The sequence below is a fragment of the Camellia sinensis genome, chromosome 5, assembly GCF_055761805.1.
Source record: "Camellia sinensis isolate YWXY chromosome 5, ASM5576180v1, whole genome shotgun sequence".
Classification (NCBI taxonomy): domain Eukaryota; kingdom Viridiplantae; phylum Streptophyta; class Magnoliopsida; order Ericales; family Theaceae; genus Camellia; species Camellia sinensis.
Genome location: NC_138965.1, coordinates 72,040,403 through 72,184,581, shown reverse-complemented (window position 1 = coordinate 72,184,581; position 144,179 = coordinate 72,040,403).

Here is a 144,179-nt window from a genome sequence, read left to right as displayed (position 1 = left end):
TCAATTAAGTTAATTATATTATAAGGTTTGAGAAATTAAGATTATTATGAATTAAGTTTATTTATGAGGTGTTCAATTGATTATGTAATTTATTGACGGGGATTTTGAGTTTGATTTGGAATTGAAGACCTTAATGGCTTGGGAAACCAAGATTAATGATGGAAATGAATTTAATTTAACATTTGCAGTCTTTTTGGGAAACTAATTAAAAATCTAATTCAGTTGATAATTTAATTATACTTAATTAGGCCTTAATGGAAGTCAAATTAGATTAATTAAATCATGTGAAATTTATGATTAGTAGTAATTAATTTAATTATGTGTTAATTAAGATTTATAAAGACTACGTGTTATTTAATTAAGCTAATCTTAATCATAAATCAAATTAAGGAAGAATCTAGAATTGTGAGTGTGTGTGGGTGTGCAAAGAAACCTATGTGGGTGTGTAGAGAAATCAGATATGTGTATATTTTTGTTGTGTTGGCAACTTAGAGTTGTGCACGTGTGTAGTGTGGATGCCTCAAGAGAAGTTGCGTCTGTGTGTGATACATGTGTGTGTGGGTGTGCAAAGAAACCTGTGTAGGTGTGTAGAGAAATCAGATATGTGTATATTTTTGTTGTGCTGGCAGCTTAGAGTTGTGCACGTGTGTAGTGTGGATGCCTCAAGAGAAGTTGCGTCTATGTGATACATGTGCTGGAAATTAGATTCAAACACAGAAAAGAGAAAAGAGAGAACCAAGAGACTGAGAGAATGAGAGAGACCGAGAGAGAGTTCAACCAAAGGAAGAAGAAGAAAATAAGAGGGTTTTATGGGATATCAAAATTCAAGCTAAAAATTATGGAAAATTCATCATGAGGTAAGGAATTCCATCATTTTTCTAGTATTGTTTAATTAATCTAGACAAAAATTGATTGAAGGTGGATTTTGAGAGGAGTAATGTAACGCCCCGAAATAACCCAACATGTGTAATACATCAAGTCACATTCATTAATTAAATATAACCATTCTTCACCCTTTACATCATAAATCTCTAAGGTTTTAAACAAAAGTTCCACATGCGGTTATACATTCAATGATGAAAAGGACACATGAATCTATCACATGTGAAACATCTAGTCTCAAACAATTAAAATGCCCTTAAGGGCTTACATCTTCCAAGGCAATAGCCCGGTTACACAAAATGGTCTCTTGGACCCACACATGTCTAGCCCTTGACTTACAAAAAAAAAAAAAAAAATTCACAACAAAAATAAGAGCAATCTACTCTTCACCAAAACATATCCGCGCCCTTAGTTTGGCGGGATCACCACATCTTTACCTACACCAAAGTCCCATAGGGGTGAGCATAAAGCACAGTAGAGAATTTTTACAAAGTTTATACAGTTATGCAAATTCTCAACGAATAAATGCAAATGTCAATGCCATGCCATTTTAAAGAAATCCCATTTTTATGCTCTTCTTGAAGATCACCATTTTCAATAAAAGTTTACAATCTCAACAATTTCTGAAACTTTCAATTTTAATCAATAGGGGCGGTAAACATGACTCTAGTAATCCCTAGGTTGGTGTCTGCAAGTAGGCTCAACAAGCACTACCAATAACCCCACTTTACTGGTTGCTAACCGGAAGGGAAGTGGTATCTCCTCCGCGCGTGTTTTCGGTCTTTCACCCCGGACACTCAGGCCAACTTATCAATCTCATCTACATCTCCTAACTGGACTTACCAACGTATTTACCTCTTAAACATTTCCATTGTTCTCATTACAATAAATATGTTCCTTTCTTGAAGTAAATGTTTCTAATCTAATTACACAATGCAATATAGTTAATTTAATGAGTATGCAATGTAATGAATTTCCATGCCTCATGGCTTTTCTCCATTTCCAAGTGTCTTAATAACAACAACAAAACAAATACATTTCTCATTTTCTATCTTCCACATTATTTCGCAAAAGAAAACATGTGCCTTCAACACACCATAACAATTTCTCATCACGCACAATTCTAATCAATTTAGTCTCTTCAAGGCCACATGTGATGTTTCAAACATTAATCTCCAATGTTTATAATTCTCACAATCCATGGTGCATGACAATTTGTCATCTCACAACCACTTATCATCATGTATTTAACAATAGTTTTTAAAACAAATCCTCCATTTCGACATATCATAAGATTGTCATCTTGCAAAATACACCATAAAGCATACACTCATCCATTCTTTTAACAGAAGAAGAGCAAGAACACTATAGACATTTCCAATTTCCAAAATCCCCAATTTCTAGGGTTTTTCATCATAAAACAAACATTTCCATTTCCTTGGTGAAATCCTACCAAAAATCATTTTTGATAAGTTTAGTAAAAGGATAAATCCCTAGGATTAACAAAAGGGTTGAGATTTAAACCCGCTCTCAAAACTCTCTACATTTTAAATCTCAAAATAAAGATGAAGATGAGAACTTCAAGAAAACATTTAAAATCAACATTAATATAGTAAAACATGTATATATAACTCAAGAAATCCCTACCTCAAGGTTTGATAAAGAAATAGAGATGAAACCCTAGCTTTGATGGTGTTGAAAGAAGATCTCCACTGCACACAATGAAGTTCTTGAGGAGTTTTCAATCTTTGATGAAGGAACTATGGGTCAATCTTCAATGGATGATAAAGGATCAAAGATTTAATCTTGTTTTTGAGGTAGAAATATAGAGAGAAGGGAGAGATATGTATTTTTAGAGAGAGAGAGAGAGATGGAATTAAAGTGAAACATCCAACCAAAAGAGGGAAATAAAAATAGGGGTTTCGGACTGCCAGAGATGCCCTGCACGTGTGGTACGTGTGGCACGTGCCCTACACGTGCGAAGCCTCACTCTCGCACGTACGGCTCCCATCCCCGCACATGCGGCTCTCCCCGCACGCACCTTGCTCCACACCTATATATATTGCAGTTTGTTGCCCCAGCTTCCCCCCTGAAATCCGCACGTGCGGCCTCACTCCCCGCACGCGCAACCCTTGGCCCCCGCACGTGCGTCTAGCGAAACAGTCCAAAAAAGTTTTGGTTCGACCCTCGGGCACTCCGAACCTATCCTCACGCTCTCCAGAAACAAGTGAAATTCAACACCGAGCGAAAACAAGAACAAGGACTTTAATTTTGGGAATTATTTTGAGACGTTTCAAACCTAATGAGAGCAAAAGGAGGACGGAGCGAAGAAAGAATAAACCTAGTCGTCACAATTAAAAATAAAGATTTGAAGATCAATTATATAAATTGATAAAATTTGGGTTTTGCATGTAAAATCAAGTTAGGTTGAAGAATATGAATTATGATTCTTAAGATTTGTTAAGTTTGAGTTTAATTTTGAGAATTATTCTTGAATTGAGTCCCATAGATTACATGCATCAAGATTTATTTGAAGATTTGATGCATGCAATGGAGTTATGTTCAAATTTATGGAAATTAACTTAGAAATTAATTATTTTGGGTTTGATTTTGCATATCTTATATGAATTTGAGTCTTATTTTTACATTCATGTAATTTGGAGAAATTAAAGAATTAATTCATGAACATGGTTAAGGTTAATCAATATGGAAATAATTGTAATTCTTTAATTGAGCTTGGGTTTGGAAATTTTGATATATATGAGATGTAAATTTACATGCATCATAGATTTCTTAGAATTGATTTCATATTTTGATGAAACAAGAACTAAGCTTTGGAAAATTATGAGTTTATGAACAAATGAGTTCAATTTTTAAATTAAAGGAGTTCTGATGTAAATGATTTAAAATTGATTATATTTTCTTGATTAATTAAGAGTTTGTGTGGTTTAGACAAGCCATGTATGAACCCAAGTTTTGAGATTATATTTTAAAAGTTCAATTCATGTTTTAGAATTTGTGGGTTTAAAATAAGGCTCGATATAAAGAATATGAATTAAATTTAAATTTGGATAAATATGGAAATAAATTATAATATATATTTGAGAATAAAAAATTAGTTTGATTTTGAATTAAATTTCGTACATACAAATATTTTTGAAAGGGCTTTATAGCTTCAATATATGTTTATGTGAAAATGTAGAACTTATGTGCATGAGTTATGAAGTTTAAGGAAATGAATTTGAAATAATTTGGGCTTGTATGATGAATCCTTGGAGATTTGAGCTTCAAATATTGTAGAATTGGCATTATATCATGTTAGAAGTTGTATGGTTGATATATATATAGAACAAAACATGTAAATTGTATCATTTAAAGTTATATTTTGAAGCATAAATAACATTTTAGAAAACCCATAAATGGACTTCATCGCTCGAGCGGAGAAGTTGCCGCTCGAGCGTAAAATGCAAACAACCAGTATTTTTGCAGACCAAGGGGTCCACTTGAGCGAGGAACCCTGTTTCAGAAAAGTTTGAAAAGCTGTTTCATGTCCCGATTTCTGTTATCTTTTATTTCTAAGCACTCTTAGGCATACATCGAACATTATAAATAAATTTAAGGAGTAGAAAAGAAGCCTAAAAGAATTAAATTGAATAGTAAATGAACATTCTATTCGTCTGATTGTGCAAGACTCTGTAATGAAATTGAATAGTAAGAAATCATTTGATGACATGGACCAAAGGTCGTTCTGAGTTAATATGAAATGGGCCTAAAGGCCGTTCTGTATATTTGATTACATGGACCAAAGGTTTTTCTAAATGAATATGGAAATGAAGGACCTGAGGTTGTTCAGTATAAATATATGCATAGAAATGAATATGGAAATGATTGACCTAAGGTCGTTCAGTATAAATATGCGCATAGATATAAATATGGAAATGATGGACCTGAGGTCGCTCTGTACTATGATTGGGCCTAAGGCTGTTCTGTAATATCATTGGACAAGTATTTTGGACCCGAGGTCGTTCTGTATGAATGAGAACTTGGACTTGAGGTCGTTTTGCCCTTCTGATACACCTTGAACATGATGGATTGAACTTGAAGTCGTTCTGATTTGGACTTACATGTATTATGCATAAATATGAATTACTTAATTAAGAATTTCATTCATATTACCTCTTTACTTTGGTATTATTCAATGGGTGTTGGCTCACTCTTTATTTATATAAATGTAGGTGTAGATGAGAAACTAGAGGATCAACATTAGAGTTTGCCTAGGAGTTTGCCTCTTTGTCAAGCCACCCAAGAGTGCCTCTATGTAAAAGCTTTGTTCTCTTTTGTTTTCTCAAGCTTGGGATAATCTTTGTACTTGGTTAGAAGTCTTTCACGTAGTGTGTGAGATATGATGTAAAATATGTCTTCGTACATGTATATATGAAAGTGTGTTAAGAATGTTTTAATTATTGTAGTTGATCATGTACGCACAGTTCGATGGATATCATCATTTTTGTTTTGCTTCCGCTTCAGGCCTCAATAAAATTAAATATTTTGAAATTTTGTCTTTGAGGCCATAGGTAATCTACAGATTACTAGCCAGTTACGACGCTAAACCTATAGGGGTAGGTTTGGGTCATGACAGAAACAATACCATGACCCTTTGTTATATGTGCACAGAGACCTTTGATGTTGACCCAAGTGGTCCCTTTACTTGACCTATATGGTCCATTCATTAGACCCATGTGGTCCTTTTGCTATGCCTTCAGACCCTTTGTTGCACTATTGGATGTACCACATATGATTATGATTTGAGAACTTTGATATAAGTATTCAATTATGATTTGCTTCAAAACCCATGTGATATGATTTTGTATTACAATAGACATCATTCATTTAACCTCTTTATACTAGTATTACTCACTAGGCTTTAGCTCACCCTCTTCTCCTATATAAACGTAGGTGAGCACATGGAACGTCAAGTTTAAAGAAACCTTGGGATTCCACCCTTCTGTCAAGCTGCTTTGAAGTGCCTCTGTGACAAGGCGATCTTGGATTCATGTAGAGCCAAGTTATGTCAGCCCTACTGCTTAGTTTTCTATTGTTTTGGAACTTGCTATATAAGGATATTTTGTATAAGTATTTAAGATGTTTGAAGTAACTATGTGTTCATATCTATGAGGAAGGTTGAAGTTTTAATTACTTATGGATTTTCATGTATGCACCGCTCGATGAACATGGTTGTATTTTAATATTGCTTCCGCAATGCCCCATTATTATTTTTAATTATTAGTTTTGTCTTTGATGCTAGAGGTAATATGGGATTATTGGCCGGTCACGACCTAAACCTCTAGGGGCGGGTTCGGGTCGTGACAAAATTGATATGCTTAAGCCATTATTTTAAATTTGAGAACCGATGTATGTATCCAACACATAGCACAAAACAGGTAAGGCAAACAAACAACCCTATGGGTGGTTAGGGTTACCTTGTCCTAGAGTTGGAACAATCTAGAGTTTCACCATTCAAACAAGTGGTATCATCACATCCTGAACATGGGAGAGTTCCCTACCCTAAGTTGGAAAGGTGCTACAACTTAGTAGTATGCACTAGGTCGGATTAGTCAAAAGGGCTATAGCAAGACACCTATATACCTACCTTTCCCAACACCTATAAGTGAAAGGAGGATCAAGCAGTATATTAGTGATCTAGATTCGAGGCTTGTACTCCCACCATGACAGAGCCCATGTCCAGCAAGTCATCCAGGATATCAAATGGCAAATACAGTGACTTAAATGCACCATGAATGTTAATGCATTGAACGTATAAATGAAAATAAATCTCACATCATGAAGTTCAGGTCAAGTTCTCTTAGAATCCCCAACAGAGTTGCTAGAAACTATAGGATGTTTTCGGGAGGTACTCGAACACACCTAACAGTTTAGACTCTCAATCTCTTGATCTAGTCTCACAAGTGCAATATGAAATGAGAGTCCAGATCTGGCAACTTTTATAAAAAAAGATCCATTTTATTGCAAAACATTTGCTAGAAATGGACTATATTACTAGATCCCAGAGTCGGCACCCAATGTTTTGGAAAAACTAGGAAATCCATGACTCATGCCAAAGGCCACTATTCTTCATAACCAAAGTGTCTCAGTTCGGGAACTTAGGTATAAAGGGGGAAGGTCATGAATTGAGCACCCCCGCTCACCCAATCAAAAGATCAGTCTCCACTAAGTCTTGATATGAGTTTTGTGGTCATCTTCCAGTTCTTTTAATAATGCTAACTTTACTATGTGAAGTAATCAATTATACATTGTGTCACTCATTTTGGCTATGTTTTAATTTCATGCATTTTGAAAGGCTTTTGAATAAATGTACAACTCACAGAAAAACTGAGCTCACATGTATATTAATCAACATCATTCTAACGTAAGCAACACAACCTTTATCCACTAACAATAACACTTAAGTACGTTCCCACATGATAAAATGCTAGACATGGTAGTAATGACATACACAACCAGGATGCTAAAACTAGAAAAGCTTACCTAGTGTTTAGCTAAGATTGCCGTGACTCGATCCATTTGAGTAGGGCTGTGGCCAAGTAGAACCTAGCTTGCAAGCCGAATAGGCCATGGATCCTATGGAACAACTGGGGGCCCAACTGTGAGGGAGGAGTGTCCATAATAAGAAAGTGGGTCCCTGGAGAGCAATACAAAAAGGAGAAGGATCAGCTAAAGAGGAGGTATGTAAAAAAAAGTGATAACTTGTGATATAAGAAAATTCGAGAGAATACTAACTTGTCTGTCGGAGTGCTAGTTCCCGTACCCCCGACGGGAGCGTTTGTTTCTATTTCAGGTATCAGCTCAAGGATCAAGAAAGTCTGCTTGGGTCAAAGAGTATTTCCAAAACACATCACACAATTGGCGCCGTCTGTGGGAATACTCAAGCTCCTCCATGGCAGACATCATAGTAGATGATCCTTCGCTTGTCGAGGATGATGTTACACCAAGAGCCACACTTGGCCTAAAAAATACTACCGCACGAAGAGCTTTGAATTTTGATTCGATGACTCTATCCTTGCCTTCAACTTCGGTATAGGAAACCATACAGACAATGATGGACCAAGCAAAGCAAAATGAGTAGTGTTTGGAAGATATGGCAGTTGATAACGAACGTCTACGTAAAGAGCTGGTTGTGGAGTTGGCAAAGTTCTAGCAGATCGTACCACACCGTGATCAAGGTCGGTCACTAGAGAAGGAGGATTGATGACGTCAGCATCACAAACATGATAGTAGCAGCGCCTTTGACTCATCATCTTGGGAACCCAGGAAGAACGGGTGAGTTGACATGCCCAGCTCATCTAAAGGAAATCTGTATGTACAGCATAGGCGAGGAAAAGTAGATGATGGTTTGGATGAAGAGGATAAACACGATCCTTTCGTACGACGCATTGCAAGGGCTGCACTGCCTAAAAAGTTTAAAGCACCGACGTTTACCCTGTATGACGGTAAGTCAAATCCTATGGATCACAATCTTCATTACAAGCATGCGATGACATTGCATGTTGATGATGAAGTACTCATGTGTCGAATGTTTCCGAGCAACTTGGGACCATTGGCCGTCCGATGGTATTATAAACTGGAACCGGCCTCAGTAAAAAGTTTTCATCAGCTCCAAAAATCCTTCAGGACAAGATTCATCACCAATGAGGTCCAGCCAAAGCAAGCTGTCTCCCTTTGGGCAATGCAAATTAAACTAGAAGTGACCCTCTGTGAATATTTGGTGCATTACTAGGAATGTTTCAACTTGGTGGACGATGCCTGCAATGATTCCATGGCCATCACCGCCTTTAAAATGAGATTACACCCCGGTAGTTCTCTCAGAAGCTCATTGACCAGACAACCTCCCAAAACAGTCTAGGCGCTAATGAAGAAAGTTGAGGAGTATTGCAAGGTGGAAGATCATCCCTTCATGTCAAGGCCGGACAGAAAGTTGTGAAGTTAGCACCATCTGATCTGGTTCAGCTGATAAGTGCCGTACCATCAGGAAGCCCTAAACCGCGGGGCCGGGCAAAACGAGACAATCGGCGGGAACGAGCAATATCAAGTGGATAGTAGGTGTCCAGACGTTCGGACAAGAAGTATACAGAGTTGGCCGAGCCGATCAACAAGATCCTATCCAAAGTCCAGCATCTGTCGTTCTTTAAGTGGTCGTCCAAGATGATTGGACCCCCTGACACTAGATGAAGGGATAGACAGTGTGAATATCACAAGGACCATGGCCATGAGGCTGACATCTGTTATGCACTGAAGGACCATCTAGAGGATGGCTGACTGGCACAGCATGTCCGTAAGGGCAATCCACCAAACATGGTAGCACTACGCCTGGATTCACCTCCATTTGGTGTGATTCACATAATATATAGTCTATTGTCGCCAACTCAAGTACATACTATTCAGCTGTAACCCAGCCCGTCCAAGCTATTCACACTAGCCAAACGACCTTATGAGATCGGCAAAATTAGCTTCGACGACATTGATCTTAAAGGTGTAACTCTCCTCCATAATGACGTCATTGTCGTCGAGTTGCGTGTAAACAGATTCATTGTCGAATGCATTTTGATCGATCAGGGAAGCACCTCAGAGATAATGTATCACAAGACATTTATTAAACTCGGCTTCATTGATTCAGACTTGCTACCAACCGAATATCCCCTATTCAGCTTTAACGCCAACCCTGAGTACCTTTTGGACAAGATCATACTGTCAGTATGTGCAAGTACCAAATCAATCAACTTGGAGTTTCTGGTCATCAAACTTCTATCACCATACAATCTCATCATGGAGAGAACCTGGTTGCATGCAATGCAGGCTGTACCAAGTACCTGCTATTAGCTACTTCGCTTTCCAATGCAACATGGCATTGAGCAAATTCTAGGTTCTCAAAAATTGGCAAAGGCATGCTATCTTATTGCTTCGACAAAGAAGCTAAACGAACTGGAAGTGAACTTGATTGAAGTTCCGAATCGAGAAAGCCTCGAGGACGTTGGAAAAACCTCCAGTGATAAAGCAACCAAAGACCTCGATCGGATCGGAATCAAAGGGGAACCTGACAAGTTCTTCATGATCGGCACTTTCCTAGATGCATCTGAACGACAATAGTTGGTTTCCTTCTTACTCGGCAACATTGATGTATTTGCCTGAACACCATATAAGATGCTAGGGATGGATCCGAGCATGTCCCAACACTGTTTAAATGTCAATCCAAAAGTTAAACCAATCATTTAGAAAAGTCGATGGTCGGCCGCGGAGCATACTTCGGTCGTTGTCAAAGAAATCGACAGTCGAGGCCCTTCACAAAGTAACTTAGCTACCCCTGACCCCCACCGGCCTTGGCTTGAGGCCACCGGCCGTGTCTTCTTGCTGCCGGCCATTGGTGTGGTCGGTCGGCATTTGGTGTGGTCGGCCGACCATTTATTTGGCCGATGGACTCCTTTTCTGGCCGGTACCACCTTTTTGCCTTTTTCAGGCATGTTGCATGCCAGCTGTGCCAGCTGGAATGCACAAACCCTGTCCCCGTGCACATATGTGGCTGTTTTGCCCCTTTTGCACCCTTTTGGTCTAGCTTCTTGAGGAAGCTTAGACCTTTGTCTTAGCTTCCCTAAGAAGCTTGGACACCTGTCCCAGCTTCCTGAGGAAGCCTTGGCTCCTTTGCCTTGGCTTCTTTAGGAAGACTTGACCCTTTTTTAATAGCTTCCCTTGGAAGCTTAGTCTTTGCTTTGTCTATATAAGAAGCCTCCCCTCTCCTTTGTTTGGGTTCAGCAAAATCAGACTTAGAACATATATATATATATATCTGATATACACCTTATCTCTCTATATCTCCCTCTCTCTCTTCATTTTGTGTGTGTTTAAGGGCCTAAGAGTGTGTTTTGTTCTTAGTTTTGCACTAAAACACACACCATTACACCATACTTTGACTTGGGAGGTCTTGAGGGTTTGTTCTTGAAGTTTTGGGTCGGTTTTAGACAGAAGAAGGTGGCTGACCTTGCTGTTCTTGAGGTGTTCTTCAAGGGTAACATTCTTACTTTATTTTCCCCAATCTTGCACTAGCTTTTGGCCTATCTTGCATACTGATTTAAGCTTTGTGTATAACTGAAAAAAGTCTTGTATTTGCATGTTTAAGATACCTCATTAAGGTCACTTTTGTGTTTGGGGTCGTTTACCCCCTCGTAGGCCTTGTTTGGCCCCATTTTGTGCTATTTTTGGTGAGCTTCGGGACCATCTTGTTTGAGCCTCCTCACCACTGAAATCTTGAGGGATTTTAGTGGTGAGGATTGTGTCTTAAGGTCCTAGGAAGGAGAGGGCCACCCCCTCTCCTTGTTGTCTTCAAAAAGTGCCATTTTAGCCTCATGTGTGAGCACCATTTTTAAGTTCATATTGGCCATGTCTTAAGTGCTATTTGTGCTTATTTTTCCATGATATAGCATTGTTTTTACTTGGTTTAGACACACCATGCTTAGCTTGTATACATGTCTTGTAATGCCATGATTTGCCTTAATGTGTGCCTAGCATTTAGACTACCATGCTCATGTGTTTTGGCCTAGCTTTGTGAAGCTTTTATGCTTATTTTAGTATGCTAAGGGTCTATTTTTGGTCATTTGAGTCACCCATGCTTTGCTTTGCATAGCTACCATGCAAACTCTCTTGTATGCCTTGAGCATTGGCCTCTCTAGCATGCCATCCTTGCATCATTTCAGTGGTTTGGAACCACTTGTCATGTTATTTCAGTCCTTGTGGCATGCCTATATGCTTGCATTTGATATCCCTTTAATGTGTTAAAAGGTTGTTGTCTTATGCTCCTTGTTTGGGCCCTTGTGCATGCCTCCATACTTAAGCCATTTAGATGTCATTTAAGTGGGTTTTGAGGCTCATTTTAGCATGTCACATCTCTATTTTCAGTCACTTAATTCATGCCATGTGTGGTTGCACTAAGTGTAGTTCAATACTTCTTTGGTGAGCCTTAGGCTTTAGATCATTTGTTGTATGCTATGCTTGTCTTGTTTGCTTGTTTTGGCACCATCATTAACATGATTTTTAGAGATTACATTGCATGCCATATGCCCATGTTGTTCCTCTTTTAAGTGTGCTTAAAAGTTGTCTCTATGTGCCTAAGTGTTGGACCTTGCATGCATGCTTATTTGTATGTGTTTTGGCTTCCATTCTTGAGCATGTTGGCCACTGTTTTGGACCTAGTAGAGGGCTGTCCAAATTAGTTTAAGACCATCCCTTTGGCATGTTGTTGCATGCTATACATGTTTGTATTTTTAGGTACTTAGCCTATTAACATGTTGCATGTTTAAGTGTCATTGCATTTGGCATGCTTCTTGTGTTAAGTCGCTTTGCATATTTACATGTGGTATGCCTTTCATGTTGTTGCATGTGTGTCATTAACATTGATGTTATATGCATGCTTACTTGTTTAGTTCATGTGCCTATTGCACATGGTTTTGTTGTTTGCATGATCATGTTGCACACTTAGCTCACATGCCTAGGTTGCATTACATTGGCATGCATGCTTTGCCTCTTGAATTGAGTATGATAGAGGTTGAGTTCATTGTGTGTTTGTGTGCATTATATTTGACATTAAAATGAACAACTTGGTTTCTTGGGCCATCACGCATTGAAATGCGTAATTGGTGGTCCGAGAATCGAGTACCATACCCCTTTGAGTCATAAACATGATAAGGGCTGTGTTGGTACACATTTGCTTGAACTGCATTGCCATGCCCTGTTTTGCCCTCTGCTGCTGTCAAAACAGGTTCTGTAGGAAGAATTGGCCGGTCGACTACATACAGTGCCGACCGACCATGTATTGCTGGCTGAGAGTCACACCAGTGGCCGATGACCACATCCCCTTAGCCGGTGATCATTTACCTTGGCCGGTGGCACTCCACAGTGTGCAGAGAGCATACCTTGGGACTTGTGTAGTCTTCAGAGGTGCCAAACAGTGAAAACAGAGGCAACATGTGTCATGGCAATAGATTTCCGAGCGAAGCCAATCTGAGCATGCATTCATCCCTCTTCCCGAGGCTGTTTTACTGCTTTAGTAGCTTAGTTAATTTGCTTAATTAATTAAGGCTTTGTAATATTTAATTAGCTAGAGTAGTTAATTAGTTTTTCGGTTTGTATTATTCTTTTGGTCCCTCCAAGCGAGGGCGAATTTGTAATAAGTGTGGGTGCGTGTGTGCATGTCTTCCAACCCCCACTTCTTTCTCCCTTTTACTTACCTATTTTTGATGGTTAATATTAGGTCATATTTAAATTAGCATACCTTATGCTATGCATGCGTGCATCCATACATTTGTCTTGCATGCACTGGGCTCGGTGCATCATACTAACTACATTGTATTTCAATTCCAAGTTGAATACGTGTTAGTTGTAGCATCATCATATGCCATCCATAGATTAGCCGAGCCTATTGTAGCTGCATCTTGCATGTGTTGCATTAGCCATCTTAACATGAACTAGGATCATGCATATGATTACTAACTATTTTCTGTTTTGGCTTGGAGTACTCGGTAAGTTCTCATGCTTTAGCATCCTTGCATGCGTGTGAGTGTTGCCATGACAGCATGTTTACCATGAGGCTACTTGCTTATGTGATATAACTGCTTGAATGCCTGTGGGTGGAGGTTGAATTACCTAAATTGGAATAATGCATTAAAACTGTGAGTTTTAAGCCCACTATATAGTGGCAAAACCATGTTTTCCTAAGCCCACACGAGGGTGGCAAAATCTACATTTTAGCTTATTTATGAGTAGCAAACCATTTTCAAAACAAACATGAAATGTTTTGTTCCAATTCAGGTGACCCAGTCTATACTTGTATGATGTGCGCATAACGTAGTAATTATAGGCTAATAACCGAAATAGGAACACATAATGCTTTCAAAATTAGATATCACGGTTAGTAGAAGCCGATCTTTGATCGGGCGAGAGGGGTTGCTCATAGCTGACCTTCCCCAATCGTACGCAAGTTCCCGAGCCGAGGCAACTTTGGTGATGACGGACTCGTGGCCTTTGGCACCGAGTCAGGGTTTCCTAAATTTCCCAAAATAAAATATTTAGGTGGCGACTCTGTATCTGGCAAAGCAGTCCATGTTTGGCACTTCTTTTCTAAAAATCTGTTTTTCTCAAAACGATTTGTCGGATTTGGACTCTTTGGTTCAGATTAAGAACTGTGACAATTCGAGAGTCCGAACTGTAGTGAGCCCAATATGAACAGAACGGGGACTCATCCTCCCAGGGTGTTCGGGGATGTCTACAAACGCCCTTCGTAGATATCACGATTGGCCATATAAGACTTCGGATTCGGAGCGCCCTTTGTGCATGTTCACGTTTGGGCCAAATAAACCTCCGGATTCGAAGCGCACTTCTTGGATATCACAATTGGCTATGTAAGACTTCGGATTCGGAGTGCCCTTCGTGCATATCACGATTGGCCATATAGGACTCCAGATTCGGAGGGCCCTTCGTACATGTTCATGTTTGGGCCGAATAAGCCTCTGAATTCGGAGTGCCTTTTGTGGATATCACGATTGGCCATGTAAGACTCCGGATTCAAAGCGCCCTTAGTGTATGTTCATGTTTGGCCCGAATAAGCCTCCGAATTCAGAGCGCCTCTCATGGATATCACGATTGGCCTAATAAGACTCCGGATTCGGAGCGCCCTTCGTGTATGTTCATGATTTGGGTGAATAGGCCTCTGAATTCAGAGTGCCCTTCGTGGCCGTCATGATTGGCCATGTAAGACTCCGGATTCGACGCCCCCTTCGTGGATATCACGATTGGCCATATAAGACTCCGAATTCGGAGCGCCCTTCATACATGTTCAAGTTTGGGCCAAACATGCCTCCGAATTCGGAGCGCCCTTCGTGGATATCATGATTGGCCACGTAAGACTCCAGATTCAGAGCGCCATTCGTGCACATTCATGTTTGGGCCGACTAAGCCTCCGAATTTGAAGCGCCCTTTGCAGATATCACGACTGGCCATCTAAGACTCTAGATTCGGAGCGCCCTTCATGCATGTTCACGTTTGGGTCGAATAAGCCTCCGAATTCAGAGCGCCCTTCAAGGATATCACGATTGGCTATATAAGACTACGGATTTGGAGAGCCTTTCGTCAATGTTCACGTTTGGGCTGAATTAGCCTCCAAATTTGGAGCGCCCTTCGTACATATCATGATTGGCCATATAAGACTCAAGATTCGGAGCACCCTTCGTGGATATCATGATTGGCCATATAAGACTCCGAATTCAAAGCGCCTTTCGTGCATGTTCAAGTTTGGGCCGAATAAGCCTCCAAATTCAGAGCGCCCTTCGTGGATATCACGATTGGCCATGTAAGGCTCCGGATTCGGAGCACCCTTCATGGATATCACGATTAGCCATATAAGACTCCAGATTTGGAGCGCTCTTCGTGCATGTTCACGTTTGGGCTAAATAAGCCCCTAAATTCGGAGCACCCTTCGTGGATATCACGATTGGCCATGTAAGACTCTAGATTCGGAGCGCCCTTCGTGCATGTTAACGTTTGGGCCGAACAAGCCTACAAATTCAAAATGCCCTTCCTGGATATCATGATTGGCCATGTAAGACTCCGGATTTGGAGTGCCCATCGTGCATGTTCACGTTTGGGCTGAATAAGCCTCCGAATTCAGAGCGCCCTTCGTAGATATCACGATTGGCCATATAAGACTCCAGATTCGGAGCACCCTTCATGCATGTTCACGTTTGGGCCGAATATGCCTCCAAATTTGGAGCACCATTCGTGGATATCACAATTGGCCATGTAAGACTCTGGATTCAGAGCGCCCTTTATGGATATCACGATTGGCCATATAAGACTCCAGATTTGGAGCGCCCTCGATGCATGTTCACGTTTGGGCTAAATAAGCCCTCAAATTCAGAGCACCCTTCGTGGATATTATGATTGGCCATGTAAGACTCTGGATTGGGAGCACCATTTGTGCATGTTCACGTTTGGGCCCAATAAACCTCCAAATTCGGAGCGCCTTTCGTGGATATCACGATTGGCCATGTAAGACTCCAGATTTGGAGTGCTCTTCGTGCATGTTCTCCTTTGGGCTGAATACGCCTCCGAATATGGAGTGCCCTTCGTGGATATCACGATTGGCCATATAAGACTCCGGATTCAGAGCGCGCTTTATGCATGTTTAAGTTTGTGCCGAATAAGCCTCTGAATTTGGAGCGCCCTTCGTGGATATCACGATTGGCTAGGTAAGACTACGGATTCGAAGCACCCTTTGTGGATATCACGATTGGCCATATAAGACTCCAGATTCGGAGCACTCTTCGTGCATGTTCACGTTTGGGCTAAATAAGCCTCCAAATTCGGAGCACCTTTCATGGATATCACAATTGGCCATGTAAGACTCTAGATTCGGAGCGCCCTTCGTGCATGTTCACGTTTGGGCAAAATAAGCCTCCGAATTTGGAGCGCCCTTCGTTGATATCATGATTGGCCATGTAAGACTCCAGATTCGGAACGCCCTTTGTGGATATCACGATTGGCCATATAGGCTCCGGATTCGGAGCGCCCTTCGTGCATATTCATGTTTGGGCCGAATAAGCCTCCGATAGTGCGCACTTCGTGGATATCACGATTGGCTATGTAAGACTCCGGATTCGGAGCGCCCTTCATGGATATCACGATTGGCCATATAGGACTCTAGATTTGAAGCGCCCTTCGCACATGTTCACGTTTGGGCCGAATAAGCCTCCGAATTCTGAGCTCCCTTCGTGGATATCACGATTGGCCATGTAAGACTCCGTATTCGGAGCGCCCTTCGTGTATGTTCATGTTTGGGCTGAATAAGCCTCCGAATTTAGAGCTCCTTTCGTGGATATCACGATTGGCCATTAAGACTCCAGATTCGAAGCGCCCTTCGTGCTTGTTCATATTTGGGTCGAATACGCCTCCGAATTTGGAGTGCCCTTCTTGGATATCACAATTGGCCATATAAGACTGCAGAATGGGAGCGCCCTTCGTGCAAGTTCACATTTGGGCCTAATAGGCCTCCGAATTCTGAGCGCCCTTCGTGGTCATCATTATTGGCCATATAAGACTCCAGATTCAAAGCCCCCTTCGTGAATATCACGATTGGCCATATTAGACTCCGAATTCGGAGCACCCTTCGTGCAATTTCACGTTTGGGCTGAATAAGCCTCTGAATTCGGAGCGCCCTTCGTGGATATCATGATTGGCCATGTTAGACTTCAAATTTGGAGCGCCCTTTGTGCATGTTCACATTTGGGCCGAATAAGCCTTCGAATTTGGAGCGCCCGTCATGGATATCATGATTGGCCATGTAAGACTCCGGATTCAGAGCGCCCTTCATGCATGTTCACGTTTGGGCCATATAAGCCTCCGAATTCGAAGTGCCCTTCATGGATATCATGATTGGCCATGTAAGATTCTTGATTTGGAGCGCCCTTTATGCATGTTTACGTTTAGGCTAAATAAGATTTCGAATTCGGAGTGCCCTTCGTAGATATTACGATTGGCCAGATAAGAGTCTGGATTCAGAGTGCCCTTCGTGGATATCACGATTGGCCATATAAGACTCCGGATTCGGAGCAGCCTTCGTGCATGTTCATGTTTGGGCTGAATAAGCCTCCGAATTCGAAGCGCCCTTCATGGAATTCATGATTGGCCATGTAAGATTCAGGATTCGGAGCGCCCTTCGTGGATATCATGATTGGGCATAGAAGACTCTAGATTCAGAGCGCCCTTCGTGCATGTTCACGTTTGGGCTAAATAAGCCTCCAAATTCGAAGCACCTGCCATGGATATCACAATTGGCATTTGGAGCGCCCCTCGTGCATGTTCACGTTTTGGCCGAATAAGCTTTCGAATTTAGAGCGCCTTTCTTGGATATCACTATTGGCCACGTAAGACTCCGGATTTAGAGCACCTTTTGTGCATGTTCGCGTTTGGGCTGAGTAAGCCTCCAAATTCGGAGCGCCTTTCGTGGATATCACGATTAGCCATATAAGACTCCAAATTCGAGGCACCTTCGTACATGTCCACGTTTGGGCTGAATAAGCCTCTGAATTTGGAGCACACTTCGTGGATATCACTATTGGCCATGTAAGACTCCGGATTCGGAGCGCCCTTCGTACATGTTCACGTTTGGGCCGAATAAGCCTGCGAATTTGGAGCACCCTTCGTGGATATCATAATTGGCCCTGTAAGACTCCGGATTTGGAGCGCCCTTCATGCATGTTTACGTTTGGGCCGGATAAGCCTCTGAATTTGGATCGTCTTTCATGGATATCACGATTGGCCATATAAGACTCCGGATTCGGAGCGCCCTTCGTGCATGTTCACGTTTGGGCTGAATATGCCTCCGAATTTGGAGCACTCTTTGTGGATATCACGATTGGCCATGTAAGACTCTGGATTCGGAGCGCCCTTCGTGGATATCACGATTGGCCATATAAGACTCTGGATTTGGAGCGCCTTTCATGCATGTTCACATTTAGGCTGAATAAGCCTCCGAATTCGAAACGCCCTACGTTTATGTTCACGTTTGGATAAACCTCTGGATTCGGAGCACCAGTCGAAAGGGTTTTTCAAATAAGTACATTGCATAAATAGAACAATCAATTTGTGAGAGCTAATTAACACACGGTTCAAAAGATACAAACCAAGGGCAATGGAATAAAATTGGAACACAAAAATGCACTGATTGATAAGATGCAAGAACAATGAATATTTATTTCAACTAATATGACTGCTTCCTGCTAGTACATGTGTCCCACTAGAATGTGAAGTACAATATTTAGGCTGTCTCCGGTTCGATGCCTTCCTCTTCATCATTTGTCTTCTCAGCATCAACAGCCTTGAAGGGAAACTTATACTCTTTGTACAACGGAGACGCCTAGTCGACGCCCACGTCTCATAAAGCCCTAACCTAACCATGCTTAAAGCCGTGGTTCTCGCATCGACAAACGTCTTCTGCCAATTTTTTGTTAGTCTTTTCAATGCCGATTGTTTGGCCATCAAAAAAGCCTTCCTCATAGGCCTGAGTTCTTATAGCCTCTTTGGCAAACATGTTCATCATTTCCCTATAGGCCATACCATGATCCAGTAGGTGTTGGTTAACTCTGTCTGTAACAACCGGGTTTGTGGCACATACCAACTATGCCTTAGCTAGTCTGGTCTTTTTTAGCTCACTCTCTGCCTTCTCCGTACGGCGCTCCAAATCTCGAATGCGCTCGTCTTTCTGCTCAAGCTCTCTTTTCGCCACGTGCAGTGTATGCTGACTTTATACATGCTGTAAAGTCCTCGGATCGCCCCATGTATACATTTCCTGAAAACCTTGTAATCACCCTAGCCGACAAGCGACGACTGCACCTCTAGCGGTAATATTTTCCACGTGAATTCCACCGCCATGTTAGGATCACGGACTATTGAGTCCATTTCGGTCGTTAGTTTGTTCCCAATAAAGACCGAAAAGCTCAATGGGCGCGGCAGTATGCCCACTCATGGTCTTTGAACCCCCTCTTTGCTGTGCCCCATTTCTGGGGGACTTCGCTGCTTCACCTCTTCTGGGGGACCTACTCCGACTTCTGGGCGACCAATGTCTCTCTCTCCCCTCTGCTGTCACGTTTCCTGTTCTCTAAGCTTCGCCCCCCAGTAGCACGATGCATTTCAGCATCCAACTTCACTAAGCTCCTTTCTTCTCCTTTGCTATTGAAAAATAATCTCTGAAATATCTATGGCCCCGCTCACGACCACCGTTAATACTTCTGCTCGCTGTCAAATTATCGACTACCCCTTTTGTCAATCGTGCTAGATCTGTTCCACGATGCTTGGGACCTCTTAAATATTGGGTAGCTCGTTCATTAATTACGAATGCACTATTTCCGATGCGCCCCATAGCTAACCCCATGTATGAAGTCGGTTCTAGAACGACATGTCCAAAATGGGGCAAGGGCAAATACATGAATCTATTTGGCAACTTATGTTATAGCCGAATATCGATACACTGCCCCACTTGGCTAGACGAGCTTAGCATTAAGCCATATGTTTTATTTGGTTCTAGAACAACATGTCCAAATAGGGCTAGGGAAGATACATGAATCTATTCGGCAACTTATGTTATAGCCGAATATCGATACATTGCCCCACTTGGCTAGACGAGCTTAGCATTGAGCCATAGGTTTTATTCGGTTCTAGAACGACATGTCCAAATCGGGTAGGGGCAGATACATGAATCTTTTCAACAACTTATGTTACAGTCGAATATCGATACACTGCCTTACTTGGCCAGACCAGCTTAGTATTGAGCCATATGTTTTATTCGGTTCTGGAACGACATGTCCAAATGAGGCAAGGGCAGATACATGAATCTATTCGACAACTTATGTTACTGTCGAATATCGATACACTGCCCCACCTGGCCAGATGAGCTTAGCATTGAGCCATATGTTTTATTCGGTTTTAGAATGGCATATCCAAATGGGGCAAGGGCAGATACATAAATCTATTTGGCAACTTATGTTACAGTTGAATATCGATACACTGCCCCACATGGCCAGACCAACTTAGCATTGAGCCATATGTTTTATTCGGCTCTGGAACAACATGTCCAAATGGGGCAAGGGCAGATATATGAATATATTTGGCAACTTATATTACAGCCAAATCATAAAACACTACCCTACTTGGCCAAACAGCTTAGCATTAGGCCGTATGTGTTTAACGCCGAATTATGCTACATTGTCCTACTTCGCCATTAATTTAAATTAACAAATATAGAATAGAGACAAAAAGGCGATTTTCATTAATAAATTGAATACAAATAACCGTCACTTTATATATGAAAAATGCCATACGAATGACTTCTAAACAAAATGAGCAAAAACCTACAAAAACTACATACAGAAGATACCTAACATGAAGCAAAATTACACTAATAAAATTTATTCTTCAAGATTAGATTCCAACGGCTCAACCTCCAGCTGCTTGTATGGAATCGGCTGCTCTAATGTCACATTAGCAGCCGCCAGGGCTTTGAGCCTTTCGTGTTTGAAGCCTCGGTTCTCAAATTTCCATACCTTCTTGTAGACACCCCATTTTTGACTAACCTTAAGACTCAGACGTCATCGATTGAGCACTCGGTGATTGCGCATGCTGTGCTCATTCTGAGATTACGGAGTCTCGGTTGAGAGCCTTGCCTCTGAACTTCGGGACTCTTTTGTGCTTTGCCTCGGTTTGCGAACCAGGTTCTATTTTCTCTTCCTGAAGGAAGGGAGAGGTCTCGTAGACCATCTCTCAGTGGCCGTAGGCTACTTTTTGTGGTCATAGACCACTGTTGTCGTTTGGAGACCAGTTTTTGATTTTCGGAGCCGTCGGCCGTGCGCCTCGGTTCGGGACTGCTTAACTTTCTCCGTTTGCTCCGGTTTTTGGCACACACCTTGTTTCATCTCTCTAGAAGGACACTGTGGCCTGGGAGACCACCTTCATGGTCGCACGCCACTTTCGATGCTTAATAGTCAGTTTTCGAGGAACCCGGCTGCGCGTTTTAGCCCCCGAACCCTCGTTTTGCATCCGTCTTGGTTCATTTTTGGCATGGACCCTATTTTCATTGTTTGGAAGGTGGTACAAGGGTGGGAGACCACCTTTCCTCCTTGGAGACCACTTTTCCCCTACCGGCCGATTTTCTTGTCAGGTAACTGGTCTCCCTCACTTTTGGGCCACAATTGCTGGTCTCCCATACAACCACTTGCTTGCATTTCATGTGGAGACCACCCTGGGAGGCCACCGACCACCTAACCCTTTTGACCCTGGTTGGCCGACCAGGGCAAGTGGTCGGTCGACCACCTGAATTGGTAGGCCTGCCTCCCTCAGTCTTGTCTCTTTGAGTGCTTTCCAGTTATGCCAGTTGGAGGGCACAGACTGGATCCTCCATGCACGTGTATGGAGGATCTTTGCCCTTGGTTTTTGGCTTCTAGGAGAAGATTTGGCCCCTTTTCTCTATAAAGGGAGGCCTCCCATTCCTTGTAGAGGGTTCAGAAATTGGTCTTAGGCATACATCGTATATCTCTCTTTGTCTCTCCTTTTAGGCTTAAAAAAGAGTGAGTTTCTTGGCCTCTTTGCCCACCACTTCATAGCCACACACTTCCACCCTTGCTTGGAGGTTCTTGGAGCTTGTTTTGAGAGGTTGAGGGCTGTGTTTTTGGTTCAGAGTTGTGTTGTCTTGCTGAGCTTCAAGGGTAACACACTATTCCCTCTTTTAAGCTTTATTTTGCTCCATCTTTTAGTCATACTTGCAAGCATATTTGAGCCTTGTCATCAACTGGAAAAAGTCTTGTTTTGAGGTCCTTTTTATGTTTGTTTAAGGTCATTTTGTTGTTGGGGGTCATCTACCCCCTTGCATGCTTCATTTTGCCTTGTTTTGAGCCATGCATTAAGGCCTTTGAGTTAATCTTTGTTTGGCCTTTTTGCCACTAAAATCAAGTGAATTTTTAGTGGCTAGCATGCTACTTTGAGAGCTAAAATCAGAGAGGGGTGACCCTCTCTCTCGTTGTTTTTGTTTTTTAACATTTGTGGCCTTACAAAGGAGCCCTTACTTGCATGCTTCCAAAGCATGGTTTAGGCCTTTTTCAGTGAGTTTTAGGACCTGCATAAGCTCTATCTAGATCTGGTTTTTCCATATTGGGTGTCCATCTTGCATGTGTAGAACAACCCTCTTTATAGCCTATCAAAGGAGCTTGTCATTCTTGCATGCATTGACCTTGTTTCAATGAGTTTTTGGGCTTTATTTGGCATGCCATGATTCTTTTTTTGACTGGTTTGGTGGCCTCTCATTTGCTTCATATGGTTGTAGTGTAAATCATGGTTCACTAGCTTGTATTGCATGATGTTTTGGCTATGATCCAAACTAATTTTATTCATATTTTGGACTGCCTTAGCTCTCTTTGGAGTGTTTTTGGTCATGCATGCATCGTTGTATATGGTCATAGTTCAATTAAGCTCCCTAGCTTTGCATATCGGGTCCACTAGCATGCGTTGTTTAGGCCCTTGACATGTTTTGGAATCATTAAACATCATATTTTAGAGCTTATGTGTATGCCATGTTCCCATGTTTTCCACTCTTTAAATGTGTTTGAGAGTTGTGCTTAAATACCTCATTTATGGGCCGTTGCATGAGCTTCATTTCCATGCCTTTCGAGTCATCATTTTAGTCCATTTTCCTACTGTTTTGGGCCTGCATAGGGACTTTTTGGGGCTGGTTTGTCATTTGTGCATTGCTTTGCATACCTCTAGTGTAATCCACTTCACTAGTTTCGGTATTTGGGCCATCTAGCATGCATTGTGCAAGGTGTTTGCATGATTCGGGGCCATCTTGCATGTCATTTCAGAGCTAAAAAATATGTGATTGCATGCCATATTTCATCCTTACCATGCCTTAGTGGAGTTGCACTTTGTGCCTTAAGTTTGGTCCCTCGCATTGTGCATGTTTGCATAAGTGTTGTTACCCTAATTTTATCATGTTTGGCCACTGATTTGGGTGTGGTTGAGGCTCACCTATCTTGGTTTAAGTCCATCTCGTATTGTCTATGCCATTTAGTCCATGTTGTTGCATAATTGACCATTGCATTGCGTATGCCTTGATCATTTCATTGTTAGTCTCTATGCGTGCATTGCGTATGCCATATAGTTTTCGTGTGCATTGAGTACGCCATTGATTATTCCATAGCATTGTGTATGCTAGTAGCATGTTCACATATCATCATTTGCATGTTTGCATCATTTAGTGGCATTATGTTTAGGTTGCATGTTAGAGTTGCATTCATGTATGCCGTGTGTATTGCATTGTGTTTGGAGTAGGGTTTAGTCCAAACACGAGAAACGAGGGATGTTTCGTACTCCAAGTGACGAAACATGCCTCAATTCTTGGTCGCCGACACTCCGGATTACCCATGATGAAGTTTAGGCCTTGTTGTGTTTATATGTGCATTCATTTTACATCGAGTCATGCAATCTGACTCCTCGACCATCGTGCATCGAGATGCGTGATTAGTGGCATGAGGATCGAGGACTACAGTCCTCGGAGCTTGTGCAATGACGGAGAGAGTGGTCATGCACACATATGTTGAAAATACTTTGCCATGCCCCTTTCTCGCTCTCTGTTGCAGCAAACCGGAAACCAGCAGCAAAAACAGGTCAGCAGCCTTCTAGAGCTTTGTTTAGTGTTCTGGGACCAGTTGCAAACACAGGCAAATCGGGGCATCGCGATGGATTTCCCTACAAGGCAACTCGAGCATGCATGCATCCTTCATCGTTTCGAGTAGAGCTGAGACAGTCTGTTTCATGTAGCATTGCATGCAAATTTATTTGCTTCCTTAGTTTAATTTGTTAATTAATTAATGTTATGTAATATTTAGCTGTAATTCCTTATTCATTTCGGTAGTGTAATAACTGGTTTAATTAGCTTAGATTAGCTAGTTGGTTCTGTATTATTTATTCGGACCCTCCGCGAGAGGGCGAACTTTGTAATAAGTGTGTGTGTGTGTGTGTGATGCATGTCTTCTAATCCCACGTCTTTCTCCCTTTTATTTACCAGCTTATGATGGTTAGTTTTAGGGCATGTTTCAATTAGCATCTATATGTTCGCTTGTTTGCATTCATTCATCTGTATTGCATGCACCGGGCTCGGCGCATCATGCTAACTGCATTGTATTTCAACTCCAAGTTGAATACCTGTATCGATTGCTGCATCTCATATGCCATCTTAGAATAGCCGAGCCTATTGTAGTTGCATTTTTGCATGTGTTGCATTAGGCATTCTTAGCATAGTTAGGATTCATGCATGATTTCTAATTAGCTTCTTTCTTTGGCTCGGAGTACTCGGTAAGTGTTTATGCTTTAGCATCCTTGCATGTGTGTGAGTGACTGCCATAATAGCATGCTTACCATGAGGCTATGTGCTTATATGATATAACTGCTTGAATGCCTGTGGGTGAAGGTTGGGTTGTTTGAATTGGAATAATTCATCGAAACCCGTGTTTTAGCCTACTTGCGAGTAGCAAACTTCAATCAATTTTTAAAACAAACGGATATGCGATGCTTTGTTCCAACTTAGGCAATTCAGTTTATACTTGTATGCTGCGTGCATCACATAGTAATCCTAGGCTAATAAACCAGAATAAGAGCACATAATGTTTTCAAAACTTGATATCATGGCTAGTAGAGGCCGATCTTTGATCGGGCGAGCAGGGGTGCTCACGAAGTGACCTTCCCCAATCGTACCCAAGTTCCCGAGCCGAGGCAACTTTGGTGATGACGAACATGTGGCCTTGGGCACGAGTCAGGGTTTCCTAAATTCCCCCAAAATAAAATATGTAGGTGGCGACTCTGTATCTGGCAAAGCAGTCCATGTTTGGCACTTCTTTCTAAAAATCAGTTTTTCAAAAAACAATTTGCCAGATTTTGACTCTTTGGTGATTTATCGATCTTGCATTGCACTTTGTGAGATTAGATTCAGAACCGTGATATTTGAGTCCGAACTGTAGTGAGCCTAATGAACAAAACGGGATTTCTCCCGGGACGTTCGGGGACGTCTACAGTTTCTGGCGACTCGCTGGGGAGTTAGAGAGCTTGACTCGAACTTATGATATCTTGTTTTGATTACACTTATGTGTTTCTTTGCATTGCATTTGCATTGGTGCGCCTAGGACACCGTGTTTGCCATCTGCTATTCCTGAACAGTTTACCGGAGGCTCGCTTTGAGAAGCGTGCCATAAGGCTGACCGGTTACGGGCTCTGCCACGATGGGAACACAAACCCCAGTTTTACTGGGGTACCCTTTTTGACCATTCGACCTAGTGCACATTCGGAATCCATAGTGACCATTCTAAGCTAGGACAGGTTGCTTACCCGATTGTAGGTTGTTTGAAACCGCTGCGTGCGTAGTGAAACCCTAGCTCCTAACAAAATAGGACAAGGAAACCCTCCCCCAACATAGGGGTGTTTTGGCTCTCACTTGTTTGCTATGTGCTTTTAGAGTGCGTCTCTACAGGAATTCATGTATCAGTTTACAAGTTTGGGTATCAGGCCTGCAGGAACTAGTTCAGTACTTTGGGAACCAGTTATCTGCGGGTATCAGATTCAATTTTGGGGGCAGTGCTTTGGGAACAATGATCAGTGTTTGAGAATAGTGTATTCAGTTTATCAATTGCGTGTTGTTATACCCAATTGTGTGTTGTGTTTATTTAAGCCGTTATGCTATCCGTTTTCTGGTTGTTTATTTCCTTATTATTTCTTTATTTATCTTTTTGCTAGGTAGTTTAGCACAATAGCTTCCGACCAAGTAGCTATTCCCCAAGCACTCTGGACAAGAGGTCGCAGACTTCATCGATCTGAGAATCTGGTGGACGAACAACCAGTGTTCTGCTCTTTACCCCCGGTTGTCAGGCGGAGGTCGAGAAGACACAGTGTATCGGTACCGAGATTGCCAGATCAGTGGTCTTTAAATAGTTAGGTTGGGATTCCCGAGGCTACTCCAGAGACAGATATGCCGATAGTTCAGTCAAATCAGAGCAGTATGGCAGGAATGGAAGAAATGGTACGCCAACTCCAGGAGAGTATAAAGGCCATGCAAGAAGACGCTGTTCGTCAAGCGGAATTTGCCAAACAGCAGGCTGTGGTCATGACCCAGCAGGTAGAGCTAATTACCTGGCTACAGCAGCAAGCCGGAACATCTGCCTCACACCAAGCTCCTCCCCCACCGAGAGTTTCAGTACCTGGGGAGATGGCAAATGTCCAAAATGTCCAGGAGGATACAGACATCCCAACGGGGCCAGCTCTGCCCCCAATTCTACCTCAACTATCCAAGGCACCCACGCCTATCAATCTGCAGGATTCCCCCTTCGAGTTCGAGGTGGACCCCATAGCGTTGAAGTTGAGCAAGCTTGAAAAGTTGTTCAAGAAATCCCAAGGGCTAAAGTCCATTCCAGACATTGAGGACAGGTATACTGACGCGGTTGTGACGCTGCCAGATCGGTTCAAGATGCCACAAATCGACCGCTTTGACAGGTCCGGGGATCCCATGGTGCATCTACGTTTGTTTTCGAACATACTAAGGTCGATGGGCCTCACCAGACTATAGAAGCTTTCATTGTTTGGCCGGACCCTGTCGGGTGTGGCGGCCATCTGGTACGCAAAATTGGAAGACGAAGTTAAGCAGAACTGGGATGAGATGGCCGAGGCTTTTATTGCACAGTACTCCTATAATACACAGATTGAGATTACAACCCGTGATCTTGAGACGACCAGGCCAGAGCCGAAGGAGAGCTTCTCTGATTTTGTGACTCAATGGAGGGCCAAGGCCTCAATGATGACCCTTAGGCCAACTGACAAGGATCAAATACGGATGATTGTGCTCAATCTCCAGCCTAAGCTCATGTAGAAAATGATTGTTCTCCCCTTCCCCACCTTTTCAGATTTGCACAAGATGGGAGTACAAATTCAGGATGCTATGAAATAGGGTCTGATTGACCAAGACAAAGAGCAACCCAGGAGAACCTTCAACCGAAACAACAATGCAGGCACAAGCAGTGCTGTAACTGCTAGAGCTTCGGAAGTAAAGAGCCCTTGCGGCTACCCCATTCACCGGTGCGTCCGGTAGCAACCCACAAACAACCAAATTCGCACCCCGAGGCCAAAGAACCTTCACCCCACTATATATGCCCCTGTCCAAGGCTTTGGGGGTTTTAATCAGAAAAGGGCACTTGAAGCCCCTGGAGCCGCGGCCATTGCCAAATCCACTACCTCCCTCTCATAACCCGGTGAAGTATTGCGCTTTCCACCAACAACATGGTCACGACACCGACCATTGTTTTAGATTGCGTCACGAGATTCAGGATCTCGTTGATAACAGGGTGATTGTGCCTCCAGAAAAATGCAACGTCACAACCAACCCTCTTCCACCACACAACCAAGCTCCACCTCCCAAACGAATCAACTTTATCCAGACCGGGGTCACATCATACGACCCTAGCATATATATCACCCCATCTCACCTACCCAAGCTAGAGGTGTTCCTCCCCGACAACACTGACTTATGCATGTTGGACATCTCCCAAGCCCAACCTGAACCAATGGTGGTCACCATCGAAGATGGAGTAGGGATGACTTCGGAGGAAAGTGGTACAGTGGATTCAGGGACTGAGGAATTGGGGAGCTTTGCTGAGGAGGTGTACAATCTGAGTGGCTACATTGCGTCAGTGGGTCAGATTAGGCCAAATGTGGAATTGCCGGTGGGGGCAGAAATTTGTGTACTACGGGGGGATGGGCTTGATCAGAGGATAGATGATTTAGCAGTTCTGGAAGGGGACATTGCTGACCTACAGATTTTCAATGAACAAGATCTAGGGGACATGACAGTCAATTGGTTTGATTTTGAGGAGTCAGCAGAGGTCACAGGGTGGCTTGACGACCAACCAGATATTGTTGAAGAATCTCAACTGAAAAAGGGCCCATCAGGGGCAAGGACATCAATTGTGGCCGGAAGGGCCGGAAATCAGTTTGCATCGCCGGGGAGCGCCAGTGCTAAGAATTTCGCTTGGGACTTGGGCATTGTGAATGCATAAAATGTTGAGCAGGTTGTGTTGAAGCAGTTAGAACAAGATGGGATCGAAGATTCCGAAAGAGTCAGAAAGGCTAAAGCTCTTGTGGGGGTTGAGAGTGCTGTGTGTACAAGAACAGAATGTACTGCGAGTACAGGAATGCAAGGTGCTGCGGGCACAGAGATTTTTGTAACGGAGCCGGACAAGTGTTTGTCGGCTGCCGATGGAATGTGGTGGGAAGACGATGATTTATGTCTTGCCCACACAGATGAAGATTGGGGGACTAACCAGCCGGACGATACCTGGTACGTTGGCAAAGTTGACCATATGACTAGGAGCGGACGGTATTTCAAACCCCCCACTTAGACCAACCAAAGGCGTCCGGGAAGGACAGGGAGGTAGAGAAGCAAAAAGACAAGTTACTTGAAGACGAGGCTATGCTGAAACAATTGAAGAAGATACAGGCGGACATCTCCATCTGGGGACTGCTTATGGCTTCGAGAGTACATAGACAGGCTGTTCTTTCAGCGATGGACAAAGCCAAACTTTCAATAGACACCATGCCGGAGCAGCTAGTTGGATTGGTTTTTCCAGGAGGAGGTTCCCCGACGTTGACCTTTTCTGACAAAGAATTACCGCCTGAGGGCGTAAATCACAACAAACCTCTCTACATCTCTGTGGAATGTAGAGGCAAGTGGGTACTGGTGGTTCTTGTTGACACGGGATCTGCCATTAATGTGTGCCCGTCGAGGACGGCATATGCAATCGGGTTGAAGCTCCTGGACTTCGTGCCAACTGCCCAGGTGATTTGGGCGTATGCTAACACAAGCAGGGAGGTGATGGGGACTGTCAAAATTCAGACCCAGGTTGGTCCAGGACAATACAAGATCGATTTCCATGTCTTGGATGTTCCCGCAACCTTTAACCTACTTTTGGGGCGACCGTGGTTGCACCAGGTAAAGACAGTTTCTTCCACCTTGCACCAGATGTTGAAATACCCTCACGGGAAGGGGGTAGTTATAGTTTTTGGAAATTCATCAATCTATCCGCCGCCGAGGTATCTACAACCGTCTTGGAAATCGAGCACGGCATGGAGGATGTCTTCTTATCGGGATTTACTCTGGCCGAGGCCCGGGTCGTTCAGAACATCTTGGCTGATAAGGAGGGGTTGTATGTCAGCGCTAAATCAATGTACCTCATGAACAAACTTCAGCACATCCCTGGGATGGGACTGGGAAACAGTGGCTGGAAGGGCATTGCCATATCGGCCGAAGTGCCACACAACCCACATACCTTTGGCTTGGGTTATCTGCCCACCAAAGAAGATTGGGTGAGGAAAGGCAAGGAGATGGCTGGGAGAGCCAAAGCAAAGAAGGCAAGGAAGCCATATGAGTTAATGTATCGACCCATTCTGGGTACCCTAAACGAACGCTTCGTCTGGGAGGGAGAGGATTTTCCATTCTGTGGCTTCCCAGAGCCATGGCTGAATGCCGAGAGGAGGCGCCTGCCGGGGTTTGAGATCTTCTTTGACCTGCAATTATCCGGGGATGATGTTGCTGCTGAGCAGACAGACCCATCAGCTGAGGTTGAGCAGTGTAAGGAATTGGATTCCAAAAGCGCCGAAGTTGAAATGGGGGTAGCATTGGCTTGTCTACTTTCAGATCTTCCGATCGAATAGAAGTGCTTGGGGGATAACTTCTCGGTATCCATGATCGGGAATGAAACGGCTGCGGTCCCACCGTCAAACATTTTGGATGCATCCATCGCACCCTCTCTCATCTGGCAGTACGAGGAGGGATTTTTGTCAAGCAGCACAGGGTTAGGTAGTGAGCCGGAATCTGATTCCACCGAGTCTGTAGAGTCGGAATCAGGTTTCGCCTCGTCTGAGTCTGAGTCCCGTATTCCTTGGGGTGATAACCTGGATAACAAAGTCCTGTCTAGGTCGTCTTTTTCTTTCTCTTTTGAGTCTGTTGTAACAGAAGAATCGGACGATTTGGAAATGCTTAATGAGAATGGAATGGATGTGGTTTCTGAGTACTTTTTTGTGCCCTTGATTTATTGTATTAATTAGGACTTTCAAAATTTTGATGAAAATGACGGGGAAGAAATTCCTCCGGTTTTGTAACGCTTAATTGATCAAGAGCAGGAAAGATATGTTAAACCTTTAGTTGATGAAATCACTACTGTTAATGTTGGTACTGAGGAGGACCCGCGGCTGGTCCAGATCGGGTCCACGTTGTTTTTGGAGGAGCGCGAGCGCTTAGTCAGTTTATTAAAAGATTTCAAAGATGTTTTCGCGTGGTCCTACAAAGACATGCCTGGAATCGATCCTGAGATTGTACAGCACCGGATCTCTCTTGACCCAGAGGCCCGACCCGTTAAACAGAAACTCAGAAGGATCCGCCCAGATTGGGCCCTCAAGATTAAAGAAAAGGTCACCAAGCAAATTGACACAGGGTTCCTGTTAGTATCCAAATACCCAACTTGGTTGGCCAACATTGTTCCGGTGCCGAAGAAGGATGGCAGGATCCGAGTATGCGTGGATTTCAGGGATTTGAACAGAGCCAGTCCGAAGGACGACTTTCCCTTGCCGCATATTGATGAGTTAGTGGACTTCACAGCGGGACATGCTTTGCTTTCGTTCATAGATGGATTCTCGGGCTATAATCAGATAGTGATGGCACTTGAAGATCGGGAGAAGACTGCTTTCACCACCCCATGGGGGACTTACTGTTACAGGATGATGCCATTTGGGTTGAAGAATGCTGGAGCTATATATCAACGGGCCGCGACCACAATATTGCACGACATGATCCACAAAGAGGTTGAGGTGTATGTGGATGACATGATTGTCAAGTCCAAGAAAAGGGAGGGCCACTACACTGCCTTGCAAAAGTTCTTCCAAAGGATCAGGGAATTCCGGTTGCGACTGAATCCTCAGAAATGCACGTTTGGTGTTATAGCAGGGAAAATGCTAGGGTTCTTGATTACATAGAGAGGTATCGAAGTCGACCTTTCCAAAATCAAGGCCATCTTAGAAATGCCACCACCGAGGACTGAAAAGGAGGTACGAGGCTTTCTGGGTAAAGTGAAATTCATAAAACGGTTTATCGCAAAATTAACCTTGACTTGTGAACACTTTTTGGTCTCCTGAAGAAAGGAAAGAAGTTCCAATGGGACGGCCGATGCCAAGCTGCTTTTGTACAGATCAAGCAATACTTACAGAACCCACCCGTGTTGTCACCGCCTGAGCCAGGGAAACTGTTGATTTTGTACCTTTCAGTGACTAAAACTACAATGGGCTGCATGCTTGCTCAGGAGTTTGAGAACAAAGTAGAGCGAGCTATCTATTACCTGAGCAAGAAGATGTTGGATTACGAGACTCGCTACACTCCACTCGAGAAGGATTGTTTGGCCTTGGTATGGGCTACCAGGAAGCTGTGACACTACCGGTTAGCTCACTTCGTAATGTTGGTTTCAAGATTAGATCCCATCAAATATCTTTTCGAGAAATCGGCACTTACGGGTAGGCTAGCTCGTTGGTTGCTTTTGCTTTCCGAATTCAATCTTAAATATGTGACATGGAAGTCAGTCAAGGGAAGAGCGGTAGCGGAGTTCTTAGCCGATTATCCAGCGGAAGGAGGTGAAGCAGTTGAGTACTTATTCCCAGATGAGGCCATTTTGCATATCGAAGACGAAACATGGACTTTGACGGAGCGTCAAACCAATACGGGTATGGGATAGGGGTGTTGCTGATAGCACCCGACAATTCCCGTATCCCTCTAGCATTCAAACTTCGGTTCAAAGTCTCGAACAATGAAGCAGAATATGAAGCATGCATTACTGGTTTAGAAGCAACCCTGGAACTAGGGGCAAAACGGTTGGACGTCATCGGGGACTCGAACCTTGTTGTATCTCAAGCGAAAGGAGATTGGAAAGTCAAAGAAGAAAAGATGATAATGTATCACCAGACCTTGGACTTGTTAATTCCTCGGTTTGAGAAACTAAACTTTCCTCATCTGTTAAGAGAGAACAACAGGTTCGCAGATTCATTAGCAACTCTATCTTCCATGATAGACAACCCTTTCGGAGTCCGGATGCGTCCGATTATCATTGACCAGAAGTTTGCACTGGCCTACGAGTCAATTGCTGCCATAGAAGAGGTTCAAGATGAGAACCCCTGGTATTACGATGTCTAGAACTTCTTGGAGAAAGAAGCATACCCACCAGGGGCAAATGCCAAGGACAAGAGGGCAATCCGAAGAATGGCTGCTCAATTCGTCATCTACGGGGGAATACTGTATAAGAGAGGTCATCTGGAAATGCACAAGCTGTGTGTTGAGGCTGAAGAATCGAAGCGCCTGATGGAGGCCATTCATAGAGGAGAGTGTGGAGCGCATATGAATGGGGTGATATTAGCCCGAAATATTCTCAGACAGGGTTACTACTGGTCCACCATGGAGGAGGATTGTATCGGTTTTGTTCGGCGATGCCACAAATGTCAGATTCATGCAAACCGCATGAGCATTCCGCCGTCGAAGCTGTACAATATGACTTCACCATGGCCATTTTCAGTTTGGGGAATCGATGTGATCAGGGCCGTCACTCCGAAGGGGTCTAATGGGCATGAGTTCATTCTGGTCGCGATAGATTATTTTACAAAGTGGGTTGAGGCCCAATCGTATGCGGTGTTAAAGGCTTCGCACGTTGTAAAGTTCATTCGGAACAACATCATCTATCGTTATGGGGTCTCGAACGAGGTCATTTCAGACAATAGTTCCCACTTCAAGAAAGAAGTGATTGACTTGTTGGAGAAATACAATGTGGCTTTTCATAAGTCATCCACCTATCGGCCATAGACCAACAGAGCAGTTGAGGCCGCCAACAAGAATATCAAACACATATTGCAGAAGATGGTAGAAACCTACCGTGACTAGCCAGATAAGTTGCAATTTGCTTTATGGGGCTACCGAACGTCAATTAGAACTTCTACTGGGGTGACTCCGTATTCATTAGTTTATGGGATGAAGGTCGTTATACCTATCAAAATTGAGGTTCCGTCATTGCGAGTACTGGCTGAGTGTCAGATAACCGAAGCAGATTGGCAGCAGAGCAGATTCGAAGAACTCATGCTCTTTGACGAGCGAAGACTGAAAGCACTGTACCATGTTTAGGGTTATCGATGGAGAATTGCCAGGGCTTTCAACAAGAAAGTTAAGTCCAGGAATTTGAAAGAAGGAGATTTGGTGCTCAAAGATAATCGGGCTCCTATCCAGGACCCTAGGGGCAAGTTCAGACCCAATTGGATAGGTCCCTACATCATTAAGTCTATTTGGTCAGGTGAAGCTGTCGTTCTGATGGACCTAGATGGCCTAGAGTTCTCACAGCCGATCAATATGGCCAAGTTGAAGAAATATTACCCCTGAGAGGCTTGCTAGGCCGAAAATCCGAAAGGGCGAGCTAGGAAAAAGTTAGAGCATGAAAAATTCGAAATTACAAAAACTGAGCTCGCAAGGTTGAAAACCCGCAAAGGGCGGCCTTGGCAAAAGTTAGAGCATAAAAGGTGAGGGTTAATACACGAGTGAACCTTAGCCTGAACTACGTAAGGCTTGATTCCCATCTTTGGGATACGTAGGCAACTTCATCCTAAAGTTCAGCCATAAACTTTTCCCCGATCAACTTTGTCCATTTGATCATCTCTGTCATCTTTGTCTATTCAGCATTCAAGAGTTCGGTTGTGATCTCCGGTGCAGTGTTACTCAGACTAGGGACAACTTTCCAGTTGCTGGAATCTGGGGTTGTGCATCTCAGTGACAGATCTCAGGCGTGTCCAGTTCTGATCCATGTCGAAAATGGTTTTGAAAAGTTTTAATAAAAGTTGATTTTATTCAAATTAATCTTTTTACAACTTGGACCATTTTTGGACCAAAGCGGAAAATTTTCAGTACCCATAACCTTCAATTTTATTGATTTCAATACAGAGTCCTCCTGCTCTTGCATACAAATTGAAGTTGTTTTTTGGTTACATTCATAAAGAAAACTTGAAAGTACTAATAAAGCAATAAATCCGGGGTATAGCTAAGTCAGGTGTTCCTGCGCCCCCTCCCAGAGCCGGTCGAAGCTTCTGACACCAAAGTGGGCCTAATCTGTGCCTCTTCATTGAGCCATTCTATGCACTCATCAGACAAAGTGCAACTGAAAGTGGGAGAGGGGGCCAGGAGTTCTCTCATCTTCCATGCTGTGGCATACCGAGCAAGCTGTGCGCCTCGGACCGGGAATGCAGCAGGGTACTCTATCCCCTCTGGCGGGCAAGTCTGATCATGGCCGAACTGGCGCTGGAACCGGAAAGGAAAGTAAAACACGCAGTGTGCCAGACTAATCAACTGAATCCCAGTCTGCCGGGACATGCTATAGCTTATTGCCGGTAGATTGAGCCAAGGACAACGCCAAGCAATGCGGTCTGCAGGCAAATGGCACATCCAGTCGAACCACCATCCCTCATCAAGGGCATCGACTAGACGTTGCCGGAAGAAGTAGCCGCGAGCTGAGTATGCTGGGCAAGGGTCCACAACCTGCAACTTGTCCATCAACCACACCTGGGGAGGGATGAAAAATGACAGATTAAAGAATAAAGAGGTGTACGTTGAGAGAAAAGTGAGGAAAGGGTTTTGTGAGAAAAATCGAGCCTGAGGGCCGAGTGATGTGAGCAATATATATGTGAGATAGGGAGGGAAACATTACCTGCAACAGTAATGGACTCCCTACAAATCTGGTTGTTTCCTGGCGATGGAAAGCATCCAAGCCCATCAATGTCTCGGCTAATGTCATGGCAATGTAGCTCTTAGCCTCCTTCAAGCCTTGGGCAACTTCAATCAGACGAACGCTAGACCCGTTGAAGCCCGGGGCAAGCAAAAAGTGAGATAACATGCACAGGCAAAGGGCATGTCACCGAAAGCCCTGCCAATGATGGTCACCGTGGTCACCGGGATCAGAAAAATATTGAATCAAGCTGAGGATGTCCAATTCTCCGTTGCAGATCAGAGACCGAGCGTCATGCATAGTGAGCCCACACGTTCGTCCTGAGGATTGAGCATGGCCGAAGCGGAGTTGGGGCAAGATCTCCTCGTTGCGCTCGGACTCCATCAAAGCTTGGAAATCCTCGAAGGTCGGACACACCTCTTGCCCGCTAAAGGTGAAGACATGTGTTACTGGATTCCAAAACTTTGCCGCGGCATGGAGAAACGGAAAGTGCAGCGGAGTGCGACCCAGAGTGAATAGTGCATTCAAGCCGAAGCCCCGGAAGTTCAACTTTTCCGAGCCATCTAAAGTAACAATACAAGCTGTAAGATTTTCGATGAGGAACGCCTCCATTTTGATGCAAAACTGAGATGGAATGAAAGAACCATGAAGCTGGAACATTTATAGAGGATAAGGCACTATTCGGGGACACGTGTCAAAAATCTAGTGGTCGCCAAACCAGGTGGTCAGCCGACCACTTTTTCTGGTAGGCCGACCATCCCTTTGGTCTCCAAGGAAAATAGCTGGTCGGCCAGCCCCTCCTGGTGGTCGGCCATGGAGAAAAGTTGGTCTTTGGTCTTTTCCTGGTCTCTAGAAGAGAGCTCCTTGCAGTTCCATGCATTGGGAGTGTTAAAGATCCAAGTTTAACTTTGTTTCGAATGCATTTCGTCGCCCGATTTGTCAGAAACAACATTTGCTTATCGAGTTGTTGCATTTGCTTATTGAGTTGTTGTTAAGTCTGCTTATCAAGTCGTCGAGTTTTGTACATCGAGTTGCTACTCTCTGTTTATCAAACATTGTCGTGTTTTGCTTATCGAGTTGTAAACTTGCCGAGGTTTTGTTGTTTCTTAGCAAGTTAAGTAATTTAGTTTGTTACGTCGGTTCACTAACTGACTTGGCAATTTTCGATGCTCTATTTTCATTCAATCTCATTTTAGTGCAAAATGATGTGATGCGATGTTAAGAACATAAAATACAACACTTTTTGAACAAAAAGCTGTTTCATTCCATCATGCTTCCTTTGCTACAACATTTTATAACAAGGGTACAAGTTTTACAGAAAATAAAACTGCCTAAGCTAATGTGCTACAACAACTAGTAAAAAGGAAAATAAAGCAGGAAACATATGCATCGGTGCCATCAAGCTCAAGATCGAGAGGCTATCTTCATTCTCTTCGGCTGAACAGCCTCTATACCACCCCGGTCGGCACCATCATTCGAATCGGAGCTGCCATCCTCTGGATCCTCCCCAGCATCACCTCCACTCTCAGAACCGGAGCCAGAGTCCTCATCTCTATCTGCGGATGTCTCCGACTGAGGATGCGTAGACTTCTCATTCTCGCTGGACTCCTTATCATCTCTGATCGGTGCTTTACGTCTGCCTCGATTGCGAGTCAAACTCCCTCTCCCTGTCCCTCGAGAAGGCCTAGATGGCTTAGCCTGTAGTGGTGGGACCTGAAAAGGACAATTTGAGTGCATTAGCCAAAATGTATATCAGATGCAGATGCAAGAATAATACATGGAATGTGTGCATACAGGTATAGTGTGTGAATGTGGTGTGTCAGATGTGCCCTACACATGCAGTCAATCGATGAAATGAAATGTCCAATTTCAATATGTCATCAGAAGTATGATAAGTGTGAGGAAATTGAAAAGTACCTAAACGCCGGCAACAAACAGTAGCGTCTCCCTCCACAGGACCATGCCCTCAAGCAAGGCCATCACTCCGAGCAATCCATCCATATACTTGCTCGGAGGCTGCAGACGCAAGTGCAAGTCATTAGTAAATGAATGAATGTCTAAATAATCTGAATAATAAATCAAAACTGTAAAGCATACCGGCGGCGAGTCAGGGTCTCTGACGTATCGATGGTCAGGCAAAGGAGGCTCCAGTGGAATTGGGTAAGACGTCCCATATCGCCAACCTGTCAGCTCGGTCGGGAGATCTGGCCATCCAGCATGATGGTAAGTTGGGGGAATCGGGGGAATCTTTCTAGCCCCACTCCTCGATGTGCCGGCCCTGCTAGACAAAGGAACGTCTGCAGCCCGGGCTCGAGCTAACGATGATGCGCCAGCAGCCCTCCTAGTAGGAGTACAGACACCCATCAGTGGGGGCATCAAGTATGTATGGCGGTAGGTAGCGTACTCCCCCTCCTCCAGGAACAACATAACATCATTACCCAACATAGCGACATTGACCTCCTCGGGAGTGAGTCTCTTAGCGGACCGTATGTCATCTAGAGGTGCTGAAGGGACACTCTGCTCAGGGACGCCCATCGTCTGGCACATGAAGCGATCTCCCAGAAACTAGGCCCTGCCAACTGGCCCCTCAAACAAAGTCCTATACTGGAAGAAGCCCATGCCCCCGGGAATTGGAAACGAATATCTCCTCCCAAGGGTGCCCAGGGCCGTCAAGCGATCTGAGGATAACAAGTGCATGAGCCAATCAGATGTCATAAATATGCGAGATGAATCAAAGCAGAAAATATGAAGAACTGAGAGTTCTAAAGTACCTCGGTCGCCCGCACCGTGTCAAAAAACTGTCGCAAGAAGGGCAGAGTCTCTCAAGGCCTCGCTCGACATCGACCCTCAAATACGTGAGAGTAAGGGATCGTAAGAGGCACCTTCACCTCGAACTCTGGGGCTAGCGTCGAAAAATACGCGTAAACCCATAGCTGTGGAAAACAAGGTAGTGGCCATCAGAATACAAAATATACAGAAAATACAGATGCTGAGTGCAGAATGTAGAATACAGAATGTAAAGTGTGCCATGTGCAGTGTACAGATAAGTGAAAAGTAGAAATATAAATCAAGAGGGCAGAAGGTACCTCCCACGCTCTCCAGTAGCCGCCAACTATGTTCCCCTGTCCGCGGGAGGTCGCACTCATATAGCAGTAGAGGGTAGCGAGGCCGGCGCCACCCTAGTCATACTGGCTGACCTGTGATAGGTCCACCAAAGCACTGAGCAGATACAGTCCAACTGTGTTTCCCCTGTCGGAGAACAAAGTGGTCCCAAGGAGGAACATAAAAAAACCTCGAGCGTACTGCTCTATCGCCTCAAGAGTCTCGAGCATACTCCCCCTATACTACATGGGGAACCAAGTGTACCTAACTCTGCCTGAAGATCGATCAATCGGTGGGCGAGCTCCCAACAAATAGATCCAGACAGCCTCCCACTCGTCCATATCCTCGTCGTAGGGGACCGGTCGGCTGGCCACATCGAGGCCAGTCAGCATCGCAAAGTCAAACGGGGTCATCGTTATATCCTCGGTAGCTGAGAAGTGCAAAGAGTTGGTGGTGTCTCACCATCTCTCCACGAGTGCCCCCATCAAGGTCCTGTTCGCAGGATAGCGAGATAGCCCTGCGTAGAAGGGCCCAAATCCTGCCCCGTCCACCATGTGACGAACGGTCTCTGGGAGCTCTGCATACCACTCCCTGGCAACAAGCGAGCCATAGCCTCGTGTAGAACGAGAAGATACCTGCATTCAGAATGAACAGATGTATTCAGTTTCAAAATGAAATGTATAAGCTGCGTGCAAATGAAATGAATGAGCTGCGAGTTCAAAAGTGAAATGTAAGAACTGTGTGTTCAATATGCACTGCGCCCAAATGAAAACTGTGGGCTGTGTGTTCACCTCAAGAGTTTGGGCTGCGTGCTCAACTTTCAAAAAATGTGGGCTGTGTGCTCACCATCAAAAGTTTGGGCTGCGTGTTCAATTTTCAAAAAATGTGGGCTGTGTGTTCACCATCAAGAGTTTGAGCTGCGTGTTCAACTTTCAAAAACTGTGGGCTGTGTGTTCGCCTCAAGAGTTTGAGCTGTGTGTTCAGATTTCAAAAATAGTGGGCTGTGTGTTCACCTCACGAGTTTGAGCTGCGTGTTCAACTTTCAAAAACTGTGGGCTGTGTGTTCACCTCAAGAGTTTGAGCTGCGTGTTCAGATTTCAAAAAATGTGGGCTGTGTGTTCACCATCAAGAGTTTAAGTTGCGTGTTCAACTTTCAAAAACTGTGGGCTGTGTGTTCACCTCAAGAGTTTGAGCTGCGTGTTCAGATTTCAAAAACACTGGGCTGTGTGTTCACCTCAAGAGTTTGAGCTGCGTGTTTAACTTTCAAAAACTGTGGGCTGTGTGTTCACCTCAAGAGTTTGAGCTGCGTGTTCAGATTTCAAAAACAATGGGCTGTGTGTTCACCTCAAGAGTTTGAGCTGCGTGTTCAACTTTCAAAAACAGTGGACTGTGTGTTCACCTCAAGAGTTTAAGCTGCGTGTTCAGACTTCAAAAATAGTGGGCTATGTGTTCACCTCAAGAGTTTGAGCTGCGTGTTTAACTTTCAAAAACAGTGGGCTGTGTGTTCACCTCAAGAGTTTAAGCTGCGTGTTCAGATTTCAAAAACAGTGGGCTGTGTGTTCACCTCAAGAGTTTGAGCTGCGTGTTCAACTTTCAAAAACAGTGGGCTGTGTGTTCACCTCAAGAGTTTGAGTTGCGCGTTCAGATTTCAAAAACAGTGGGCTGTGTGTTCACCTCAAGAGTTTGAGCTGCGTGTTTAACTTTCAAAAATAGTGGGCTGTGTGTTCACCTCAAGAGTTTAAGCTGCGTGTTCAGATTTCAAAAACAGTGGGCTGTGTGTTCACCTCAAGAGTTTGAGTTGCGTGTTCAGATTTCAAAAACAGTGGGCTGTGTGTTCACCTCAAGGGTTTAGGCTATGTGTTCAACTTTCAAAAACTGTGGGTTGCGTGTTCACGATAAAAAGTATAAGCAGCGTGTTCGGAAATTCGAGTGTTTGCGTTGTGTGTTCAAAATGCAAACAGAATGCTATGTTATAGACTAAGTGTTCAAAACAAGCTGTGTGCCCGCTCAACGGGATTCTATGCTGTGAGATATGTCCTAAAATAAGCAGAAATATGGCGTGCAAATGTGTTCAGACGAGCGGATAAGCATACACAACGAAGGTATGAAATGTGCATGAAATGCAGAATACATTACAGAGAATGTAAAAGTGAAGTATGTACCTCTCGTGCCTGATGAGAGAGATGAGTCTCTGGCTTCCGCAGTAACAGATCCCCAGGCGCTCGGTCATCAAAGTCAGTGAAATTGTAGAAAGTGGCCAGAGGAAGGATGTGCTCCCGAGGATGATACCTCTCGGGATCAAACGGCCGAACTCTCGGGGGCAAGGACATGATGTCCGGCTCACCCTCGACACCTGGAGGACCTCCACCATGTGGAAAACGACCCGCCATTTGTAGAAATCTGCAAAAAAGAGCAAAAATGAGCAAAATGAGCCAAAATTGGAAAAAGTCAACAAAAGTCAACTCTGGGAAATGAAAAAGTCAACAAAAGTCAACTCTCGAGAAAATGTACCAAATTTTGAGACAAACTTACCCCAAGTGGTGAAAATGAAGAAAGATGCTCCGAAATCAAATTTTAATCGTTTCAAAGTGAAGAAAACTGAAAGATTTCGCGAAATAACTTTGCGTGAGGCGTTGGAAAGCACGTATAAAGAGCAGGTCTGAGAGAGAAAATGGTCTACAAAGGAAGGCGAACTGATTTCGGCCTTGAGGGTGTGAGGAATAGTGATTGGGACATGTGGATTTAAAGAAACAAGTGTAAAAAGACAAAACTGTCCCAAATTTAGCAAGGTGGTCGGCCGACCACATTTCCTAGCAGGCCGACCACCCCTTGAACAACCACTGGTCGGTGGCCTCCCTAGGTGGTTGGTGGCCCTCTTGGGTGATCTCCATTGTCTCTTTGAGCTCCCTGTAAATTTTGGTGGTGATTGGAATCCCCGGCTCTCGGGAAAGTACAAGGAAAGTGCACTTTTTGGCACGAAATGCCTCCGCGGGAACTTCAAATCCAATCTTCGACCTGTGGCTCGTCGTTACTCGCCAAGATCAAGATGTATCCTTTTTGAGTGTGTTGCGACCCCTCCGAGAGGTAAATCAGAGGTCGCGTTTGAGTTGCCCTCGTCGAGGCTTGCATTTCTTCGGTCAATGTTTTGTTTCAAACATGCTTTTGAAGTCGCACTTATCCTGCATTGTTATGCACATCACTTACATTATTATGCACATCGCCTGCATTGTTGTACATGTTTCAATGGCACTGTCATGCCCCCATACTTAACTCGCGTTGTCACGCACATTTTTTCTTGCATTGCGATGTACTTTTTCATCGGCACCATGTTTGTCTGCGTTCGATATAGCGTTGAACATATGTGGCTAACTATGTTGTGCCTGTTAGGTTTCTCTCTTTTGCAAGCATGATATTGTATGTACGGTTCATTTGAAGCTGGTGCGACCGGACGAACCGGACGGGTATTGTATCTTCTCCGTGTAAGATGTAGCGAGAATTTTTGCTGCTTTGCATGATCATGAGTTACGTTCGGCTTTGTGCATGTCGTTTTGAATTTTGCCCCTGCCTACGGGCACGCCTGCGGGCCCATTTCTTCTTTATCTCGCTTGTTTGTCTAAGTCTTTGGCCTTGTCAAAAATGGGTCGTCTTTGGGGTTTGACATTCACTCCCGTCACTTATGACTTTCGAGTTCTGTCAAAGAGGGGCAACTGTAGACACCCCATTTTTGACCGACCTTAAGACTTAGACGTCATCGATTGAGTGCTCGGTGATTGCGCATGTTGTGCTCGTTCTGAGGTTACGGAGTCTCGGCTGAGAGCCTTGCCTCCGGACTTCGGGACTCTTTCGTGCTTTGCCTCGATTTGCGAACGAGGTTCTGTTTTATCTTCCCAAAGGGAGGGAGAGGTCTCGTAGACCATCTCTCAGTGGCCATAGGCTACTTTTTGTGGTCGTAGACCACTGTTCCCGTTTGGAGACCAGTTTTCAGTTTTCGGAGCCGTCGGCCGTGCGCCTCGGTTTGGGACTGCTTAACTTTCTCCGTTTGCTCTGGTTTTTGTCACACACCTTTTTTCCTCTCTCTAGAAGGACAATGTGGCTCGGGAGACCACCTTCATGGTCGCACGCCACTTTCAATGCTTAACAGTCAGTTTTCGGGGCACCCGACGGCGCGTTTTGGCCCCCGAACCGTCGTTTTGCATCCGTCTTGGTTCATTTTTGGCATGGACCTTATTTTCATTGTTTGGAAGGTGGAACAAGGGTGGGAGACCAGCTTTTCTCCTTGGAGACCACTTTTCCCCTCCTGGCCAGTTTTCTTGTCAAGTAACTGGTCTCCTTCACTTTTGGGCCACAATTGCTGGTCTCCCATACCACCACTTGCTTGCATTTCATGTGGAGATCACCCTGGGAGGCCACCGACCACCTGACCCTTTTGACCCTGACCAGGGCAAGTGGTCAGCCGACCACCTGAACTGGTCGGCCTGCCTCCCTCAGTCTTGTCTCTGTGAGTGCTTTCCAGCTGTGCCAGCTGGAGGGCACAGACTGGATCCTCCATACACGTGTATGGAGGATCTTTGCCCTTGGGTTTTGGCTTCTAGGAGAAGGTTTGGCCCCTTTGCTCTATAAAGGGAGGCCTCCCCTTCCTTGTAGAGGGTTGAGAAATTGGTCTTAGGCATGCACCATATATCTCTTTGTCTCTCCTTTTAGGCTTAAAAAAGAGTGAGTTTCTTGGCCCCTTTGCACACCACTTCATAGCCACACACTTCCACCCTTGCTTGAAGGTTCTTGGAGCATGTTGTCAGAGGTTGAGGGCTGTGCTTTTGGTCCAGAGTTGTGCTGTCTTGCTGAGCTTCAAGGGTAACACACTATTCCCTCTTTTAAGCTTTATTTTGCTCCATCTTTTAGTCATACTTGCAAGCATATTTGAGCTTTGTCATCAACTGGAAAAAGTTTTGTTTTGAGGTCCTTTTTATGTTTGTTTAAGGTCATTTTGTTGTTGGGGGTCATCTACCCCCTTGCATGCTTCATTTTGCCTTGTTTTGAGCCATGCATTAAGGCCTTTGTATTGATCTTTGTTTGGCCTTTTAGCCACTGAAATCATGTGGATTTTTAGTGGCTAGCATGCTTTTTTTTAGAGCTAAAATCAGAGAGGGGTGACCCTCTCTCTTGTTTTTGTTTTCTAGCATTTGTGGCCTTACAAAGGAGACCTTACTTGCATGCTTCCTAAGCATGGTTTAGGCCTTTTTTAGTGAGTTTTAGGACCTGCATAAGCTCTGTCCAGAGCTGGTTTTGCCATATTGGGTGTCTACCTTGCATGTGTAAAACAACCCTCTTTATAGCCTATCAAAGGAGCTTGTCATTATTGCATGCATTGACCATGTTTCAATGAGTTTTTTGGCTTTATTTGGCATGCCATGATTCTATTTTTGACTGGTTTGGTGGCCTCTTATTTGCTTCACATGGTTGTAGTGTAAATCATGGTTCACTAGCTTGTATTGCATGATGTTTTGGCCCTCTTTCCTAGCATATTTTGGCTATGATCCAAACTATTTTTTTTTCATATTTTGGACTTCCTTAGCTCTGTTTGAAGTGTTTTGGGTCATGCGTGCATCGTTGTATATGGTCATAGTTCAATTAAGCTCCCTAACTTTGCATATCGGGTCCACTAGCATGCGTTGTTTGGGCCCTTGACATGTTTTGGCATCATTAAACATCATATTTCTGAGCTTATGTGTATGCTATGTTCCCATGTTTTCCACTCTTTAAATGTGTTTGAGAGTTGTGCTTAAATACCTTATTTATGGGCCGTTGCATGAGCTTCATTTCCATGCCTTTTGAGTCATCATTTTAGTCCATTTTCCTACTGTTTTGGGCCTGCATAGGGACTATTTGGGGCTGGTTTGTCATTTGTGCATTGCTTTGCATACCTCTAGTGTAATCCACTTCACTAGTTTCGGTATTTGGGCCATCTAGCATGTATTGTGCGAGGTGTTTGGGTAATTCGGGGCCATCTTGTATGTCATTTCAGAGCTGAAAAATATGTGATTGCATGCCATATTTCATGCTTACCATGCCTTAGTGGAGTTGCACTTTGTGCCTTAGGTTTGGTCCCTCGCATTGTGCATGTTTGCATAAGTGTTGTTGCCTTAATTTCATCATGTTTGGCCACTGATTTGGGTGTGGCTGAGGCTCACCTATCTTAGTTTAAGTCCATCTCGCATTGTATATGCCATTTAGTCCATGTTGTTGCATGAGTGACCATTGCATTGTGTATGCCTTGATCATTTCATTGTTAGTCTCTATGCGTGCATTGCGTATGCCATATAGTTTTCGTGTGCATTGAGTATGCCATTGATTATTCCATAGCATTGTGTATGCTAGTAGCGTGTTCGCATATCATCATTTGCATGTTTGCATCATTTAGTGGTATTATGTTTAGGTTGCATGTTAGAGTTGCATTCATGTATGCCATGTGTATTGCATTGTGTTTGGAGTAGGGTTTAGTCCAAACACGGAAACGGGGGATGTTTCGTACTCCAAGTGATGAAACATGCCTCGATTCTCGGTCGCCGACACTCCGGATTACCCATGATGAAGTTTAGGCCTTGTTGTGTTTATATGTGCATTCATTTTACATCGAGTCATGCAATCCGATTCCTCGGCCATCATGCATCGAGATGTGTGATTGGTGGCACCAGGATCGAGGACCATAGTCTCCGGAGCTTGTGCAATAACGGGGAGAGTGGTCATGCACACATATACTGAAAATACTTTGCCATGCCCCTTTCTCGCTCTCTGTTGCAGCAAACCGGAAACTAGCAGCAAAAACAGGTCAGCAGCCTTCTGGAGCTTTGTATAGTGTTCTGGGACCAGTTGTAAACGAGGCAAATCGGGGCATCGCGATGGATTTCCCTACAAGGCAACTCGAGCGTGCATGCATCCTTCAGTGTTTCGAGCAGAGCTGAGGCAGTCTGTTTCATGTAGCATTGCATGCTAATTTATTTGCTTCCTTAGTTTAATTTGTTAATTAATTAATGTTATGTAATATTTAGCTGTAATTCCTTATTCATTTCGGTGGTGTAACAACTAGTTTAATTAGCTTAGATTAGCTAGTTGGTTCTGTATTATTTATTCGGACCCTCCGCGAGAGGGCGAACTTTGTAATAAGTGTGTGTGTGTGTGTGATGCATGTCTTCTAAACCCACGTCTTTCTCCCTTTTATTTACCAGCTTATGATGGTTAGTTTTAGGGCATGTTTCAATTAGCATCTATATGTTCGCATGTTTGCATTCATTCATCTATATTGCATGCACCGGGCTCGGCGCATCATGCTAACTGCATTGTATTTCAATTCCAAGTTGAATACATGTATCGATTGTTGCATCTCATATGCCATCTTAGAATAGCCGAGCCTATTGTAGTTGCATTTCTGCATGTGTTGCATTAGGCATTCTTAGCATAGTTAGGATTCATGCATGATTTCTAATTAGCTTCTTTCTTTGGCTCGGAGTACTTGGTAAGTGTTTATGCTTTAGCATCCTTGCATGTGTGTGAGTGACTGCCATGATAACATGCTTACCATGAGGCTATGTGCTTATGTGATATAACTGCCTGAATTCCTGTGGGTGAAGGTTGGGTTGCTTGAATTGGAATTATTCGTCGAAACCCATGTTTTAGCCTACTTGCGAGTAGCAAACTTCAATCCATTTTTAAAACAAACAGATATGCGATGCTTTGTTCTAACTTAGGCAATCCAGTCTATACTTGTATGCTGCATGCATCACATAGTAATCCTAGGCTAATAAATCGGAATAACAGCACATAATGTTTTTAAAACTCGATATCATGGTTAGTAGAGGCCGATCTTTTATCGGGCGAGCGGGGGTGCTCACGAAGTGACCTTCCCCAATCGTACCCAAGTTCCCGAGCCGAGGCAATTTTGGTGATGACGGACACGTGGCCTTGGGCATGCGTCAGGGTTTCCTAAATTCCTTCAAATAAAATATTTAGGTGTCGACTTTGTATCTGGCAAAACAGTCCATGTTTGGCACTTCTTTCTAAAAATCAGTTTTTCAAAAAATGATTTGCCGGATTTGGACTCTTTGGTGATTTATCGATCTTGCATTGCACTTTGTGAGATTAGATTCAGAACCGTGACATTTGAGTCTGAACTGTAGTGAGCCCAATGAACAAAATGGGATTTCTCCTGGGACGTTCGGGGACGTCTACACTTCTCCACATACTTCTCCATGACTGCGCTCTCGCCGGCATCAAATGCCTTGGAAATCTCTGAGTCGGCGATTTCTTTCGCCTTCTTCGACTATTCCAAATCTTCCTCTAGCTTCACGATCGCCTCTTTGGCCAACTTGAGTGCATCATCACTCATATTAGCCCTTTTCTTGGCGGCCCCCTGGAGTAGATCAGCATGTCTGACCTTTGCTTCTTTAGCGTTGGCCCTCGCTTGCACCTTTTCTGCCTTTTTAGCCTTAAACTCGGCTTTAAGAGACCCCACCGCCAATTCGGCTAGAGCCTCTTTAGTTTTTCCCTTTTCAGTTTCAATCTCAACTTTGAGTATGCCGATTTGCTCAATGGCATCTGTAGACACCCCATTTTTGACCGTCCTCAAGACTTGGACGTCACCATTGGAACACTCGGTGATTACCCTTGTTTGTGTTCATTTGGAGTTCCTGGAGGTCTCGGCTACGCGCCTTGCCTCAGGATCTCCGAACTCGACTGTTTAGTGTCTGGTTTTGCACCAAACACTTGTGTTTTGCCTTGGAGGGGCAGGGAATGCCTTGTGAGGCATCCCCACACATCACCGGCCATGGACAGAGGCCACCGGCTAGTGTTTTGTTGCCATCGGCAATCTATATTGCCGGTCGGCACTATTTGTTGCCGGTCGGCACTCCTTTTTGTCAAAATGGCAATTTTGAGCAGCCGACTACTGTTCATCTACTTTAGGTAGATATTTTGTGCCAGTTGTGATAGCTGGCACCAACTCTGTTCCCCTCTATACACGTGTATGGAGGGATTTCCCTCTAAGCAAGCTTGTTGTGTAAGCTTTGCAAGAGGGACTTCTATAAGAGGAGAGCTCTTCTCCTTGTTCTTGGTTAGCAAGTTTGAAGAGAAAACCAGAGCTCATACATATACATACACTCTCTCTCTATATTTCCCCCCTCTCTCCTCCTTTGTGTGTGTTTGGTGGCCTTAAAGTGTATTTCTACCTTAGTTTTGCACTAACACACACACACTACCACACCTTGCTTCGACTTTGAGGCACTTTGAGGGTTGTTTGTTGAGGTTTTGGTCAATAGAAGGCGGCTGGATCATTTGTTCTTCAAAGGTTCTTCAAGGGTAATCACTTTGCTTTAGTTTCCCCAAACTTGCACTAATTTTTTACCTGTCTTGCTTACTGATTTAGGCTTTGTGCATAACATAAAAAAGGCTTATATTTTCATGCTTAAGAACTTTCATTAAGGGTGTTTTGTGGTTTGAGTTCAAACTCACCCTCTTAGGCCTTATTTGGCTCCTTTTGGTGCTTCATTTGTAAGGTCTTGTTTACTTGAGTGTCTTAGCCTTCTCACCACTGAAAACCAGTGGATTTTCAGTGGTAAGAAAGATGGTTTGAAGTCTTGTATAGGGGAGGGACACCCCTCTCCCTTCATTGCTTTATTTCCTTGCCTTTTGGCTTGAAGGGCAACATGCATGCTTGACTCATTTTGGCCCTATTTCAGATTTTTTTTGGTGTCTCTAGGTCACATGTCATCTCTGTTTTTGGTCAGATTTATGGCCTTTTGCATGCTTAACATACTTGCTTTGCATTCCTCCATTTGGCCTAGAAATGCATCTCATGTTTAGGTCATGATTCTTGCATGTGTTAGCCTAATTTCATGAAGGTATTGGCCTTACTTTACCATGTTTAAGACCTATTGACCATCTATTTCAGTCATGCTTGCCTTGTTTGGTGTCATCTCTTTGTGTTTTGGTTTGTAAGCTTTGAGCATATTGACCTCTAGCATGCGTAGCTATGACCATCCTCATGATTTGGCATCATTTAGGATCGTATTTCAGCCCATAAATCATGTTTGTATGTTTGCATATGTGACCTCTTTCATGCTTTGAAGATGTGCCCTTTTATGCCTAATCATGAGTCTTGGTGCATGCATCTCATCGGAGCCACTTAAGTTACCATGTTAGTGCGTTTTGGAGTCCATTTTTGCATGCTAAGTTTCTGTTTTTGCTTGTCTAATTCATGCCGTGAGTGGTCATGCAAGTGGATGTAAAGTACCTCCCTTTTGTACCTTAGCCTTAGGTCCATTGGCTTGCATGTTGGCATGATTGTCTGTCCACCTTTTTGGGCACTTTTGGCCACTGTTTTGAGGTGGATTGAGGTCTGCCCCTTTGTGGTTTAAGGCCACCCTTGCATGCTTGTCTCATGTTTGTTGCATAAGTGCTTCATAGGGTGTTGTAACATGATGATCCTATTGCTTAAACCATCTATGTTCGCATTGCATTTGCATCTTGCATGCCTAGCATTGCATACTTGCCATGGTAGTTGCATAGCATTTGGCATGCCTTGCATCTTAAATCTCATGTTGCATTTTTGAGTCATGTTTGCATAACATGCATTGCATTACTTGGTTTGGGGTGTCAAACCAAGTGTGAGAGTTAAGGAGCATTCATACTATAAGTGATGTAACGCGTCTTAACTCTCGGTCACCGGGGCCCTTGACTTAAACATGATAGGGTCTTGGTTCTCATTTGTGTGTTGCATGCATCTTTACATCAAATGGCAAGCTTGATCACTTAGGCTATCATGCACAATTGATGGCTCGAGAATCGAGGGCCATGCTTCCCTGAGTTCAAAGCATGATGGGAAACATGACCATGCTCACATGTGCCTGAAATCCCATGCCATATACTGTTTGTCCTCTGTTGCTATCAAAACTGTCTTCTGCAGGAAGTTTCTGCCGACCGGCAGCATCCAATGCCGACCGGCCATTGGTGAATGGCCGTTAACTCCATCAGTTGCCGATGGAAATTACATTTGGCCGGTGGGCATTTCCTCTAGCCGGTGGTATTCTGAAGCATGCAAGGAACCTGTCCCAAGACTTTGGCAATTTTCAGAGAGGCAGGGCAGTGTAAACAGAGGCGGCAGTGGTATGGTACGGACTTTCCGGGGGAGCCGGGTTTCGAGCACGCATCATTCGCGCATCCCGAGGCGAGGGGGCTGTGGCCACCTTTCTTTTCGCGTTCATTCTGTTAATTAATTAGAAGTTCTGTAATAATTAATGCGTTTATTATTCGGACTGTAATATTTATTTGGACCCTCCGAGTGAGGGCAATTATGTAATAACTGTGTGTGAGTGTGTGTATGTCTTCCAACCCCACGTCTTTCTTCCCTTTTATATACCTGCTTATGATGGTAGACTAGGGCATATTTTAAATCAGCATACCTTATGCTATGCATGCGTGCATTCATGCATTTGCCTTGCATGCACCAGGCTCGGCACATCACTCTAACTGCATTTGTACTTCGATTCCAAATTGAATACGTGATTAGTTGTAGCATTTCACATGTCATTATAGATTAGCCGAGCCTATCTTAATCGCATTCTGTATGTGTTGCATTAGCCACTTTAACACAAACTAGGATCACGCATGATTACTAACTAGTTTATTGTTTTGGCACGGAGTACGATGTAAGTATTTATGTTTTAGCATCCTCGCATGTGTGTGGGTGTTGCCATGATAGTATGATTACCATGTGGCTAGATGCTTATGTGATAAATTGTTTAGATGCCTGTGGGTGAAGGTTGGGTTGCCCGAGTTGGAATAACTCATTGAAATCCATGTTTTTTAGCCTACTTGCGAGTAGCAAATTCCAAAACGTTTTCCAAAACAAATGGATATGCAATGCTTTTTCCCAAATTAGGCAATCTAGTCTATACTTATTTGCTGCGCGCATAACATAGTAATTCTAGGCTAATAAATGGAATAAGAACACATAAGGTTTTCAAAAATAGATATCACGGTTAGTAGAGGCCGATCTTCGGATCGGGCAAGAGGGGGTGCTCATAGCTGACCTTCCCCAATCGTACCCTAGCTCCCGAGCTGAGGCAACTCTGGTAATGACGGACATGTGGCCTTCGGCACCGAGTCAGGGTTTTCTAAATTCCCCCATAAAAAATATTTAGGTGGCGACTCTGTATCTGGCAAAGCAGCCATGTTTGGCACTTCTTTTTCTAAAAATCTGTTTTCTCAAAACGATTTGCCAGATTTGGACTCTTTGGTTCAGATTTAGAACCGTGACATCAAATTGAGTCCGAATTGTAGAGAGGCCCCACGCGGGCGCGTCTACAGTTTCTGGCGACTCCGCTGGGGAATTAGAGAGCTTGACTCGAACTCGTGATATCCTATTTTGATTTCATTTGCGCCTAGGAACACAGTGTTTGCCATCTGCCATTCCTGAACGGTTTGCCGGAGGCTTGTCTTGTCAAGGCATGACCATAAGGCTGACCAGTTATGGGCTCTGACAGTATGGGAACACAAACCCCGGTTTTACCGGGGCACCCTTTTCGACCATTCGACCTAGTGCATATTCGGATCCATAGTGACCATTCCAAATTAGGACAGGCTGCTTACCCGATGTTAGGTTGTTTGAAAACTGCTGCGTGCATAGTGGAACCCTAGCTCCTGACAAAATAGGACAGGGAAACCCTACCCCAACATAGGGGTGTTTTGGCTCTCTTTACTTGCTATGTGCTTTTAGAGTGTTTCTCTACAGGAACGTACGTATCAGTTTGCAAGGTTGAGTATTAGACCTGAGGGCATCAGTATCAGTTTTTGAGAATTGGTTATCTGCGGGTATCAGGTTCAGTTTTGGGAACAGTGATTCTGGGGAACAGTGATCAGTATCGAGGAACAGTGTGTTCGGCTTACCAACTGTGTATTATGAATACCCAACTGTGCGTTATATGTGTTTATTTTACGCCGTTGTGCTGTCCGATTGTTAGTTTATTTACTGTTTTATTTATCTTTTTGCTAGGTAGTTTAGCATCATTGCTTCCAACCCGGTAGATATTCCCCAAGCACTCTGGATCAGAGGTCGTCGGCTCCATCGATCTAAGGATCTGGTAGACGGACAACCAGTGTACCACTCTCTACCCCCGGTTACTAGACGGAGGACAACTAGGCAGAGGGCATCAGTTCAACAGTCAGTACAGAGGGCTTTATCTACCCCACCTGTGTACAGTAGGGATCAGGATTATGTTTCACCCACAGAAAGGGAATATATACTGATAATTCAGTCAGAACAGAACAACATGGCTAGTTTAGAAGAGATGGTGCGCCAACTCCAAGAAAGCATGAAAATGATGCAGCAGGATGCTGTCCGACAGGCAGAATTTGCCAAACAACAAGCCACAGTTATGAATGAGCAAGCGGAGTTAATCGTGGGATTGCAGCAGCAAACTGGAGCATCTGCTTCACAGCAAGTCCCTCCCCCACTAAGGGTTCCGATACCTGAAGAGACTCCAAATGCCCGGAATGTCCAAGAAGATACAGATATCTCAACGGGGCCGGCTCCACCCCCGATTCTGCCTCAACTATCCAAGGCACCCACTCCTATCAATCAATCGGATTCTCCGTTCGAGTCCGAGGTGGACCCCATGGCGTTAAAAATGAGCAAGCTTGAAAAGCTGTTTAAGAAATCTAAAGGTGTGAAGTCCATTCCGGACATTGAAGACGGATACACCGACGCAGCCGTGACGCTGTCAGACCGGTTTAAGATGCCACAAATTGATCGTTTTGACGGATCCGGCGATCCCATGGTGCACCTGCGACTGTTTTCAGACATCCTAAGGCCAATGGGCCTCACTAGACTGCAGAAGCTATCTTTATTTGGCCGGACCCTGTCGGGCGTAGCAGCCATATGGTATACTAAATTGGAGGATGATGTTAAGAGAAGTTGGGATGAGATGGCTGAGGCCTTCATCTTGCAGTACTCATACAACACGCAAATCGAGATCACAACCCGGGATCTCGAGACAACGAGGCAAGAACCCAAAGAAAGCTTCTCAGAATTCGTAACTAGATGGCGGGCTAAGGCTTCGATGATGACCTTAAGGCCCACGGACAAAGACCAGATTCGGATGATTGTGCGCAATCTTCAGCCGAAGTTAATGCAAAAGATGATTGTACTCCCCTTCCCTACCTTTTCTGATCTGCATGAAATGGGGGTGCAGATTGAGGACGCCTTGAAGCAAGGCTTGATTGATAATGACCGGGAGCAACCCCGCAGAACTTTCAATCGTAATACTAATGCAGGCCCGAGCGGCGCTACAACTACCAGGACCTCCGAAGTGAGTATGGTCACCACCAACCTTCCCCGAGAACTATGGCAGCCGCACCATTCTCCGGTACGTCCGGAAGCAACCCACAAACAGCCAAATACCCTCCCAAAAACACCAGAACCTTCGCTCCGCTTTATATGCCCCTATCCAAAGCTTTGGGGGTTCTAATCAGAAAAGGGCATCTGAAGCCCCTAGAGCCGCTGCCCTTACCGGAAAGACTCCCCGCTGCCCACAATCCAGCCAAGTATTGTGCATTTCACCAACAGCACGGTCATGATATTGACCTGTGTTTCCGATTACGTCATGAGATTCAAGATCTCATTGATAATGGGGTGATTTTTCCTCCTGAGAAACCCAACGTTACTACAAATCCTCTCCCCACACATAACCAAGCTCCACCACCCAAAAGAATCAATTTCATCCATACTGGGGTCGTGTCCTACGATCCTAGTATTTATATCACACCTTCCTATCTGCCTAAGCCGGAGGTTTTCCTTCCCGATTGCACCGATTTGTGCATGATGGACGTCTCCATAACCCAACCCAAGCCAGTGGTAGTGACCATCGAGAGCAGGAGAGAGAAGACTCCAAAGGAGAAGGGGGTTGTCAAGCCAGAGTCTGCGGAATCTGGGAGTGATGTTGGGAATGCTTATAGTCCGAGTGACTACATTTCGCCAATAGGGCAGAATAGACCAAATGTGGAATTTCCAGCAGGAGGAGAGCTGTGTGCAATCCAAGGGGACAGTCCAGGACAGGGAATGGATGATTTGACGGCTGTAGAAGAGGATCTTGCCAAGTTCCAGTTTTACAGTAACCAAGATCCAGGAGACTCAGCCGTCAACTGGTTCGATTATGAGGAGTCGACAGAGGCCACGGGATGGTTGGACGATCAGCCAGATGTGGTAGGAGAGTTTCAGTCAGAACAAGGCCCGGCAGGGGTAGGAATGTCAGTAACAGCTGGGAGGGTCGAAGAACAGAGTACATCGCCAGAGAGCGCCGGTGTCAAGAGTTTCGCTCGGGAATGGAGCATTTTGAGTACAGGGATTATTGAACAATCTACTGAATTGATACAGTCAGAACAGGAAAGATTCGAAGATTCCGAGAGAATCAGGAAGGCAAAAGCCCACGTGGGGGTTGAGACTGCCGCAGGTACAGAAATGGAGAATGCCACGAGCATAGGAATAGAAGGTACTGCGAGTATCGGAACAGTCAGGCCAGAACCGGACAGGTGCCTGTCAGCTGCAGATGGAATGTGGTGGGAAGACGATGATCTATGTCTTGCCCACACAGACGAGGATTGGGGAGGTAACCAACCTGATGATACCTGGTATATCGGCGAAGTCGATCACATGACTAGGAGTGGACGGTAATTCAAGCCTCCATAACTAGATCAACCAGAGGCCTATGGAAAAGATAAGGAGGCAGAGAAGCAAAAAGAAAAGCAACTCGAGGATGAAGCCGTATTGAGACAATTGAAGAAAATACAAGCAGACATCTCCATCTGGGGGCTGCTTATGGCTTCTCGAGTACATAGACAGGCTGTCCTTTCAGCCATGGATAAAGCCAAGCTTTCTATAGACACCACGCCCGAACAGCTAGTGGGCCTAGTTTTTTTGGGAGGGACTACCCCGATGTTGACCTTTTCTGACAAAGAACTGCCACCTGAGGGTGCGAACCATAACAAGCCACTCTATATCTCTGTGGAGTGCAGAGATAAATGGATACCCGTGGTGCTTGTCGACACAGGGTCCACCATCAACGTCTGCCCGGCAAGGACAACCTATGCGATCGGTTTGAAAATCGCGGATTTCGTGCCAACGGCCCAGGTGATTCGGGCGTATGACAACACAAGCCGAGAAGTAATGGGAACAGTTAAGATTCAAACAAAGGTTGGGCCGAGACAGCATGAGATAGATTTCCATCTCTTGGAGGTTCCTGCAACTTTCAACCTGCTTTTAGGGGGGCCGTGGCTGCATCAGGTAAAGGCAGTCTCCTCCACCCTACATCAAGTGGTGAAATACCCCTATGGGAAGGGAGTAGCCATTGTTTTCAAAAATTCATCGATTCATCCGCCGCCAGAAGTATCTACGCCTGTTCTAGAAATTGAGCACGGTATGGAAGATGTGTTCATATCGGGTTTTACCTTGGCTGAGGCTCGGGTTGTACAGGACATCATAGCTGCTAGTGAAGGGGTATATGTCAGTGCTCAGGCAGTCTATCTCATGAACAAGCTCCAACACATCCCCGGGATGGGATTGGGCAAGAGCGGCCGGAAGGGCGTTACAGCATTGGCTGAAGTGCCACACAACCCTCATACCTTTGGATTGGGTTATCTACCCACCAAAGAGGACTGGATAAGGAAAGGAAAGGAAATGGCCGGAAGAGCCAGAGCAAAGAAGGCTGGGAAGCCTTTTGAGTTGATGCATAGGCCCATTCAGGGTACCCTAAACGGACGATTCGTCCAGGAGGGGGAGGACTTTCCGTTTTGTGGCTTCCCAGAACCATGGCTGAACGCGGAGAAGAAGCGTGTGCCGGGTTTTGAGATTTTCTTTGACCTGCAGCTACCTGAGAATGACATCGCCGAAGGGCGGCAGATCTGTCGGCTAAGACTGAACAGAGTAAGGAAGAGCAGTCTGAGGACGCTGAGATTGAAATGGGGGTAGCACTAGCATGTCTGCTTTCAGATCCTCCGATCGAACAGAAGTGCTTGGGGGATAACTCCTCGGTATGCATGATCGGGAATGAAACGGCTGCGGGCCTACCATCAACTATTTTGGATGCATCCATCGCACCCTCTCTCATTTGGCAGTACGAGGAATGATTTTTGTCCAGCAGCACCGGGTCAGGTAGTGAGCCGGAATCTGATTCCACCGAGTCCTGTGAGTCGGAATCAGGTTCTAGCTCGACTGAGTCTGAGTTCGGTATTCCTGGGGGTGATAACCCGGATGCCACTGTCCTGTCTAGGTCGTCATTTTCATTTTCTTTTGAGTCTGTTGTAACAGAAGAATCGGACGGCTTGGAAGTATCTAATGAGAATGATGTGGATGTGGTTTCTGAGTATTTTTCTATGCCTTTGATTTATTGCTTAAATCAGGATTTTCAAAATTTTGATGAAAACGACGAGGGAGAAATTCCTTCGGTTTTGCAACGATTTATTGATCAAGAGTAGGAAAGATTTGTTAAACCCTTAATGGATGAAATCACTACTGTGAACGTTGGTACTGAGAAGGACCCGCAGCTGGTCCAGATCGGGTCCACGTTGTCTTCGGAGGAACGCGAGCGCTTAGTTTCTTTATTAAAGGATTTCAAAAATGTTTTCGCATGGTCCTACGAAGACATGCCTGGAATCGATCCTGAGATTGTACAGCACCGGATCCCTCTTGATCCCGAGGCTCGACCTGTCAAGCAGAAACTCAGAAGGATTCGCCCTGATTGGGCCATTAAGATCAAGGAAGAGGTCACCAAGCAAATCGATGCAGGCTTCCTGCTGGTATCCGAATACCCGACTTGGTTGGCCAACATTGTTCCGGTGCCGAAGAAGGATGGCAGAATTCGGGTTTGTGTAGACTTCAGAGATTTGAACAGGGCCAGTCCGAAGGACGACTTTCCCTTGCCACACATTGATGAATTGGTAGATTTCACGGTAGGACACGCCTTGCTTTCATTTATGGATGGCTTCTCAGGCTATAATCAGATAGTAATGGCACCCAAAGACCGGGAGAAGACTGCATTTACTACCCCGTGGGGGACATATTGCTACAGAGTGATGCCATTTGGGTTGAAGAACGCTAGAGCTACTTATCAACGGGCAGCAACCACGATATTGCATGATATGATCCATTAAGAGGTCGAGGTGTACGTGGACGACATGATTGTCAAGTCCAAAGAAAGAGAGGGCCACTACACCGCCTTACAAAAGTTCTTTCAAAGGATCAGAGAGTTTCGGCTGCGGTTGAATCCCCAGAAGTGTACATTCGGTGTTACAGCGAGGAAAATGTTAGGGTTTCTGATTACACAAAGGGGCATCGAAATCGACCCTTCCAAAATCAAGGCCATCTTGGAAATGCCACCACCAATGACTGAAAAGGAGGTGCGAGGCTTTCTAGGTAAAGTGCAATTCATAAGACGGTTTATTTCAAAATTAACCTTGACTTGTGAACCACTTTTTGGTCTCCTGAAGAAAGGAAAGAAATTCCAATGGGACGGCCGATGTCAAGCAGCTTTTGAACAGATCAAAGAATATTTACAGAACCCACCCGTGTTGTCACCGCCAGAACCAGGGAGACCGTTAATATTGTACCTTTCTGTAACTGAGACTACCATGGGCTGCATGCTCGCACAAGAGTCAGAGGACAAAGTGGAAAAGGGCCATCTACTATCTGAGCAAGAAGATGCTGGATTACGAGACCCGCTACACTCCGCTGGAGAAGGCCTGCTTGGCCTTGGTATGGGCTACCAGGAAGTTGCGGCACTACCTATTAGCTCACTCTGTAATGTTGGTTTCACGCTTGGATCCCATCAAATATCTTTTCGAGAAACCGGCATTTACGGGTAGGCTAGCTCGTTGGCTGCTGTTACTTTCTGAATTTGATTTGAAGTATGTAACACGCAAGTCAGTAAAGGGAAGAGCGGTAGCGGAGTTCCTTGCCGACCACCCGGTTGAAGGGGATGAAGCGGTTGAGTACCTGTTCCCAGATGAAGCCATTCTGCACATCGAAGATGAAACTTGGACGATGTACTTCGACGGAGCGTCAAACTAGTACGGGTATGGGATAGGAGTGTTGCTGATAGCACCGAACGATTCCCGTATCCCTTTAGCATTCAAGCTCCGGTTCAAAGTCTCGAATAATGAAGCAGAATATGAGGCATGTATTGCTGGCCTAGAAGCAGCCCTAGAACTAGGGGCAAGACGGCTGGACGTCATTGGGGACTCGAACCTTGTTGTATCTCAAGCAAAAGGAGACTGGAAAGTCAAAGAGGAAAGGATGATAATTTACCACCAAACCTTGGATTTGTTAATTCCTCGATTTGAGAAGCTAAATTTCACCCACCTAGTAAGAGAGAACAACAGGTTCGCAGATTCACTAGTAACTCTATCTTCCATGATAGACATCCCGTCCGGAGTTCGGATGCGTCCAGTCATTATTGATCAGAAGTTTGTGCCGACGTATGAATCAATCGCTGCCATAGACGAAGTTCAGGACGAAAACCCCTGGTATTACGACATTTGGAACTTCTTGGAGAAGGAGGCGTATCCACCAGGCGCAAATGCCAAGGATAAAAGAGCAATCAGAAGAATGGCTGTTCAGTTCATCATCTGCAGGGGTAAGCTGTACAACAGAGGTCATTTGGGAATGCATAAGCTCTGTGTAGAAGCTGAAGAGTCGAAGCGCCTGATGGAAGCCATCCATGGAGGGGAATGTGGGGCACATATGAATGGAGTAATGCTGGCCAAAAAGATCCTCAAACAGGGCTACTACTGGTCTACCATGGAAGAGGATTGTATCGGCTTTGTTCGGCGATGCCACAAATGCCAGATCCATGCAAACCGCATGAACGTCCCGCCGTCAAAACTGTACAACATGACGTCTTCATGGCCGTTTTCAGTTTGGGGAATCGATGTGATCGGAGCTGTTACCCCAAAGGGATCGAATGGGCATGAGTTTATCCTGGTAGCAATAGATTATTTCACGAAGTGGGTCGAGGCCCAATCTTATGCGGTGTTGAAGGCGTCGCACGTTGCAAAGTTCATCATAAACAACATCATCTGTCGTTACGGGGTCCCAAACGAGATAATTTCAGATAACGGTTCCCACTTCAAGAAGGAAGTGATTGACTTGTTGGAGAAATATAGCGTGGCTTTTCATAAGTCATCCACATACCGGCCGCAGACCAATGGAGCGGTTGAGGCCGCCAACAAGAACATCAAGCATATACTGCAAAAGATGGTGGAAACCTACCGGGATTGGCCAGATAAGCTGCCGTTTGCTCTGTGGGGCTACAGGACTTCAATTAGAACTTCTACCGGAGCGACCCCGTATTCATTAGTTTATGGGATGTAGGCCGTTCTACCTATCGAAATTGAGGTTTCGTCTTTACGAGTATTGGCTGAGTGTCAAATAGCCGAAGCAGATTGGCAGCAGAGCAGGTTTGAGGAGCTCATGCTCTTTGATGAGAGAAGACTAAAAGCACTGTACCATGTTCAAAGTTATCAGCGCAGAATTGCCTGGGCTTTCAACAAGAAGGTTAAGTCCAGGAATCTAAAGAAAGGGGTTTTGGTGCTTAAGGACAATCGAGCTCCCATCCACGACCCGAGGGGCAAGTTCAGACCCAATTGGACGGGTCCCTACATTATCAAAGCTATCTGGTCAGGTGGAGCCGTGGTTCTGATGGACCTAGATGGCCTGGAATTCTCCCAACCGATCAACATGGACAAGTTGAAGAAATATTACCCTTGAGAGGCTTGCTAGGCCGAAAATCCGAAAGGGCGACCTAGGCAAAAGTTAGAGCACAAAAAAATTAGAAAATATAAAAACTGAGCTCGCAAGGCTGAAAACCCACAAAGGGCGGCTTTGGCAAAAGTTAGAGCGCAAAAGGAGAGTGAAAATACCCGAGTGAACCTAAGCCTGAACTACGTAAGGCTTGATTCCCATCATTGGGATACGTAGGCAACTTCATCTCGAAGTTCAGCCATAACACTTCCCCGATCAACTTTGTCCATTTGATCATCTCAGTCATCTTTGTCTATCAGCATCCATTGGGATCTCCAGTGCAGTGCCACTCAGACTAGGGGCAACTTTCCAGTTGCAGGGATCTGGGATTGTGCATCTCAGTGACAGATCTCAGGCGTGTCCAGTTCTGATCCACATTGAAAATGATTTTGAGAAGTTTTAATAAAAAGCCGACTTTGTTCAAAATAATCTTTTTACAACTTTGACCATTTTTTGGGACCAAAGCGGAAAATTTTCAGTACCACAACCTTCAATTTCATTGATTTCAAAACAGAGTTTTCCTGTTCTTGCATACAATCGAAGTTGTTTTTTATTACATTCATAAAGAAAACTTGAAAGTACTAATAAAGCAATAAATCTGGGGCATAGTCAAGTCAGGTACCCCTGCGCCCCCTCCCAGAGCTGGTCGTAGCCTCTGACGCCAAGGTGGGCCCGACCTGTGCCTCCTCATTGAGCCAATCCAAGCACTCGTCAGACAAAGTGCAACTGAAAGTAGGAGCGGGGGCCAGGAGTTCTCTCATCCCCCACGCGGTGGCCTGCCAAGCAATCTGTGAGCCTCGGGTTGGAAATGCAGCAGGATACTCTATCCCCTCTGGTGGGCAAGTCTGATCATGGCCAAATTGGCGTCGAATCCAAAATGGGAAGTAGAATACACAGTGAGTGAGACCAATCAATTGAATCCCAGTCCGTCGAGGCATATTGTAACTCATTGCCGGAAGGCTCAGCCAAGAGCACCGCCAAGCAATACGGTCTGCGGACAAGCGGCACATCCAAGCGAACCACCATCCCTCATCAAGGGCATTGACTAGACGGTGCTGGAAGAAGTAGCCGCGAGCTGAATATGCTGGGCAAGAGTCCACAACCTGCAGTTTGTCCATCAACCATACCTGGGAAGGGATGAAAAATGAGAGAATAAAGAATAGAGAGATGTACGAGGAGAGAAAAGTGAGAATAGGGTTTTGTGAGAAAAGACCCAGCTTGAGGGCCGAGTGATGTGAGCAATGCATATGTGAGATTGGGTGGGAAACATTACCTGTAGTAGTAGTGGACTCCCTGCTAATCTGGTCGTCTCACGACGATAAAAGGCGTCTAAGCCCATCAACGTCTCAACCAAAGTCATGGCAATACAGCTCTTGCCCTCCTTCAAGCCTTGGGCAACCTTGGTCAACCGGACACTAGACCCTCCGGAGCCTGAGACGAATAGAAAATGTGATAGCAGGCACAAATAGAGGGCGTGTCGTCAGAAGCCTTGCCAACGATGGTTGTTGCGATCACCGGCATCAGAAAATCGATCGATCAAGCTCGGAATATCCAGCATCCCGTCACAAATCAGAGACCGAGTGTCACGCATACTGAGTCCACACATTTGCCCTAAGGATTGGGCATGGCCAAAATTAAGTTGAGGCAGGAGCTCCTCGTCGCGCTCGGACTCCATTAAGGCTCGAAAACCTTCAAAGGTAGGACATATCTCTTGCCCAGCGAAGCAAAAGACATGCGTCACCGGGTTCCAAAACCTTGCCGCGGCATGGAGAAACAGAAAGTGCAACGGGGTACGACCCAGAGTGAATAGTGCATTTATGCCGAAACCCCGGAAGTTCAACTTTTCCGAGCCATCCAAGCTAGCAATCCAAGCTGTAAGATTTTGAGCAAGAAACTCTTCCATTAGAGCAAATCAGTGTGGAATTGAGAAAAACTACGAAGCTGAGGTCTTTTGTAGGAGATAAGGTTGGAGGAGGACAAGTGTCAACATTCTGGTGATTCCTTCATTCATGGCCGGCCGGCCAAATATTATGCCGACTGGCCATAACTTTTTGCCGACCGAACAAGTTTCTGGCCGATGGACATTTCTTTTGGCCGATGGCCTCTCCCCCTGGCCGATGGTCTTCCTCCTTGTTCCCTGAGCTGTTTATGCTAGGGGTTGGGGACTCTACCACCTCCAATCTCCCCTCGGTGATTGATTTTTGCGAAGTCACACCTGTCTGCTTATCAGGTTATTGTAAATTTGCTTATCGAGTTGTATTTCACTCTCCTTAAGTCTTTGATTTGTTTATCGAATTGTGCTCACACATGTTTGGTTATATCGTGCCTTTGTTTTTGCTTATCGAGTTGTAAGTCGGTTCACTACCTGATTATTACGATGCAAGTACTCAATATTCAAAACAGGTTCAATTTCGTTTACATTGTGGTGTGTTACCTTGCGATGCGATGCATCGAAAATTTACAAACGCAACATCTTTTGAACAAAATGGTTGTTTCATCCCCATCATGTGTTTTGCAAAATGTGTATTTTTGAGAAAGAATAAAACATGCCTGAGGTAGTGCAATGTGCTTAAACTACCAGTAAAAAGGAAAGTAAAGCATAGAATGGCAGGGTAGCAAAGTGTCGGAATTGATACCAGTAAAACTCCCCTTGCGGTCAACGCACCTTCCGCACCTTTGTTCGGGTCAACTACATGGTTTGGCACCTTCATCACTCGAAACAATGCGAGAAAGCATACTTTTGAAACATGGACCTTCGAGTTGACCTCAGGCCACAACTTCTGCGAGCGATGCTCGATACGTATGAAGAACGTCCCTTCCCGTATCCTTTTCATGTCCTGAGGATTTCCACAAATCGCTTCGATTATGCTGTGTTACAGTACTTTACATTCCCACATCGTGGATAACATGTTTTTACTTACATGTGTACATTCAACTCTTCTCATACACACTACTTGCGTAGACCGCATGTTTGTAATTAATTTCATTACTTGCGTAGACCGCATGTTTATTCAATTTCATTACCTGCGTAGACCGCATGTTTTGCTTGTGTAGACCGCATGTTAGTTACTTTACTTGCGTAGACCGCATGTTTGTAATTAATTTCTTTACTTGCGTAGCCGCATGTTAATTTCATTACTTGCGTAGACCGCACGTTTTGCTTGCGTAGACCGCATGTTTATTCAATTTCATTGCCTGCATAGACCGCATGTTTTGCTTGCGTAGACCGCATGTTAGTTACTTTACTTGCGTAGACCGCATGTTTGTAATTAATTTCATTACTTGCGTAGACCGCATGTTAATTTCATTACCTGCGTAGACCGCATGTTAGTTACTTTACTTGCGTAGACCGTATGTTTGTAATTAATTTCATTACTTGCGTAGACCGCATGTTAATTTCATTACCTGCGTAGACCGCATGTTTTGCTTGCGTAGACCGCATGTTTGTAATTAATTTCATTACTTGCGTAGACCGCATGTTAATTTCATTACCTGCGTAGACCGCATGTTTTGTTTACGTAGACCGCATGTTAGTTACTTTACTTGCGTAGACCGCATGTTTGTAATTAATTTCATTACTTGCGTAGACCGCATGTTAATTTCATTACCTGCGTAGACCGCATGTTTTGCTTGCGTAGACCGCATGTTAGTTACTGTACTTGCGTAGACCGCATGTTTGTAATTAATTTCATTACTTGCGTAGACCGCATGTTAATTTCATTACCTGCGTAGACCGCATATTTTGCCTGCGTAGACCGCATGTCAGTTACTTTACTTGCGTAGACCGCATGTTTGTAATTAATTTCATTACTTGCGTAGACCGCATGTTAATTTCATTACCTGCGTAGACCGTATGTTTTGCCTGCGTAGACCGCATGTTAGTTATTGTACTTGCGTAGACCGCATGTTTGTAATTAATTTCATTACTTGCGTAGACCGCATGTTTTGCTTGCGTAGACCGCATGTTAATTTCATTACTTGCGTAGACCGCATGTTTTACTTGCGTAGACCGCATGTTTATTCAATTTCATTACCTGCGTAGACCGCATATTTTGCTTGCGTAGACCGCATATTAATTTCATTACTTGCGTAGACCGCATGTTTTGCTTGCGCAGACCGCATGTTTATTCAATTTCATTACCTGCGTAGACCGCATGTTTTGCTTGCGTAGACCGCGTAATTGTCCAATTTCATTGCTCACATAGACTGCATGCTTATGATCAATTTCTATTACCTGCGTAGACTGCGTGCTCCACTTACATATCTGTGCCTTCACAGCATTGTTATGCTTCCCATTCGCTGTGCGTTGTCACGTATTTTCAAATACATTAATATGCATGTTGCTAATAACATCGTACCTGTTAAGTTGTTTTCTTTACAGGCACGATATTGTATGTACGGTTCATTTGAGGTTGGTGTAACCAGATGAGCCGCACAGGTATTGTATCCTCCGAGTGAGACGTATTGAGAATTGCATAATTCTCTTACATCCTATCTGCAGTGTAGTGTAGTCCGGTGTATGCTAGCTTAAAACTGTTGCTTGTTATGCTTCGTTACAGCTTTCTTTGCATGATCATAAGTTATGTTTGGCTTTGTGCATTGTCTTGCATTTTGCCCCTGTAGACACCCCATTTTTGACCGTCCTCAAGACTTGGACGTCACCGTTTGAACACTCGGTGATCATCCATGATTGTGTTCGTTTGGAGTTCCCGGAGGTCTCGGCTCGCGCGCCTTGCCTTAGGATCCCCGAACTCGACTGTTTAGTGTCTGGTTTTGCACCAAACACTTTTGTTTTGCCTTAGAGGGGCAGGGAATGCCTTGTGAGATATCCCCATACACCACCGGCAGTGGCTGGAGGCCACCGGCTGGTCTTTTTCTTCCATCGGCAATTTTGTTTGCCGGTCGGCACACTTTATTGCCGGTCGACATAATATGTTGCCGGTCGGCACTGTTTTTTGCCGGAATAGCCTTTTTGGGAAGCCGACCACTGTTCCTCCACTTTATGGAGATATTTTGTGCCAGCTGTGATAGCTGGCACCAACTCCTTTCCCCTCCATACACGTGTATGGAGGGATTTCCCTCTAGCCAAGCTTGTTGAAGAAGCTTTGCAAGAGGGATCCTTATAAGAGGGAGGCTTTCCTCTTGGTTCTAGGTTAGAAAAACAGAAGCAAAATCAGCCTTTAGAGATATAGATACATATTATCTCTATACCTCTCTCCCTCTCCCTTCTTGTGTGTGTTTCTTGGCCCAAAAGGTGTGTTTTACCTTACTTTTGCACCATTACACACACCATTACACCTTAGTCCGAGATTGAGGGGCTTGGGGGAGTTGTTTCTTGAGTTTTGGACTGGTTTTGATCCAAAGAAGGAGGTTAGGCCATTTGTTCTTCAAGGGTTCTTCAAGGGTGAGCATCTTCCCTTTTATTCCCCAAACTTGCATTGATTTTCTACCTATTTTGTTTATTGTTTTGGCTCTTGTGTATAACATAAAAAAGGCTCATATTTTCCTGCTCTAACACTTTCATTAAGGTCACTTTGTGGTTAGATTGCAAACTCACCCTCATAGGCCTTGTTTGGCCTATTTTGGTGCCTTTTTGATAAGGTTTCGTTCACTTCAGCATTTTGATCTTTTGATCACCAAAAATCAGTGTATTTTAGTGTCAAAAAAGTTGGTTTGAAGTCTTGCATAGGGGAGGGACACCCCTCTCCCTTTATGGTTTTGTTTCCTTGCTTTTTGGGCTCAAAAGGATAGCATGTGTGCTTGTTGTTTCTTGGCTTCATTTCAGCACTTTTTTAGGCATCTTAGGTCTTACATAACCTCTGTTTTTGGCCGGATTTGGCCCTCTTGTATGCTTGTGATATTTGCTTTGTATTGCTCCATCTTGCTTAAAAATACATCCCATGATTAGGCCATGATTTTTGTGTGTGTTGGCTTGGTTCTATGGAGCATTTAGCATTGTTTTTCCATGCTTAACATCTGTTGGTTATCAACTTGGTCATGTTTAGCATGTTTGTTAGAGTTGCTTTGTATTTTGGCTTGGAAGCTTTGAGCATTTTGACCTCTAGCATGCATGGTTGTGTTTACCCTCTTGATTTGGCATCATCTAGGGTCATATTTTAGTCCAAGAATCATGCTTACATGTGTGCATGCATGGTCTTTTTCATGTCTTGAGGGTGTGTCCTCTTATGCCTAAGAATGAGCCTTAGTGTATTTGCTTCATGGGGGATATCTTAGTTGCCATATTAGGAGCTTTTGGGGTCCTATTTTGCATGCATAGATTCTGTTTTTACTTGTCTTGATCATGCCATGAGTGGTCATGTCATTGAAGGTAAGTTGTCTCCTTGTGTGCCTTAGCTTTGGGACCATGAATTTGCTTGTTAACATGAGTTGATTGTCTATCATTTTGAGCACTCTTGGCCACCGTTTTGAGGAGGGTAAGGGTCTGCCCTTTTGCCATTTTTAAGCCCTCTTGCATGCTTACTCCATGTTCGTTGCATAGTTGTTCCATTAAGCTTTGTAGCACATCAATCCCATAGTCAATTTGGTCCATGTTTGCACCATTTTTGTACCTTGTATGCTTAGCATTGTACATTTGTCATGTTGGTTGCACAATGTTTGTTGTGCTTTATATCTTGGTGGCATGATGTATTTGAGCCTTGTTGAGCATTACATGCATTGCATTTACTTGGTTTGGGGTGTCAAACTAAGTTCGGGAATCAAGGACCATTCATACTTCAAGTGATGCAACGCGCCTTGATTCCCGGTCATCGGGACCTTTGACTCTAACTTGATAAGGCCTCGGTTTTTCATGTTCTTTGTTGCATGCATTTTCATATCAAATGGCAAATTCGATCCTTTGACTCATCATGTACCATTGATGATTCAAGGATCGAAAGTCATGCTTCTTTGAGTCTAAAATATGATAAGAAGTAGGACCATGCTTACATGTGTCCAAAAACTCCATACTATGCACTGCCTGTCCTCTGTTTGCTGTCAAACTGTCTATTGCAGGAAGTTTCTGCCGACCGGCAGAATTTAGTGCCGACCGGCACTATCTGGAGTGCCGATGAATCTGATAAAGTGCCGACGAGAATTTCGGAGTGCCGGTGGCAATTCTGTCTGGCCGGTGGTGCTCTGCAGGATGCAGAGAGCTTGTTCCAGCACTTTGGAAATTTTCAGAAAGACAAGGCAGTACAAACAGAGGCGACAAGAGCATAGTACGGGTTTTCCGGGCAGGACGGATTCGAGCATGCATCATCTGCGCGCCCCGAGGCAGAGGCTGTGGCCACCCTCTTCATTCTTTTGCTTCCTTTTTTTAATTAATTAGGAAATTTTGTAATAATTTTATTTGTTCATTATTTTGGGACTGTAATATTAATTCGAACCCTCTGAGTGAGGGTAAACATGTAATAAGTGTGGGTGAGTGTGTGTATGTCTTCCAATCCCCGTTTCTTTCTTCCCTTTTATTTACCAGCTTATGATGGTAGATTAGGGCATTTTTGAAATTAGCATACCTTATGATATGCATGCGTGCATTCATGCATCTGTTAACATGCACCGGGCTCGGTACATCATGCTAACCGCATTCGTATTTTCAAAATCCAAAATTGAATACATGAATTAGTTGGTTGCATATCGTATGCCATATTTAGGTTAACCGAGCCTAACTAGAATTGCACCTTGTATGTGTTGCATTAGGCAAAATAACATGAACTAGGACACGCACATTGGCTAACTAGTTTATTGTTTTGGCACGGAGTACAATGTAAGTGGTTATGCTTTAGCATCCAACATGCGTGTGAATGTTGCCATAAGAGTATGCTTGCCATGCGGCTAAGTGTTTACATGAGATAAATTGCCTGAATGCCTGTGGGTGGAGGTCAAAATGCTTAAATTGGGATAATGCGTTAAAACTATATTTGTTAAAGCCCACTAGATAGTGGCAAAACCGTCTTTTCTAAAAAGCCTACTTGAGGGTGGCAAAATCTGTATTTTAGCCTACTCGCGAGTAGCAAACCATTTTCAAAACAAACATGAAATGTTTTGTTCCAATTTGGGTGATTTGGTCTATACTTGTTTGCTGTGCGCATAACATAGTAATTCTAGGCTAATAAATGGAATAAGAACACGTAAAGTTTTCAAAAACGGATATCACGGTTAGTAGAGGCCGGTCTTCGGACCGGGCGAAAGGGGGTGCTCATAGCTGACCTTCCCCGATCGTACCCAAGCTCCCGAGCCGAGACAACTCCGGTGATGACGGACATGTGGCCTTCGGCACCGAGTCAGGGTTTCCTAAATTTCCCCATTTTAAAAATATTTAGGTGGCGACTCTGTATCTGGCAAAGCAGTCCATGTTTGGCACTACTTTTTCAAAAAATCTGTTTTCTCAAACGATTTTCCAGATTTGGACTCTTTGGTTCAGATTAAGAACCGTGACACAAATCGAGTCCGAACTGTAGCACGAGCTCCAACGAGGGCGCTGTTACAGTTTCTGGCGACTCTGCTGGGGAGTTTTAGAGAGTTTGACTCAAATTCATGATATCCTGTTTTGATTTCATTTATGTGTTTCTTTGCATTGCATGTGCATTGGTGCGCCTAGGAACACAGTGTTTGCCATCTGCCATTCCTGAACGGTTTGCCGGAGGCTTGTCTTGTCAAGGCATGTCCATAAGGCTGACCGGCTATGGGCTCTGACAGTATGGGAACACAAACCCCGGTTTTACCGGGGCACCCTTTCTGACCATTCGACCTAGTGCATATTCGGAACCATAGTGACCATTCCAAGCTAGGACAGGTTGCTTACCCGATGCTAAGTTGTTTGAAACCGCTGCGTGCGTAGTGAAACCCTAGCTCCTGACAAAATAGGACAGGGAAACCCTACCCCAACATAGGGGTGTTTTGGCTCTCTTTACTTGTTATGTGCTGTTAGAATGTATTTCTGCAGGGAAATGAACACACCAGTTTGTAAGTATGGGCATCTGGCCTGAGGGCATCAGTATCAGTTTTAAGAAGAATCGGTTATCTGCGGGAATCACGGCTCAGTATTGGGAATAGAAATTTTGAGAACAGTGGTCGGTATCGGGGAACCGTGTGCTCGGCTTATCGACTATGTGTTTTGAAAATCCAACTGTATATTATTTGTTTATTTTATGCTGTTGTGCTGTCCGGTTGTTGGTTTATTTATTGCTTTATTTATCTTTTTACTAGGTAGTTTAGCATCATTGCGTCTAACCCAGTAGACATTCCCCAAGCACTCTGGATCAGAGGTCGCCGGCTCCATCGATCTGAGGATCTGATAGAAGGACAACCAGTGTACCATTCTCTACCCCCCGTTACTAAACGGAAAGCAACTAGGCAGAGGATATCGGTTCAGCAATCGGTACAAAGTTCTTCGTCTACCCCACCTGTGTACAGTAGGGATCAGGATCCCGTTTCACCCACAGAGAGGGAACGCATACCAGCAATTCAACCAGAGCAGAACAATATGGCTAGCTTAGAGGAGATGGTGCGCCAACTTCAGGAAAGCATGAAAATGATGCAGCAAGATGCTGCCCGACAGGCAGAATTTGCCAGGCAACAGGCTACAGTGATGAGTGAGCAAGCGGATTTAATTGGGAGATTGCAACAGCAAACCGGGGCATCACCTTCGCAGCAAATCCCTCCTCCATTAAGGGTTCCAATACCCGAAGAAACACCAAACGCCCGGAATGTCCAAGAAGATACAGACATCCCAACGGGGCCGGCTCCACCCCCGATTCCGCCTCAACAATCCAAGGCAACCACTCCCATTAACGTATCGGATTCTCCCTTTGAGTCTGAGATAGACCCCATGACATTAAAAATGCACAAGCTTGAAAAGCTGTTCAAGAAATCTCAAGGTGCGAAGTCCATTCCGGACATTGGAGATGGGTACATCGACACAGCCGTGACGCTGCCAGATCGATTTAAGATGCCCCAAATTGATCGTTTTGACGGGTCTGAGGATCCCATGGTACACCTGCGACTGTTTTCAGACGTCCTAAGGCCAATGGGCCTCACCAGATTGCAGAAACTATCTTTATTCGGCCGGACCTTGTCAGGTGTGGCGTCCGCATGGTATGCCAAGTTGGGGGACGACGTCAAGAGAAACTGGGACGAGATGGCTGAGGCCTTTATCCTGCAGTACTCGTATAACACACAAATCGAGATCACGACCCGGGATCTCGAGACAACGAGGCAAGAACCCAAGGAAAGCTTCTCAGAGTTTGTAACTAGATGGCGGGCTAAAGCTTCAATGATGACCTTGAGACCCACAGACAAAGACCAGATTCGGATGATTGTGCGCAATCTTCAGCCGAAGCTAATGCAAAAGATGATTGTAGTCCCCTTTCCCACCTTTGCTGATTTACATGAAATGGGGGTGCAGATCGAGGATGCCTTGAGACAAGGTTGGATTGATAATGATCGGGACCAACCCCGCAGAAATTTCAATCGTAGTACTAATACAGGCCCGAGTGGCGCTGCGACTGCCAGGACCTCCGAAGTAAGTATGGTCACCACTAACCCTTCCCCGAGAAATACAGCAGCCACACCATTCTCCGGCGCGTCCGGAAGCAATTCGCAAACAGCCAAAAACCCTCCCAGAAACACCAGAACCTTTGCTCCACTTTATATGCCCCTGTCCAAAGCTCTGGGGGTTTTAATCAGGAAAGGGCATCTGAAGCCCCTAGAGCCTCGGCCCTTACCAGAAAGACTACCCGCCACCCACAACCCAGCCAAATATTGTGCGTTCCACCAGCAGCATGGTCATGACACTGACCTATGCTTTCGTTTACGTCATGAGATTCAAGATCTCATTGATAATGGGGTGATTCTTCCCCCTGAGAAACCTAATGTTACCACAAATCCTCTCCCCGCACATAACCAAGTTCCACCACCCAAAAGAGTCAACTTCATCCACACTGGGGTCGCATCCTACGATCCCAGTATCTACATCACACCCTCCTACCTACCTAAACCTAAAGTTTTCCTCCCCGATTGCACCGATTTGTGCATGACGGACATCTCCATAACCCAACCCAAGCCAGTGGTGGTGACCATCGAGAACAAGAAAGGGGTTGTCAAACCAGGGTCCGTGGAGCCTGAGAATGATGTTGGGAATGCTTACAATCCGAATGACTACATTTCACCCGTGGGCCAGAATAGACCAAATGTCGAATTTCCAGTCGAGGGAGAGCTGTGTGTAATCCGAGGGGACAATTCAGGACAGGAAATGGATGATTTGACAGCCGTGGAAAAGGACGTTGTCAAGTCCCAATTTCATGATGACCAAGACTCAGCCATCAACTGGTATGATAATGAAGAATCAGCAGAGGCCACGGGGTGGTTAGATGATCAGCCGGATGTAATAGGGGAGTTCCAGTCAGAACAAGGCCCGGCAGGGGCAGGAATGTCACCAACGCCCGGGAGTGTCGAAAAGCAGAATACATCGCCGGAGAGCGCCGGCGTCGAGAGTTTCGCTCGGGAATGGAGCATTTTAAGTACAGGGATCAGTGAGCAATCTACTGCATTGACAAAGCCAGAACAAGAAAGATTCGAGGATTCTGAGAGGATTAGAAAAGCAAAAGGCCACGTAGGGGTCGAAACCGCCGCAAGTACGGAAATGGAGGATGCTGTGAACATAGGGGTAAGAGGTACTGTGAGTATCGAGACAGTTGTGCCAGAACCAGACAGATGCTTGTCAGTCGCAGATGGTATGTGGTGGGAAGACGACGATCTATGTCTTGCCCACACGGACGAGGATTGGAAAGGTAACCAACCAGATGATACCTGGTATATCGGCGAAGTCGATCACATGACTAGGAGTGGACGGTATTTCAAGCCTCCACACCTAGATCAACCAGAGGCGTCTGGGAAAGATAATGAAACAGAGAAACAAAAGGAGAAGCAACTCGAAGATGAGGCCGTATTGAGACAATTGAAAAAGATACAAGCAGACATCTCCATCTGGGGACTGCTTATGGCTTCTCGAGTACATAGACAAGCTGTCCTTACAGCCATGGACAAGGCCAAGCTGTCCATAGACACCACGCCCGAGCAGCTGGTGGGATTAGTCTTTTCAGGAGGGAATTCCCCAGCATTGAATTTTTCTGACAAAGAGCTGCCACCCGAGGGTGCAAACCATAACAAGCCGCTCTACATCTCTGTCGAGTGCAGAGATAAATGGATACCTGTGGTACTTGTCGACACGGGATCCGCTATCAATGTCTGCCCGGCAAGGACAGCTTATGCGATTGGTTTGAAAGTCGCGGATTTTATACCAACGGCCCAGGTAATTCGGGCGTATGATAACACAAGCCGGGAGGTAATGGGGACAGTTAAGATTCAAACAAAGGTTGGGCCCGGACAGCATGAGATAGATTTCCATGTCTTGGAGGTTCCTGCAACGTTCAACTTGCTTTTGGGACGGCCGTGGCTGCATCAGGTAAAGGCGGTCTCCTCTACCTTACATCAAGTGGTGAAATACCCCTATGGGAAGGGAGTAGCCATTGTTTTTGGAAATTCATCAATTCATCCACCACCAGAGGTGTCTACGCCTGTTCTAGAAATTGAGCATGGCATAGAAGATGTGTTCATATCAGGTTTTACCTTGGCCGAGGCTCGGGTTGTACAGAACATCATGGCAGCTAACGAAGGGGTGTATGTCAGCGCCCAAGCAGTTTATCTCATGAACAAACTCCAGCACATCCCCGGGATGGGATTAGGCAAGAGCGGTAGGAAAGGTGCCGCAGCATCGACCGAGGTGCCACATAACCCCCATACCTTTGGTTTGGGCTACTTGCCCACCAAAGAGGACTGGATAAGGAAAGGAAAGGAAATGGCCAGAAGGGCCAGGGCGAAACAGATAGGGAAGCCCTTTGACTTGATGCACCAACCCATTCGGGGGACCCTGAACGGACGTTTCGTCCGGGAGGGGGAGGACTTTCCGTTCTGTGGCTTCCCGGAGCCGTGGCTCAATGCGGAGAAGAAGCGCGTACCGGGATTTGAAATTTTCTTTGATTTACAGTTACTTGAGGATGACATCGCCGAAGGGCAGGCAGATCTATCGGCTGAGGCCAAACAAAGTAAGGAGGTGCAGTCCGAGGACGCTGAAAATGAAATGGGGGCAGCGCTGGCATGTCTGCTGTCAGATCCTCCGATCGAACAGAGGTGCTTGGGGGATAGCTCCTCGGTATGTGTGATTGGGAATGAAGCGGCTGCGGGCCTACCATCAGCTATTTTGGATGCATCCATCGCACCTTCTCTCATCTGGCAATATGAAGAAGGCTTTCTATCAAGCAGCACCGGGTCAGGTAGTGAGCCGGAATCTGATTCTACCGAATCTTGTACGTCGGAATCAGATTCCAGCTCAACTGAGTCTGAGTCCGGTATTCCCGGGGGTGATAGCCCGGATACCACAGTCCTGTCTAGATCGTCTTTTTCATTTTCTTTTGAGTCTGTTGTAACGGAAGAATCCGACGGCTCGGAAATATTTAATGAGAACGACGTGGGTGTGGTTTCGGAGTATTTTTCTGTGCCTTTGATTTATTGCTTAAATCAGGATTTTCAAAATTTTGATGAAAACGACGAGGAAGAAATTCCTCCGGTTTTGCAACGGTTAATTGATCAAGAGCAGGAAAGATTTGTTAAACCTTTAATGGATGAAATCACCACTGTGAATGTTGGTACTGAGAAGGACCCGCGGCTGGTCCAGATCGGGTCCACGTTGTCTTCTGAGGAACGCGAGCGCTTAGTCGCTTTGTTAAAAGATTTCAAAGATGTTTTCGCGTGGTCCTACGAAGGCATGCCTGGAATCGATCCTGAGATTGTACAGCACCGGATCCCTCTTGATCCCGAGGCCCGACCTGTCAAACAGAAGCTCAGGAGGATCCGCCCTGATTGGGCCATTAAGATCAAGGAAGAGGTCACCAAGCAGATTGACGCAGGCTTCCTGTTGGTGTCTGAGTATCCGACTTGGTTGGCCAACATTGTTCCGGTACCGAAGAAAGACGGCAGAATTCGGGTCTGTGTAGACTTCAGAGATTTGAACAGGGCCAGTCCGAAGGACGACTTTCCCTTGCCACACATCGATGAACTGGTAGATTTCACGGCAGGACATGCCTTGCTTTCGTTTATGGATGGTTTCTCAGGCTATAATCAGATAGTAATGGCGCCCGAGGACCGGGAGAAGACTGCATTCACTACCCCGTGGGGTACATATTGTTATCGAGTGATGCCATTTGGGCTGAAAAACGCGGGAGCTACCTATCAGCGGGCAGCAACTACGATATTGCATGATATGATCCATAAAGAGGTCGAGGTGTATGTGGACGACATGATTGTCAAGTCCAAAGAAAGAGAGGGCCACTACACCGCCTTACCAAAGTTTTTTCAAAGGATCAGAGAATTTCGGCTGCGGCTAAATCCCCAGAAGTGTACTTTTGGTGTTACAGCAGGAAAGATGCTAGGGTTTCTGATAACGCAAAGGGGCATCGAGGTCGACCCTTCCAAAATCAAGGCCATCTTAGAAATGCCACCACCAAGGACTGAAAAGGAGGTGCGAGGCTTTCTAGGTAAAGTGCAATTCATAAGGCGGTTCATCTCTAAACTAACCGTGACTTGTGAACCACTGTTTGGCCTCCTGAAGAAAGGAAAGAAATTCCAATGGGACGGCCGATGTCAAGCAGCTTTTGAGCAGATCAAAGAATATTTACAGAACCCGCCGGTATTGTCACCGCCAGAACCAGGGAGACCGTTGATATTGTATCTTTCGGTAACTGAGACCACCATGGGCTGCATGCTCGCACAGGAGTCGGAAGACAAAGTGGAAAGGGCTATCTATTATCTGAGCAAGAAGATGCTGGATTACGAGACCCGCTATACACCACTGGAGAAGGCTTGTTTGGCCTTGGTATGGGCTACCCGGAAGCTGCGGCACTACCTGTTAGCTCACTCTGTAATGTTGGTTTCACGTTTGGATCCCATCAAATATCTTTTTGAGAAACCAGCACTTACAGGTAGGCTAGCTCGTTGGTTTCTTTTGCTTTCCGAATTCGACTTGAAGTATGTAACACGCAAGTCGGTGAAAGGGAGAGCAGTAGCGGAGTTCCTCGCCGACCACCCGGTTGAAGGGGATGAAGCGGTTGAGTACCTATTCCCAGATGAAGCGATTCTGCATATCGAGGATGAAACTTGGACGATGTACTTTGACGGAGCGTCAAACCTGTATGGGTATGGGATAGGAGTGTTGCTGATAGCGCCTGACGATTCCCGTATCCCTTTGGCATTCAAGCTCCAGTTCAGAGTCTCGAACAATGAGGCAGAGTATGAGGCATGTATTGCTGGTCTGGAAGCAGCCCTAGAGCCAGGGGTAAGACGGTTGGACGTCATTGGGGATTCGAATCTTGTTGTGTCTCAAGCAAAAGGAGACTGGAAGGTCAAGGAGGAAAGGATGATAATTTACCACCAAACCTTGGATTTGTTAATTCCTCGGTTCGAGAAACTAAATTTCACCCACCTCATAAGAGAGAACAACAGGTTTGTAGATTCGTTAGCAACTCTATCTTCCATGATAGACATCCCGTCGGGAGTCCGGATGCGTCCAGTCATCATTGATCAGAAGTTTGCGCCAGCATACGAGTCAGTTTCTGCCATAGATGAGACCCAAGACGACAACCCCTGGTATTACGATATTTGGAACTTCTTGGAAAAGGAGACGTATCCGATAGGGGCAAGCACCAAGGATAAAAGGGCCATTAGAAGAATGGCTATTCAGTTCATCATCTGCGGAGGTAAACTGTACAAAAGAGGTCATCTGGGAATGCATAAGCTCTGTGTAGAAGCTGAAGAGTCGAAGCGCCTAATGGAGGCCATCCATGGAGGAGAATGCGGTGCACACATGAATGGAGTAATGTTGGCCAGAAAAATCCTTAGACAGGGCTATTACTGGTCGACCATGGAAGAGGATTGTATCGGCTTTGTTCGGCGATGCCACAAATGCCAGATCCATGCAAACCGTATGAACATCCCACCATCCAAATTGTACAATATGACTTCCCCGTGGCCGTTTTCCGTGTGGGGGATCGATGTAATCGGAGCTGTTACCCCGAAGGGATCGAACGGACATGAGTATATCCTCGTAGCGATAGATTATTTCACAAAGTGGGTCGAGGCCCAATCATACGCGGTGTTGAAGGCGTCGCACGTCGCAAAGTTCATCAGAAACAACATCATTTGTCTCTACGGGGTGCCAAATGAGATCATCTCGGACAATGGATCCCACTTTAAGAAAGAAGTGGTCGACTTGTTGGAAAAGTATAACGTGGCTTTTCATAAGTCATCTACGTATCGGCCGCAAACCAATGGAGCAGTTGAGGCCGCCAACAAGAACATCAAGCATATACTGCGAAAAATGGTGGAGACCTATCGAGATTGGCCAGATAAGTTGCCGTTCGCTCTGTGGGGCTACAGGACTTCGATTAGAACTTCTACCGGAGCAACTCCGTATTCGTTAGTTTATGGAATGGAGGCTGTTCTACCTATTGAAATTGAAGTTCCGTCTTTACGGGTATTGGCCGAATGTCAGATAGCTGAGGCAGATTGGCAGCAGAGCAGGTTCGAGGAACTAATGCTCTTTGATGAAAGAAGACTGAAAGCACTATACCACGTTCAGAGTTATCAGCGCAGGATTGCTCGGGCTTTTAACAAGAAGGTTAAGTCCAGAAATCTAAAGGAAGGGGATTTGGTACTCAAAGACAACCGAGCTCCCATCCACGACCCGAGGGGCAAGTTCAGACCCAATTGGACTGGTCCCTACATCATCAAAACCATCTGGTCAGGCGGAGCTGTGGTTCTAATGGACTTAGATGGCTTAGAATTCTCTCAACCGATCAATATGGACAAGTTGAAGAAATACTACCCTTGAGAGGCTCGCTAGGCCGAAAACCCGAAAGGGCGACCTAGGCAAAAGTTAGAGCACAAAAAATTAGAAAATATAAAAACTGAGCTCGCAAGGCTGAAAACCCGCAAAGGGCGGCCTTGGCAAAAGTTAGAGCGCAAAAGGAGAGTGAAAATACTCGAGTGAACCCGAGCCGGAACTACGTAAGGCTTGATTCCCATGTTTGGGATACGTAGGCAGCTTCATCCTGAAGTTCAGCCATGACACTTCCCCGATCAACTTTGTCCATTTGATTATCTCAGCCATCTTTGTCCATCAGCATTCGTTGGAATCTCCGGTGCAGTGCCACTCAGACTAGGGGCAACTTTCCGTTGCTATGCAATGCTGCGGCGCTCTTCAGACTAGGGGCAACTTTCCAGTTGCAGGAATTTGGGGTTGTGCATCTCAAGCGACAGATCTCAGGCGTGTCCAGTTCTGATCCACGTCAAAAATACCTTTGAAAAGTTTTAATATAAGCGGACTTTGTTCAAATAAATCTTTTTACAACATTGACCATTTTTGGACCAAAGTGGAAAATTTTCAGTACCACAACTTTCAATTTCTTCGATTTCAAAACAGAGTTCTCCTGCTCTTACATACAATTGAAGTTGCTTTTTATTACATTCATGAAAGAAAACTTGAAAGTACTAATAAAGCAATAAATCTAGGGCATGGTCAAGTCAGGTGTTCCTGCGCCCCCTCCCAGAGCTGGTCGAAGCCTCTGATGCCAAGCTGGGCCCGATCTGTGCTTCTTCATTGAGCCAATCTATGCACTCGTCAGATAAAGTGCAACTGAAAGTAGGAGCGGGGGCCAGGAGTTCTCTCATCCTCCACGCAGTGGCCTGCCAAGCAAGCTGCGCGCCTCGAGCTGGAAATGCAGCAGGATACTCTATCCCCTCTGGCGGGCAGGTCTGATCATGGCCAAATTGGCGTCGAATCCGAAATGGGAAATAGAATACACAATGAGTGAGACCGACCAGTTGAATCCCAGTCTGCCGAGGCATATTGTAACTCATTGCCGGAAGGTTCAACCAAGAGCACCGCCAAGCAATACGGTCTGCGGACAAGTGGCACATCCAAGCGAACCACCATTCCTCATCCAAGGCATTAACTAGACGATGCCGGAAGAAGTAGCCGCGAGCTGAATATGCTGGGCAGGCGTCCACAACCTGCAATTTATCCATCAACCACACCTGGGGAGGGATTGAAAAATGAGAGATTAAAGAATAGAGAGATGTACGAGGAGAGAAAAGTGAGAATGGGGTTTTGTGAGAAAAGACTGAGCTCGAGGGCCGAGTGATGTGAGCAATACAGAAATGCGAGATTGGGTGGGAAATATTACCTGTAGCAATAGTGGACTCCCTGCCAACCTAGTCGCCTCATGACAGTAAAAGGCGTCTAGGCCCCTTAGTGTCTCGGCCAGAACCATGGCGATACAGCTCTTGCCCTCTCTCAAGCCTTGGGCAACCTCAATCAGCCGGACACTAGCCCCTCCAGAGCCCGAAATGAACAGGAAATGAGACAGCATGCACAAGCAGAGCGCATGTCGCCGGAAGCCTTGCCAGTGATGGTTGCTGCGATCACCAGCATCAGAAAATCGATTGGCCAAACTCGGAATGTCTAACATCCCATCATCCGTCAAAGACCGAGCATCGCGCATGCTGAGTCCACACATGCGCCCTAAGGATTGGGCATGACCAAAATTAAGTTGGGGTAGGAGCTCCTCGTCGCGCTCGGACTCCATTAATGCTCGAAAGTCTTCAAAGGTAGGACATATCTCTTGCCCGGCGAAGCTAAAGACATGTGTCACCGGATTCCAAAATCTTGCCGCGGCGTGAAGAAACGGGAGATGCAACGGGGTACGACCCAGAGTGAATAGTGCATTTATGCCGAAACCTCGGAAATTCACCTTTTCCGAGCCATCCAAGCTAGCAATCCAAGCTGTGAGATTTTGAGCAAGAAACTCTTCCATTGGAGCAAATCAGTGTGAAAATGAGGAAAACTACGAAGCTGGGATCTTTTGTAGGAGATAAGGTTGAGTGGGGAGACAGGTGTCAACATTCTGGTGGTTCCCCTCGTTTAGTGCCGACCGGCCAGAAATATATGCCGACCGGCATAAAAATATGCCGACCGGCCATTTCAGTTTGCCGACAAAACAGACATACGGCCGGTAGCCACTCCTTGCAGCCGGTGGTTCCTACACCGTGCCGGTGGGCTTCCTCCCTGGTCTCCTGAGCTGTTTATGCTAAGAATTGGGGAACTTCACCACCTCCAAATCCCCCCCGGCGATAAACTCTTGCGAAGTCACGCCCGTCTGCTTATCGAGTTTTGAACATTTGCTTATCGAGTTGTATTTCGCTCTCTTGTAGCTCTCGGTTCGTTTATCGAGTTGTATTCACACTTGTTTGGTTGTGTCATAGCTTTGTTTTGCTTATCGAGTTGTAAGTCGGTTCACTACCTGATTATTACGATGACGAATTTCCAAAATGAGTTCAATTTTGTTCACATTGTGGTGTGAAACCCTGCGATGCGATGCACAGAAGATCCACAAATGCAACACCTTTTGAATAAAATGATTAGTTTCATTCCCCATCACATGTTTTGCAAAGTGTATGAATTTTGAGAAAGAAAATAAACCTGCCTGAGGCAGTGCAATGTGCTTAAACTACTAGTAAAAAGGAAAATAAAACGTAGAATGGCAGGGTAGCCAAGTATCAGAACTGATACCGGTGAAACTCCCCTTGCGGTTAACGCACTTTCCGTATCTTTGTTCGGGTCAGCCGCGTTGTCGGACGCCCTCACAATACGGGAAATCACACCTTTGAAACGTGAACCTTTGAGTTGACCTCAGGCCACAACTTCTGCAAGCAACGCTCGATGCATGCGAAGAATGTCCCGCCCCGTATCCTTTTCATGCTTTGTGAGCCCCGCAAATTGTTTCGATTATGGTGTGTAATAGTACGTTCCTTTGATTGCGTAGATCGCATGTTTAATTCCATTACCTGCGTAGACCGCATGTTTTGATTGCGTAGATCGCATGTTTAATTCCATTACCTGCGTAGACCGCATGTTTTGATTGCGTAGATCGCATGTTTAATTCCATTACCTGCGTAGACCGCATGTTTTGATTGCGTAGATCGCATGTTTAATTCCATTACCTGCGTAGACCGCATGTTTTGATTGCGTAGATCGCATGTTTAATTCCATTACCTGCGTAGACCGCACGTTTTGATTGCGTAGATCGCATGTTTAATTCCATTACTTGCGTAGACCGCATGTTTAACTCCGTCACCAGCATAGACCGCATGTGTTAATTACGTAGATCGCATGTTTAATTCCATTGCCTGCGTAGACCGCGTGCTTGTGATCAATTTCGTCGCCTGCGTAGACCGCTTGCTCCGCTTGCCTAGTTGTATTTCAATATGCATTGTCATGCTCTCTATTTACTTCGCGCTGTCACGCATTTCGAGTACACCACTATTCTTGCATTGTCATGCATGTCGCTAACCATATTGTACCTGTTAAGTTTGTTTTCTTTGCAGGCACGATATTGTATGTACGGTTCATTTGAAGCTGGTGCAACCAGACGAGCTGCACAGGTATTGTATCTCCCGAGTGAGACTTTTTGAGAATTCCATAATTCTCTTACGTCCTTTCTGCATTGTAGTGTAGTTTGGTATGCTAGCTTAAAACTGTTGCATGTTTGCTTCGTTATAGCTTTCTTTGCATGATCATAAGTTATGCTCGGCTCCGTGCATTGTCTTGCATTTTGCCCCTGCCTTCGGGCGCAGATCTTATTTGTATTGCATGTTTGTCTAAGTCTTCAGCCTTGTCAAAAATGGGTCGTCTCTGGGCTTTGACATTCACTCCCGTCATTGTTATGACTTTCGAGTTCTGTCAAAGAGGGGCAACTGTAGACACCCCATTTTTGACCGTCCTCAAGACTTGGACGTCACCGTTTGAACACTCGGTGATCATCCATGATTGTGTTCGTTTGGAGTTCCCGGAGGTCTCGGCTCGCGCGCCTTGCCTCAGGATCCCCGAACTCGACTGTTTAGTGTCTGGTTTTGCACCAAACACTTTTGTTTTGCCTTAGAGGGGCAGGGAATGCCTTGTGAGATATCCCCATACACCACCGGCAGTGGCTGGAGGCCACCGGCTGGTCTTTTTCTTCCATCGGCAATTTTGTTTGCCGGTCGGCACACTTTATTGCCGGTCGGCATAATATGTTGCCGGTCGGCACTGTTTTTTGCCGGAATAGCCTTTTTGGGCAGCCGACCACTGTTCCTCCACTTTATGGAGATATTTTGTGCCAGCTGTGATAGCTGGCACCAACTCCTTTCCCCTCCATACACGTGTATGGAGGGATTTCCCTCTAGCCAAGCTTGTTGAAGAAGCTTTGCAAGAGGGATCCTTATAAGAGGGAGGCTTTCCTCTTGGTTCTAGGTTAGAAAAACAGAAGCAAAATCAGCCTTTAGAGATATAGATACATATTATCTCTATACCTCTCTCCCTCTCCCTTCTTGTGTGTGTTTCTTGGCCCAAAAGGTGTGTTTTACCTTACTTTTGCACCATTACACACACCATTACACCTTAGTCCGAGATTGAGGGGCTTGGGGGAGTTGTTTCTTGAGTTTTGGACTGGTTTTGATCCAAAGAAGGAGGTTAGGCCATTTGTTCTTCAAGGGTTCTTCAAGGGTGAGCATCTTCCCTTTTATTCCCCAAACTTGCATTGATTTTCTACCTATTTTGTTTATTGTTTTGGCTCTTGTGTATAACATAAAAAAGGCTCATATTTTCCTGCTCTAACACTTTCATTAAGGTCACTTTGTGGTTAGATTGCAAACTCACCCTCATAGGCCTTGTTTGGCCTATTTTGGTGCCTTTTTGATAAGGTTTCGTTCACTTCAGCATTTTGATCTTTTGATCACCAAAAATCAGTGTATTTTAGTGTCAAAAAAGTTGGTTTGAAGTCTTGCATAGGGGAGGGACACCCCTCTCCCTTTATGGTTTTGTTTCCTTGCTTTTTGGGCTCAAAAGGATAGCATGTGTGCTTGTTGTTTCTTGGCTTCATTTCAGCACTTTTTTAGGCATCTTAGGTCTTACATAACCTCTGTTTTTGGCCGGATTTGGCCCTCTTGTATGCTTGTGATATTTGCTTTGTATTGCTCCATCTTGCTTAAAAATACATCCCATGATTAGGCCATGATTTTTGTGTGTGTTGGCTTGGTTCTATAGAGCATTTAGCATTGTTTTTCCATGCTTAACATCTGTTGGTTATCAACTTGGTCATGTTTAGCATGTTTGTTAGAGTTGCTTTGTATTTTGGCTTGGAAGCTTTGAGCATTTTGACCTCTAGCATGCATGGTTGTGTTTACCCTCTTGATTTGGCATCATCTAGGGTCATATTTTAGTCCAAGAATCATGCTTACATGTGTGCATGCATGGTCTTTTTCATGTCTTGAGGGTGTGTCCTCTTATGCCTAAGAATGAGCCTTAGTGTATTTGCTTCATGGGGGATATCTTAGTTGCCATATTAGGAGCTTTTGGGGTCCTATTTTGCATGCATAGATTCTGTTTTTACTTGTCTTGATCATGCCATGAGTGGTCATGTCATTGAAGGTAAGTTGTCTCCTTGTGTGCCTTAGCTTTGGGACCATGAATTTGCTTGTTAACATGAGTTGATTGTCTATCATTTTGAGCACTCTTGGCCACCGTTTTGAGGAGGGTAAGGGTCTGCCCTTTTGCCATTTTTAAGCCCTCTTGCATGCTTACTCCATGTTCGTTGCATAGTTGTTCCATTAAGCTTTGTAGCACATCAATCCCATAGTCAATTTGGTCCATGTTTGCACCATTTTTGTACCTTGTATGCTTAGCATTGTACATTTGTCATGTTGGTTGCACAATGTTTGTTGTGCTTTATATCTTGGTGGCATGATGTATTTGAGCCTTGTTGAGCATTACATGCATTGCATTTACTTGGTTTGGGGTGTCAAGCTAAGTTCGGGAATCAAGGACCATTCATACTTCAAGTGATGCAACGCGCCTTGATTCCCGGTCATCGAGACCTTTGACTCTAACTTGATAAGGCCTCGGTTTTTCATGTTGTTTGTTGCATGCATTTTCATATCAAATGGCAAATTCGATCCTTTGACTCATCATGTACCATTGATGATTCAAGAATCGAAAGTCATGCTTCTTTGAGTCTAAAATATGATAAGAAGTAGGACCATGCTTACATGTGTCCAAAAACTCCATACTATGCACTGCCTGTCCTCTGTTTGCTGTCAAACTGTCTATTGCAGGAAGTTTCTTCCGACCGGCAGAATTTAGTGCCGACCGGCACTATCTGGAGTGCCGATGAATTTGATAAAGTGCCGACGAGAATTTCGGAGTGCCGGTGGCAATTCTGTCTGGCCGGTGGTGCTCTGCAGGATGCAGAGAGCTTGTTCCAGCACTTTGGAAATTTTCAGAAAGACAAGGCAGTACAAACAGAGGCGACAAGAGCATAGTACGGGTTTTCCGGGCAGGACGGATTCGAGCATGCATCATCTGCGCGCCCCGAGGCAGAGGCTGTGGCCACCCTCTTCATTCTTTTGCTTCCTTTTTTTAATTAATTAGGAAATTTTGTAATAATTTTATTTGTTCATTATTTTGGGACTGTAATATTAATTCGAACCCTCTGAGTGAGGGTAAACATGTAATAAGTGTGGGTGAGTGTGTGTATGTCTTCCAATCCCCGTTTCTTTCTTCCCTTTTATTTACCAGCTTATGATGGTAGATTAGGGCATTTTTGAAATTAGCATACCTTATGATATGCATGCGTGCATTCATGCATCTGTTAACATGCACCGGGCTCGGTACATCATGCTAACCGCATTCATATTTTCAAAATCCAAAATTGAATACATGAATTAGTTGGTTGCATATCGTATGCCATATTTAGGTTAACCGAGCCTAACTAGAATTGCACCTTGTATGTGTTGCATTAGGCAAAATAACATGAACTAGGACACGCACATTGGCTAACTAGTTTATTGTTTTGGCACGGAGTACAATGTAAGTGGTTATGCTTTAGCATCCAACATGCGTGTGAATGTTGCCATAAGAGTATGCTTGCCATGCGGCTAAGTGTTTACATGAGATAAATTGCCTGAATGCCTGTGGGTGGAGGTCAAAATGCTTAAATTGGGATAATGCGTTAAAACTATATTTGTTAAAGCCCACTAGATAGTGGCAAAACCGTCTTTTCTAAAAAGCCTACTTGAGGGTGGCAAAATCTGTATTTTAGCCTACTCGCGAGTAGCAAACCATTTTCAAAACAAACATGAAATGTTTTGTTCCAATTTGGGTGATTTGGTCTATACTTGTTTGCTGTGCGCATAACATAGTAATTCTAGGCTAATAAATGGAATAAGAACACGTAAAGTTTTCAAAAACGGATATCACGGTTAGTAGAGGCCGGTCTTCGGACCGGGCGAAAGGGGGTGCTCATAGCTGACCTTCCCCGATCGTACCCAAGCTCCCGAGCCGAGACAACTCCGGTGATGACGGACATGTGGCCTTCGGCACCGAGTCAGGGTTTCCTAAATTTCCCCATTTTAAAAATATTTAGGTGGCGACTCTGTATCTGGCAAAGCAGTCCATGTTTGGCACTACTTTTTCAAAAAATCTGTTTTCTCAAACGATTTGCCAGATTTGGACTCTTTGGTTCAGATTAAGAACCGTGACACAAATCGAGTCTGAACTGTAGCACGAGCTCCAACGAGGGCGCTGTTACAGCCCCTACCTTCGGGCGCATACCTTGTTTGTCTTGCATGCTTGTCTAAGTCTTCGGTTTTGTCAAAAATGGGTCGTCTCTGGGCTTTGACATTCACTCCCGTCATTGTTATGACTTTTGAGTTCTGTCAAAGAGGGGCAACTGTAGACACCCCATTTTTGACCGTCCTCAAGACTTGGACGTCACCATTGGAACACTCGATGATTACCCTTGTTTGTGTTCATTTGGAGTTCCTGGAGGTCTCGGCTACGCGCCTTGCCTCAGGATCTCCGAACTCGACTGTTTAGTGTCTGGTTTTGCACCAAACACTTGTGTTTTGCCTTGGAGGGGCAGGGAATGCCTTGTGAGGCATCCCCACACATCACCGGCCATGGACAGAGGCCACCGGCTAGTGTTTTGTTGCCATCGGCAATCTATATTGCCGGTCGGCACTATTTGTTGCCGGTCGGCACTCCTTTTTGTCAAAATGGCAATTTTGAGTAGCCGACTACTGTTCATCTACTTTAGGTAGATATTTTGTGCCCGCTGTGATAGCTGGCACCAACTCTGTTCCCCTCCATACACGTGTATGGAGGGATTTCCCTCTAAGCAAGCTTGTTGTGTAAGCTTTGCAAGAGGGACTTCTATAAGAGGAGAGCTCTTCTCCTTGTTCTTGGTTAGCAAGTTTGAAGAGAAAACCAGAGCTCATACATATACATACACTCTCTCTCTATATTTCCCCCCTCTCTCCTCCTTTGTGTGTGTTTGGTGGCCTTAAAGTGTATTTCTACCTTAGTTTTGCACTAACACACACACTACCACACCTTGCTTCGACTTTGAAGCACTTTGAGGGTTGTTTGTTAAGGTTTTGGGCTGGTTTTGGTCAATAGAAGGCGGCTGGATCATCTGTTCTTCAAAGGTTCTTCAAGGGTAATCATTTTGCTTTAGTTTCCCCAAACTTGCACTAATTTTTTACCTATCTTGCTTACTGATTTAGGCTTTGTGCATAACATAAAAAAGGCTTATATTTTCATGCTTAAGAACTTTCATTAAGGGTGTTTTGTGGTTTGAGTTCAAACTCACCCTCTTAGGCCTTATTTGGCTCCTTTTGGTGCTTCATTTGTAAGGTCTTGTTTACTTGAGTTTCTTAGACTTCTCACCACTGAAAACCAGTGGATTTTTAGTGGTAAGAAAGATGGTTTGAAGTCTTGTATAGGGGAGGGACACCCCTCTCCATTCATTGCTTTATTTCCTTGCCTTTTGGCTTGAAGGGCAACATGCATGCTTGACTCATTTTGGCCCTATTTCAGAGTTTTTTTGGTGTCTCTAGGTCACATGTCATCTCTATTTTTGGTCAGATTTGTGGCCTTTTGCATGCTTAACATACTTGCTTTGCATTCCTCCATTTGGCCTAGAAATGCATCTCATGTTTAGGTCATGATTCTTGCATGTGTTAGCCTAATTTCATGAAGGTATTGGCCTTACTTTACCATGTTTAAGACCTATTGACCATCTATTTCAGTCATGCTTGCCTTGTTTGGTGTCATCTCTTTGTGTTTTGGTTTGTAAGCTTTGAGCATATTGACCTCTAGCATGCGTAGCTATGACCATCCTCATGATTTGGCATCATTTAGGATCGTATTTCAGCCCATAAATCATGTTTGTATGTTTGCATATGTGACCTCTTCCATGCTTTGAAGATGTGCCCTTTTATGCCTAAACATGAGTCTTGGTGCATGCATCTCATCGGAGCCACTTAAGCTACCATGTTAGTGGGTTTTGGAGTCCATTTTTGCATGCTAAGTTCTGTTTTTGCTTGTCTAATTCATGCCGTGAGTGGTCATGCAAGTGGATGTAAAGTACCTCCCTTTTGTACCTTAGCCTTAGGTCCATTGGCTTGCATGTTGGCATGAGTGTCTGTCCACCTTTTTGGGCACTTTTGGCCACTGTTTTGAGGTGGATTGAGGTCTGCCCCTTTGTGGTTTAAGGCCACCCTTGCATGCTTGTCTCATGTTTGTTGCATAAGTGCTTCATAGGGTGTTGTAACATGATGATCCTATTGCTTAAACCATCTATGTTTGCATTGCATTGCATTTGCATCTTGCATGCCTAGCATTGCATACTTGCCATGGTAGTTGCATAGCATTTGGCATGCCTTGCATCTTAAATCTCATGTTGCATTTTTGAGTCATGTTTGCATAACATGCATTGCATTACTTGGCTTGGGGTGTTAAACCAAGTGTGAGAGTTAAGGAGCATTCATACTATAAGTGATGTAACGCGTCTTAACTCTCGGTCACCGGGGCCCTAGACTTAAACATGATAGGGTCTTGGTTCTCATTTGTGTGTTGCATGCATCTTTACATCAAATGGCAAGCTTGATCACTTAGGCTATCATGCACAATTGATGGCTCGAGAATCGAGGGCCATGCTTCCCTGAGTTCAAAGCATGATGGGAAACATGACCATGCTCACATGTGCCTGAAATCCCATGCCATATACTGTCTGTCCTCTGTTGCTGTCAAAACTGTCTTCTGTAGGAAGTTTCTGCCGACCGGCAGCATCCAATGCCGACCGGCCATTGGTGAATGGTCGTTAACTCCATCAGCTGCCGATGGAAATTACATTTGGCCGGTGGGCATTTCCTCTAGCCGGTGGTATTCTGAAGCATGCAAGGAACTTGTCCCAGGACTTTGGAAATTTTCAGAGAGACAGGGCAGTGTAAATAGAGGCGGCAGTGGTATGGTACGGACTTTCCGGGCGAGCCGGGTTTCGAGCACGCATCATTCGCGCATCCCAAAGCGGGGGGGCTGTGGCCACCTTTCTTTTCGCGTTCATTCTGTTAATTAATTAGAAGTTCTGTAATAATTAATGCGTTTATTATTCGGACTGTAATATTTATTTGGACCCTCCGAGTGAGGGCAATTATGTAATAAACGTGCGTGAGTGTGTGTATGTCTTCTAACCCCACGTCTTTCTTCCCTTTTATATACCTACTTATGATGGTAGACTAGGGCATATTTTAAATCAGCATACCTTATGCTATGCATGCGTGCATTCATGCATTTGCCTTGCATGCACCAGGCTCGGCACATCACTCTAACTGCATTTGTACTTCGATTCCAAATTGAATACATGATTAGTTGTAGCATTTCACATGTCATTATAGATTAGCCGAGCCTATCTTAATCGCATTCTGTATGTGTTGCATTAGCCACTTTAACACAAACTAGGATCACGCATGATTACTAACTAGTTTATTGTTTTGGCACGGAGTACGATGTAAGTATTTATGTTTTAGCATCCTCGCATGTGTGTGGGTGTTGCCATAATAGTATGATTACCATGTGGCTAGATGCTTATGTGATAAACTGTTTGGATGCCTGTGGGTGAAGATTGGGTTGCCCGAGTTGGAATAACTCATTGAAATCCATGTTTTTAGCCTACTTGCGAGTAGCAAATTCCAAAATGTTTTCCAAAACAAATGGATATGCAATGCTTTTTCCCAAATTAGGCAATCTAGTCTATACTTATTTGCTGCGCGCATAACATAGTAATTCTAGGCTAATAAATGGAATAAGAACACATAAGGTTTTCAAAAATAGATATCACGGTTAGTAAAGGCCGATCTTCGGATCGGGCGAGAGGGGGTGCTCATAGCTGACCTTCCCCAATCGTACCCTAGCTCTCGAGCCGAGGCAACTCTGGTGATGACGGACATGTGGCCTTCGGCACCGAGTCAGGGTTTCCTAAATTCCCCCATAAAAAATATTTAGGTGGCGACTCTGTATCTGGCAAAGCAGTCCATGTTTGGCACTTCTTTTTCTAAAAATCTGTTTTCTCAAAACGATTTGTCAGATTTGGACTCTTTGGTTCAGATTTAGAACCGTGACGTCAAATTGAGTCCGAATTGTAGAGAGGCCCCACGCAGGCGCGTCTACAACATCATAGTGACGGCGGCCGGTTTCTGCAATCCTATCTGCCGCCTGAAATAAAACAAGGGCAAGTTAGTTGGCGTACAAAAGAAACTGAAAGTGGAATTTTCTAAGGTATGTACCAATATCGCCGACTGGGCAGCTGATGCTATTGAAACCATGTCCGGTTTTGCACGGAACGCAGCCTTGTCCATCGGCAAAGAAATCGATGAAGCCATACTTAGGGCCACGACGGGATCTTTCATAGCCGACATTTCGGCAAAAACCAGCGCATTCTTCATTCTAGGTTAGATGATAAATGACGTCGCCAAGTCTTGGGACCCTTCTATGCAAGGCCGTTTGTCTGTCAACTCTTTGGAAGACTCGGCCTCTATTTCAGTGGGGTATTTCTCCCCCTTTTGTTCGGTACATAAATCGCTCGGTTGTTGTTCAACAACCGAGTCAGCCACAACAACTTCTCGCTCCCCTTCCTTAACAAGAGCAGACGGTGGAGGTAATGATCTGGTGGCTTCGGTCCTTTTTCAGGCTGCCATCTTTTCGACATTTTTCCTTCTAGTCATCTGTGCGAGAGATTCTTTAGCCATGTTCACAGGATCTGTGTCGGGTAGGTCTCCTAGATCGGTGAATATGTCGTCTTCTAAAGAAGATGTTGCAATTCGGCTTGAGGTGGATGGGAGGTCGAAGCCGACTTCCTCAAACACTGAATTAAGAGCTACGTCAACTTCCTCCCCTAAACGACCCTCAGACCCGTCAGAGTTCAACTGGCTCGGTTGCTCAGCGACCTGACCGCCGACTTTACCGCCTAGGTCTAAATCTGAACCCTTAAGGCTGATGTCCCTAAGGCTCTTGAAGTTTGGGAAGATAAGTGCTGTAAGATGTTGTTCACCCCTTGGAATTAGGATATGATCAGCAGCTGAAAAAGTCTAATATGTTGGGTCGTATCACAGTAGTACGTGGGCGGCCCTCGTCCTTGCTTTTAAAGGTTTGGATGGCCTAAGAATTTGAGCACGGTTTTGACTTGCCCAAGGACAGCGTCGTCAGTAGAAGTGAGTGCTTTCTTCAAATTGTTACCTGCACCGCAAAAAAAAAAAAAAAATTAAGTTGAAGCCGAATAAACATACAAGAGATACACAAACGTAAGAGAAATAGGTCTGTACGGCCACCTGGTTCACCTTTTTGTCTAGGCACAGGGTCTAGGCGATCTTTGCCTTGGACAACGACCATGACGTCATCAATACGCTTACCAAAACTGGCAAGCATAGTCACTAAATGGTGATTAGTGTCCTTTGCTCTGAGAAAGTACCGTCCCTGTCGACCGGAAGATTTCGCCAGGGCATAACAGTGCCGAATAGTAGGGATTCTTAGGTTAATCCTAAGTCGGCAATTTAATTCTATTATGCCCATTATAATTCGGGAAAAATTTATGTTTGGCTGTGAAGGGAGTAGACCCTAATAGTGAAGAATAGCCCTTAAAAATGGATGGAGGAAAAAAGGACTCCGCCCTCAGCGATTGACAAGAGGGAAAATATGATCGTACTCGCATCATTCCTCTTCATGTCAACTACGCTGTCTGCCACGAGTGACAGATGGATGTCATATGGAATTGAGAAATGGCGACGAAAGGTGGAAACATGGTCCGCAAAAAGGAGAGCTTTTAAGTGTGTCGTCATTCAAATCGAAATAGAAAATTTGCTAACTAAAAACGAACAAGAAAATGGGAGCTGGAATGAGGAAGAAATACAAAGAGGAGACGAACTTACAGGTTAAAGAGAGAAGGACGGTGGGGAGTACGCAGAAATCGCAGAGGCCGTAAAGAGGGAATGATACTGTGAGATAATCAGAAAGCCTTGCACATTCAAAAAATATTTGAAGGGACAATGTGGTTTCATATCACATTAAATGAGCAACGTGTACGAAGGGGTAGGAAGTTATAATGATTTCTAAATCGTATTCATTCTGACGCTTCAGTATTGGAAGAAGTGCGAGCGCCGTATTTTTGACTTTCGACACACAACCAAACATGCCGACTAAGTGGTATTAGTCAGATGTTCGGGAGGCAATTGTGAGGGTCGAACCGAATTAATGAGGAAGGCTAAGGAATCCGGTTGAGACATCAGGCCGAAGACAATTCGACCTTGACTAGGCTCTTGAGGATCCAAGTATGCGAATCAGTCATATAAAGAGTTGAACGGGAGCCAAGGCTCAACAAGAAGGCCGACTAAATGATTATGTACAGGGCCAAGAGTGGGCCCAACCTTTGGGTCTAGACATAATATAAAAAGGGAGGAATGTCAACCAAAGAGAGGTATGTAAAAAGAAAGAAGATATTGAGATAAAAGTAAAATTTGAGAAAATACTGACTTGCCTGTTGGAGTGCTAATTTCGACAATCCCGACGGGAGTGTTCATCCCTTTTTCAGGTGGCAATCGGAGGATCAAGAGCGTCTAACTGGATCCTAGAGTATTTCCAAACGACTTTACCACACATTTCATATGCATTCATGATAATACGACTTTGTTAAGCATCATACAGATCGCTAAAATTATCTTTACTGGACATTAGTTCATCATATGTGGAACACAACTTTTAGGAGCTGATGGTATGCCTCTGCCAAGAGGATAGCTTGAGAGGACATTGGAGTGGGACACTCATTTTTGTTTTGTATAAGCCTAGGGCTTTATTTGATTAGGCTTGACTCACTTTTATTTTAACTAAGCGATGTCTTGGAATTTTGTAGCCATTAGGACAAGAACTTATATTTGTTTCCTTTTCTTTCTATTTATATATCGGTCAGATGCTGTAGATTCATAATCTAGGATTGATGGATGTATTAATGCATGCAATGCCTTTTGTAATATTTCAAGGAAATCTATGAATCAATGATAGTTTTTGTAATGCTTTCAATATTAAATGATTGAGACTATTAAGCTTTCGCATATCTATTGATCATTATGAGGGTATTTGTTGTCATTATTTTTGAGATGTTACAATAACTCTTGGTGCCTTGATAACCTTTCCTTTGTTTTGCCCACCACTATTGTAAGCACCATCAAGGGCTCCTTAATCAAATGGTTCAACCCATTTGAAGATGTCTTTACCTTGAATCACTCCACAAATGGTCTCTCTATTCTAAATCTGCCTACTCCCTTTGTGATAACCCCGTTATGTGTCATGTCTTAATCTTTAATTATGTTTGTGATTATGTGCTTAATATGATTTTGGATGCTAAGCATGTGAGTATATGTGTTTTTGAATTTATATCTGTCCATAGTAGAGATATTTGTTCTATGTTCTGCTATAATCTAAAATTGAGGGCCGTATAGGCCTCAGAAATTGAAATTGACTATACCATTGTGATTGACATAATTTTTAGAACCTATGGTGAAATTTGTTTAAAGAATGATTCAGATCAAATTAATTAGATTAAATTGATTAAAATAGGTGTAATTGATTAACCTTAATCAAGTTTGATTAGTCTAAACTAATTACCTTATATAAATAACATTAGTTGGTAATTAAGCTCATATTTTTGAGCTCTCCTTCAATAATTTGGCTGAGGTTAAGCATTATATATATATATAGAGAGAGAGAGAGAGAGAGAGAGAGAAAGTGTGTGATTCTAAGAGAGAGGAGACTCAAATTTGAAGACTTGAACTAAAAGCTCGGAGATTTGAAGAGCTAGGCTCAAGAACTAGCTTAATTTGGAAGAGTTAAAGGCTTTAGGTGAGTAATTGAACCTTAGATTGTGAATTAAAATCTTATAGCTTGTGAATTCAAGAAAACTTTGTAATTTAGCACAAGACATGAGCATAGCATGAAGAATTTAGTGTTAAATCATACATACATGCAAGAATTTGTGAAGGCTCACATTTTTTAACATGATTTATGATATTTCATTTTGAATTCAAAGTCATATTGCAAATGCTTGCATGAATTTTCATGTTTTAAGGTTCAATTAAGTCTTGAAGCTTGTGAATGCAAGATATAAGGCATGGATTTTACAAACATAAAGATTACGGTTGAGGAATTCATGGAATTTTGAACTATGGGTTAAAACTAGCTTCAAATATATGTATTTGGAAGTGTTCTTGCATGTTTGAGTGAGTCATACATGAATTTGGAACCTAGAATGTGTGTTTGAAGCTTAAATAGAATTCTGGAAATTCTAAAATTCGAGCAGTTTGCTCGAGCGATAGAACTATCGCCCGAGCATACATTTCAAGCTCCCAGTAATTTTGCAGGCATTGGAGTTTAGCTTGAGTGACCAAAAGACTACTCAAGCGACCACCCTTTATTTTTGGTCTTGGCTTGAGTGACCAAGAAGTTGGCTCGACCATAAAATAAGAGCATCCAGTAGTTTTGCTGATGAAGGGGTTCGCTCGAGCGACGAATATTGCGCTTGAGCGAAGTACCTTGTTTCAGGAAACCTTGAAAAGTTGTATTATGTTCCGATTTTCATTCTTTTTCATTTATGAGCATTTTTAGGCACACATTAAGCATCCTAAATGAACTAAAGAGTTATAAAGAAGCTTGAGATTTTCGTATGTGCTATGAATTATGTCGGGTCAATCGCGAGGACGAATCAACCATTTGAACACTGTGAGTAATATCTTTGTAAAGATATTTTTCATGTATGCTATTTTCTAAATAATACCTATGTGGTAAGTTTTCCAAACTCATGAATTTGTATTATGAATGAGTATTCTACTTGTCTGATGGATAAAAGACTTGAAATGTGATTGATAAGCATGGAATTATAAGATTGGACCAAAGGTTGTTTTGTATGAATACATAATGGGCCTAAGGTCGTTTGGTATGATTGATGAGAAGGTGTAATGGGCCCAAGGCCATTTGGTATATTTGACAAGGACAAGGAATGGCCTTAAGGCCGTTTAGAATATTTGACAAAATAGATCTAAGGTCATCTTACATATGAATTGGACCGAAAGTTATTTGTTATGATTGTTAAAAGGACCAAAGGTCATTTTGAACAAGGAATTGATTGGACCAAAGGTTGTTTTGAATGTAAATGCAAATGTAAACATGATCATGATTATAAACACACACGTGAATATGAATTTGGAAATAATGACCTAAGGTCGTTTTGTACATGTGAATGAAGGACAGGATGGTCATTTGTGAATGGATCCACGAAATGTAAACATGATCTTTAATTTGAATATGCGCATGAACAAGAACATGGAAATGTTGGGCTCGAGGTCGTTCAGTACATTTGTTATGATCAGTTATGAAAAATGTTTGGCCCTAAGGTCGTTTCGTCCCTTCGATATGTACTAAGTACAATGGATTGGACCCAAGGTCGTTCCGATATGATTTGTTTATGTATGTTATGAATGGGAATTACGTTTCATATCTATTAAGTACAAGTACGACTTATTTACATACGAATCTCATTCATTAATCTATTTACTCTGGTATTATTCACTGGGCGTTAGCTCACTTTTATCTATATGTATGTAGGTGAGCAACGGGATGTCCAGCCCCAGTCCCAGTGAGCTTGTGAGAGAACAAAGTTTGTGGAGTCAACCAAGGTCGCCTCATGCAAGAGGCTTTACTTTTGATTTTTCCTTTTGTTTCTTTTGTGGTCATGTGTGACCAAGTTTGAATGTAACCCTAGTTTTTGCTATGACTGTTTTTGGATGTTCCTGGACATGAATGACATTGTTTTTGTGTGAAAGTGTGAGTTATCATTGATTTGAGTAAAAAGGTTTTTGTTCCATGCCATTTATGCACAAGTTCATCGGACAATCTTTATATTTTTGCTTCCGCTTTAGGCCCCTTTTGTTATGTTATGATTTGATTTCTGTCTGAGGTTGTAGGTAAACTCATGATAACTAGCTAGTTATGATCCTAATCCATAGGGACGAGTTCATGTTATGACAGAGTGGTATCAAAGCACGAGTTAATAACTCACACACTTGTCCAAGTGAGCAATAGAGTGTCTAGAAAAGACTTAAGTTGCATTCATGTGATAAATATATGCTGGAATGCGTTAAGAATATACTAAAGTGTTCTAAAATATGTGACTACATGATATATGAACTGTTGCCTATCTGTATGTGCGTGGTCTTTCTGTCCATGGATATTGTTTACATTGTTTTTGTATGAAATATAATGCAAGTCTCATAAGATAATGGTGAGAACAAGAGCTGAGGAGATAGAGGAACCCTCTACTACCAGACTAGATAAATAGAAAGGTTGATACAGGACATGGCAGAAACACTTAGGCAATAACGACAATGGCAATAACAGTGGCAACAACCGGCACCCCCACCTCTGATACAACCGGTGCATGACTTGCAAAGTGATGACCAAACAATAGCTCTCACCGGGGAGTTTGAGAAAATGAAGCCGCCACTATTCCATAGGGGAGTAGATCCATTGAAGGTTGAGGCTTTGGTCCTTGGTATTGAGAAAATGTTTGAAGTGTTTTCATGTCTTGAAGCACAGAAGGTATAGTTGGCCACCTTTACACTGGAAGATAAAGTAAGAAGATAGTGGATATTGATTCGTAATGACAATAAGGGCATAGACTGGACACAATTTCTTAAGCTATTTTATGATAAATACTTTCCGCAATGTGCCCGTGATAAAAAAAGTATTCGAATTTGACTGTGGCAGAACATGAGGCAAAGTTTACAGAATTGGCCAGATTCGCACCGCATATGGTCGACACCGACTATAAGAAGGCAAGAAAGTTCAAGGGCGGTCTCTGCAATGATATTCAAGAAAGAGTGAATGTACTAAAATTGCCTACTTATGTTGATGTGTTAGACAGGGCTTTAATGTCAGAAAATAGTATGGCTAATCAGAGTACACCACCAACTGACTGGAAAAATAAGAGATAGGGCTTCATCTCAAAGAAGGGATCGTCGAAAAATGGAATACAAGATCCTCAAGTACATTGGGCTCCACTAGAGATACGACACCAACATGTAATCAATATGGTAAGAAACACTGTGGGGTTTGTTACCGTGTTTATGGGGCTTGCTTTGAATGTGGTAAAATGGGACATATGGCAAGGGATTGCACCCACACTAAACAACAAAGAAGTGGAAAACCAGCTTTTAGTTTAACCGGATCCATCCTAAAGCAGGGAAACACAACGAGGCATGCTACTACCATAAACACAATGAGACAAGGGAGAGCCTTTGCACTTGTCCCAGGTGATACACGAAATACTGAAGCTATTGTCTTAGGTACTATCTCTATATGTACTCAAGATACTTTTGTGTCAATTGATTCCGGATCTACACATCCTATGTGTCTACTACATTCGCATCTAGATGGAATAGACCTCTAGAATCATTGCCATATCTGTTATGTGTATCTGTTCTATCTGGGGAATCTGTATTATGTACATGTGTGTATCGTATTTGTGATATACGTATTGGAAGTGCTACTTTATATGTGGATTTGTTACCTTTGAACATTAGATATTTTATGTGGTTCTGGGAATGGACTGGTTGTCTAAGTATGGTGCTATTATTGACTGTGTAACAAAACGGGTTATGTTTAGACTGCTAGGACATGATGAGTTTGTGTTTGTTGGTAATGGTGTAGTGTCTCTACCTTATCTAATTTCAGCCATGAAAGCATGTAAACTGCTTATGAAGGGGTGTCAGGGTTACTTGTGTAGCATCTTGACTGAGCAATCTGTAAATGTTGAAATAGACAGTATTCTTTTTGTTAGAGAATTTCCCGATGTATTCCCAAATGAATTGCCATGAGAGTTGGTTGACAGGGAAATAGAGTTTACTATTGATGTTGTACCAGGCACCCAACCCATCTCAAAAATGCCTTACAGAATGTCTACCGTTGAAATAAAAGAATTGAAAGAATAGTTGCAAGACTTAATTAATAAAGGGTTTATCTAACCAAGCACTTCGCCATGGGGTGCACCGGTTTTATTTGTAAAGAAGAAATATGGGACTTTATGTTTGTGCATTGACTACCTGGAATTGAACAAGGTAACGATCAGAAATAAATACCTTTTGTCCTGCATTGATGATTTTTTTGATTAGTTGTAGGGATCACAAGTATTTTCAAAAATTAATTTGAGATCTGGGTACCACCAGTTAAAGGTGAAAGAAGAAAATGTTGAGAAAATTGCACTTTGAACAAGGTATGGTCACTATGAATTTCTTTATAATGCCATTTGGAGTAACTAATGCACTTGCAGCACTTATGGATCTTATGAACCGAATTTTTAAATTCTACCTTGATGAGTTTGCTGTGGTTTTTATTAATGACATTCTAATATATTCAAAGAGTAGAATGGAACATGAACAACATTCGAGAACTGTCTTGCAAACACTTAAAGAAAAGAAATTATTTGCTAAACAGAAGAAATGTGAATTTTGGTTGGATAAGGTTATCTTCTCAGGGCATGTCATCAACAGAGATGGGATTTCTATAGACCCACAGAAGATAAAGGCAATTATGAACTGGCCCATACCGATAAATGTGACAGAAGTCCGCAATTTCATGGGTTTAGCTGGGTATTATACGCGGTTTGTAAAAGGCTTCTCCAAGATAGTTGTACCGCTCACCCAACTTACACGCAAGGGGCAACCGTTTGAATGGAATGATGAAAGGGAATCTTATGAAACCCTATATTTTTTAGGTATAAATATTTTAGTGAGATATTGGTGGTAGTTTGGTGGTAAGATTTTTATATGAGAACCTAACTTATTTTCACTGTTTGTTTTATCTCATTTTACCTCCATTTCAGTATTATCATTATTCATCTCTTTTATTTATTTATTTATTTATTTATTTATTTATTTATTAGTTTGCCTGGGCTCTAAGTAAAGGTTCTTTTCTTTCCTTCCAAGTAACCTTTCTTTGCCTACAAGACAATTGTCTTTCTTTTCCTCCAAGTTTACTTGGAGGCTACTCTTTCTTTCCACTACAACAAAAATAGTCTTTAGAGACGAAAACTAATGACGAAATTTTTTTTTGTCACGAAATACGTATCTTTTAATGACAAAAATCATATTTCGTCTCCAAATGTACCATTTTTTGAGACAAAAATAAAATTTCGTCACCGATCTAAATCATAATAAAAAAAATTAGGTGACGAAATTATTTTTCGTCATTATTTATATTTTTTTTGTCACAAATATTTTCTCGCTAATATTTTCGAAGGGTGCCAAAATTTTGAGACTTTTGGTGACGAAAAAATTGGTCACCAATTATAAAATTATTAATGATGAATATATTTTTATCACCAATAATTTTTAATATTTTAATATCATTTAGTGACAAAACGATTTTTGTGGCCAATATTTTTATCTTTGGTGAAGAAATAATTTTGTCACCAATAAACAATTTAGTCACTAAATATTTTAGGGGAAAATAAAAATGTTTTGGCACCCCAAACACACAATAATTTCTCAGTTGAAACCTATTTCACACACACACACAGAGACAAAGAGACGACGTCGCTGCTCACTCTCCTCATCGATTCAGACATAGATTCATCGCCGATCGGTTCACTGTCCTCACCGCCGTCACCCTCTCCTCACCGCCGTTGATCTGTTAGCTTCTCCTCTCCTCACCGCCCCTCGCTGCTGTGCCGATCTAGCCTCTCTTTCCCTTGCCGATCTCATCTCCGCTTTTCACCGCCGCTGATCTGTTAGTCTCTCTCTCTCTCTCTCGTTGCTCTTTTCTCTCAATGCTCTCTCTTTCTCTCTTTTCTTTTGCTACTCTCTGTTCTGTATACATTATATTGTTATACATATAATATATAGTTAGAAAGTAAGTAGAAACATTGTAAGTAGAAAGTAGTGGTGTTGAGGAAATTGTAAACATAGTGTAAATATAGTGTTATGATACTTGACACAATTAATTAAATGATGTAGTTAGTGTTGAGGAAATTACAAAATTTTAAAATAATATGATACAAACAGGAGTCCCGGCATGATTTTTAGTCCTAGAAACACTGACAACAAAAAGCCAATGCCCCAAGCAAAATGGTGAACCAAATACTAGGACTCAGGAGTACTTTAGCAATTTCATTAACACTGAACATCATCCAAAACAATAATTTATTATGTATCAATTCCTACTTCAGAAAGGTAGGAAAGTACCCTGCAAATTATTATTATTGTTATTATGATGTTATTCATGTGGCATTGATGTGGTTATGCCATAAATATTAATTTCAACATCTACACAAATAAATTATAAAATTCATTTAAGACGTTGAATAATTTTCAATTTACAATGAGCTTTGGTATCCGAAGCCCCTTAAGCTCTTTTGGTGGGATTTCTTCTGCGACTTTAATACCTAAGTTTTTTTTGGTATTGTTTGGAAGCATGTTGTTTGATGGAGGAATCCGAAGTGGGACCACGATGTCTCTAACAATGTTATTACTTATAACATTACTCTTTGGGTGGATGGTGGGGTGGTGTTTGGCAATAGGTATGATTAGTGCTGGGAATGGGACACTTCTAGTTTTGTTGTTGTGATATGAACTAGTATCAAGTCATGCATCTTTGCCAACTACCCATGGGTTTGCTAATTTGGATACTCTTTCCCCCTCAAGTCAAACTCAAATTCATGCCACTGCTTTGATCATGATGAACAAAGACATGATGGCCCTTTTTGTCCAACATGACCACCCAAATTTCTGGACTCATCATGCATCCTACAATCATTCATGTAGGGCTTTTTTTTTTTTTTTTCCTCCCCCCTTATAATAATTTTAACTTTTTTTATTAAACCCAATTGTTTCTTGACATGCATGGTTGGATATAACATGTTTTACTTCCTACTATTACCATCACTACTATTACAATGTTTCTACTTACTTTCTTGCAAGCATGAATGAGTTATAATATATGTGTATATATATATATATATCCTGCTCTATTATCTATATATAATATATATCTATTTGGGTGAATTTGTTATACATTATTTATAATTAGATTCTGAATATAACTCAATAGTTGATTTGTTGTTCAGATTGTTGAATATAACTCAATGTATATATAATATACATCATGTGCCATTATATATATATATTTTTAATGATTTGTTGAATATAACTCAATAGTTGAATATAACTCAATGTATATATAATATACATCATGTGCTATTATTATTATATTTTTAATGATTTGCTAAATATAACTCAATAGTTGAATGTAACTCAATGTATATACACAGATTCAAGTGCCATTATTTTTTTTTTTAATGATTTGTTAAATATTACTCAATAGTTGAATGTAACTCAATGTATACACACAGATTCATGTGCCATTATTTTTTTTTTAATGATTTGTTGAATATAACTCAATAGTTAAATATAACTCAATGTATACACACAGATTCATGTGCCATTATTTTTTATTTTTAATGATTTGTTGAATATAACTCAATGTATAATATACATCATGTGCCATTATTTTTTTTTTAACGATTTGTTGTTCATGGTGGTGTTAGAATGTTAAAATCAATAATGACCATTTTTGTTAGTTATTATTCCTTACTTGCATATAACATTAGAACTTGTATAAGAATCTTCATTAAAGATCCGGACATATATTTGGTGAAGTTGTTATTGAATTTTTCAATTTAATTAGTTCATAAATACACAAGTCTACATTATACTATATTGTTCCTAATCTTTCATTTGTGATCTGACATGGATAAAAGTTGGATTGCCCTAAGTAGGACGGCTAATGGAAGGATGAGTAAACCATATAATGATGGGGTCAAGTTATTTCTTCAATTTGCAATGGGGGTTATAGACCAGAATGGTAATCTGTTGTGCCCATGTATAAAGTGTGTGAATGTTTGTAGACAAAATCTTCAGAATATGAAAATTCATTTGCTCCAATATGGGATTATGCAAACTTACACTGTATGGCACTAGCACGGGGAACCCCGTGTTTCAAACAAGGCTTACCATGATGATGAGATGCGACTTGATGGTGATGAAATTGTAGGTGGTATTGAAGCCTTAGTGGAAGATCGAATAAGAGGGGAATCGACTGATACAACCCAAGGGGAGGAAGTGAGAACTTTTGATCAATTGTTGACTGATGCCAAGCGTGAGCTATTCCCAAATTGTACAAATTATACTTTGTTAAAGTTTGTGATTGAGGTGCTTAATATGAAGGTAACAAATCATTAGAGCAATAAGTCAGTTGATATGATGCTAGAGTTTTTAAGTAGACTTTTACCGAAAGAAAATTTGGTTCCAAAGTCAACTTATGAAGCTAAGAAAATACTACGTGACTTGGGCTTGTCATATGAGCTCATTCATGCTTGCATAAATGATTGTGTATTATTTTGGAAGGAGAATGCAACACTAGATAAATGTCCGACTTGTAAGACATCTAGATACAAGATTAATCGTGGAAGGGGTAAGAAGATCCCTCATAAAGTATTGCGGTACTTTCCTTTGACACAAAGGTTGAAAAGATTGAACATGTCAAGGAAGAGGGCTGAGGACATGAGATGGTACAAAGACAAATGAGTGGACGACGAGATATTGAGGCATCCCGCTGACAGTGATGAGTGGAAGGAATTTGATGCACAACATCCCGAGTTTTCCTTGGAGCCTCGAAATGTGAGGCTAGGGTTGGCCGTTGATGGGTTTAACCCTTTTGGGAATATGAATAACTCTTATAGTTTGTGGCCCGTCATACTCATTCCATACAACTTTCCACCTTGGTTGGTTATGAAGGATCCATTTGCTTTGATGTCATTACTTATTCCTGTAGAATCGCAACCAGGGATTGATATTGACGTCTACATGCGACCATTGGTGGATGAGTTGAATGATTTATGGACAAATGGTGCATTGACTTACGACGCCTCCACTAATGAGACTTTTCGAATGCATGTAGCTTTGTTGTGGACAATACATGATTGGCCTGCATTTGGTGACATATCTAGGTGGAGAACAAAGGGTCATTATTCTTGTTACACTTGCTATGATGAATCGTATTTTCAATCTATGAGAACTAAGACGAGGTACACTAACCATCGATGTTACTTGCCTGAGAACCACCCAGAAAGGTGAAAGAGTAGGGCTTACAATGGTAAGATTGAGAAACGAAAGAGATCTTTGGAGTTGCCGGCGGAAAAGATACAAGACTAGTTGGACAACGTGACAGGTGTCATATATGGAAAGCATCCAAGTAATAGAAAAAGGTCTCGTCAAGCACCTAATTGGACAAAGGTAAGCATCTTGTATGAGTTACCCTATTGGAAGAAGCGAAAACTTCGACACAACATTGATGTCATGCATGTGGAGAAAAATTTTAGAGAAAATGTTTTCGGAACTATGTTAGGCATTGATGGAAAGAACAAGGACACAGACAAGGCATGATTAGACTTGGAAGATATGGATATAAGGAAAGAGCTATGGCTAACACAATGACCCGATGGATCATATGTCAAGCCTCGAGCAATCTTTTCATTGACACCTGTAGAGAGGGGGGGTTTCTTTGAATTTTTAAAAACTGTCAAGTATCTAGATGGGTATGCGGCAAGCATATCCAAATCAGTGAATGCAAGAAATGGTAGACTAACAGGCCTAAAAAGCCACGACTGCCATGTACTAATACAAAGAATTCTTCCCATTAGAATGCGTGATTACGTGGATAAAGAAATTAGCACAACACTTTTTGAGTTAGACAATTTCTTCCAAGACCTATGCTCTAGGACACTAAGGCGGAGCGAACTGGAGAAATTAGAGGAACGTATAATACACATTTTATGCAAGCTTGAAAAGATCTTTGCTCCAGCCTTCTTCGATGTGATGATCCACTTGGCTGTTCATTTGCCTTATGAGGCTATTCTTGGAGGACCCGTACAATATCGATGGATGTACCCAATTAAAAGGTATTTTTACACTTATACTTGTAAATGAGATTTACGTAAGTGTGTCACATATGTAATTATACTCCTAATTCGTTCTCTCTTGAAGGTTTCTTGGAGCATTAAAAAAATATGTGAGCAACCGAGCTCGACCAGAAGGTTCAATTGTCGAGGCTTACATTGTCAAAGAGTGCATTACTTTTTGTTCAATGTATGTTGATGGGATTGAAACCGTGCATAATCGACCAGAACGGAATGAAGATCGCGGTGAACGTCAACAAGGGTTGACAGTATTCACAGAAACTGCACGTCCAATTGGTCTAATCACACGAGATGCTGAAATGTCTCAAGAAATTCGTGATATTGCTGATTGGTTTGTGTTGTACAATAGCCTGGAGATTGAAAAGTATTTGGAGTATGTGTTTCATTGAATTATGTTTATGCTTAGCTTTTTTATTTGCAGAACTACGTAGTAATCACTTTTTTTTTTTTAGTAGGGAACACAAAAATCTATTACGAACTCAAGCTAGACATGACATAACCCACATACAAGGACAAGAATTTCCCAAGTGGTTCAAAGAGAGGGTAAAATATTTATAATTCTTCGACATTTACAACTCCAACAAAATTAAAGTTTTATAAAATGTCATCATTCATAAATTATTCACTTATTGTTTGTTACATGTAATTGTAGATAAATACATTGAGAATGGAAGAGTCATTAGAGGCAACTGATGAATTGTGGTCATTAGCAAATGGTCCTAATTTGCTAGTGAAAGAGTACTCAGGTTGCATAATCAATAGCAGCCGGCTCCATACTCGAGATCTAGACAACCGTCGTACGAGTCAGAATAGTGGTGTGCTTACACACGGGGATCATGAAGGAAAATTGCATGACTTCTACAGTCGCTTGTGCAAGGTCTTGGAATTTGACTACATATGTGGTAAAAAGGTTGTTTTGTTCCAGTGTGAATGGTACAACACCGGTAACACTGGTAGAAACAGAACAATACGACTTGATACATATTGCACAAGCATTGACGTCACAAGTCGGTGGTACCAATCTGAACCATTTATCCTACCTAGTCAAGCTAAGCAAGTCTTCTATCTGAATGATACCAAATTGGGTGAGCCTTGGAATGTCGTACAAAGGGTGCAACATAGGGGTGTCTTTGATGTTCTAGACACTAGTGATGGAGAATTATTGGATCCTTTAGAAAATAATGATGTGTTCCAACAAGAAAACATTACTAATGTTGTTCCAATTGACATTGACCCAATTGTTCGATACTGTAGGGATGATGTTGAATTCAATGTTATTTCGGAAGTAGGGTCATCAGATGCGATAATGGAAGAGAATAGAGATGATGAAGGAGATGAAGAACATAACATTCCTGATGTTTATATGGATCCTGATATGGATCCTGATATGTAATTTTTAGTATATCACTTTATTTTCGAACATATATTATTAATTAATGTAATTTTTATTTTATATGATTATGTTACTTTCTTTTTCTTCTTTTATGTAATGGTGAATGATGACATTGTCTATATTTTTCAATTAAAGTTGAATTATGTTATATAGTTGTAGAAATGGTCCGAGGCAAAAAACAATGGCTGAAACCAGGTGATTTGAGAACCAAGAAGCTAACAGAATACGAGAAACAAAGAAATAAGCGAATCAAGGAGAATTGTGAGGTAATGAACAATCTTGGAGTGATGAATATTACAAATTCTTTAGGGAGTGCGGTTCAGCCCAAATGTGCAACTGCAAGGGAAAAGGGAATTAGGGTTGAGGTAGATGATGATGTTGAGTATAACCCTTCAGAGAGTGAGGATGACAATGATGATGAGTCATTGGGTTCCTTTGACCGCGAGGTATTATACACATTTTATATTTGTGTGTGAACATGTCTTTTACTTTTTACATTTCTTCTTCACATATCTTACACATCATATCTTTTTTAAAATATATTTTAACTGTTTTAAATCTCATTTTCACTGTTTGATTATGTTCTTTCAGGAACAACAGATGGCACCAGGACTCCATTTACGGTCTCATTCAAGGCCATTACCTCCCACCCTAGAGGAAATGATGGATCCCCCAAGTGAGGAGGTCGGTACCCAACCCTTACCACCTCATAATGTGCAACCTAAGGATGAGGTGACTGCATCTACCATCGTTGGTAAGTTTGCAAAGTTGTTTTTAAGGTTTAACTTGCATTTGTTTACTTACTAACTCAATTAATATTATATCCTTACAGCATCACATGACAGACGTGGTCGTGGCCTGATACGCGGCATACAGGCCCATCGCACTGTCGAGAAGGATGGAAAGATGTTAGTTCCTATACCTGAACAGTTTCGTGCACCAGTAGGAGACAACACCTCTAAGCTAGTCCCCAAAATTGGTATAGAGGTTCGAACGCAGTTACTAGACATGAGCGTTCGCACAGGACTCTCAGTTTGAAAACTAAGTCCAAAAATGCACTTTTTCATAGTTAAGCTTGAAAATAGGCCTTCGGGGGCCAAAATCATGCAACAGCTACGAGACGACCCAGGAAACACCTCAAACACCTCGGGACAGACCAATGTGAGCTGTGGAAACTAACGAAACTAGCACGGGACTCCCGGTTTGAAAACTAAGTCCAAATATGCAGTTTTTTACAATTAAGCTTGAAAATAGGCCTTCGGGGGCCAAAATCGTGCAACAGCCACGTGACGGCCTGGGAAACACCTCAAACACCTCGGGATGGACCAATGTGAGTTGTGGAAACTTACGGAACTAGCACGGGACTCCTGGTTTGAAAATTAAGTCCAAAAATGCACTTTTCCACACTTAAGCTTGAAAATAGGCTTTCAGGGGCCAAAATCGTGCAACAACAAAAAACACCTCAAACACCTCGGGATGGACCAATGTGAGTTATGAAAACTTACAAAACTAGCAAAGGACTCCCAGTTCGAAAACTAAGTCCAAAAATGCACTTTTTTACACTTAAGCTTAAAAAATAGGCATTCGAGGGCCAAAATCGTGCAAAAGCCACGAGACGGCCCAGGAAACATCTTAAACACCTCAGGATGGACAAATGTGAGTTGTGGAAACTTACGAAACTAGTACGGGATTCTCGGTTTAAAAACTAAGTCCAAAAATGCACTTTTCCACACTAAAGCTTGAAAATAGGCCATCGGGGGCCAAAATCGTGCAACAGCCACGAGACGGCCTGGGGAATACCTCAAACACCTCAGGAGGGACCAATGTGAGTTGTGGAAACTAACGAAACTAGCACGGGACTCCCGGTTTGAAAACTAAGTCCAAAAATGCACTTTTTTACAATTAAGCTTGAAAATAGGCCTTCGGGGGCAAAAATCGTGCAACAGCCACAAGACGGCCTGGGAAACATCTCAAACACCTCGGGATGGACCAATGTGAGTTGTGGAAACTTACGGAACTAGCACGGGACTCCCGGTTTGAAAACTAAGTCTAAAAATGTACTTTTTTACACTTACGCTTGAAAATAGGCCTTCAGGGGCCAAAATCGTGCAACAACCAAGAGACGGCCCGGGAAACACCTCAAACACCTCGGGATGGACCAATGTGAGTTGTGGAAACTTACGGAACTAGCACGAGACTCCCGGTTTGAAAACTAAGTTTTTTTGTGTTTCATTTTTTTTGCAGATTCGAGATTTGATATGGACGTGTTTGGTAATTTGGAGGGCTGATGGTAGCTCATTTTGCGCTTTTGTTCATATTACCTTACATGTATTTTCGTTGTGTTGTAAATTTTATATTTTTGTTAGTATTACGGGGCATGTTTGGTAATCCGCCCTTGATATTTTATTTGTGTTGATATTAGTAGACATGTTTTTTGTTGGATATTAGGAGATGTGTTTGGTAATCTGCATACGGTTGATATTATATTTTTGTGGATATTAGTAGACATTTTTTGTGGATATTAGGAGATATGTTTATAATCCGCATGCAGTTCATATTGTATTTTTGTGGATAGTGCCAAAATTCGATTGTGATGTTTATGAAAATGAATAGATTTTTATATTGAATTGTAATAGATATTTTATTAAACAGGTTACTGAAATGCGCTGGGAATTGTTACTGAAAAGAAAAAATTTCGGAAGAAAATAGTACCCCCATTTTCAAAAATTTTAATTTTTATTAGTGATGAAATAAACACTGTCGCTATTAGTTTTCAAAAAACATGACGAATAATTTTATCACTAATGATATAGTACGAAACAAATAATTTTGTCACATTTGCTGAATATTTCGTCGCTAAATTAAAATATTTGGTGACAAAATGGTTTTTGTCATTGAATAATTTTCTTTTTTGCTCATTTTAGTGACGAATTTTTTTGTCACCTTAATCCATATCATTGGTGAGGAAAACTTTCATTACTAAAATATATTTGGTGACGAAATATTTTGTAATACCCCTGTTCTGTATTACGTTAATTGGTCCTTAATATGAGTAGGATTATGTGTATGATATGATTTTGTGTGCCAATTATGTGAATATATGTGGTTTTGAATTTCTATCTGTTCATTGTAAGAATATCTGTTTGACTATCCGCTTTGGAAATTAAATTGAAGGCCTTATCGATCACAGAACCCAAAATTGATTACGCCATTTGTGATTGGCATAATTTTTAGTGCCTACGGTGAAATTTAATTGGAAATTGATTCGGATTAAATTAATTGGATTAAAATAATGATTTAGTGCTCAAATATGTAATGTTGGTGATTGTAATTGAGTGAAATGGTACTTAGTGGAGCATATTACACCCAACCCCTCTTTATTTGTTCATTTGGCCGAAATCAACTCCAAGAGAGGAGAGGGAGGTTCGGCTAGAGAGAGAAAGTATAGGAGATTGTAAATTTGATCTTGAAGCTTGGGAATTTGAAGATTTAATTCAAGAATTGGCTAGAGCTTGGGTGTTTGAGGCTCCTAGGTGAGTGATCAACCCTTTACTCATGGATTTTAATTTGTATTTTGTAGATTCAAAGATGAATGATGAGAAAGAGCATGTATTGAGTTGGTCTTGTTGAATTGAAAGACTATATATGCATGCATGTATGTAATTGTTTTGAATTTTGCATATTTGAGCTTGAATTACATGACTCATGTTGAGTTTTGATTATTGACCATGCATTTGACCATCTCTTCACCAATTAAGTTGAGGATGTTGTGTACATTTCACATGCAAGTGCAAATCATGGGAGTTTGAGTCTTGTATGTTTGAATCTAGTGTGTAGGTGATGAGTTTGAGTTAATTTGGGGCATGCATGTGATCAATTTGTGAAATTGAGCTCCATGTTGATGTATTTTAGTGTTGGTAACATGTTAGTACAATTATATGTGAAATTGGAGCCATAATATGTAAGAAATGTGGTTGAAATGTCGAATTTGAAGCTCAAGAACTTGATATGGAATTTCCAAAATTTTGATGTCTGCTCGAGCGGGGAAACCGCCACTCGAGCGTAAATTTCATGCTCCCAGTATTTTTGCAGATTTGAATGTCCGGTCGAGCGGGAAAGTTCACGCTCGAGCGGGGAGCTATGTAGACAGGCCTTCAGCTCGAGGGCCAGACTTAACGCTCGAGCGTAATTTTGATGCATCCAGTACTTTTGCAGACCTCATGGGTTCGCTTGAGCGGGGAAGTCCACGCTCGAGCGGGGACCCTGTTTTCTGAAATTTTGTTTGGGCCTTCTGTGTTTCCTTTTTTGTTCTCTTTCACTTCAAGGTACTCTTAGGCATACATTGAGCATTGTAAATGAGATAAGAAGATAAGATTGAAGCCTAAAGAGGAAAATGTGAATTTAGAACGGATTGAATTGTTTGTGACCCTTTTATGTTCATGGAATGTGTAGGGTTGAGGTCCAGGGCAAACCAACCAACCGATCACTGTGAGTAATATCTTAACAAGATATTTGATATATAATGTTGTCCAATTGTTTACTTCTATGTAAGTTTTGTAAGTTCATTAATTTGAATGGTGGACAATGATTGATATGAATGATAGGGCCAAAGGCCGATTGATATGAATGATTGGGCCAAAGGCCGATTGATATAAATGATTGGGCCAAAGGCTGATTGACCTAAATGATTGGGCCGAAGGCCGATTGACATAAATGATTGGACCGAAGGTCGATTGATATGAATGATTAGGCCAAAGGCCGATTGATATGAATGATTGGGCCAAAGGCCGATTAACATAAATGATTGGGCCGAAGGCCGATTGACATAAATGATTGGGCCAAAGGCCGATTGACATGAATGATTAGGCCGAAGGCCAATTGATCCAAGTGATTGGGCCAAAGGCCGTCTGCTGTAACTGTTTCAAAGATTGCTTATGTATATACCTTATTTGATATTATTCACTGGGCTTTCACTCACGCTCATTCATGTATATATAGGTGAGCCAAGGGACGTCCAGAACCAGTCTCGGTGAAATTGTGAGAAACAGTCAGAGTTTTGTGGAGTCAGCCCAAACGTCTCACGCACGAGACTGTCTTTGCTTTTGTCCTTTGTTCATAGTTTTGTTATGTTGGCGAAAGCATTGGACTACTTTTGTATATAAGTCTTAGGTTCGACTGACTTAAACTTGTATGATCCTGTATGTACAATGTTTTATATTGGTACATATTTTGATGTGAGTTATTAACACATAAATGTTTGAAATGTTATGGTGTGCATATAAGCACAGCTTTATGGACAAAGTTTTAATTTTGCTTCCGTTTGGCCCCTTTACTCTGATGAGTATTTATTTTACATGGTTTGAGGCCGTAGGTAATCTCGTGATTACTGGCCGGTTACGGCCCTAACTCATAGGGGCAAGTTTAGGTCATGACATATTTCGTCGTAAAAAAATAATTAAAATAAAATATTATTTAGTTTTGGTGACGAAATTGGTGTTTTAGAGGACGAAAAATTTAACATTTGGAAACGAAACATTTCGTCACCAAAAATGAAAAATAGGTGACGAAACTGTTTTTCGTTACCAGGTACATTTTGTGACGACGTATAGGCCACAAACGTGGTGACAAATTTTTTTCATCACAGATCGTTTTAGTGACGAAATTTTGATGTTTGGAGACAAAATCAGTCTGTCACCAAAGGCCTTTTTGTTATAGTGTTCCCTCAAAGTTTACTTGGAGGCTACTCTTTATTTTCCCAATAAATTTGAACTCATCCTCTCAACTTCTTTCTATGGTTCTTCTTGGTCCATCTGTATCTCTCTCTTTCTTCACGATCAAAATTTAGAGTTTAGATTAAGAGTATTTAGAGTGAGAGTTAGCATTTTATTTAAGATGAGAGTTATAGATTTTGTTAAACTTTACAAACCTTTTCAATCCACAACCTTTGGAGATTTATGGTGATATAGCAGATGATTAAAGCATTGGTGTTTGAGGGATTTTTCATTAAGTCATGGAATTGTTTTGAGGTAATTCGGGTGGTATACAATATGCTTCCTCTAAATCTCTTTGCAAATAGTTTTTATCTTAATTACTTCACATTTGTACTCCTCTTAATTATCATGGTCATATGTTAAATTCTGTGGAATCATTCTTGTTGATATGTTTGATTATTCTAGTCATTTGATAAATTCAGTGAAGTTGTTTTGTGTAGTTAGTGTTGACTTGTTTGGCTAAATGACGTAGAAATGCTCCATACATGGATCAAATAGACCTTGCCAATAACTTGGACCAATAGCCCAGATAAGTGGTTGTGCTTGGGTGACGTGGATGAGGCCGATCACTAGTCATGTACCGAGTAGGACCGGGTATTTGGTCCTGGATAAATATCATATGTCGAGTTGACTCGTTTGTGCAATTAGGTAAATCACATGGTGTCTCGAATCGAATTGTTTGTGCCATGTCGTAAATTGTTGGATCCCTATTAATTTATTCTCTCTCCGAGCATTGTTATTCTTGTCATATCGTATACTTCCCAAATTAATTTATTTTTTAGGTGTGGAACAAATCTAGTGGCGATTGGAGTTAAAGCATTTAAAGGATTATTAAGTTGGAGATTTTTGGGCTTGCAACTATATATTATTTTTGGAGATTTGTATAAATTATAAATTATAGACATTTGTGTAATTATTTTGGAGCCAATTTATATTTTTGAAGTTATTAAATAGTTAGAATTTTAAATCTGTGGCTAATTTGATTTATTAACGGCCTAGAAGTTGGGGCATTACAAATCTGCCTTCTAGGCACTAAAAATGAGATTGACTACTGCACCAGTGTTGACATTGCCTTAAGGTACGAAAAAATTTGTGATATTTAGTGATGCTTCTTACAAGGGTCTGGGTTGTGTGTTAATGCTGAATGGGAGAGTAATTGCCTATGCCTCCAGATAGTTGAGACCACATGAAAAGAACTACCCAGCGCATCACCTGGAATTGGTTGTTGTTGTCTTTGCTTTGAAAATTTGGCGATGTCGCGCCCCCAAAATAATTACAATAATTCAACTCCAAACATTGGTATAATGTGATATAAATAAAATAAGAATCTTTCATTCATCAAAGTTAAAGTACAAAAGATGACACATGCGATGTACATTCATAAATCATTCATCCTGAATCTACAACATGTGTTACAAGACGAAAAAAGAATGGAAGCTAAACAGGTATTCATAAGCCCTAATGGCTTACATCTTTCCAAGACTGTGCTTGGTTGCAACAAAATGAGTCATAAGCTCAATACAAATAAAGCCCTAGGCTTGTACAAAAGACAAATACAAAGTAAACAAAAGTGAGCCTTCAGCTCCACAATCCTTTCAAGCTAAGTCCTTGGCGGAAGCATATCACCAGCACCTGAAAATGGTTTTTCCCAAGTAGGGTGAGCCAAAGCCCAGTAGAAACAATCTAACACAATATATGAATATTAACAAAGATATGAGTATGATATGCAAATATAATGCCATGATAAAAATCATTCGTATTCTTATAAGATCATAATATGCCAAGTTCCATATTTCAAGCCATTTTATCTTAATTCATTTCATGGAAATTCATTTCACCTCAATCCATAAGTCAAGTCCATTATTATCCAAACAACCCAACTGAGGCTACAACTCAATGGTTCTCTAACCAATACAATCATTACACGAACACTTCAAAATTTTCATTTTACAAAAATTTCATCTGCGGGAATCAACACCCATGTATATGCGCAGTTTTCGGGATTTTCACCCTGGACACATAGGCCAACTTAATTCAATGGAGTCCATCCCCTTTTTTCTCCCAAACATAGAGTACATCCCCTTTCTCCTCCCAAATATCTTACATGTACAATGCATCAAAATATAGTCATATTCAATGATAACAATTAAGGGATTAGTTTCAATTCACCTAATCCTCATGCAATTTCTACAGTAATCACAGTTATCATCCACTGATAGCCTAAAACAAATATTTCTAAATAGATATACAATCTTCAAAATATAAATTATCTAAATTTCCATAGATGAGAGATAACAAGTATCCAACTCCACTCTTTATATAAAGATCCATCCAATTTCATATTCCCAATACCAATTTCATTATTTATATAAAATAATTGTTTGAAACATTTTAGGAAAAAACTTTATTCTCTCCAAAATCCAACCCATGTGTCAAAATCAGCAAATTTAACACAACACACCTTCATATCTACACCCATAACCATTTTCAATATCTTCACTTGAAAACCCCTCTTTTGATTTTAAATCAAAAACCTAGGTTTGTCCAAAATCCTCCAAATCTCAACATTATTTACACAATCAATGAATAACTAAGTTAAAAATCATAGGAGAGTGTGGAAAGTCCTTACCTCAAAGACAAGCGAAGCAATGTAAGAACTCCAACAACGCCGAAACCAAAGTTTATTCGAATCAAAACGTAGCCCTTGAGGTGTTCTACCTTTTTCCCAAACACATTAGGGTAGAGAAACCAATGGATCTAGATAAAAATGGAGAGAGAGAGAGAGAGAGTGAGTGAGTTTTAGAGAGAGAAACTCAAGATCTAGGGTTTTGAAATGTTTTAGAGAGAGAAAGAGATGAAAAAGTGATGTAAAAAGTGGTTGTTATAAACTAATATACGTATAGTCCACTTGAGCGCAAGAAGTGACGCTCAAGCGTAGAATGCACACTCCCAGTAGTTTTGCAGACAATAGACCAATGCTCGAGCGCAAGAAGAGCCGCTCGAGCTAAGCCCGCTCGAGCGTAGAAAGAACCGCTCGAGTGTAGAATACACTCTCTCAGTATTTTTGTAGACCTACAAAAGTACTGAGAGTTTGCAAAGCTCGCTCGAACACACGAAGTGTCGCTCAAGCGGAGGGGTAAAAATCTAGGCAACAAAAGTTTGGAAACTAAGTAACCAACCTGTCCCGAACACAACCACAACAATCCAATAACGAAATTTAAGGAGATACAATGGAAGCAAGATGTGAACAACAATATGAAACCATGAAACCTGAGTCTGGGATACAACAAGAGTCAGATCAAAACCGGAATCACTATAGGCGGCAATACTTGTATGGAGCAAAATGTGAAGTTTATACCAATCATAAAAGCTTGAAGTACTTTTTTACCAAAAAGAGTTGAACATGCAACAAAGAAGATGGCTTGAACTGATAAAAGACTATGGTCTTCAAATTCAATATCACCCGGGTAAAGCTAACACCATAGCCGACGCTTTGAGTAGAAAGTCAACGGGGAGTTTAGTTGTTTGCTTACTGAACAAGAAGAAGTACTAAAAGATTTTGAGAAATTCGAGATTGAAGTAACATACATGAACATGGCAGAAAGATGACTGCCATTTTAGTTGAACTAGTAATTATTGATGAGATCAAATAGAAACAAAGGGAGGATGAATTCCTCAAGAAAGTAATTGATGAGTTTGACATGAATCTGAAATCGGGGTTTAATGTGGAGAATGAAGTGTTGAAATTCCAAAACAGATTGTGTGTTCTGAATATCTCCGATCTGAAGAAGAGAATTTTGGATGAAGCCCACAAGTCAATGTTTGAGATACATCCGAGCAACAACAAGATGTATCGGGATTTGAAACAAAGTTATTGGTGGCCTAATATGAAACGGGAAATTGCAGAATATGTGTCTAAATGTCTTTAGTGTCATCAAGTTAAAGCTGAACACTAGAAATCGGTAGGTCTACTTTAACCTCTCCTTATTCCGGAATGGAAATGGGAGCACATAACCATAGACTTTATTGTCAGACTACCTCGAACCCGAGAGGTATTAATTTTATGTCGGTTATAGTTAATAGATTGACTAAATCTGCACATTTTCTTCCTGTTTGAACCACTTATCATGCATATAGATCGGCTACCTTTTATGTTGATGAAATTGTCCTTTTACATGGAGTGTCGGTGTTTATTATGTTGGATAGAGATCCAAAATTTGTATTTAGATTATGGAAAAGCCTTCAAGCGGCAATGGGGACAGAACTTAGATTTAGTACTACATTCCATTCGCAAACTGATGGACAATCAGAAAGAATTATACAAACTCTAGAAGATATGCTTCGAATGTAAGTCTTAGATTTTCAGGGGAGTTGTGAAGATTACTTACCATTGGCAGAGTTTGTGTATAATAACAGCTTCAACTCCAACATTGGCATGGCACCGTATGAAGCCTTATATGGCAGGAAATGTAGATCACCGGTTTGTTGGACAGAAGTCGAGGATAGAGTCTTACTTGGGCCTGAAATTTTGCAAACTACCACTGAAAAGATTAAAGTTATTCAGCAAAGACTCAAGACAGCTCAGTGCTGACAAGAGAGTTATGCGAATGTTAGAAGAAGGCCTCTTGAATATGAGGTTGGTGATCATGTGTTCATCCATGTGATTCCAATGAAAGGCCAGTCGAGATTCGATAAGAAGGGTAAGTTGTCACCCCGTTACATTAGTCCATTTCAAATTCTGAAGAGACTTGGTCCGGTTGCCTATAGAGTTGCTTTGCCACTGGTATGGAATAAATGCGTTCCATGTGTCAATGTTGAGGGGCTACCTCCGGGATCCGTTTCATGTAATCAACTATCACCAAATAGCCCTTAACGAGAATATGGAATATGGGGAATGGTTAGAACAAATTATTGACCAACAAGGGGAGCAAATGAGAAACAAATCCATTCTAATAGTGAAAGTAGAATGGAGAGACCACTATGGAAACGAAGCCATGTGGGAAAAAGAAGATGAGATGCAACGACACTACCCACATTTGTTTCCAACAAAAGGTAACATAAGTTTGGAGGACCAATCTTCCTAAAAGGGGGAAAACTGTGATAACCTCGTTCTGTGTTATACCTTTAATCTTTAATTATATTTGTGATTATGTGTTTAATATGATTTTGGATGCTCAACATGTCATTATATGTGTTTTTTAGTTTTTGTCTGTCCGTCGTAGAGATATTTGTTCTATGTTCTGCTATAATCTGAAATTGAGGGCCGTAGAGGCCTTAGAAACTGAAATCAACTGTACCATTGTGATTAACATAATTTTCAGAGCGTATGGTGAAATTTGATTGATATAAGTGTAATTGATTAACCTTAATCAAGTTTGATTAGTCTAAGCTAATTACCTTGTATAAATAAGATGAGTTGGTGATTAAGCTCATATTTTTGAGCTCTCCTTCAACATTTTGGCTGAGGTTAAGCATTATAGAGAGAGTGTGTGCGTGTGTGGTTCTAAGAGAGATGAGACTCAAATTTGAAGACTTAAACTAAAAGCTTAGAGATTTGAAGAGCTAGGCTCAAGAACTAGCTTAATTTGGAAGAGTTAAAGGCTCTAAGTGAGTAATTGAACCTTAGATTGTGAATTAAAAACTTAAATCATGTGAATTCAAGAAAACTTTGTAATTTAGTAGAAGACATGAGCATAGCATGAAGAATTTAATGTTAAATCATACATGCATGCTGTAGACACCCCATTTTTGACCGTCCTCAAGACTTGGACGTCACCGTTTGAACGCTCGGTGATCATTCTTGTTCGTGTTTGTTTTGAGTTCCTAGAGGTCTCGGCTACGCGCCTTGCCTCAGGATCTCTCGACTTTCTTGTTCTGTGCTTGGTTTTGCACCAAGGACTTGTGTGTTTTTGTGCCTGAGGGTAGAGAGTAGCTTGTTAGCTACCCCTGACCCCCACTGGACTTGCCTTGAGGCCACCGGCCGTGTATTCTTGCTACCGGCCATTGATGAAATATACCATTGGCCGGTCGGCCCTTGGTGTGGTCGGCCGACCATCTGTTTGGCCGATGGCCTCTTTTGCTGGCCGGTACCACCTTTTTGCCTTTTACAGGCATAATGCATGCCAGCTGGAATGAACAGACCCTCCTCCCCATGCACCGGTGTGGCTGTTTTGCCCCTTTTGCACCTTTTTGGTCTAGCTTCTTGAGGAAGCTTGGACCTTTGTCTTAGCTTCCTCAAGAAGCTTGAACCCTGTCTTAGCTTCCTCAGGAAGCCTTGGCCCCTTTGCCTTGGCTTCTTTAAGAAGCCTTGATCCCTTTTGTTAGCTTCTCTTGGAAGCTTAAGACTTTTGTTGGTCTATATAAGAGCCCCATCCTCCTCCTTTGTGGAGGTTTAACAAAAACCAGAGAAAAATACATATATATATCTGATATATACTTTCTCTCTCTATATCTCCCTCTCTCTCTTCATTTGTGTGGGATTGAGAGCCTAAAGGTGTGTTTTCTTCTTAGTTTTGCACTAAGACACATAGCATTACACCATACTTCGACTTGGGAGGCCTTGAGGGTTTGTTCTTGAAGTTTTGGGTCGATTTTAATCAGAAGAAGAGGGCTGAGCTTGTTGTTCTTGGAGTGTTCTTCAAGGGATTCTGCAGGAAGAAATAGCCGGCCGGCTACTTGGAGTGCCGACTGACCAAATACAATTAGCCGATGGCTCAACCGATGGTCGATGACCATTCCCTTTGGCCGGTGGTGTTCCCACTTGGTCGGTGATGCTCCCTAGTGTTCAGAGAAGCATCATTGGGACTTGCGAAAATTTTTAGAGGAGCAGGGCAGTGTAAACAGAGGCAGCAGTGCTATGGCAGCGAGTTTTCGAGCGGGGCGAGTCAAGCATGTATCAGTCGCGCATTCCGAGGCAGAGTTGCGGCAATCTCTTTAGCTTCACATTTAAATCATTTTTATGATTAATTTGTTAATTAATTAGAGGGTCTGTAATAATTAATTAGCTAGGATAGTTGATTCATTATTTGGACTGTATTATTCTTTTGGTCCCTCCAGGCGAGGGCGAATTTGTAATAAGTGTGAGTGAGTGTGTGCATGTCTTCCAACCCCCACTTCTTTCTCCCTTTTACTTACCTGCTTTCAATGGTTAGTATTAGGTCATATTTAAATTAGCATACCTTATGCTATGCATGCGTGCATCCATACATTTGTCTTCCATGCACCAAGCTCGACGCATCATACTAACTGCATTGTATTTCAATTCCAAGTTGAATACGTGTTAGTTGTAGCATCATCATATGCCATCTTAGAATAGCCGAGCCTATTGTAGTTGCACCTTATATGTGTTGCATTAGCCATTTTAACATAAACTAGGATCATGCATATGATTACTAATTAGCTTCTGTTTTGGCTTGGAGTACTCGGTAAGCATTTATGTTTTAGCATCCTTGCATGAGTGTGAGTGTTGCCATGATAGCATGCTTACCATGAGGTTATGTGCTTACGTGTTATAACTGCCTGAATGCCTGTGGGTGAAGGTTGGGTTACTTAAATTGGAACAATGCATTGAATGCATTGGATGCGAGTTTTAAGCCCACTTGAGAGTGGCAAAACCATATTTTCTAAGCCCACTTGAGGGTGGCAAAATTCATGTCTTAGCCTTCTTGCGGGTAGCACCATCAAACCATTTTCAAACAAACAAACATGAAATATTTTGTTCCAATTTAGGCGACTTAGTCTATACTTGTTTGCTGTGCGCATCACGTAGTAAATCTAGGCTAATAACCAGAATAAGAACGCATAATGTTTTCAAAACAAGATATCATGGTTAGTAGAGGCCGATCTTTGATCGAGCGAGCGGGGGTGCTCATAGCTGACCTTCCCCAATCGTACCTAAGTTCCCGAGCCGAGGCAACTGTGGTGATGACGGACACGTGGCCTTAGGCAAACGAGTCAGGGTTTCCTAAATTTTTCCAAAATAAAACATTTAGGTGGCGACTATGTATCTGGCAAAGCAGTCCATGTTTGGCACTTCTTTCTCAAAAAATCTGTTTTTCAAAAAGATTTGCCAGACTTGGACTCTTTGGTGATTTGTCAATCTCACATTGCACATCATGAGATCAGATTAAGAACCGACACAAAGGGAGTCCGAACTGTAGCATGAGGCCCACGGGCGCGTCTACACATGCAAGAATTTGTGAAGGCTCATGCTTTTGAACATGATTTATGATATTTTAGTTTGAATTCAAAGTCATACTGCACATGCATGCATGGATTGTCATGTTTTAAGGTTCAATTTTCAGTCTTGAAGCTTGTGAATGCAAGATATAAGACATGGATTTTACAAACATAGAGATTACAGTTTGAATTTTGAACTATGGGTTGAAACTAGTTTCAAATATATGTCTTTGGGAGTGTCCATGCATGTTTGAGTGAGTCATATATAAATTTGGAACCTTGAATGTGTGTTTGAAGCTAAAAAAGAATTATGGAAATTCCAGAATTCTAGCAGTTTGCTCGAGTGATGGAATTATCACTCGAGCGTACATTTTGAGCTCCAAGTACTTTTGCAAGCATTGGACGTAGGTTCGAGCAACCACCCTTTATTTTTGGTCTTGGCTTGAGTGACCAAGAAGTTGGCTCAAGCATAAAATGAGAGCATCCAGTACTTTTGCAGACCAAGGGGTTTGCTCGAGCGACCAATGTTGCGCTTAAGCGAAGTACCGTGTTTTAGGAAATTTTAAAAAGTTGTATTATGTCCCGATTTCCATTCTTTTTCATTTATGAGCATTCTTAGGCATACATTGAGCATCCTAAATGAACTAAAGAGTTAGAAAGAAGCCTAAGAAAGGTAAACAAATTAAAGAACAGTTTGAGTTGTATTGTTACCTGATTTCCGTATATACTATGAATTGTGTAGGGTCAATCACGAGGACAAATCAACAATCTGAACATTGCGAGTAATATCTTAGTAAAGATATTTTTCACGTATGTAATTTTCTAAATACTACCTATGTGGTAAGTTTTCTAAACTCATGAATTTGTATTATGAATGAGTATTCTACTTGTCTGATGGATAAAAGACTTGAAACGTGATTGATAAGCACAAAATTATAAGATTGGACCAAAGGTCATTTTGTATGAATACTCTAACACTTGTGTCCTTCAAAGATTTTAGGAAGTGTATTTGAATCCTTTATTTTTATTTTGGAAATCTTTGGTGTTGTCTTGGGTTGGTTTTGGAGGATCATAATCTGATTTAAACTTGTTGGGTTTGGTTGTTCGCACTTATTCTTGTCAAAAGTTCCTTGGAAACTTAGAAATTCTATGCTAGGGTCGACATCAGCCTTCCTAAGGGTCAACTCTTACTTGTTGGTGAAGTTCTTGGGAGTGTTGCTGGAAAATAGGGTAGACACTAGTCTAGAGAAGGTCGACCCTCTTATGTCTATGTGTTGGTTGCTGGGAAATAGGGTAGACACCAGTCTAGGAGAGGGTCGACCCTCTTGCATGCTGTCAAACATAAGTTCCTTCATAGGGTCGACCCCTGTGATGAAAGGATCAACCCCTACAATGATTTTTTTCAGATTTAAGTTCAATTTTGGGCCTACTTTTTGGGGATTTTGACTTGATATTTTGGGTTTGACTTTGAGACTTTATTTCATTATGACCTAGCACTATAAATAGGCCCCTCACTTAAACTTTTCTTTACTTTTCTTCTCTTTCTCCCTCTCCAAACTGTCACACACACTCTCTTTCTCCAAAATCACTTTTTGCTCAAAGATCTTTAGATCTACTCTCTTGGAAGCATCTCCTTGCCTTGCTCCTTTGAGATTAAGTGTAGAGCTTGTCAAGAGCGTCGTTTTGTTCCAAGTAGAAGTTGGTTTCGACATCTTTGGATTTTCAACCTTGTTTTGCTCATCTTCTCTTCTAAGCTTGAGGTAGGGATTTTCTACACTCTAATATGATTTTTAGCTTAGTTATTTGCTATTGTATATAGATGATGAGATTTGGTTGTGGTTTGGACAAATCTAAGATTTGGGTGTGAAATGAAAAGAGGGATTTTTGATGAATATGAGGTAAACGAGTATGAGGCTTGAATATAAGATCATGTTGTGCCAAAATAGTTGATTTTGGTGTTTGGGTTGATATTTGGAAAGAAAGAGATTTCTCCCTAATTTTGATTAAATTATTATTTGTATAAATAATTGGGATTAGCATTGAAAATGTGAAATTGGAAGGTTATGGGTATAGATGGTGAAATTAGATATGTATTATCTTACACTTTTGGAAGTTGTGAATGAACTATTTATCTTGAGATTGAATATCTGTTTAGAGATAAATGTATTGGGCTATCGGTGGAGGATAGCTATGATTATTGTAGAAATTGCATAAGGATTAGGCAATTTAATGCTAATCAAATGTTGGTTGTCATTGCATATGACTATGTTTATAAATACATTGTATATGTATGTTTATTTAGGAGGAGAAAGGGGATGGACTCCGCTGAAAGCAAGTTGGTTGGAGTTTCCTGGGTGAAAGACCCCGAAATCATATATATATATATATATATGGGTGTTGATTCTCGCGGACAAATTATTCGTAAAATGGCATATTTGAGAAAACATACATGGGTGCCGATTCACGCGGACGAAATATCCGTAAAATGACATATTTGAGAAAACCTACATGGGTGCCGATTCCTTCGAATAAAATATCCATAAAATGGCAAAGTTAGAAGTGTTTATGTGTGTTTTGCATATTTGGAAAACCATTTAGTTGTAGTCTCATTTGGTTGTTGAAAGATAATGAATTTAACTATTGAATTGAGTAGTGTATATGAACTGGAAATGAATAGATGGAACATGGAATAAGATTGGCCTCAGTGGCATATGGATATGTAGGCCTTGTGGATGCTTCCATATCGGTATTGTTTATATACGTGGTATTTATATCTTTGCTAAACTTCATAAATTGTGTTAGATTATTTCTACTGGGCTGTTAGCTCACCCTATAAGGGAATACCATTTTTCAGGTACAGATGAGATGTTTCCTCCAAAGCAATAGCGTGGATGGACTTTTGGGAAGCAAGAGCGTCTTAATTATGTATTGTTGTGTGTGTTTGTTGGTATTTGTAAAGCCAAGGGCTTAAGATGTAATAAGCGAGACTCAATTTGTGTAACCAAGCAATGACTTGGAAAGATGTAAGCCTACATGGCATTTAATTGTTTGTTAAACAGTAAACTCTGATGTATGAAAGTATGTTGTTTCTCATATTTATTCCGCATATGAGTTATCTTTACTGTATTATTTTGGAGGCGTTACAACTTGGTATCAGAGCATACCGGGTTTGAATACTTTGGGTATGTGGGAAGTGGTTAGTACCACAATGGGTTTGTCTCGCTTGATTGAGATGTTAGCATGTATTGTATGCTTATGTGCTTATGTGAGTATGGGATTTGGTTCCTAAGATGTTGATTGAGTCTACGGTTTTCCGGAAGTCCTATTGGAAGAGCACTTGATCACTGCTATTTCTAATTGGAACTCTAACAATGCCGTGGGACGGTCATTGTCTGGGAATAAAATTCGTATGTGTTTCTGTGACTATGTGCTTACATGGAATGATTTATTGTTGTCCAATGTATTAGGACACAAGTGAGTCAGCGTTGTCACATTTGTGAATGTGCTAATCTCCTGTTGTTACCTTTATTAGGATGTCTAGACATGGACGTGGTGGTGGTAGACGTGGTAGACCTATGGGGCATGAGATGCCGATACCGGATGGCATTCCAGCATAGGAGGAAGGAATTGGTCAAGCCAATGTGGTTGAACCAGTTGGTCATCATGCCATGGGTGCCTTAGCCCGTGAAATGGCTGGAGCATTGAGAGAATCTATGGACATTCTCAGGGCTGAGAATCAGGTCCAAGCCTAGTAGCTGAAGTAGGGCCATCCTTTTTGAAGAGGGAGTTCTTCCGGTCGAATCCAGATGAGTTTGTGGGTGATCCCAGGGAGCCACTGAAGGCAGATGAGTGGCTAGAACAGTTAGTGAAGACATTCGAGATGCTTGGCATCGAGGATGATTAGATGAAAGTGACCTTGACGTCTTTCCAATTGAAGGGGGATGCGGGTCAGTGATGGAAGTATGCGCGTAGGCACATTGGAGGAACTTGGGAGGCTTTTGTTGAGGCTTTCCAGGATAAATTTCTACCTCCCACGGTTAGGGAGAAATTGAGAGATCAATTCTCTAAATTGTTACAGTTGAACACGCCAGTGGCTGAGTTTGAGGCTACCTTTACTAGCCTATCGAGGTTTGCACCTAAGTTGGTGGCGACTGAGGAGCGCCATTGTTTGGAGTTTGAACAAAAGTTAAGGACCGGGTTAATGTATAGAGTTACCGGTTCCATGACCAGAGATTATGAGCGCCTTGTGTAGGCTGCAGCCCACCTTGAAACTATTATGCAAGCAGAAGAGGAAATGATGAGAGGCTCCAGGAGGAGTAAGGATAGTCAGGGGGACAGTATGAGGTAGAGGGGTTCTAACTCTCAGCAGTCCCAGGGGTTTCAGTCAAGGTCCACTTTTCCAATACCGAGTTCAGGTTCTGAGAGAGGTGGGCAGGGAGATTTTACTTGTTTTCAGTGTGGTCAGTTGGGCCACAAGTCTCCAGCTTGCCCTCAGAGAGGAGGAGGACAGCGTGCAATATCATATTCAGCTCGTTTTCAGAGCCAGAGTCAGGGAAGAGGCCAGCCGCTCACTTGTTATCAGTGTGAGCATGCGGGGTACCTAAAGAGGTTTTGCCCACAGTTGGGTGGTGCATCTGGTGCGTCTGGTTCGAGACAGACACAAAGTCACCAGCTAGCACAGTCAGTACAAGCCTCGAGGGCCAATCAGGGAGTCTCTTCGGCTCAGTCTGTGCATCAGGCTTATGCTCCGAGGGGTGAGTAGGTTGAACAGAGGCTTACTGGACGTATGTATACAGTTGTAAGGCCAGGTCTTGTACTTGCTCCTTCTATAGTGAGAGGTACCTTTTTGTTTTTCAATTCAGTTGCTAATGTGTTGATTGATACGGGTGCATCCCATTCTTTTATTTCGTATGCGTTCGCATCAGTTTGGGTTTGGAGTTGGCACAGTTAGCATCTCCTATTTGTGTAGAGTCACCAATTGGTGGTTAGACTGTCTTGAAACAAGGATGTCGGGATTATGACATCGAGGTTGCCGGTCGTCGATTACCTTTTCCATTTGTATTGATTGATATGCTTAGTTTTGATGCCATATTTGGTATGGACTGGTTATCATCATACCGGGTTGTTATAGATTGCTACCGTCAGAAGGTTACTGTATCTACCTTGAGTGGTGATTGTTTTTATTTCTTGGGGGACCAGATGGATAGAGTCTTATCACCGGTGTATGATCCGTGTGGGCGGATTGAACTTAGTTATCTTCTTGCTAGCTTTTTGAGTAGTGAGTGTGATGAAATTCGGGTTGAATTGCCGAGAGTAATTTGTAAATACTCGGATGTTTTTCTCGAGGATCTTGTCAGTTTACCATCTCACCGAGAGATCGAGTTCTCTATTGATTTAGTGCCTTGCACAGCACCGGTTTCTATGGCTCCATATAGATTTGCACCTGCTAAATTGAGTGAGTTGAAGATTCAACTCCAGGAATTGTTAGATAAGGATTTTATTCGCCCTAGTACTTCACCCTGGGAGGCGCCAACTCTCTTTTGCTAAAAAGAAAGATGGAGCATTACGGCTTTGTATTGATTACAGAAAGTTGAACCAAGTTACTATTAAGAATAAGTACCCAATGCCTTGTATAGATGATCTGTTTGATCAGTTGAAAGGGTCTTGTTGTTTGTCTAAGATAGACCTGAGATCGGGTTATCATGAGTTGAGGGTAAGAGAGGAGGATATCCTGAAGACGGCATTCCGTACACGGTATGACCATTTTGAGTTTCTTGTGATGCCTTTTGGGCTAACTAATGCTCCATCTGTGTTTATGGATTTAATGAATTGGATCTTCCGTGAATTCTTAGATCGTTTTGTAGTTGTCTTTTTGGACGACATTTTGATTTATTCACCTTCTGAGGAGGAACATGAGGAACATTTACGAGTAGTACTTGAGTTACTTAGAGCCCATAAGTTGCATGCTAAGTTTGGGAAATGTGACTTTTGGCCGGAAGAGGTTAAATTCCCAGGACATGTAGTATCAAGGGAAGGGGTGACTGTAGATTCATCCTAGATAGAGGCAGTGCAAGATTGGGCACAACCTAAGAATGCTTTTGAGATTCGTAGTTTCTTGGGGTTAGTCGGGTATTACTGTCGGTTTGTAAAAGATTTCTCTAGACTAGCTTCACCTTTGACAAAGTTGACAAGGAAAGAAATCAAATTCCTGTGGAGTGAGACTTGTGAGAAGTCGTTCCAAGAGCTTAAGATTAGACTCACCATTGCTCCAGTATTGATTATACCGAAGAGGGGTTTGGGTTATTCAGTTTATTGTGATGCTTCACGAGAAGGTCTAGGTTGTGTATTGATGCAAGAGGGTAAAGTAGTAGCCTATGGCTTACGACAGTTGAAAATACATGAGAGGAATTGCCCTAACCACGATTTAGAACTAGCAGTTGTGATCTTTGCCTTGAAGATTTGGAAGCACTATCTGTATAATGAGAGATTTGAGGTGTTTTCTGACCATGAGAGTCTGAAGTATTTGTTTACACAGAAGGACTTGAATTTGAGGCAGAGGAAGTGGATGGAATTCATAGAGGATTATGATTTTGAGTTGCATTATCATTTCGGTAAGGCCAATGTTGTGGCCGATGCTTTGAGTAGAAAACCAATTGGCAGTGTAGCTTTAATCGCCATCCGAGAATGGGAAATGTTGGGTATTCTTAATGAGTTTGCCTTGCAACTGGACGAGTCTGTTGAATTCGCAACTTTGTTTTCAGTAATTGCACAACCTACACTTCTGAACCGAGTGTTGGAAGCGCAGAAGGGTGACCTTGAGATGGAATCGTTCCAAGAGAAGATTTCCAATGGGAAGGTAGCAAGAGGTTTGACTGTGTATCCCGACCTGAGCGTGAGATACTGTGACCGCTTGTTTGTACCGGAGTCTTGCCGAGAGGAAGTACTCCGAGAGTTTCATCATTCGCGTCTTGACTGACCTGAGCGTGATTATAAGTTTTGAAACTAGTTTTTAAGTTGTATATTTTAAAAGTAGTTTTTAAAAAATTGCAAATTGAAAACTTGTTTGGTTAGGAGTTTTCAACACTAGTTTTCGAAAAAAGTTTTTTTCGGTCATTTACGTAATCTAAATGTACTTTTTATTTTTTTTGAAATAAAATATTTTTTATTTTTTATCTTTTCGAAAAAATATTGTTTATTTTTTGAAAAAATATTCTTTTATTTTATTTTTTAGTTTATAAAAAACAATTTTTTTTATCTATATCTTTTTTTAAATTATTTAATTATATATTTACTTTTTTTAAGTACTTATTTTTTTAAAAAATAATTAAATATTTATTTATTTTTATTTTAAATATTTTTTTATATTACTTAATTTAGTTTATAAAAAATATTTTTTTATTTTAGTTTAAAAAAATTATTAATTTTCTTTTATAAATTTAAATTTTTTTGAATCACCCATATATATCTAAACTACAGCAAATTATTTGGTTAATACTTAAAAAGATAACAAAATATTTTTTTTCAATAAATTACAAAATATATTTTTTTTTCAAAAATAAAATTTTAAAAAATATATTTTCAATAAAATTAAAAAAAATTTCAATAAAATGCAAGAAATATTTACTGAAAAAAAATATTTATTGAAAATAAAATTAAAATTAAAATTATTTTCAATAAAAAATGTAAAATTACTTTCAATAAAATTATTTTCACAACGGAGGCCGGTTGAGCGTCGGAGATGCACTTTCTTGCACTTTTTTACTGAAAATTATTTGGAGATGCATTTTTTTTCAATTTTATTTCAAGACATACGTCGTCTCGCGCATCGTCTGCATTGTCATGCATTTCGAAACACGTGTGTTGTTACGCATTTAAGTCCATTTACATTTCGTATGGCATGCGTGTCACACTTCGCATCATTTCGTGTTTTATAAGGCATGCGTGTCTCATTTGTATCGTTTGCATCGGCACGTGTGCCTCATTCCCATCGGCACGTGTGCCTCATTTGCATCGGCACGTGTGCCTCCTTCGCATCGGCACGTGTGCCTCGTTCTCATCGGCACGTGTGCCTCACTTGCATTGGCATGCGTGCCTCATTTGCATTGTCTTACGTCCCTTGCGACCTGTATTGTCTTGCATTCATTGTGCATGCTAATTACATTACTTGCGTAGACCGCGTGTTTGTAATTAATTTTATTATTTGCGTAGACCGCATAATTGTTCAATTTCATTACCTGCGTAGACCACATGTATTGCTTGCGTAGACCGCATAATTGTTCAATTCTATTACTTGCGTAGACCGCATGCTAATTACATTACCTGCGTAGACCGCATGTTTGTAATTAATTTTATTATTTGCGTAGACCGCATTATTGTTCAATTTCTTTACCTGCGTAGACCGCATGTATTGCTTGCGTAGACCGCATAATTGTTCAATTCTATTACTTGCGTAGACCGCATGCTAATTACAGTACCTGCGTAGACCGCATGTTTGTAATTAATTTTATTATTTGCGTAGACTGCATTATTGTTCAATTTCTTTACCTGCGTAGACCGCATGTATTGCTTGCGTAGACCGCATAATTGTTCAATTTCTTTCCTTGCGTAGACCGCATAATTGCTCAATTTCTTTACCTGCGTAGACCGCATGTATTGCTTGCGTAGACCGCATAATTGTTCAATTTCTTTCTTTGCGTAGACCGCATTATTGTTCAATTTCTTTACCTGCGTAGACCGCATAATTGTTCAATTTCTTTCCTTGCGTAGACCGCATAATTGCTCAATTTCCTTACCTGCGTAGACCGCATGTATTGCTTGCGTAGACCGCATAATTGTTCAATTTCTTTCCTTGCGTAGACCGCATTATTGCTCAATTTCTTTACCTGTGTTGACCGCATGTATTGCTTGCGTAGACCGCATAATTGTTCAATTTCTTTCCTTGCGTAGACCGCATTATTGCTCAATTTCTTTACCTGCGTAGACCGCATGTATTGCTTGCGTAGACCGCATAATTGTTCAATTTCTTTCCTTGCGCATTATTGTTCAATTTCTTTACCTGCGTAGACCGCATGTATTGTTTGCGTAGACCACATATTAATTTCATTAATTGCGTAGACCGCATGTATTCTCTGCGTAGACCGCATGATTACTCTTAATCCATTACTTGCGTAGACCGCATGTATTGCTTGCGTAGACCGCATAATTTATTGATTTCATTACCTGCGTAGACCGCATGCTTATGATCAATTTCGTTGCCTGCGTAGACCGCATGCTCCACTTACATGTTTGTATTTCCACAGCATTGTTATGCTCCCCACTTGCTTTGCGCTGTCACGCATTTCGAGTACACTACTATGCATATTGCTAACAATATTGTACCTGTATAGTTTGTTTTCTTTGCAGGCACGATATTGTATGTACGGTTCATTTGAAGCTGGTGCAACCAGACGAACCGGACAGGTATTCCACGGTCTAGGAGACCTTAAATCCTTGGAAGGTGTGAGACCTTTGGCACATTGATGTGCATAGTTCGCTTGCATTGTCATGCGTATCAAAAGTCGCGCGTTGTCGTGCACTTCAAACCTTTGCATTTCATAACAAAATATGTAGTTGCATTGTCATGCATCATTATCATATAATGTAGACATTGCATCGTAGGTCGCATGCATTCATTGCATCACCTTCCATTTATGGCTTGCGCCTTTCCATGTTGAGCTTGGTTTGGTATGTGCCCATACTTTTTACGACGAAGCATAGTTCAGTGGACCATTCTATGTCAGCCACGGCTTGTTTGTGTACATGCCTTTCCTAGGCAAGATTTGGTTTGGCCCGCGTGCCATGTCCATTGCATTGTAGTTTGCATGCATTCATTGCATCACCTTCCATCTATGGCTTGCGCCTTTCCATGTTGAGCTTGGTCTGGTATGTGCCCATACTTCTCGTGTCGAAGCATAGTTCAGTAGACCGTTCTATGTTAGACGTGGCTTGTATGCGTACATGCCCTACCTAGGCAAGATTTGGTTTGGCCCGCGTGCCATATTCATTTTCATTACATTGTAGTATAATTCTTGCATCCGGCATTAGGATCATTGTCGTTTCCCCAGCGGGTCGTTTCCCCACTTATGTCATTCCACCCAATACTTGTTCTTGTGTCTGTCTACAATGCTCACAGTTCAGTTGACTGTTCTGTGGTAGACAGACTTGTTACCTCCATCAATCTATTTGACATAGGTGTGGTTTCGAACCACTCGTGATTGGATCGTGATTCAATTGCTTTGCATTTTAGTTTGCATTGTTTCAATTACATTGCATCTTCATTTGCATTGTTTATACATTGTTTTGTATATATTGCATATCATTTTGCATCCATTCTTGCATTGTCATGCATGTTGCTAACAATATTGTACCTGTTTAAGTTTGTTTTCTTTTCAGGCACGATATTGTATGTACGGTTCATTTGAAGCTGGTGCAACCAGACGAGCCGCACAGGTATTGTATCCTCCGAGTGAGACGTATTGAGAATTGCATAATTCTCTTACATCCTTTCTGCATTGTAGTGTAGTTCGGTGTATGCCAGCTTAAAACTGTCGCATGTTTGCTTCATTACAGCTTTCTTTGCATGATCATAAGTTATGCTCGGCTTCGTGCATTGTCTTCCATTTTGTCCCTACCTTCGGGTGCATACCTTCTCTGTCTTGCATGCTTGTCTGAGTCTTCGGCCTTGTCAAAAATGGGTCGTCTCTGGGCTTTGACATTCACTCCCATCATTGTTATGACTTTCGAGTTTTGTCAAAGAGGGGCAACTGTAGACACCCCATTTTTGACCGTCCTCAAGACTTGGACGTCACCGTTTGAACACTCGGTGATCATCCATGTTTGTGTTCGTTTGGAGTTCCCGGAGGCCTCGGCTACGTGCCTTGCCTCAGGATCTCCGAACTCGACCGTTTAGTGTCTGGTTTTGCACCAAACACTGACATCTTGCCTTTGAGAGGCAGGGTAGGGCTTGTAGACCATCCCCACCCACCACCGGCAGTGGCTAGAGGCCACCGGCTGGTTTTTGCTTCCATCGACACTTTTTATTGCCGGTCGGCACTCCTTTTGGCCAAGATGGCATTTTTGGCCGGCCGACTACTGTGCATCTGCTTTTACAGATATTTTAAGACAACTGTCTTGCTTTTGCTCCCCTCCATACACGTGTATGGAGGGATCTCCCTCTTATAAAGCTTGTCTTGTAAGCTTTACAAGACAAAAGCTTCTATATAGAGAGGGTCTCTCTCTTGTTGCAAAGGTTAGAGACTTAAGATATTTTGGAGAGCTTAGACAGCCATTGTTAGGGTTTGAGTTCTAGGGTTAGGGTTAGATACACATCATCTCTCTCTTTTTCCCTCTTGTGTGTGTTAAAGTGTGTTTAGTCCATACTATTGCACACAAGCACCTAGTGTTTCACCTTCCTCTTGAAACTGAGGTTCTAAGGGACTGATTTTGAATTTTTGGTGTTGGATTCAAGCCAAGGAGGGCCATTGGAGCACTATTTGTGAAGGGGTCTTCAAGGGTAAGAATCTAGCATTTTTATTCCCCAATCTTGCATTGTATTTCTACTTATCTTAAAATCGTTTTTGAGCTTAGTGTATAATACAAAAAAGTTCTGTTTTTAGGCCCTCTTGATTGTTTATTAAGAGTGTTTTGTGGTTTGAGGGTGTTTGACCCCTCTTAGGCCTTGAAAGGCCTCATTTTGTGCTATTTTGTGCTAGTTTCGGGACTTTGGTGTTTGGGCCTCTTCACCACTGAAATCTTGAGGGATTTCAGTGGTGGAGATGGTGCCTTGAAGTCTCCAAAAGGAGAGGGCCACCCTCTCTCCTTGTTGTCCTTGAAATGGACCTTTTTTTGGCCTCTTGAGGGAGCCTATGTTTGAGTGTGTGTTGAGTATGTATAGACTGTTTTTCATGCTTATATTTCCATAATATAACATGCTTTTAAATTGGTTTTGGTACTCCATGCATGCTTAGCATAGTTGCCATGTAATGCCTTGTGATCCCTTAACATGTCTTAGGTTGTGTGCCTTTGTTTCTAACATGTTTTAGGCTTACATTTGTAAAGATTTTGTGCTTATCTTGACATGTTTTAGGTCTGTCCATAAGTGTTTGGGTTGATCTTGGCATGCTTAGTATAGCTCCTTTGTATTCGGGCTTGTTGGCCTCAAGTATGCGGATGTGTAGTATGCGTTACTTGCATCATTTCGGTGGTTTGGAACCATCCTACATGTTATTTCAGTCCTTTTAGCATACCTAAATGTTTGCATTTTGTGGCCCTTTTGTTGCTTCAAGAGTTGATGCTCCATGCTTCATATTTGTGCCATGATGTATACCTCTAGGATTAGGTTGCTTAGATGCCATCTAAGTGATTCTTGAGGCTTGTTTTGCATGATTTGGAACGGTTTTGATTCACCTTGATCAATTGCTTCATGCGCCATGTGGTCATGGTTCAAGTCCTTGGGTTAATTCCAAGCTCTTATACATGCTTTGCTTGTTTTGTTTACTTGGTGTGGCACCATTTACAACATGATTTTCAGAGCTTATGTTGCATACTAATTAGCCCATGCCATCCTTTTTCAAGTATGCTTGAGAGTCCCTCTTTTGTGCCTAAGTGTTGGCCCTTAATAATGTGCATGTGTGCATATGTTTTGGTCCTTTATTTTAGTCATTTTGGCCACCGTTTTGGGCCTATTTAGAGCTACCCAAATCCTGTTTAGGACCACCTTTGCATCCATTAGCATCGCCTCATGTTTGCTTGTATGCTTGCGTAAGTGCCTTGCCATGCCATGTTGCATCATTAGCTTGTATGCCTAGGTTGCATTGCATCTTGCATGCATGCCTTATTCCTTGACTTGATGATAGGAATTGGGCCTTAGTTTGTTCGATTGATTTGCATTTCATTTGACATGAAAGTTGCATACTTGATCCCTTGGGCCATCATGCATGGAAATGCGTGATTGGTGGTCCGAGAATCGAGACACATGCCCCTTTGAGTCATTACCATGATAAGGGACATGATTGGTGCATATATGCTTTGAATTGTGCTGCCATGCTTTGCCTTGCCCTCTGTTGCTGTCAATTGCAGGTTCTGCAGGCATTCCTTGCCGATCGGCAGTATATATTGCCGACCGGCAGTAAACGAGCAGCCGATGGATTCATCTTGTGCCGGTGACTACACCACACTGCCGGTGGCAATTCTATTCAGCCGGTGGCACTCCTCAATGTCCAGAGAAGCAGTCCTGAGGTTTTGACAACCTCTAGAGGAGTGAAGGAAGGAAAACAGAGGCAGCTCATGCATTGCGGCGCATTTCCCGAGGCGATTTACTGTTTTCTTAGCTTAATTTAATTTGCTTAATTAATTAGGCAATTTGTAATATTTAATTAGCTTGCGTAGTTAATTAATTTGTAATATTTATTTGGTCCCTCTGAGTGAGGGCAAATCTGTAATAAGTGTGTGTGAGTGGAGTGTATGTCTTCCAATCCCCACTTCTTTCTTCCCTTTTATTTACCTGCTTATGATGGTAAATTAGGGCATCTTTAAAATTAGCATACCTTATGCTATGCATGCGTGCATTTGTATTGCATACATTAGGCTCGGTACATCATGCTAACTGCATTTGTACTTCAATTCCAATTTGAAAACGTGCATCGATTAATCGTATTTCACACGCCATGTTTAGGGTTAGCCGAGCCTGCCTAGATTGTATTTTTGCATGTGATGCATTAGCCATTTTTAACATGAACTAGGACATGCATGTTTGCTAACTAGTTCATTGTTTTGGCACGGAGTACGATGTAAGTATTTATGCTTTAGCATCCCGCATGCGTGTGAGAGTTGCCATGACAGTATGTCTGCCATGAGGCTAAGTGCTTATTTGTTAAATTGTTTTAATGCCTGTGGGTGGAGGTTGGATTGTTTGAGTTGGAAAAACTCGTTGAAATCCGTATTTTAGCCTACTTGCGAGTAGCAAATTCCAAAGCGCTTTTCAAAACCGAACAGATATGCAATGCTTATTTCCAAATTAGGCAATCTAGTCTATACTTGTTTGCTGCGCGCATAACATAGTAATTCTAGGCTAATAAATGGAATAAGAACACATAACGTCTTCAAAATCGGATATCATGGTTAGTAGAGGCCGGTCTTCGGACCGGGCAAAAGGGGGTGCTCATAGCTGACCTTCCCCGATCGTACCCAAGCTCCCGAGCCGAGACAACTCCGGTGATGACAGACATGTGGCCTTCGGCACCGAGTCAGGGTTTCCTAAATTTCCCCATTGAAAAATATTTAGGTGGCGACTCTGTATCTGGCAAAGCAGTCCATGTTTGGCACTACTTTTTCAAAAAACTATTTCTCAAAACGATTTGCCAGATTTGGACTCTTTGGTTCAGATTAAGAACCGCGACAACAAAATCGCGAGTCCGAACTGTAGTAGCATAAGGCCCCCTCCGCGGGCGCGTCTACAATAAGTACATTGAGTGTCATCGATGTGAGGAAGACTCGATCACTGTCACAGACTTGTTTTGGGCACATCCAGTGAGTTTGGATTTGCTTTGTACATTCCCTTGAGTGTTGATTATGGATTGCACATATAAGACGAATAGATATCGGCTTCCTCTTCTTGAAATTGTGGGAGTGACATCAACCCATATGACATTCTCTGTGGCTATCGCATACTTGCAAACTGAGAGGGTTGATAATTATGCATGGGCGTTACAAACATTGCGTGATCTTATAAACGACAGTGTTTTACCTGAAGTCATTGTCACAGACAGAGAGCTTGCTTTGATGAATGCCATTGACAAAACCTTTCCGAATGCTCGACATTTGTTATGTCGTTGGCATATTAATAAGAATGTATGGACAAAATGCAAGAAAATGTTTGAGACAAAAGAAAAATGGGACAAGTTTAACACTGCATGGAACTATTTGATATTATCATTGACTGATGAGGAATACAATGATCACCTTGCAATACTACGTAAGGATTTCAATAACTATTCGGAGGCAATCAAGTATGTTACTGTGAGTTAGTTGAATCCATATCAAGAAAAATTCATTGCGGTACATATAGACATGTGTATGCATTTTGGCAATGTTACAACCAATCGGTAAGTTTTTTTTTAAAAAATTTATTATAGATCATATTGTTATTTTTAATTATTATGCTTGACTATTTTGGTTTACATCCATATGAACAGGGTTGAGAGTACTCATGCTAGATTGAAGAGGCAATTAGGTTCAAGTCAAACAACATTTGAGATTTCATTTGAAAAAATACATTGTCTACTTGAGTTGTAGCACATTCAAGTTAAAGCATCATTCGAGAAGAGTTTGACAACTGTGCAACATCAATTCAAACCTTCTCAATTTGGAGAGCTCCGGGATAATGTGTCTATTTGTGCATTGGAGTACGTGTTGGCAGAGAGTAAGAGAGCAAATTTAGTTGGAATTGATGTTGCAGCATGTGGGTGAGTTCTTAGGTGCACACATCGTTTACCTTGTGCTCACGAGATTCTAAATTACATGAGACAAGGCCATCCTATTCCACTCAGTAGCATACATGTACAGTGGACGCGACTTACTATATGTGTGCATAATTCGAAGGTTGAGAAGTTGGAATTGACTTGTATCCCAAAACTTGAGATGATTTTGAAGCGGTTCAATGAGCTTGATATTGTCACGCAATTGGATATGTTGAAGAAGTTGAGGGAAATTACAAATCCAGCAAGCACTTTTCTTATTGAGCACGATGTGAAATCTAATCCACATTGAGGACATAAGAAAATTGATAAATCTTGTTGTCGTGACCCGTGTGCATTTGAGTTGGTTAACGATGGCCATGATAGCCAGAGCACATTAGCTTCCAGTCAGTCAAAGAAAAAGCGAGCTTCAAAAATGCATGAGAAGAAGTGAAATGTGAAGACAAAGACATATCATACAAGAACAAGTTTATCGAGTGTATATACTGGTGACTTCCCGCCTATGTTAATACCATTCATAAAGTTGATGAAGCATGTAGATGGTGATGGGAATTGTGGTTTTAGAGCTATTGCGGGTTTACTTGGTCTTGGAGAGAATGACTAGGTGCAAGTTAGGCCTGATCTGCTACTTGAATTGAATAATCACAGAGATGGATACGTCGTACAATACGGGTCTCATGATAGGGTTGAGGAGCTGACACATATCCTTTCATATTTTGAAGATAGCCCAGGCTTTGATCGTTGGATGATTATGCCTGACATGGGGCTTCTTATTGCATCAATTTATAATGTAGTCTTGTACCACTTGTCATTGCAACAGTGTCTCACTTTCTTACCTTTAAGATCACCGCTAGTAACCCTGGCTGATCGTCGCAAGATTGCCATTGGATTTGTCAATGGAAATCATTTTGTGTAGGTCTAAGTTATGAAAACAACCAAACATTGTTGTCTAATATTTGTGTAATTGCAAATTTTATGTATTTGGTAAAGATATGTAATTTTTTGGATGTACGTGTAGGTATTTTTAGAGGCCGGTCATCCAGTTCTTTCCATTGCTATGCTTTGGCAAGTTCACCATCACCCTTGTGCATTAGAATGGGAGAACGCATATGTTAGCTACATTAAAAGATTCAAAGACAACATAGGACCTAATGTAGCTACTCGAGAGACATTTCATGTAGTTGACATAGATTGATGTATTAGAGAGTAGTACTGATAGTTTTAAGACATTAGTTTTTATGATTTACTAGCATGGAGTAATGAGATGGATATCATTTTGCCATTAGATTTTGTAATGGTCAGTTTTTCTTTTTTTTAAATAGAATATTATATGCGTTATAGTTCTATAATTTATGGAATGGATGTCATATTATTTTTACATTGTCTGAACACAAAACGTAATGAAAATAATATTAACCAAGTACAACTACTATTAAAAAGTAATAAGATTAAACAAGTATGTAAAAATAATAATAATAATATTAAATAGTAGTTCAATCCATTCACACCATCACAAACTACATGTGTGCTTGTACATAATCTAAAAAGTACATAATCCGAAGATAACAATAATATTTGTCTCCTTATACATCCGCCAACACCATCAGAAACTACTTGTGCTAACATTATGAACTACTATCAACTATGTGATCGGCTAGTGTAATGTGCTCCAAAATGATGTGTGGTGGAAGAGCTGGGTGCAGATCAACCCTGAGTGGATGTGCTGGGTGCAGCTTCACTAATGTGTTGATCTTAAAGAAGTTGTTCGATTGCATCAATTGTGTAGTAAAGCCTATCAAGATGTTTAACACTGTCCTCATAGCTAGCCTCAACGAAAGGGTGACTAATCTGATATATCTACGACATACGCTGCATTACAAGAATAAATATAACATTATATACAAACTTGTAACAGTTTACATAAAATAATTTGCAATGCAAATGAAAAAAAAAAAAGGATACCTGTGCGTCTTGGCTAGGATACTGATAATGATGGATATTCAGGTCCACTTGAGAACGACGCACTGGGTTTTGTACATACATATGGGTAATGGTTTGGTACCAATCCATGTAACCAAGAACACAATCCCAAGGTTGTTGTACCAGTGTACTCCTCCGATGAGATAACACATGGTTGTCCCATGCCTTCCAAATGATGTCCAAGTATGCATACATAACATTGTAGCGTGGAGTTGTAGCTCCTCAAGAAGCATGCATAGGGCCAAGAGGTGGATTAGGGATTGTCTGCACTCTGCCAAATTGTCTCAAAACTCTATCAGGGTGATATGGTTCAACTACTTCCAAACACTTTAGACAATCATGGTAGAACGTAACTGGGTGACACTAATGGACATCTCTGCAACTTTGGTCTAGGTCCCAAATAACCTACAAACAATAACAACTGTAAGATATGACAACTGTAAATTTTGTATGATATAGAGTTCCAAATTTTGAAGGACTTTTTAACTTATATCATGTACACCCAACCTATCAAGCTCCTCTCGAAAAGCCTGCAACTGTGTCTCTTCACCAGACTCTCTCCGAGAAGTCCAACAGTAAACATGTGGCATGTCTCGAGTGTAATTCATATTCAAGTATGGTCAGAATACACGAAAGTGCTCATAAATCCATCCGTCAAGGAGTGTCATGTAACCGACTATTTGTTTCATGTCGGACCTGCTAGCGTACCCCATCTGTTTATATAAGTATGCCAATGCAGCAGCACCCCAAGCATATGAAGATTTAGTTGTCAAATCAGACAACAAACTCAAATAAACAACGGGGACCCTAGTACAAGTCTTGTTACTTAAAAATGTACAACCTAACAAAAATAGCAAGTATGCTCTACCTGCACATGCTATTCTTTCCATTGAATCATTGTTTGTGACATTATGAAAGTGTGCCTTCAACCACTCAAGCCTCACTGAATTGCCTCCAGCACTAGACATCTCATGTCTGACCTCTTGCTCATCAATTTCCAAGGTATTAACTACTAATGCAATGACCCTCATTTATGGCAACTTACGCACACTAATAGATTTGCCTACAATGGGAAGCCGTAGGATAGTGGCGACATTGTCCAATGTGATAGTTATCTCTCCAACAGTCAAATGGAAGGTGTTTGTCTCTGGTTGCCATCTCTCAACAAAACTAGATACTATAATTTTGTTGACAAAACAGTACGTGCAACGAGCTAATTGTGCAAGTCATGACATCTCCACAATGTTTACAAATGTAGCGTTGTTTCCTTGTTCCCACCACGGCCACGAACGAATCTTAGACGAGTGATTATGACACTTCAAGGGCCCCCTTTCATCAGTACCATTCCAAATAGTTGCGGCAACATGACTTTTAAAACTTTTAAGGATTAATGGATCAGTTGGCCGTTTCAGAAATGGCTGAGTAAGGATATTTTCATCAACAATGTCAGCATCATCACTAGTAGGGATCCATAACAATATCATCCATAACTGGTGCATCATGTATAGGATCATCATCCATGGCAATGTGCTTGTCATCATCATGTCCACGTCTCTCTAATTCACAGAGTTTTCTATTTGAAGCTGTAACTGACCAACGTTGAGTGGGACCGGCATCCATCTGCATAAGGAAAATTCTTCCCATCAACCCAATATAATGAAACAGAATAAACACTCCCAGAAAAGAATCACATCAATACGGGTAATATGTAACCTAATCATGCCACCTTAATGAAATCTAATATGCAGTTATAGACCATTAAATTGACAATTTGGATGATGTGAAATTAACAAAATAAGTTAAGGACATAACCCTACTACTGATGAAAGAGTGAGACTATGATTTGTTGAAAAATTACAATGTAAACATGGATATAGCAAAACTACTTGTATTCTATACAGACCATTCACCAATTAGTTTGGTAATGTTTACAACATGCCAAAAATAGATTAACTTCACTTCGGCTAATTTACCAAAGCAACAAGGTCATTAATCAATACCAGCATCATTTTTCAAACAATCAAAGGACTGTCCATCACTTATCTTTGTACATTCTATTGATTGTAAATTTGTTGTAGCTGTAAGTATATAACCAAAGACCAAATTTGGCCCCAATTTCAATGTTTTGAAAGGACGAACCCCTAATGTTCCATATAATGCAATTGTTTTGTTCAGCTATTTAGCTAACAACATTTTTGAAGACCTATGTTTAACAACTACTTAAGCTAACAATATAATGTGAAAATACTAATACTGCATAGATTTTTGTTTCTATTGTTATGCATTGAATTTCGCAAAAAACAAAAAAAAAAAACTAAATACATAAACATACCCATAAAATAAAATTGTTAGAAAAGAACCTAAAGTAAAACCAATCTGGGTGGCCTATGTAACTTGGCGTAAATTTATATAAACCAAAAAAAAAAAAAACACCATTCGACACTTCAGTTCCGAATAAACCAAAATATTTCAGAAATCAATTTCCAAAATTAAAGAATTAATTCGAAACTAGTGAACCAAAAAAAAATTTCACATTCAGCTTAAAATCTTCGAAATTTTGTATTTTATTCGGCTTTAATTGGTCGAAATTGTACACATTATTCGGTGATTAGGTTTCGAATTACAGAAACAATTTCAGACACCCAATGCCGAGAGCTCCAACCCGTCCCTAACCATGGAAAAATCAATGTTTTATATGCCAATGGAGTGCAGAGATATCTGAAAATGGTAAATGTAACAAGAAAATGATAAATGTAATAAGAAAATGGAAAGATTTCTTACCTTAAACAAAGGATTCAATAGTTTTTAGTGGAGATTCAATGGAGCTATTCAAGTTCTTCAATGGCGGTGAGTAAAGTTCAAAACTTTTTTTTTTTTTTTTTTTTCTCTGTTTGAACGAAGTCAAAGTCTTCACAAAAGTGAGTGGAACTAGAAATGTCAATGAAGATCAATTAAAGTGTGTGCATTTGAGGGTAAAGTGTGTGTTCCATTTATGAGTGAAGGATGTAATTATAATTTTAAGGGTGTGGATTGAGAAAATTAGTTCCTAATCAAATTAATAGGTGTGTGTGTGTGTGTGTTAAGAAAAGATTTGTCTTGAGTTTATTAGGTGAGTGAAAATAGAATTTCCCGCCCAAACGATATTAACTTGCCAGTGAAAATTACCATAGTACCCTTTAACAACATTGTGAAAAGACAAAAATATCCTTAATTTAGTAAAGAATTGTATTTAATTTAGTAATAAATTTGATGGTGATCAAATTTGTTTTCTCTTAATGTGTGGTAATTCTACTATATATATGCTTATCATTATAAGGGTTTTGGTTCTATGTAATGAAATGAGCAATGTTTCCCTTTTTATAATAGTTCTATATACAAAATTTTTACAATAGCTATTCTACAAAATTTTAATAATTTTTACAATTGTTCTATGATAAATGGTTCTATATAAAAAAATTTACTGGAATTGTTTTGATCATTTTTACTGAAAACTGGTGATGTATGTTTATATGAATTTAGGGATCATTTGACAGTCAACTAAATAAATTTTTTTTTTTCATTTTTTTTTGTTTTTAGTATTTTTTTTAATTTGTGTCAATTTTTTTTTAAAAAAAAATTTCGATCCATTTAGTGAGACGAATCTAAAAAATAATAAAATTAAAAGTTCATTAAGGACAAAAAAAAAAAAAAACTATTTTTTTACCTTTTTTTTGTCTTTAATGGACTTTTAATTTTAATTTTTTTTTACTTTTCAGATTTATCTAATCAAGTAAGTTCTAAAAGTCTAAAAGAATTTAATTTTTTCAATTTTTTTTTTACTAAAGACGTAAAAAAATAAACACAAACAATTACATAAAAAATCAATCCCAAACAACCCTTTAGTAATCATGGTGATTTTTTACTAGAATTTGTTGAATTATTCATTCATTTAGTGTTTTACTTGATGTTATGTAATATTACAACAAATATGCATGAAATTACATGTTATTTTTATTATTGTTACAACCATGGCTTCATTTCCTTGCTTTGATTTAGTCATCAACTACAAAGGCAAAGTGGGCAGAGAGAGTTTGGAGGGAAAGAAATATAGTTTATTGGAAATTTGGAAGAAAATGGTTATAGGAGTGGAGTTATTTTATAAAGGAGGTGAAGGGCATTTTGGGCCATTTGGGTGTTTATTTTTTATGATGCCACTATATTTGATTACTTTTGCAACGTCTTTCTAATAGAAGGAGGAAATATGGTATTATTTTGTAAAATAAGAGAGATCGGTATAATTATTGAAACTACAAGAAAAATATCTATAATTATGGTAAATTTAGGGGAGGTAAGTGTAATTTACCTTTTAATTAACGGTCAATCAAAAATAATGAAATTATGCCTTCTCCATGTAGAAGAAAAACTAATTAAAAAAGAAATGTAAAAGCATGTACAGGTTAAGATTATTTTCGTCTTTTCACAATGTGATTAAAAGGTACTATGGTAGTTTCAATATGTAACTTAACATCGTTTGGTACATTTTAACGAAAAGGGGGAATTTTGATATTCTTTTGAAAAGTCAGGAAGGTCAGAGTAATTGTTGAAATTACAAGGAATGTATTTGTAATTATGATAAACCTCAGGGGAAGTAAGTGTAATTTATTCAAAATAATTTGAATGAACAAAATAAATAAATAAAAAATTATTATTATTATTATTATTATTATTATTAACATAACAGCAAATCGTACAAAAAAACAGCTTTGAAATCAATTTTGAAAGATAAATTTTTTGAAAGAGTTTTGAAAATTAAAATTTTATTTAATTATAAATTTTGAAAAAAAATTTGAATTAAGTTTTAAAAATCCATAAATAAACAAATTTTGAGTTTTTAACTATCAAATTATAATTCAAAAACTAATTAGTTTATTTGGTTTGAGTTTTCTGAATTAAGTTTTTTGAAAATTGAATTTTTTGTTTTTCGTATTTTTTTTTTGTTTTTAGTGAATATTTTTAAAATTTTAAGCATTTTTTACTTTTTTAAATACGTCTTACTTATGTGTCTAAAAAGTAAAATATTTGTGAAAAAATATTTTAAAAAATTAATAAGTATATAAAAATACGAAAAATATATTAATTTTTGTATTTTTTTATATTTTTGGTATTTAGTAAATTTTTTGAAGATTTTTTTACAAAAATTATATTTTTTAAGTGTATTTATGTTAGGTGTGTATAAAAATTTTAAAAAAATATTTAAAATATTAAAAAAATAGTAAAAACGAAAAAAAAATACAAAAAATAAGAATAAAAAATAACGGTTTTTTGACATAAAAGAATAATAAAAAAAAAGGTACTGTTATGGTGTGCAATCCCTTAAGGTTGCACACCATATGCAACCAATACAAAAAGTGTAAATGGAAAGTATAAACATAAAACAGGACAGTAAATAGAAAATCGTAAGTATAAGGTGTAAGTTGCACACTTAAGAAAAGTCTTAAAAAAATAAAAATAAAAATAAAAATAAAAATAAATTTCTTCTCTCGCTTCCAACTCATCCTATCTTAGTCCTCAATTGCACATGTAGCACCAAAACAGGCCTATCATAGGACTATGACAGGATTAATAGGACAACTTTTGACAGCAAATAACAGCAAATAAGACAAATTTTGGAGCACTCTTTACCCTGTGAAAAACTGAGATCACACGTAGGCCTGTTGGTACAGCTTAATTTTAATTTATTTTAATTTTTAGTTTAATTTAAATTATTTTGATATATTTGATTTAGTTTAATAATACAGTTTATACCTTTTTGTAAGTCAGAAATCAATTTATTCTTTGAGTGGGGCAGGAGAAGCTTAATTTATAAGTCAGAAATCAGCTTATGTTCATAGTTATAAGCTATAAACTGTTAAGGTATAAGCTATAAGTATTTTCCCACAGCTCTACCAAACAGGACTATAAAAGGTTTATTTAACATATAATTATCGTCTATTATTTTAAAAATTATAAATATTTTATTATCAGAATTTATAATTTAATTGAGTTAAGAAATTTTTTTTTAAAAAATATTTTCATATAAAAAAAATTATGAAATTTTTTAATTGAAATATATTATAGATATGGTAGTAAAAAATGTTAATTGATTTAATGATTGATTAATAAAAGAAATTATTTGTTATGCGATTAAAATTTTTAAGAGGCGTCGTATAATTTTTAGAATTATAGACAATAATAGAACGGATTATTTGTTATGCGACTACAAATTTTATGATGAGAGATATAATTTTTAGATTTATATGGAACAATTAATATTTTAAATAAATCTTAAAAAATATATTTGTAATTTACCTTATTTATAATTACCAACTCTCTTTTAACCTTTTTACACTGAGAACAAAGCTAAAACAACTTCAATTAATCAACTAGATATTAACTCAAAACTCTGACAGCCTCTGCCAAACAGTTACATAGCAGCATCAAGGATGAGAATAACATTTCTACTACAGAGCTGGGATGATAGAGCCATGCTAGAGTTACCAAAAAATTCTACCGAAAAATTGACCAAAAAATTCTACTAAAAAGTTGACCAAGCACTCATGTGCGTGTTTGATTAATTGTTTGATAAAAGTTTTAGAATTTATAACATTTTTTAGAATGATAAGTAACAAAAGTCTCTATAGCCCAAAAGATTCACGATTTGTATTCTATTTATATTTTTTTGATAATTTGCAGTCTTGCACTAAACCCATTTCCATGATCAAATGAAGAAAACAAAAGAAATAGAGCAACAAATTATACCAGTAGTAAACTTTATTATTTATATTATATTTATAATATGTCTCTTCACGTGTGTGACTAAGGTTTTCTTCGTAACAGGTCAAACACGTGCTAATATTATTTATATTATATTCTCAATATGTCCTTTCATGTGTGACCGAACTTTTCTTCATAGAGGGTCAAACACGTGCAATCATTTTTTAATTATCAGGTAAGTGGTGAGTTTTGAAGATAGGATTTATTACCTATTCTGATACTATATTGAATTGTTGAGTAAAACTTATCTAAAAGCTCAAGCTCTTAGAGAGATGGACAACTTTATTAGTTATATTATATTTTCAACAACTTTTAGAGGTAAAATTATAAATTTGTTCAACTTAGTGAGTTAATTTCAATCAACTCAGTAATAATTTTTTGTCAAAAATCATAACCGGTATTATTAATTGGATCAAATTTATACAAAATCAAAAATTAAGGATCAAAATCAAGTCAAATAAAAGTGTAGAAACCAAAATAATATAAAAGGTAAAATGTAAGAACTACTAACGTAATTTCTCCAATTATTCAGATAAATATTATTAAAAAAAACATGCATTTGCCTGCAGAAGGAAATGTTAAAAGACCCATACAAAATACACTCGACTAGAGAGACTCTTTAAGTAGTACTACAAAAAGAAACCATCATAATAAAAACTAACAATAAAAATAAATAGTCTTCAAAGGCCTTTCTTAACCAGTGCCACCAAAAACAGCCTTGAGCTTCTTGACCTGAGCATCATCAAGGAAAGTTACCTTCTCCACTATTGCAGAAGGCAAATTGTTGGCAAACAACGCAGAATTAATGAAGTCGACACCCGGGTTTGGGCTATTGAGGCTAACAATCGCAAGAGTCGGTATATTTCCAGAATTGAATTGAAAATGCAATAGCCCTTGTGGAAAAACCATAACATCCCCTTTGTAAAGAGTTTTAAAATAAGCAGTGTTGGCCAAAGAAAATATGAATCCGGCACAAATTGTTTATTAAGAGAGATAACACCAGTTATGAATTTATACAAGTTATGAATTCAATGTGTACAAAATTGTTATGAGATAACACTAGTTGAATTTGTTGCTAAAATTTCTTCTTGAATCTTTTATTGCTGAATTTTCTGCTTGAATTTTTACAAATTTTTAGCAGAAAGTTAATAAAATAATTTAATTTTCTACTTAATTAGGATTTTTGTGGCCTTTGTTATGAATAATTTTTTTTTCTAATTTGTTATTTACATTGTAGAGGTATGGATAAAGAAATATCAAGTGGATCAAATGAGGACTGTGACGAAATTGATATTGAGACTGAAATAGAAGACACAAAAAAGGTAGAAGTTGAAATTGAGGATCCTAAAGTGGGAATGACATTTAAGTCAATTGATGAAATTTATGAATATTATTCAAGATATGGGAAGAGAAATGGCTTTGTAGTGTCGAAGAAATATTGTAAAAGGGAAGATGATGGGGAGAAAAGATATGTAACTATTGCTTGTACTCGTGCTGGAAAAGCAAAAATCAAAACAAGCAATATAGTTAAACTACGCCCACAAACTAAAACGGGATACAAAGCTGGACTTAATGCAAATTTACAAGGCGATGGAATGTGGATAGTGCGATCCTTAAGACTTGAGCATAACCATGAAATTGTTGGACAATCTTCACTGTATTTAATTAAGTTAAATTCTGTTGTATACAAAACAACAACAAGAATATAAAGAAATAAAGAAAATGAGAGAATTTGTTTGATTACAAAAATCAAACTCGAAATAAAAAATAAATAAATAAAACCACAGATTTTATTTTGTTACAAAAACAAAAAATAAAATCAGATTAAATAAAAAAATAAAAACAAAATAAAGTTAAACAACTTACTTGGTTAATTTATTTGAATAACTTTTCTGATCAAGTCCAGTGTTTAACACTGTGTCCTTAAGACAGATTCGTCCTCTCCACGGTGCTTTCAGAATTTGGACGTCTATCTCCCAGGATAAAATGATCTTATCAACGAATAAAAGTAGCACTACTATTTAATCGTTCGTCGAACACACAAAGTGTTTACACTCTTTCTTTCAGAAATAAAATGCAGCAAAATGCAGAGACTTAAAGTAGAGGATGGAGTACGAAAATTGGAGTGAAATCCAAATGGGAGGCTAGTCTATTTATAGATGTAAAGGTGGCTCTTGGTTTTGACTTGAACAGGTATGAAACCTGTTAGTTTCAAATTTAAACAGATTTGAATCTATTGGGTTAATAAATCAAACAGATAAAAACGGAAAGGGCTCTGTTTGGATGAGCAATAAATCCAAACCAGTTTATTTCTGTTTGAAAATGGGAAGGGCCATGTTTGGATGTACAGAAAATCCAAATCAGTTTAATTTGAATTCTGGATTTTATTTTATCAAAAAATAAAATAAAATTCAAATGTTTTTTGCCCAAAAAGATTAGAAGCCCAACCCAACCACGCGCCCGCGCCCAAGCCCAGGCCCAGGCCAGCCTAGCCCGCCTGACCGGACGGACGGACGGCGGCGGCGCGCGCGTGTGTGGTGATTTTTGGGTCCAATGGGTCTAACCCATTTTGCCCATAACCTCTCCCTCTAAAACACTTGGGTACCCCTTGAGGCACACCCCAAGTATCTAACCCAAGCCTTATAAACCCTTTCAAAACTTCCCACCAAATCAATGTGGGACAAGCCAATTTACAACCTTAAGGAATTTCCACCAAAACTCCATTTCCATAGAGCACACTTTGGCTTCA